The 131,148-nt window shown below is 44.9% G+C and overlaps 1 protein-coding gene and 1 long non-coding RNA gene across 5 annotated transcripts; both read right to left on the bottom strand.

Moving 5' to 3' along the window:
- Positions 1-33,796: 33,796 nt before the first annotated feature.
- Positions 33,797-46,067, bottom strand: LOC148184043 (uncharacterized). The gene is made up of 4 exons (XR_015772929.1): positions 45,909-46,067; positions 44,584-44,706; positions 39,080-39,196; positions 33,797-38,997 (listed from the first exon to the last, which is right to left on the bottom strand). It is a non-coding gene; the product is annotated as an uncharacterized LOC148184043 (long non-coding RNA).
- A 13,007-nt stretch (positions 46,068-59,074) lies between these two features.
- SYT16 (synaptotagmin 16) lies at positions 59,075-121,306 on the bottom strand. 4 transcript variants are annotated; one of them, XM_088057804.1, is made up of 9 exons: positions 121,179-121,306; positions 120,664-120,768; positions 120,413-120,534; positions 108,157-108,302; positions 96,995-97,531; positions 77,557-77,813; positions 73,223-73,666; positions 71,992-72,181; positions 59,075-61,533 (listed from the first exon to the last, which is right to left on the bottom strand). In XM_088057804.1, exons 5-9 carry the CDS (start codon positions 97,458-97,460, stop codon positions 61,220-61,222), a joined length of 1,671 nt encoding a protein of 556 aa, XP_087913930.1. In that variant the 5' UTR covers positions 97,461-97,531; positions 108,157-108,302; positions 120,413-120,534; positions 120,664-120,768; positions 121,179-121,306; the 3' UTR covers positions 59,075-61,219. The 4 variants fall into 4 exon arrangements, with proteins under 4 accessions (XP_087913930.1, XP_087913931.1, XP_087913933.1 ...); XM_088057805.1 differs by having other exon boundaries at positions 120,413-120,537; XM_088057807.1 differs by lacking the exons at positions 108,157-108,302; positions 120,413-120,534; positions 120,664-120,768; positions 121,179-121,306 and adding an exon at positions 94,301-94,426 and having other exon boundaries at positions 96,995-97,090.
- Positions 121,307-131,148: the final 9,842 nt, after the last annotated feature.

The following is a 131,148-nucleotide window of genomic DNA, read 5'->3' on the forward strand; positions in this document are numbered from 1 at the left end:
CTCTCTGAATGTAGAACCTGAAAGCAGAATAGAGATGGAAGCAAGTTTTGATATAGAAGAATAATAGATGTCTAAATTAAGAATTGCTGAGCCAGTCATTACTGGACAACTAAGAAAGCAAAGGTTAAGTCGAGCTGCAAGGAGGTTTTATGGCTAGACCAAAGGATATGTTGACCACAAACAAAAAAAGATGTTTTTACCAAGCAGAAATAGGTCTTAGGAAAAGCAGAAGATACCATAGGCAAACAAACATGCTGATGTAGCAAGTAGAAAAAAGGTCTAAGAATTTTCCACTGCAAAAAAACAGAAAAACAACTTTCAGCTTAAATTGTAACACACTAAATCATGTGGTTGGGTAGTAATGGCCACAATATGGTAATGATAGCAGTTATGATAGGCTATAGGTAATAGTAAATGTATTGTGTATGATGCTGATTGGTTGTTATGTACTAAGATGCTCAGCAAAGAGAAATATATAATGCATTGTACCCAGAACTAAAGGGGTTTCAGGTTTGCCTGTAAGCTGGAGCTGGCAGCTTTAGGCATGGCTCTGTTTCCCAAGACCCATGAATGCTGTAAAATCATCTATACAGCATGATCATATAAACAGCATTTTGAAGAGCTGCCTGATGTCCCACATCACTCCTCTCAGGGTCTTACCCCAAGTGTCCTGCTTTCAGCTGGGATAGAATTCACTTTCTTCCCAGTACCTGGAATTTGGATTTAGCATGGCAATGATGCTGGCAGCACACTGATGTTTTAGTTGTTGTTGAGCAGTGCTTACCCTGAGTTAAGGACTCCTCAGTTTCCCATGGTGTGAGAGAGAGGAGATGCACAGGAAGGCAGGAGGGGACACAGCCAGGACAGCTGACCCAAACTGGCCAGAAGGATATTCCAAGCCACAGAAGGTGATGGCCAGTGTGTAAACTGGGGGAGTTGGCTGGGAGGTGTTGGTTGGTGGGTGGGGACAGACCACCATCAGTCTGTCATCAGTAGGTGGTGAGCAATTGCACTGGGCACCACTTGTCTGTCTTCAGTTTAATTTATTGTCTCTTTTTTCATTACAACTATTATTATTGTTACTATTATTATCATTAGTATTAATATATTTTACTGTGTTTTGATTATTAAACTCTTTCTATCTCAATCCATGAGTTTGGGGTTTTTCCCCAACGATTTCTCCTGATTTTCCTCCCTATCCCAGTAGGGCAGGTGAGCATTTGTGTGGTATTTTGTTAGGGTTTAACCACACCACCTAGTAAAACAAAGGCATTGAGACCTGTCCTGAAAAGTGGCAATGGTTTAGGGGCAGAGAAGCACACTTAACTCTGCTCTCCCAGACTGCCTAATTTTGAAGCCAAGCTTAGTGCAGACCAAGCTGTAAAAGGGATGGCTGAGGGATATATCAATGTTCTTCCAGCCTGCAAGAAAATTACTTTAGAAAATGCTTACCAGCATTCCCTTAAGAGTATCTTATCCATTTGACTTCTGAAAACAAGTCATGTCTCTTTAAACTACTATACTGCAGCCAACAAATAAAAACAACTAATAAGTATCACTACAATAATAGCATTTTGGAGCTTGCATTTGTATCTCTTCTTTCCAGTTACCAAATATACACTCATTTCTAAATATTCAGGAGATAATTTGATGTTTCTGGATATGACACTGTGAACAATATTCTTCTCAAAGTGGTGGGAATACATTATGACTCACACATGACATCTGCCTTAAGCCTAAGGAGCTATTTAAACTGGAGTATTTTATCAGGGGATTATTAATTTTGGAACCTAAATTAACGAACATTAACCTGGGCAAATATCTAGAAAATATTACAAATGAGTGGGAGGGGAGAAAACCTACTTGGTGACTCAGAGCAGAGTTTAAAATATCACTTAAGTGGGTATAATGAGTACAGCAGTAATAATTTGAAAACTTGAGTCAGATTCTGTCTGAGGTAAAATCTATTAAGAGTAACAGCAGTGCCCCCCATCACCACAACAGGCTTTGTGCCAAGACATCACAAGCAAGGAATAAAAACACCTATTTTCCATCAGCCCAAGTTTGTTATCATCTGATTGAGAGATTGTCACATTTTAAGGATACATAAGCACTGAGTTTGAGAGCCAGAGTCCACCAAAATGATTTCTTAACAAATGGGCTGTATTCCATTCCTACTCATACCAAAATAATTCTATCTGGCAGCATGAAGGGACCTAAAAGAGGACCTGGGGTTAAAAATCAAACATGCAGCTTGGCAGGTGCAGATTTCCCACCATATTTAGAGAGTTTATGAAGTACACCATCAGAGGGTGGTTGTGTCTCCCACATATGGGAATGTGCCTAATTATAAATGTTTAACTTTTTCATCTCACATTTGGAATAGGCCACCCAGGGCTCAGAACATGGGCACCACCTGACAAGCTTTTAATGGGAACCCAGCAAGCCCTCAGTTGTTTATAAGCATGACTACTAAACCAAACTTCCCAACTGTATTTCTTGTCCTTTATGAAAAAATAATGAAGTTTTTCTCTGTGAGTATTTATAGTACTTCATGAATTTGGGATGAGTACTAGCAAATAGTTTAACAGCCAGTGAAACAATAGTAAATAAATGCATAAAGACTTGGACTTAAACTTCTGGTGCAATGGTTTCTTGACCCTTGGCTCTAATTAACAAAGGGCAACTCACATGTCAGGACTTGAAATGTGTGGTCTTTTGCAGGACACAATCATTAACTTTTCAGGGGCTAAAAAGAAGCTTCTGTTCAGTGTTTTGCCTGCCATGGAACTCACTGACTTATAAAGCATTAGGAGCTACACTGGTGATCCCATCTGACCCTCTGCTTAATTCATCTGGCACCAGGAGCCCCAAAATTCAGAGGTGGCGGGGAGCACTAGAGTGCTTGGGGTGTGGGGGCCCTAAGGGCACCATCCCCGGGGATTTCAGGTTTGCTCAGCCAAGTGAGACCTGTGGTGATTTAAGCCTGGAAGAGAGAAAACTGCAAGGGGAAGGAAAATTCCTCTTGGATGTACAGAAATTTCAAGTGTCACTGGCATTTTCTGCCACGCAGAGCTGCAGAGAGGGATGAGCACTCACTCTTCTCCAAGCCATGATCTGAATTTCCCCATGGAAGCAGAGTAGCAGCCCTGGAATAAAGAGTGTATGAGGCTGATCTGAACAGCCCCAGTCCAAACCTCCCATCCAGACCTCCACAATAGGAAGAACATCCCTCACAGGACAACTCTGTATAAACACTTTGAGGACTGAACTTCAGAGCTTCAGATGCAGAGTGTTGGACACTGATTTAGACTCCAAAATAGCCCATCTCAGGTAGGAGCAGACACAGGTGGTGCTTGCAGTGCCCTGTCCTCCCAAGTGCCTTCTTTATTGGCACAGAAACAACCACAGCTTATTTGATTATTATAAGCAAGATTTGTTTGCAATATCAGTGGTGATGCCAAGCTTCCACAGAGCCTTGTTTCATTTATGAAAAAATATTGGTTTGATTTTGGTTTATGATTTTTTTTTTCTTTGAATCATATATTTGCAGCATGAGGAACAGAAAAGCTTTCTCAAAGCAGGAAGAGGAGCAGAATTGAAGTGTGAGGCTGTGGAGTAAAGGCAATTTTGATATGATGCTGCTTTGTTGAACATAATTATTTTTTAAGATGATGAGGCCTGAGAAAATATATTTTAAAAAAATAATATCCAAGTACTTTCATGGCAGAAGCAGTAAGTGCACTAAGATAAAACACACACAAAATATCTCCCAGGCATTTGCAAGTTTGTCACAGCCCCAGGGGGGAAATTGTTACTGATCCAATGACCTTCCTCCAAAACCACCCAGAGTAATTTGCAATACGACAGTGTGATAACTAAAACCAAGATGAGGGCAGGACCCTCACAACTACCTGTTATACAAGTCTGGACTCTGGTTTTAAAGTGTCTATGGTGACAGCAAAGACACCTGGCAGAGCTTTTCCTAGCTGAAAAAGGCTGGGTGTTAGTAAAGCTCTAATTCTCCTCTTTGCATAGCCACGGCTGGATGCTTTCACTGATAATTTTCAACCACTCATAAATATTTTATCTGAAAGCTGTACAGCAATCTCTTCTCTAGCATGCAAGCAGGCATTTGACAGCTTGCAAAATAGGAGGTGAGTGTGCAAGGTGGGCTGAGTGCCAAGACTTGCAGAAAGCTGGTGAGAAATGCCTTTTATTACGCTGAAAATCCAAGCAGCCTCAGGAGGAGGCTATGGAAACCCTCTGGCCAGGTAAAGTGCATTTTCACAGCGTACAGATTGAAGAAAACTCTTCCATCTCTACGTTGATGTGAGAAAAATCCATAATTAGCAGGGCCTGGATTTGGGTATCTATCATACAGTTTCAGATCCTGAGAGTTTTGATAGAAAATGCAGGAAAACTTGACACAACGGCTCCAGTTCAGGCTCAAAATACAGTATTAACACACACCCACTTGCTGTGTTGTCTAGTCCTAAATAATTCCTGAAAAATGAGGAGTTTAAGTAATAGGAGAAGTGTGGGGGATTAAAAATGATGGTACTATAGAAAAGCGACTTTTCCCTAAGCACAACCTGCCACCAGTCTGGTACTTCTGCCACAGCCAAGTCCCATTACTTTAAAGGAATAGTCCAGGCAGAACAGGGCAAGCAAAGCCAGGCTAAACAAAGCAAATGGAGCTGGCAGAGCTGCTGACAGAGGCAGGTGAGTCCCAGCACTGTCAGCGCAATGCTGTGCTGCAGTCCTTGCTGCAAGAGCAAGCCAAGCTTGCACTAATTTCCACACGCTCTTTTTCTTCCCTCTCCTCACATGGCATCATTTGTTTAGCAGTGCCCTGTCCAGAAGGAAGGGGAATAAATAAGGTGTCAGCTTTTCCAGACCCCTGTTTGGAGGAAATCTTCATTTCCAAGCTCAGCCAGAGCCCTCCAGCGTGCCCACCTCTCCCCCTTCCCATCTGACCCAGCCTTTGAAAGCAGAGCTGCCTGGCTCCAGCCATTAGGCTGTAAAGAGCCTGTCACTAACACTATAAATATCCATATTCAAACATTACCATTGAGCTCCCAGAGAAGAAACTACCTTGATTGAAGAATGGACTCATTAAGGGAGCGAAGTGACAGCTCTGAGCAGGCTCTGTTTGCAGTTTCTAAATGCATCCGTTCTGATGGGATGTTCCCCACCGGGAGCGAAGAATGTCCTTAATGTCAGATCTGCCTCTGGCTACATCATTAAGCAATAAGACATGACAGGCAGTGCATTTTCAGGGGTTTTTTTGCATACTCAGGTATGCAGTGTCATAATGGTCATAGCAAAGCAATCTTGGCCTCCAAGAGCTGTGCTCACTGCCCTGGTACATATTAAACACAGCTCTCAGCTGTGTATCTTCAATGCAATGATGCCAGGAGCAGAGAGCACCATTTTTTGCATGCCAAACCAATTTTGGGTGCAATTCATTCCAGCTGCCTGAACCCCAAGCAAACAGGCTTTAGATTAAACACACATAAGTCGCTGTTTCTATTAAAAAGGATTTGTGAGCAACCATCATTTTAGAATTGTTAATAACAGGCCAAATCCTGGAGAATTCCCTAAGCAAGTGTGAAAATATTCATAGATGGGTGTAGAAAGCCAGCAGTGATCCCACAGGGCTTTGACACATCACTGAGCACAACTGCAGCAAACCAAGATGTGTATCCCCACGTGTATCCCTCTCTAGGATAAAGCCTGAAAGAGTGGTACCTACATTGGCAGGGACTCTGCATCCTCTACAGCCACCTTGATGCAAGTTTGCCCTCAGTTAACACCATTTCTGTGTGAGAGTGCCACCCATCATCACCAAAGCAAATAAAATGGTTTTAGAGCAGTTCACCTTCTACAGCTGCATGCACAGGGAAAAAAAACTATCATTTTTGTCCATGCAACCCCTACAACCAGGGAATGCCTACATCTGGCACAGCCATGACTGCCAAGGAGAGCAGGACAGATCCTGGGGGACGGATTAAGGGTGGTAAGTCCACCTTTAAAAGAACAGGGTGGTCTTGAACCTCTCAGGTTCCAAATGGTGGTGAGGAAATTAAGGTAGCAGGGTCCACTTATAACTGCTTCCAATGTGTCAGTCCTTTTCCACACATCAGGTCTGGCAGCTCTCCTTGCCTCTGGACTCTGAATTGCTGAACTCTCTACTGACTGCAGTTGCTTGAATGTATTCATAACCTGTTACTTACTCAAATAAAATTTCCAGAGCAGAAATTCTCAAAAAGTCCCTCAAGCCAGACACCTAAAAATGAAGATGTTGAAAAATACCTTCAAGATGCTTTCCAAGCAGCATGTACACTTTCTTTTGGGCTGCTATGACTGCAAAATGCAAGCTACATATTTCATATCTTCAGAAACCCAAAAGCAAGTCTGCTCCACATGCAGTTTGGCTGTGTGATTTATATGCCCTGTGTGAGCAATTTAGGAAAGAAAACTACATGAAAAAAGATAGTCAATGGGAAAATTATTTTTTAGCTCACAAAGGGCCAATCATATGATCAGACACCATATACTGAAAGAGTCAGGTGCTCACAGCTGCTATAATATTCTGACCACAGCAAATGTTCTCATCAAGCAAGCACCCTTACTTCAAACTGTAAGGGCTTAGACCATCCCAGCAAGCTATGAAATATGTAGGGCTTCTCTTACAAGCCTGGGGATTTTTCTAAGTTGCTTAAATGAATGCATGTGGATGGGCTTGGGACTGGCCAGTCCAGCACAACCTGCAATGGGCAGCTTTGAACTCGTTTAATACAGGAAAACACCACCTGAACTATCTGAGGGCTTACTGCTCCATTCCTGAGAGGGGCTTAGCCAGAACATAGAAAGGGTATTTCTCTGCTGGGTCTGAGATTTGTAACCAGAGTGTTTCCTAATAGTAAGAAATCACATAAAGCAAGGAAAGAAAAACAAATATTAGCCTGGGTTTTTTGTTTGGTTTTTTTTGGGGGGGCAGGGTGGGAGAGAGAGAAAAGCTTAAACCACCACCACGTTCTTTCATTGCTCAAACAGGAATCTTCACTCCAATGTTTTAGTCAAGAAGCTCTGTTTCTACCTGGCAGGGACATTTCCATCACCACACAGATGATGAACTCAAATGACACCCCAGGAAGCCTCCTACCTGATCCCTCCTGATATCCCTATTTTTATCCCTGTTTTTATCAATCACCCAGGTTGCTGTGCAAGCTCCCAACCCAATCCCCCACTGTAGTGCAGCCACAGCCTCACATTAAAGCATGAAAATTTAAACTCCTCATGTTCTGCAATATTTACAAATCTATGAGAGTGATGCCAGCAAATGGCAGTTGTCTGGGGCTGAGGGAAACTGCTGAGCTGGGACATTTTCCACCAGCAAATCTGTTCCCATCTTTTATTTACAGGAATTTAAGGGATTTCATTAGTCATAGAACAATTCACATTTCACCACAAGTGAGGCCACACAATTGTACTACACCCAGTAACTCCCCAAATGCCCCCACATTCTTGAAGGAAATGCAGAGGCTGGAACTTTTCAGGCTAAAAGGCCCCAGAGATGAAACCCATCAAGCAGCCCTACTGCAGGGGGTCCCAGCCAGGCTGTGCTACACAAACCTCTCCAAGTGGACAGTGTCCTGCTGTGGAGTCAGGAGCTGCCCAGGAATCTGCTTCTGCACCACCATCCTCTGACAACTCTGACAGTCCCTTCTCTGCTACCTATTTCCTACTGTCATGGGAACCACTTTACTAAATTCATATCTGTCCAACTTTTTCAAGCTTATGCAATATTGGATAATCTTTCAATTCTAAATTGAGGTGGATTTTTTAAAAGCTGTTTAAGTTCTGTGCCACTCAAACCCTTTTTACACATTTGCTGTCATGTTCCTAGAAGCAGAAGGGCCACACTGCAAGAATATTCTGATTTCTTTTATTCACAGGCAGCTTTGTGTTACAGGTTTCTTTGGCAAGAAATACCAGTAATATGCTTCCATCCCTGAAAATGTTCATCTGGTTGGAGGTGTCCCTACTCATTGCAGTGGGGTTGGGCTAAATGAGCTTTAAAAGTCCTTTCAACACAAATGATTTTATCACTTTATGCTGGGACAGTTTCTCTGCCACCAAATGGAAAAGTGATTTCCTTGATAGCCATCACAACCCATGCCACCATCATCCTTTCTGAAAATATGTACCTTTAGGGACCTGGCAATGGAGAGAACCTGATTCATGCCACAGACAAACTACCTTCCTGAAAATGTCTTGCTTGTCTCGATGCCATTGGCTGCCAGATGGGATAATTCTCTTCCTTTGGGAAGAGGATGATGATGATTAAGAGAGCCACAGAAGCAATGAGATAAGTGTGTATGTACCAACAGTTTATGATTTATATAGGATGAGAATCCTCTTGTCTGAGGATCTTCCAAAACATGAAGCTGATAAACAGTCAAAGTTTTCCAATTACAGAAAACAAGAAGACTCATAGCATTTGAAATGGTTTGGTTTGTAGCAAGAACATTTGTAAATATAGACAAGGCAGGCCATGGGAGCTCAGAAACCTCCTTAACTTCAGTTGACTTTAGCATTCTTTGTAGAATTACCAAGGCTGCTCTTCTTCCTCCTTGTCTTCTACATCCTTTGTCTCTTCAGGACTCTTCAGAAACATTTTGAGAGCCCAACACACAGTCTATGCAACACACAGCACTTGATGTGAATCACTTCTTGATTCACCCATAGATGTTACTGGCAAGAAACAAAATATAGCCTCCTTATTAGCATATGAGTTATTCCTGGAAGGCTCAAAGATTTTTCCCATCAAGCTTGGACCCTTTTGGTTTAAAAGTTTTCAGCAATGTTCTTCTGCCAGCTTTTCTCCAGCCCAGTCTTATTAAATGAAACTGCAAATCTACTTTAATTGCTGTTCCTAACCCTCATCTCCTCCTCCTTAAGGGATTTCAGAATAATCATAAATTTGCTTTATTCTTGCTTAAAGCCTTAGAGCTGTTCTCTACCTTAGTGACATCAGGAATTCAAGTAAGCACAGTCAGTCTTCAGGAAACCCTCTGACATGGACACAACTCTCTTGGCTCATGTTGGAAGGTGCACAGAACAGAGCAGGCAGTTTACCTCCACAGAATAGGAATTGCCTTGGAGCACAACCTATGTGTCCTTGGCACCTTGACCTCACCAAACCCTGCCTCAGGGCTTCAACTTCAAAAAATATCACCTCATTTGTCAAGGACATGCCTTGCAAGCCCTGTGGTATGGAGCAGAGCTGGCTGAAACCTTCCTGCCCCCTCAGATAAAGATCAGTCCTGCAACAGGGTGCACACATGCCGTCGTTCTGTTGAGAGTCCCATAACAGAACTTGGAAAACAATTATCATACAAGAGAAAATAGCTGGCTTGCTCTGGGAATATCCTGCAGCTGTGAATACAGCAGCAGCCCTGACAGCCTGGGGAGGTGTTGCCATCACTGCCTATCTCAGTGCTGTGGAAGAGTTCCAGCCAAACACACTCTGGTTGTTGTGCTTGATGTGAGAGGACACCCAAGCAAGCACTCAGCTGCTTGTGACTGGCACTGCCACCACACTGGAGAGGTGTCAGCCTCCAAATTGGATGGAAATTCCAGAAGATGGGACTGTTTTGAGACTTGCAATGTGTCTGGACTGTTCTAGAAAAAAGCCTTCTCCCTTCATTCCTGTGTGTGCTGGTGGACTTCCACATGAAGGTCCGATTCCATCTTTGGATTCCCTGTGTTCAGGAAAATTCAGCTTTTTTCTGCAGCTGGAGCTGGGCTGGAGCTCAGTTGGCTCCAGCCGAACCTGGTTGTCAGAAACCACAAGAAGCAAAGTTCTGGACAGGGCCAGTGTACTTGAAAACACACACACAGAGCCAAATTCTGGCACTCACACGAGTCTGAAATTTAAAAGACTGGCAAACCTGGCCTTGGAAACAATCATGGCTAATTAAAAACAAAGACACACTCCTGAGCCAAGTACTGAGGTGGGGAGACATTTCTGTTGGATGTTTTATCCCTTCCTCCACCCAAAATGACTCTGCATTATTGGTTTAAAAGAAAAAAATATCCCCCATTTTCTCCCAGTTTACCATTAAGTTTTCAATTTGTTTACAAGGCAGCAAGTGAAAGACTCTTTCTACAAGGAGCTAAAATGATTACAGATCAGTGTGAGTTCAAAGGATGTGTCATGGAAATACATTGAGGAGAATTACTATTTCTCATCAGTGGGATAATTGCAGGCAATCCATCTGAAGGTTAGAACACAATATTTGGAAGAAGTTATTGCTTCTACATTTCTTTATAGTCTGACATGAAAGATCTGAAACTTCTTCTGCATGTGACTCAAATATGAATAAAGCTCATAACAAAACATAATAGAGGAAAATGAAAAATTCCTGGCTGATCTAGAGGCATCTGCGCTGTGGTTAAATTACATTTTGATTTTCAGCTCATTTGTTTATGCCTCCAGACAGCTACTGACCGTGTTCTAGAGGATCTTAACTTTGTTGAGGACCCCTCGACTTTGCTGACTTTTAATCGTGCATCAGGGAGACTTAAAATAAATCAGCCATTGCTATTGGCCAGTAATGTAAAAACATGAGAGGAAGATGCAGGCAGTATCTGCAAACTGCTGAGGGTACACACACAGATCTGTATTCCCCATCCATGGTGCAGGTAATTCTTCTGCAAAGTCAAAGCCTGCCCAAGGGTCCCTGGGCTACTTAAACCAGGCTTGCCAGAAGCTCTCACAACTTTTTCTGTGTGGGAGTTCCTGTGGTGGCTGAACCAGCAGAAACATGAGCAGATTGCTGTTTTGCCAGACTCATCACAACAAAGGACCACAAACTGAATTTACCTGGGAAGAAGAGGAAGACAGTGTTTTCTTCTCATCCCAAGAGTTCACCTCTTACAGTTCAGGTCCAAAAGTCCCTCTCTGGAATCCACTAAAAATATTACTGGCACACATCTGATCTTTTCATCCTTTCTAGCTGTGCAAGAGGTCTCTTCATCTTCAGGCCCAGAGTGGTTTCTTTGCTCAGACCTGGTCTCTGAGCACAGATGTCCCCTGGAGTTCAAGGTGTCTAGGAGTCAAAATGCCAGGCCATGGAGAAAGGCCCAAAATAACTCTATTTCACTGTCTGATGTCAAGCTAAAGCCAGGGTGGCAAACAACAGTCAATCACCTCAGAAGTGCTGACCGAGGTTTTGCAGCTCTCAGGAAATGCACGTCCAACACAACTGTGCTGGAAGAGACTTGAGCAATCTGACATCTCCCCCAGCCTCCACTCCTCAGCATTTATTGCTGGTAATTGGTGCAGATTCTTGCCTTCAGCAATTTCTCACCCAAGCAATACAACTGAAGATACTGACTCCCACCGTGCTGGGGGAGCACAGAACAGCCTTGGGCACTAAACGCTTCCCAAGAACATCCCCGAGCAGATGGCATAAATTTAGTGAACTGTGGATGGGAAAGGGAATCCCCAGGAGATGCAGTGACAGCACAGACACTGCAGAGAAGATCTTTTCTTCTGTGTCCTCACAATCCATTTCCATACAGCTCTCAACTTTTCCCCACATAGTGTTTGGGACCTGAGCATCTCTAAGGAATCACACTTGTGTGAGGCAGGGATGAGGAAGAGAGGAATAAACAGCATTTCCTGCTCCTGAAGAGAGATCACTGAGACATCAAAGGCCTCTCTCTACCACATGGGGTGAGAGATGCTGCTTAGTGTCAGCATGTAGGTGCACCAGCAGGATTGTATTAACAGCAGCAGTGAAATGCCCTGACTTCTGCTGCCTCCAGGCCTCAGTTGTTCCCTTGCTTAGCTCCAAGCTCTGCACCAGATACACAGCTGTCTCCTAACTCCTCTGGGCCCTGCACACTAGGCTGCTCCAAGGGCTGAGACACCCCCAGCAATCATCATAAAGTGCCTCTCAAGTACAAGATCACAGAGCAGGATCATAGCCATGGAAGAAAACAACTTTCTGTGCCCAGCTGGACTGTATCAAACAACCTAGCTACATTTAAAAGATGTTTTCTGCCCCTTTTCTGAAAGCCACCTTCTCATACCTCCATGCTCATGTGCACAAAATGCCCCAGGACATGAGACATACCAGTCTCATGCTGGACAGCAGAACTGGGCTGGCTCCAGTGCTCCAAGGTCTGCAGAGCTCTGCCCACCCTGGAGATGTGCACAGCACCAGCACACCTTGGGTTCTCACACAACACACCTGGGCAGGTGTGACAAAGCAGGAGGCAACCCAAGAGAAAACAACACAGCCCTCAGGATTAAGAAGAGCAATCCTTTCTGCTGTTAGAAATGTTCCTGGTTGGGTTACCAGACCATCTTGGTGAGTCATGCCTTTAGGGAGCCTCTTGCCTTAACCAAATGCTCCAGTAACCCCATCCAGAGTGAAACCTGGATAAACGACCACGAGAGTGCTGGCATTAAAAGTGACACACTGAGTCACTCAATTAGCAACCTCTGGGAGGTGTTTGGTAGCCAGAGAAGGGCTGTCCTGTCTCATGAGTGACTCACATGAAAGAGCATCACACAGCAGTGATCAATCACAAAGGTGAATAAGCAGCAGTGGTTTTGTCCAGAGGCTGAGTAAAAAACTCAGCTACACATCAATATGATCCATGGCCCTGCTCCTTTCCACTTAGTTAAATGAGCACTACTGAGTGTGAGCCCATTGTATCACGCAGGGTCTTGTCTAAAGGGTGGAGATCAAAGAGCAGCAGAGGGAGAGGTTTTCACACACTCCTCACAACTTTACTATTGCCAAACCACTGTTGCAACTGTTGTCTGACTCCAGATATGCTTCAGAAGACCACAGGAAAGGAACTGCGCAAATTCTACCTGAACAGAGACTCGGATCTACTGGGAAAACGTAACAAAATACAATTTTAATTCAAGATACCATTTTTACCATATTTTCTGGAAATAAAGTCTGTCCTTTCTCCTACCTCTCTATGTTCAATCCTGTTATAGAATGATAGGACTGTTTGGGTTAGAATGGACATTAAACACCATTTATTTCCAAGCCCCCTGCCATGGGCAAAGTGTCCTTCCACCAGACCAGGTTGCCCAAGCCACATTTAGACAAGGACTTGAACATTTCCATGGATAGGGCATCCACAGATTCTCTGGTCAACCTGTGCCTCACCACCCTCACAGTCAAGAATTTCTACTTAAGATCTCATATAAATCTACCCACCTTCAATTAAAGCCACTAGCCCTTGCCTCTCACCACATGCCTGTGTCAGAAGTCCCTCTCCAGGCTCTCCCCACTGCCTCTTACTATAACTCAAGAGCTGAGCAGCAACAGCAGCTTCAGAACAGCATAAGCAGGGTGAGCAGGGAAAGTAATAGAGTTCCCTCTCTTAACAAGATAAAGCTGTCAAACACCCTCCCACACTGCAGCTCTCTCAGTGGTCCTGAAAGCTGAGGACAGCTGGTGGCTACTTGGCAAGAGCTGGGTTTGCACAACATCAGATAGGAGCTCACCAGGCAGATGGAAAGTTTGTGCTATCAAGGCACCCTCCATAAAATCCTCCTTTTTCTCTCATTATGAGGAGCAGGACGGCTTTAAGAAGCACACAGCCTAATGGAAAGGAGAGGGGTGTCTGGGCAGGTGGGCACTGCCTTCAGCAGATCCTTCTATGGTACCACATGTATTTGGTAACTCCATGCAATGCAGGAAGACAGATATGGACTCAGTGTAATGTCAGATCTCTTTGCTTTCTAGGTAAAGGAAAACTCAGCATTTCATACCACAGGCAATCAAATTCAGGGAAAAAAAAAAAAAAAAAAAAAGAGAGAAGGGGGAAAAAAAAGGGCAGAACCCAGAGCCAAGCTCTTTAGCGCTGAAAGTTTGACTCCACAACCTTAGTACCTTTACTTCCTGTTAAGACATGCAAATACAGATAAAAATACTCCAATGATGCTGATAAAACCTTTACAATGCTGTATCTGGGGTGATCACATTATTCATAGGTTAGAAAGCTTTACATGAATAGTGCAGCTCATTTGGTTGATTTTTTATTCAACTTTTATACAGCGGTAGATAATGGCACAGCATGTCATAAACCCTTTAAAATTCTATTTTAATGTCTTCCCCAAATATTTCTAACTTAGCATTACAACAGTTGCTTTCAACTCTGGAGACAAATTCTTTGGAATGCATGAAGGCAAATGGGCAGAACTCAGAAACAGCCTCAAGATAAACTAAGAAGCAAGAAAAATCCTTTTTCACACTTAAAGATTTTGTATTCACTCAGAATTTCCCAGGATAATGATGTTTTCTCCCCTTCAACAGCACACAAGAGCCAGATCCATCTGCAGAGATGCTATAATCCAAACCAGCTGATGTTGCAGTCTGGTGTTCAGGGGAAGACACCTAGAGGTCTCTTTTCCACTCCCCCATCTTATAAATCCATTGAGATGTGAAGGCACAAGATAAGGGCTTATTAGGCTTTTTTAATCAACACTTGAGGCAAATGAGAGTCTGTAAATCCCTTTGTTTTGTTATTAATGCAGGAGTATTTTCACATCAAGCACTATGTTAAATTGGAATTTAGCCTGAACTCTTCCATTCCACATCAGTGCCTTCAGTCTATTCATTAGACAGGAAAAACCCTAACTACTCACCTTTATCCAGACAAGCTCTGACTTTGAGAGATTTCTGAGCTAACTTTAAAGAGTTGCACAAAAGGCAGATCCAAGGAAGGCTTCCTGTCCATCTCACCAGCAGTGCCCAGAGCTCCAGACAACACCTCACACAAAAATGCAGGCAAAAGGCTGAATTCCAAAAGAGCTGCTATGACCTAGTTTCACATCAACCTTCAAGAGACCCCAATGAGTGCATTATTTCTACATTTTTACTTGTTTCAGAGAAATCCAGCACTTTGTTTCTAACCCCAGCACAGAGGCCAAGGCAGTTTTGGGTTACTACAACATAATCTCCCTATTAAGTGATGGTCTGAGTTCAAAACACATTGGTTTTAGGGCAGTCTTTCCTTTGGCTGAGTGCAGAAGGAATCATGTCTATAATGCTACAAACTCTTCTGGGCCTGTTCTGCTCAAACCCACATTACCCTTGGCCTTTGAATAAATCAAGTTCTCTTCCAACTTTTCTCAGTGTGATGGAATCAAGCCCCAGAGATTTTCATGCCTGAAGACCACTTGTGTTAGACCAGAATCTCCAGAGTCAAAGCATTCAAAATGTGTTTTGTCAGCTCTTCTGCATAGCAAAACACAGCAGCACTTTTCATATTGCAGGATAATAAGGCAGATGAACAACAAGCATATTTAAGCAGATTACCCTCAGATAGGAAGAGTTGATCTGAATTCAGGTTTTATTGGCAAAAGCAACACTGTACAGCTATAAAGCACACTCTTCCAATTCTTTCAACCAGAAACAAGATCATTTGGATCCCTTAGACCATTAGTCCAGGTATCAACAATCCCAAAAGAAGTCAAAGAGAATATAATACTTGTGGAACAGCAGTCAGGCCCATAATGTACCAATTACTCATTCAGCATGAGATGAAAGTATTTGAGTCTTTAATGATTTGGTTATGTTAATTCCACCTTCAAAAGATCCTTAAGTTACAGGGAGGAACACAGGGTACTCACATAATGCTGCAGCTTGAATCTTTTAATCTCTTCCTTAGCACAGACCACATATTTACCAAAACCAGTGGCACATCAAAAAAAAAAAAAAAATAGTTTTGAGAAAAACCTTTCCAGAAAATTTTAGTGACCTTACCATAAATATATATATTTTATAGGAAAAGCTTTGATTAAACAATTTTTTGTTCAACCAGTCCCAAGTATCTCAAATTTATACATCCACTTAAACAACAGTTTTGGTCCTCATATCCTTATATCTCTTGTAATAACCTTTCATAATTGGTTCTCCATTTTTTTTTAAGATTTAAATAGGGAAAATAAGTATCAAAGTCTGAAGACTATTTTGATTTTATTTTTTGCAGTGCTATAGGAGGATGAAGTACAGAGAGGACCATGAGTTTGTGCATCTCCAAAAAACCCCTGCCTGTTTAAAAGCCTCCATTACCTTGGCCACAAACCTTTTGAAGTTTCCACCATATTTTGATTTGTTGCCCATGTTCATTAGTTAGTAGGAGATCCTTGAGTCAGCTGAGAAAGAAAGAGAGAAAATGTGAGTTCCAGCTTTCTGCAAATCTGATTGTTGAACATTTTCAGCCGATTGCATTATCCCCTGGCCTAAGCTGACTAATTGCTTTGGCTCAATTGAACGATAATTGGATTGTTCCCTATAGTTGCGGTTCAATGCCACAGCATTGTGCTGTCAATAATACAGTAAAAGCCTATTAAATCCATGGCCTTGCTGTGGAGAATGGTACCTTTAAAACAGACATTTGCTCCTATTGTGCATATCAATGCTAATTTTCTTCTTACTTAAATCATAGGAAAAGGGCATTAAAAATGCTATGGCAAGCTGCAGCAGGGTGAAAGAACAGAAACTGTGCCTGAGTCCTTCCAGGAAACATTTTAGAAGACCCTTTGCTGAAGTATGAAAAGGTCTCAAAATTCCAAACTTTCATAACTGTGCTTTAGAACCTTTACCTGGAAAACTTGTATTTAAGGAATTGCATCCCAACCTTTTTCCTGTTTCTTGTGACAGCAGTCAAAAATTGAAGGCATGAAGGTCCCCACAGCTTTAACTCCAGCTCTCTCTTTGATGTTTACCAGGAGAACACAGGTTTCCCCGAGTGCAGAATGCAGCACACCCAGAGGTGAACTGTGCTCCAGGTGAATATTGCTACTGGAGACTTTCCCACTGCAAAGGTGGAGAAAATGACATTTTTCACATGACAGATTCCATTGCAGAGCCCAGGTCCTCACCAAGGTGTGGTGAGCAGGAGAGCTCTTATGTGGGTGAGGGCAAAGCAGCCCTTGAGAAGATGAGCTGTTGTTCAAGTTGAGGAGCTTGGGTGGCAATTCACAGCCCAGATTCCACAGAATTCCCAGATTCCACAGGAAACCCACCGTGGCACCCTCCTCCTACAGGCTGCTTCTCCTTATCAAGGAGATAAGGAATCTCAAAACTGGGGCTGAAGCACATGTTCAGCTCACAGAACATGGTCCTGACAAGGCAGCATTGATTCTGGCAAAAAAGGGTTCTCAAATACAGATAATTTGAATCAGGAATTGTTATAGATCTCTGTGAGACAGCAGGCAGCCTGAGACAGCCTTTGTCATAAAGTTTAATATAAGTTCACCTCAAAAAAGCCTCTAATGTATTACAATTTTCAGGAATCATCTCAAGGCAAAACATGCCTGGGTTCATTTCATGGTTGAGAAGTGTTTGCCTCTGCAATAAATGAGAACTTCAAACCCTCCTGCACCACCTGAGATGAAAACTACCTCCCCTCTGAATTTCTCCTGGCTCCTGCTAGCATGCTGCGGCACAACTGTGCTAAAACCTACACCTCTTCCAAGAGCAGCCACTGAAGGTCTCTGAAACCCCTGCATGAGGTGGTTAATTAGATGATTATTCACACACAGAGCTTAATCCCAAGCCCAGGGAGACCTGTGGGAGTTTACTGGCTAACGACCTGCAAGTTGCTACCTAGAGACTCCCCAAAGATTAATTATGTGCCAGATCTGCTCAGATTATGGGCCTGAATTGAAATACACAGTTTGGTACTAAGTTTGCCCAACTCTTTCTGGTTTTCAGTTTAAAACTAAATGTTTGTGCTGAGGGGTTCACATTGGTGCTTCAAGAAGCGCTTCTGGAGAACGTTCAAAGCCCACCAGATTAGTGGCTTCCAAGGATTAAAAAAAAAAAAAAAAATGAAAGAAGAAAATAACTTAAAGATGTTGGCTTGATCTCTGGTGCCAGACCTGGGGGAAAGGAAGGGATTTTTATTTGAAAACCTCAGGCTGCAGGATGTCAGCAAGTAGAAAGGGGGCTAAGAGACACTAACAGCTGTTCTTTCACCTCATCAAGATCCACATTTGTGATTTTTGATATTTCAACTCCTAAAATCCCAAAAGGCCCTGTTCTCAGCTCCCAGGGAAGGTGATACTTTCCCTGCCACTCCCAGTGGACATCACTGTGGGCAGTTCCTGCTGTGGATGGGAGTGATGGACCTCTCAATCAATGACCTGCATCAATATTTTCCTTCTGCCTGCATGGTGTGGCAGGAAAGGAGGTAAAGTTACCTCTGAAGGCCAAGATAACTCACCAGGTTGATGACATCACACAGACATGGAAAGGACACAGAGAGATGGCCTGGAGCAGTAAACCCTCTCTACATGAGTTGTATTCTCATGTATAAACCACTTGAAGAGCTTTCATTCTTAGAATATTTCTGAGGCAGTTTAACTTCCTGACTAGCCTTAATTGGGTAGGTACACCAGGAGCAGGATCAAGGCATTTGTTCATTTGTAACAGAATGGGTTCATGGCCCAGTGGTTTCTGTTTCAGCCTGTGCTTGGCTTCAGTCCACCAGCTGGACCATAAAATACTTGCAGAGGGAGGATCCTGTTTCAGCAATCCCTTAGGCTGGAATTTGTAAGTGAAATTTGCCATAAGAAAGGTAAAAGAGCATCTTTAGGACAGAGCCTGCAACACAGCTGGCATGGAGTGCAGCCTGTGAGGCAGCCCTTCATCCCTTAGGAGTTTGTAGTAAGGAGAAGTCTGGAAAGCCAGAAATAAATGTCAGGGGTTTCCCTAATAATAGGGTTACTCATCAAGACAGCACAAAGGGGCTGAGCTGGCTTCTTCTCCAGGCAGGATAAAAGTCAGAAGGAGGGAGTGAGCACACATAGGTATAAAACTGGGGCTTCACCAAAGCTGCTTTTTCCTGTTTCTGGGGGGACTTGGATTTCATCAGCCTTCCACTTGCACTCTAACCACAGGATCCATGTCTGCAGAGCTCAGGGAGGCAAGGGGAGAGCATCCAGGAGACAGATCTGTCCTTAACCCCAAATAAGTCACTGTGCATCTCTGGTGCAAGGCAGAGGTAAAGGCCTTCCTACAAGACCATGTAGTGAACAGGATTCCTTTTGCTGCGCAAGACTGTCATACTGGGTCTACATCCCCCCACCAGCCCCAGAAAGCACAAGACAAAATTCTGATATTATTAAACAGAAGACGCTAGAGCTGTGCAGTTCACAGCAGATACAGCAGCAAATACAAGGATCTGAGTTTCCTTTGCTCTTCTGCCTGAATTGTCCACAAACCCCTTTGGTAAGAAAGGACTCTTTCCCAGAAATATCCTGCAGCATTATTCACTCAAGTGCTTTACATTTTCCCATTTTTCATCCCCTGTTTTCAGCCATTTTTCAGCCTCTGTTGAGGGCAGGTCACAGGACTGGGCAGAGTGTCCTCACCCAAGAACCAGGCATCCAGCCCTGCACAGGCTTCAAGTCCAGAAATCAGAAACTGAACCAGGGAAAATTGTCTTTCCTAGATTGTCTTTCTGATCATCTTCCCGACATCAAAGCTCACATCTGTCTCGTGAGGTGAAGATGGTTTCTAACTTTAGTTGACCCAAATTACTTCCAGCCTTCCTCTGCAGCACACAGCAACACTGAGTCTTTGTATTGTGCCTTTGATCACTGACCTGGGAAATAAACTGGTCTGGTGTCTCTGCAAAGAAAGCTTTACAGGCAAAGGCGTGGAGGTGAAGCCCATCGTTGAGTCAGCTGTCATTAACAAAATGATTCTGCTTTGGAGAGGCAGCAGGGGGAACCTGAGCACAAAACACAATTTACCTGGAAGGTGTTGAGGTTTTGGCCACTCCTATCATACCTAAGGGCAGTTCCTCGCTTTAGAAAAAAGTGAGAAATAGTAGAAAAATATTAGATATATAAATTAATATTATAGATTAGAAAATATAAATTAATAGAGAAATAGGAAAACCATGCTCTGGTTTTCCACAAGGTGGTCCTGCAGGTAGCAGAGACAAGCTTTCCTGAAATTTTAATTACTAAAATATGATGCAAAGACTTCCTCAGTCCTGGAATAACTTCTAACTTCCTCAGGGATGGGAAGCTGGGACATTATTCCTTTGAATCCTGAAATCTTTCCCATCCCTCCTTGTCACAGTCCCCTCAACAAACACACACACTGTAAATGCTGAACTAACACACAGTTACCTATGAAAAAGATGCTTAGAATTAGAGAATTTATGGCAGGATAGTTATTATTCATATTTTTCTCTCAAATTAATTTCTAGTGTACTTTGCAGTTGTATTCCTGCTGAGCAGGGTGATTGAGGTGTTTGTCCTTCAGTATCAGGATGATTTTTGGTCATCCTCACACTAACAACTCTGCTGACTTAACCACAATAGCAAGAAAGTAGCTGAAATTCTCAGGGATACTTGTGACTTTCACTTCTGTTATTTCAAAGAAAAATTAAACTCAAGCTAAAAAATGCAGCATCTCAGAAAAGGGCAAGGCCATTTTTAAACACCATGGATTAGCAGAACACAGCACAATTCAAGCTTTTGCCTATTCATAGACGTGACCCTTCTAAAAAGTGAGAAAAGGAAGAAGAGAATTTTTTTTTTTGTTTTAAAAGAAGATTTAAACTCTTAAACAGCAGGATAATATGTACCTGCTATTAAGCTCCATCTGGCACTAACCATGCAGTCTAGTGACAAGCCAAGACAACTTTTTTTTTTGGGGGGGGGTAGTGAGGGGCGGGGAGTGGGGGGAAAGACTGAGTTTAGCAAAAGCTGTAAAACAAAAATTTGTTTGAAGTGTTTCTGCACAATTTTTCGTTCATGCACTTGCTATTTTTAAAACTTTTTTAAGATAGGGGGTAAATGTGTTAAAATGGTCACTGTCTGTGTCCAGCACAGAGATAAGAGGCTGTTTATAACTCCAACTGCAGAACTTTGGCTTTTGAGCTCAGCTGGTCACTTCTTACATGGCAGGTCCCCAGTGCTTGCCCAGAAGGCAAAAGTTACAGTCAGAGAAAATAAATAAATCTGACTTCTCTCATGTTCAGCCTTGCTCCAGCTCACCAATATTTCTATATATGGCAGCCCTGGAGCTCTGGTGCACAGACACCACTGAGGAGCACATGATGAGCAGGAAAAGCAGTCCAAAAATGTTAAAGCATTAGGCAAGGAGGAAAACTGGATGGTGTTCCATGAAGATGATGAAAGTAGGTGACATTTCTGCCAAAGAGCACTTGGGTTCTGCAGCTGCTCCCAGAAGTGACACCAAGGACACTGATTCAAACAGAAGCTGCAGGAGGGGCTCTGAAGGAGAGAGACACCCACAAGACAAGTGAAGCAGCATCAGCATTCATCCAACGCTGCCTAGGATGGGGCAAAACTGAAGATGAGGGCGATGTAACACATAGAACCGCTGAATATCGGGGTAGGCACAGCCTTGGTATCCACCAGGGAAAATATTCTGGCCAAAGCACATGATGGAGGAGCTGGCAGAGTGTCAATGTGTTAAATGGCCCAGCACAGAGATAAAAGGCTGACTACAACCCCAACTGCAGAGCTCTAGAGCCCAGAGCCACATTTCAGAGTGTCTGCTGTCCTGCCTAAGTGCTTTTACATCCTGCTGAGATTACCCCTACCTCTGAGCTGGAGTCTCACAAAGACTGACTGAGACCTGTAGAGAGGGGATTATAAAACAAGGTTTTATCATCTCTACTTTCTCTCCCCTTGTGTCTCCCAGAGGAATTACTTAAAGCAGGAGCCCTAAGTCCTGGTCTGGCCATGAAGAATCCATGACTCTCATGGCTTTACAAACTTCCAAGACTCCATTGTGGTCGGTACCATTTTGTCACAGGCTGTAGTGGACCACCAGCCCTCCTGTGGGCTGCACTGCACCTTGTTTGCCATACAAGAGCCCCTGTTCTTTAAGCAGCTCTCTGATTGCCCAGGAATTAGCTAAACCACTGCCTGCCTCCTGTGTGGGCCAGCTGTTCCCACAAAAATAAATTAATCCAGGAGGTTGTGTTGCACCAAAATTCTGAAAGCAATGCATTGTCTGGTCCAGAAATACCTCATTTAACAAATAAATCCTGTGGGAGTTATCAGGGAGCATGGGCAGAGCTACTTCAGACACTGAAACTGAAAAGTTGCAGCTGATGGCTGAAATAAGCGTGTGGGATGTTCAGAAAAGCAGGAGACCAAAGGATGTGGTGACTATGCAGGAACAAGGAATTAGAGCCATAAATCCTCTCGTCACATGCAGCCCTCCCTGACATAAAAATATTACAAAAAATACCCAAAAGTAAGGCCTGTGGGTGGTGAATGCTGTTCTGGGTCTTCACATTTCTGCTGCTCCTCTGCCCTTTTGTTCCTGCTTCCGGGCACAGCAAAAGAAGCGTGGAAACAAATCAAGAATCAATCATACACAGGAGGAGAAGAATCTCAGACAGCAGCTAACAGGAAGCAGAACATATGTTTACTGTCATCCTCCTCCCCACATTTGAAAAGCCACCTCACTTCCAAGGGGGAGAAAAATCCTTTTGCTGAGTCCCTTGGAAGTGAGGAGAGCACCTCATCAGCTGGCTGCTGGCTCAGCTCTCAGCAGTGGCTCATTTTCCTCCCCAGGGCTCTGATGGAGCCTGTGATTAATTCAGCTCTTTACTCGAGTTAAATGCTGTTCCACAGTCATTTTGTGCGAGTCGTTTCTCTTCCGTGGCAGAAAGCATCACATTTTCATGCACGCCTGTGGGCTGTTGTTTCAGATTGATGGCTCGTTGTGCTGTCACTCGCTGAAACATCCCTTGCACAATCCCCATCCTGCCGCTGGGCAGGGATGGCTCAGTCCCTGCTCTACAGCAGGGCCAAGAGCCCATGGGAGGGGTGGGACTGGTCCAGGCTGGTGCAGGGATATGGGACAACACAGCACCCTAAACCCAGACCCCCCAAACCAGAGCACAGCTTGCAAACACAAACCCACCTGCACATCACTACCTGGGGAGGGAGAGCGAGGGAAAGGAGGAATGAAGAGCAGAAATAACAATTTTCACTTCTGACACTCTCATTTAGGCACAGGCTGCCATATAATCTCTTTATTCCACAATCAAACATTATCAACAACCCCTCAATTTACCCCACAGGGGTGACCTCTCCTACCCAAGCGCAGTGTGCACATCCAGGTCATTTGCACAAGCAGCTTACTGGGACACCAGGAGGTTGTTCATCTCTGGAACTGGACTCAACTGGAATTCATTACAGGCTGCAGGACCGGGAGAATTAAAACTGAACCATGCACAGACTTTAAGCAAATGACAAATTGCAGTTCTGGAGCTCCTGGGTATAACACAGCACTAGACACACAAAGCAAGGAGCACTTTTATGTACTTAATTCCTTCACCAAAATGATAATAAACAGACCATGTGTATTTCCACCACTTGATTCTCTGGTTTGTTTCATTTTTTTCCCAAAAGGTTCCCTTGGCCCCAAGATGAAGTTATCTATGGCATTAATTATCCTGGATCTGACAGCAGCACTGAGAAACAGAAGTGTAAAGCCCTAAAGGGCTTCAAAAATAGGCAAATATTAAATCAATTTAAAAAATAATATCAAACTTACTAAGATGAGGGTTACCCTGTTCAGTGTCACACTCCAGCCACCTCAGAGAAGAACTTACTCCCACGAATGGAGACAATCTTTCCGAGGAGCCAACCTTTCCCAAATATAGCTCATCCATGTTTTCTCCTGTCTGCTCCAAAGAGAATGAAAGCTTCAGTTTTTAGATGAGTAGTTTTTACTTCATATTCTGGATGCTGTTGTCTCCTGGACAGTCCCATTTAGCAGCTCCACAGCACCACCACAGTCATTTCTCAGAGCAGAAAGTACAAGGAATATTTGGCATCATCAGGACTACACAAAGTTTCACACCTGGAAATTTATTTCAGCTGGGATATGAGCAACAGGGTCATCAGAGCATCTTTTTGTTGTTGCAGGAAGATTTCGTGGCATTTCTTTTATTACAAGCTCAAACTGAACAGATGTTTAAAAGATTTTTCAGAGAGAGTAAGAATACAGGATTAAAAAAAAAAAAAACAAAAACCTTGAGCTGACAAGTTAATGAGAGTATATGAAACAGAAAGGGAAAGAATATTTAATGAGTTGTTATGGGACATTGAAAAAACATGTTTTGCAAAGCATTCATGGCCACGTGGCAAGCATGACATGTCACAGGGAGCACATTCACTTGTTATGGATGTTGGGCTTCAGCTGCTCACCAGAAGGATGGAAGGTGCTCTCATTACAAGGAACATTGCTGGGAAATGAAAGCCTGCTAATTATTACAACTCACAAAGAAAGACAACTTAAAGTGGTATTTATACATTTATTTCTGAACTATTCACTTTCATCTCGTAATTCCTATTATTTCCATACTATCCAGAAGGAAATCTCTATTTTATTGATTCTTTCAGAGAGAGGAAGCATGCCTGACTTTCTACTAACAAATACACAACCATACACACTTCCTTTCTCCTCAGAAAAGCAGTCACAGTGGCCAGGACCACAGCTCTGCCTTTGGCAACATATTTAGTCTTCATATTTCTGGGATTTGTTATTCAGTCCTTGACCTCTCCTTAATTTGGACTTTGAAAAATAAGTTGGCAGCCACAGATTGTTTGGTGGCTTTTCTCTCCCACACAAGTTTGCAGAGTTTATCCCAGTGGAAGGCAGGGGAGTTACTAGGAAAAAAGGAAAAGGTTTTGCCTGTTATGTTTTTGCTATAGTTATTAAAAATCTTGGAGCTTTATTGTTACTATATTTGATAGAAGATAAACAGGAACATAAACCAGTAACCATCTGGAATGAAAAGAACCCTACTGGTTCTTAGAAAGAACATTACATCCTCCCTTGCATCCTTAGATACTGTCTAGGGCATAACTAGACACACACCACATCTGTGTTGTGTGCCACCATAATTTGTACTGGACAGAGCTTTTTCTGCCCCCCTGTTTCTCCTTCATCCCCAGGAATGAATCAGCCAGCAGCAAACCCATCTGCACAAACTCATCCATGTGACAAGTCATCACTAAAATGGTTTCTGGCCTTCCCCTTGCTCCTGCATTCCCACCTCACATCCCAGACCCCATCCCACCACTTGTGCTGTAAGTCTGCACTGCATCAGTGGAAGTTTGCTTCACAAAAATGACCCAGCATGCCTCAACAGCTCCTTGCAGTAATCTGAGTTTTACACACACCAGGTTTTCCATGCAGGCATGTCCTGGACAGCATTAGTGCAATAAAGGGCATTCCAGGGGGAGCAGAAACAGCTCCTGCAACAGGAATCAGGATGAATTTTAAATATCAGTGTGAAGGCAGATTGTCTCCTCATCAGTCATAGCACTGTAAATATTAATCTAATGTTGATTTAATGGGAATTTCTCCTGGTCTTGATCTGCAGTAGCAGCTCCTAGTATTGACTACAAAAGGACTCAAGAGTTTCTGAAGTTCATATTACAGGGGCAGAGTATGATGTCCCAGGTTTGGGATTTCCTGATTAACACTGATCTGTAACACTTGGGTGGTCCCAGAGAGCTCTGCACTCACTGTGAGGACAAGGATTTTGGGACTTGCATGATCCCCTGAGCTCCAGCACCATCACTACCCTGCAGGTAGGATTACAGACAACAGCTTGAGCAACACTCAAGGGGACAACATCAACTATTTCATCTGCCTCTTTTCTTTCCCACATTGCCCATCCTTTTATATTTTTCCCTTTTTACTTTCAATATGCAGGTGGTTTATTTTTAACACCTTTGTGGCAGAGGGAAAAACAGATCCCTTATCTGTGAAGAATTTCATGTCAGAAATTCTGCTCTAGGAAAACATTGTGTAAGGCAATGAGAAGCTGTTATGAACCCCAGTATTGGACCAATATAACCTCAATATCTGCTGCCCTGTAGCCATCACACTGGCACTTGCAGCAGCCAGGAGCATGAGACTTTCCTGGGTTGAAAGCTGCACTCTCTGTCTCCCTGTCCCCTTCCAGCAGGTGTGTGTCCTTTCACCTCCTCCAGAAAGACCTGGAATTAGTGAGAACAGGAAATATTCTGGGTTTGACAAAAGGATTTACACCCCAAGCCAACAACCTGTCTCCTGGCACTGTAGGGTCATATATCTAGAAACAATTTTGCATTGTGAGGTCCAGACCACTGAAAAAAAACATAAAAAAGGCAAGAATCAAGGAACCAGATTAAAAAAAGACTACACTCTGTACAGGCCAAGAAATCCTTAATGCTTCATGTTATACTTTAGAAAATCACTTTAGCCCAAGACTCACTTAGTGATTACAGCCCCATTTCAGGCCCAGATACCCAAGAGAAGCTCTGATGGAAGGTTTAGAAAAGGCCTTTTAGCCACAGACAGGGAGATCAATCTGTTTAGTCTCAAAAGGGAGAGAGTGGGAGGCAACTTGATTACACTGTCTTCACATGGAGAAGATAACGGGCACTTAAAAAGGATTCTTAATCTAGGAGAGCAGCTTGACAAAATGCTCCTGGCTAGAAGCTGAATCCAGACCAGTCCCAATTAGAAACAGGACACTTAAAGAAAGGAATTAAAAGAAAGAAATAAAAATAAAAAAGTCACCTTTTTAAGTGGTTGTGACCACTGGGACAGTCTACTTGGAAAGGATAGTCTCCAAACCAAGACTGGATACTTCCTGGAAGTTGCCCTTCTATCCACCCCTTAAGGAGCTCAAAAGGAAAAGCCAGCTAGAATTTACCTGCCAGCTCTTTCTGAGCTTATCTAAGCCCCCAAAATAGCTCAATTTAAAAAAAAAATAATATTTGCTAACAATGACAGTGCAGTGCTATTTTTGGGCTTTAGTAGTATTTGTGCCTCTATCAAAGCTGTCCTTGAAATAAAGAGGCCACCCAAAACAGCCAGTCCAGCACCTGTTTCACTGTGTTAATACCTTACCCCAGCTGGTTCTTGCCTGCTGTCATCCCTGTTGGTGTATGTTTGAACTGGAAAAGAAGTTGCCTTTTGAAAAAAAAAAATAAAGTACATTTACAGCCTGCTGCCATTCTGTCCTGCTCCCACCACCCCAAGGCAGGAAGGGCAGAAAGGGGTTAACTAAATGCAGGCACAATGGACAGACCTGTGTTTCACTCCATTTATGCCCATTCATAGAATCATAGGATTACCAAGCTTGGGATAATCCTCTAAGATCAAGATCAAGTCCAACCATCAGCCTAACACTGACATGTTCACCACTAAACCTTGACCCTAAGCACCACATCCACACATTTTTTGAACACTTCCAGGGATGTTGATTCCTTGAAGAGCCCGTTCCAATGCCTGACTACCCTTTCAGTGAAGAAATTCTTCCTAATACCCAGTCTAATTCTACCGTGGAACAACTTTAAGCCATTTCCTTTTGTCCTGTCACTTGTTACCTGGGAGTAGAGGCTGACCCCCACCCTGGCTACAACCTTATTTCAGGGAGTTGTAGACAGTGATGAAGTCTCTTTGCAGCCTCCTTTTCTCTAGGCTGAACACCCCCAGTTCCCTCAGCTGCTCCTGGTGGGATTTGTGCTCCAGACCCTTCCCCATTCCTTTCTTCTGTTCAAAAGTGAGCACTGCTGACATTCCACATGCCAGCACCCAGCATTACTCAGCACAGAGGTGCTGCCACCACTCACAGGTCTTTAAAAGCTCTGTGTGACCCAGAAGGGGTTCAGCAGGAACCAAGAGAGCTGCATGGCTGTTTCTCCCAGCACATTCCTTCTGTATGCTGAAAAGAAAATTATACCGTGGGTTCCCGGAGAAATGAAATGTCTGAGAGAACAACAGAATTATTTCAGCTGTAAGGGAATTTAAAGACCACCTAGTTCCAACCTTCCTGCCATTAACAGGGACACTTTCCACCAGACCAGGCTGCTCAGAGCCCCATCCAGCCTGGCCTGGAACACTCCCAGGGATGGGGAGCCCACAGCTTCTCTGGACAAACTGAGCAGGCAACTGGGCAAACAACTCTGAAAATATGAATGACAGGAGGACACAAGATATCTAATACAACTGCTTCCCTTTCTGTAAGGGTTTTAAAAGGAGCAGTTAGGTGTCTAACCAGTGTCAGATCCCATTAGTGAATCTGAAGCACAATGCTGTTTATTTATCAAAGCTTTTATTTTCAGAGGAGTTAAAAGGGAACTCGGTCATCTGGGAGGGGAGGGAGAGAGACACAGAGCACAAAGAGCTCACATCTAGAAAGGCTTTTTCAAAATCTGAAGTTCCAGGAAAGATTTTTTTAAGAAATCCCCAAAAGCTTTCATTGAAGCAGTTACAGACTTCCATGCCCAGCTCCTCGCAATAATCACAAGCACCAAGGTGTGGAGGGATTTGTGTGCACATGCAACACCTGCAAACAATGCAGGAGGCTTTATCCATGGAGCACTTTCCTGTGGTTCTAACCCTACAGGGTTAAACCATTCCTTGCTTGCTCCTCTGTCTTTTCAGAGGAGAGCACACACCTACATGGGGGGGTGAAAACAACTTTAAATATCACGCCCTAGTCTGGGAAACACAAAGCACACTTTTCCACCCCAGGTAGCTCCTGCTGGCAAACGGGTTTCCTCAGGAGTTTGTAGAGAAGATCCACAGGTTACAGCAGCCACCCCTGGCAAGGAAGGTGGCCCTGCTGTCACTGGGTCCCTGCCCTGGAGCCCCATTCCTCCTCTCGGCTGCAGGGAACTTCTGCAACAGAGCTGCAGCTGCTAAAACAAGCAGGGGATGAAGCTTTTTGTATTCTGAACGATTTGCTGCCCTCTGCAGTCCCAAGCAGAGCTTTATTCAGTCCACGGCAGGAACACTACTGCTTTTTGCTGAATTTCTCCAGCAGCCCTCGGCAGGGAGAGCCCAAGCTGACATGAGACAAATGCGATGGGTCCAGCTGGACAAGAAACAAAGTCACTCTGCCAAGTGTGAGTCTTCACAGGGGCAGTTGTCCCAAAAGTTTTCCATCCCCGAGGAAACACTGCCTGAAAGAAAATCATCAAACTTGACAGGCACCACCCTGCAGTTAAAAAGAGGACAGCAATGGCTTAAGGCAATACCTGTCTTGCTGTTCCTAGTGGCTCTGCTGTGTCTCCAAGCTATAGGAATTCAAAGCTGCAATAGAAATCTGCGAAGTCTGTGTGAAGCTGAAAAAAAAAAAACAACCCTGCAACAGTCTGAGCAGAGAGCCTGGAGAGGCACAACTCCTCAACACACTCTAACACATCTGCAGATAAAACATTCCCCTTGCCAAGCTCCTGCTGCCCAGCTGCACCTTTCAGTCCTGAGAGTTAGCAGGAAAAGCGAGCTCAGCCCATTGCCAGGCTCTGCAGAAAGCTGATCCCAAGGGGAGCGAGAAGGGCTTGGGTTTGGAGGTCAGAGGGGCTGAGCCCCAGAGAACTTCTGTCCAGCTCAGGCACAACACAGAAACAGATGTCTGGGAGTAAATTCAGGAGATCAAGGACCTCTTGATATCTAATGGTGCTAGTATTTAATTTATGAAAGTGGGAAGACAGCTCAAAACAAACTAAAGCTCCTGTTTGCACAGCCCTGCTATCCTGAAAAACAATTTCCACAATCCCTCCCAACCCGCTGCCTTTATTAGAAGTAACCACAAAGATTTCCAACAGGGAAAAAAGACCTTTCACTGCAAACCAATGAAGTTTACAGCCAGATTTTTCCCAAAAGAAAAGAGTTTCTGCTTTTCAGCTTTCCCCAATTTTGCTGGCACAACACATCTCTCAAAGTGGCAGGTGCTCTGGGTTTAGCAGAGCCTAAATAGAGTCTGCAGGTAGATGCAGCCCTCCAGTGGTGAAGAGAAAGACAAGCAGATATGCAAATCTTTTGTGTGTGGATAGAGTTATCATAATGGGCAAAGAATTCTCTCTCTTGGGTGGCCTTTGGGGGTGCCAATGCACGGAAAACTGTAAATCCAGACCCAGCTCCAGCTCAAGACATCACTGCCAATTCACCCTAATTGCAGTCAGTCTCCCATCGCCTTTGCAGTGAAACAGAGCCAATACTGATGGTCAGACAACAGATCTGGGGCACCTTGGTCTTCCAGGGGTCAGAGAAGGTCATCATTCCCTTATTTCTGGGTGTAATTCTCACCTGCACCGTGTAGGGGTTGTTCAGGTGCTTCAAGAAGCGAAGGGGAAGGGAAGCAAGAGCCCAGAACAGACAGCTTCATTCACATCTTTTGGCTCTGGCCACTGCTGTTTCACTTGATGTGAGCCCCTGGGCAGAGCCTGGGTCACACTCCCATCCATCTTCTAACCACCAGAGCAAGAGGGGAATTGTCCCTTGGAAACAAGAGCAGCTCCTTGCATTTTGTCCTCCTCACACCCGACCTCTGAAGAGCTCAGCAAACACCACACACCGTACAGCTTCTTCAGAGAGCAGAGGAGAGAGTTCATACCAAACCAGCAAGATTTGGACACTCTCTGGGGCCAAAAGCTAAGGAAAAACTCAGGATGATGTTGCAAAGAGGTGCAGAGGCAGCCTCATTTGGGGGTGGCCTGTCCATAGGCAGCAGGGTCCTTTGAGCAGCCACCACTGCCCGCACACCTGAGCTCCCTCCGCTGCTCCTGCTTCTCCACACAGCTCCACGACTGCAGCTTCCCTGCAATCCTTCAGTGTAGCAGTGCCATCTTCAGGCACAAAACCAGCCCTGCACAGCTCGGGGAGCAGCGACCTGCCCGGGGAGGAAGGGACAAGGTGTCCCACAGGGCAGGCTCGGTCCCCAGCGTAGCAGCATTTCACTTGCTATTGCCCTGTGCTTTCTGCAGCTTGCCCTCGCTTCCCAGGTGATCCCAGCCTTGAGAACTGCAAATGTAATATCCATGTGGGCTTTTTCAGCCTCATGACAAGTCTCCCTCCCAATATTGATGTTTTTATCCCGGGTGGAACCAGAGCAGACGCCTCTGAGCCAGCCCATAGAGCCCTGGTCATGTGTTCACTCAGACCCATCTCCCAAAACACAAACTACCAGGTAAAATAATCCCAGGAGAAGAGGAACTCCTTGGTAGCAAGTGCAGGACTTTTGGGAATTGAGAACTTCCATCCCAGGTTTTTTGTCCTAATTCAGGTACTCCCAAACCAGCCTCTCCATTCTGCAAAACACCTGTCTGAGCAGCAGCCAGACACAATCTCTGGCTCTCCTCCAGGGCAGACCTGTCTTCACCACAGCTATCTGCACATACACCTGTGCCCCTAAAAGGTACCAAGATACTCACTAGCCTTAGACCAAAATTTTGCAGAAAAATATCTATTTGCACTAATGCTGTAGGCAAGTGACCCATCTCCTTGGGATCATCAGGAACAGCACTCTGATTCTGTCATCAAAAGGTGGGATATCTTTATGGGATACTGCACTCTGCAGCTCGCCATGCAGGACCTGCATTAATACCTGCTAACACAGTGCAGGACCTTATGGCACTGTCACAGCAGGTGCATTCACTGAGTCCCACCCTGCAATTCCATCTACCTACAAAATCCCCATGTTTCCCTGCATAAAACCACCTCGAGATGCCACCCCTGCCTGCACTGGAGAGCTCTGGGAGGGACCCTGTCTGCCTGGGGCATGGTGCATCCAGCCTTTTGGAGTGCTTTCCATCTATGGAATTGATGATCCCAATGGGGACAAGTTAAAAAACTCCTGTTGCTCCCCCCAAAGGGCTGTGGGCTTGTCAGATGCCCAGACTGTGCTGGGCTGCCCTACCCTGGCACTTCCAGCCCAGATTCACGGAGCAGCTGGCACAGAACCCAGGGAACCACGTGATGGGATGGTCTCAGCACACCTGAAACTTCTGCTCAAACAGGGGAGAGCAATTACAACTTCCCCACTATGAACAGGGGATTCTGGCACCTTACAGGGAGAAAGACCTTTTCCTTTCCAGCCATCCTTCCTCTCCCGACAGCAGATGTTACACACAAACCTCCTTGCAGCAAACTGGCATTGATTTCCACTGAGCAGTTTCTGTCATGAGAAAATACTCCCTCAACCAGTAAGAGCTACAATTTGGCACCACTCAGCCCAATTGGGGACAATTTCCCATCAGGGGCATGTCAGCCCGTGGGCAGCGAGGCAGAGCAGAGCTCCCCACTGGACTAGGAGAGCTGGGAGGCTGCAGGGCTCTGCACAGCCCTCTGCAGCCAGGAGCTCAAAGCATCACCTGGCTTGGCCATCAGCGCTGCTTATCTTGGGGCCTGAATTAATTAAGCCCTGAAACGCAGCGAGGGTGGGATGAAATGATGAGTTACAGCTCTCAGCTGGGTTCCAGCTGCTCCATGGATCTGGGCTGGCAGTGCCAGGGTAGGGCAGCCAAGCAGCTACTTCAATTCAAAGTGGTTGTAAAGAGCTAAAAGGAAATACATCTGAGTGCAGAGCAAGCCCACTGTGGTCTGGCCACGGTATTTTCATCGCTTCCTTAAGCAGCAGAGGAATTGGCAGAGAGGACCCCATTTAAGTCTGCAGCTGAATTTGCTGAATTTGTGGCAGGATGATCCACATGACTGAAAAAATCCATAGTGAGCAAGTGTTTGCCTGTGTTGGACAACCCAGTGCCTCTGTTCTGGGCGGTAGGAAAGTTGCTCCAGTGTCTTTTGTTTCCACACTAAGGCAGTTCTCCCCACAACTGGGCCAAGGAAGCCTCAGCATATCTTACCAGCGTGGTGAATCCTCAGAGGTGGCGGCTCCTACCAAGGATCCAGGGGGAATTTGGGGCATTTGAATATATTTTTCTATGGCAGGGCTATGTCACCCCAGACACCTTGGTCATTCACACAAAATGTGGGGGGAAATCACAGGTTAAAATTACAGACATGCAGCAAGCCCATTCCTCTAAGTCATGCACATCCCTAGGTATTGCTTTTTGGTTAAAGAGTGGTTCAGAGACAGGTAGAGGATTGTGTCTGATAAGGAGCACCCCAGGATTTGCATGGTGGCTGTAATCCTGGCAACACCACATTGACATGAGGCATGTAGGGGGCTCAGGATCAGTGGTTTCAGAGTTATCCTCAGGTTGAAACATCCAGCTGTTGTCTCCTGATGCAACACCTTCAGAGGAGGTGGCTGATGTGCTGCTGTGCTTATGGCACCTGCTTGGGAGGTCCAGTCTTTACAAAACTTGGACCTTCAGCCCAGGTGGTACCCAAGTCCTGGCTGGAGATGGGAGCTGAAGCATCTGGCCTTGGAAGGTGTTTCCTTGTGACTGCCTCCTGCCCACAGGGGAAAGCCCATCCTTTTGTAAATATTTCTCCTTTTCAGTATCTCTTAAATAGTGTTTCACTTCAGCTTCTTCAAGAAAAGAATCCTCAAGGAAATTCCTGAGGATAAGGAAGATGGTGATCTTTCCTTCATAATCAGGGTTTTTAGTGAAAAATCACATTTTTCTGAACAGCTCCAAAAGGTAACTATTTTAACTTTGACCCTTTGGCAGTATCTGGAACATGCCCTGTAGAACATCATTAGGAAAATGGTTCCCTGCAGGTTTTAAAATAAAATACATGAACAAGGAAAAGAAGGGTCTTGCAAGTCCATAGGCAAGTTGGGATGCAAACAATGGCATCAGGGCAGGACAAGTGAATGACAGAGGAGTTACCCCAGGTTCATCCTCTGATCCAGGTCCCTCAAACAATCTGTGGTTATAAGTCTTTTAGGGGATTGATGGAGTTAGAAACTTTTCTTTAGAAACATTACATGTTAACTTGTAAACCAAACAAGACACAATCAAAAAGAGTCCATCTGGTTCAATAGAAATAGATCTTTATTAATAACATGCACATCATACGTATATTTAAAATACATATACATTTTTTCTACTATTCACTTTAGAAAACAATTATTTCATAAAAACCTTCAATCAGGTCCCAGGTAATTTTAAACATTAAAAAGCCTTTTTTTGTTTCTTTTTTTTTTGTTACAGAACCAGTAGGTATTATTCCAATTACTTGGTGTATAATCACCATGTATTTAACATAGTGCAGGCTCATGCATTTCAACAGAAATAGGTGTTCCCTTCTCTGCTTTGTCAATCCTGTCGAATACATGATGATATACTTGACACCACCTGCCACAGTTGTTATATACAGCTGTGATTCCCTCCTAGGGGTGTTGTACAGGTGGTGTTTAAAATCTGGAGACAACTTTTTTACAACTTTCTGAGCTCCTGCGAGGGGCTCCTGGTGCTGCAGGTGGCCCAGAGCCCAGCTGTGGCAGAAACCAGAAAAACAGAATTTCATCAACGTCAGAGAGGAAAGCAATCTGAAAAAAAGAAAAGAGGGAATTGGCAAATCCCCCCTGTGTTCATGGCAAACTGAGGTCAGGGCTGGGTTTCCCAAGGTCCTGCCGAGTACCAAATGAGATCTGTAGAGAGCGCACAGAGATGCCAGCGATAGACAGTTTGCGGATTTACAGAACATTTACAAAGGCTGATACGAGGATGGGACTTTAAGGCACAATAGTCCATATACTCAACACATTCATTGGAAAACAGAAGTTCAATTTACAGTGCAATAGAGATGTATTCAAGAGCTGAAGCGGCAGCTCGGTGGTCACCGGTAACGCGGCGATTGAGGGGGCTCTGCCACGGGCGCGGCCCCAGCCCTGCACAAGCTCATGCACATGCTGGGCATCAAGCACACGAGGAGCCCCTTGGGCTTCAGAGACAGGGTCTGTGCCAGGAAACCGGGTGGTAACCCAAGCATTTACAGGATCAGGGCCCTAATGTCACAGAATCATGGAATCATGGAATGGTTTGAGTTGGAAGAGACCTTAAAGACCATCTGGTTCCAACCCTCCTGCCGTGGTGGGGGCACCTTCACTAGAGCAGGTTGCTCAAACTCAGTGTTGGGGTTCTTCACATTGTCCCCATCCACACCCACACTGTGGCCCCCACAAAGCCACCCCTGTACACCCTTCACCGGCGTGTCCAGCCAGAAAAGCAGCACAAAGAAAACTCAACTCATAGAAACACTAATTACAGCCAAGTGTACTGCTATTTCCAGGTGAAAATGAATTGTCCTAAGCCAGTCATTTTCAAAATGATCAGCTCTCCTCACCAAGTCTGTCCTTGTTACCCAGCTCATCTATATTCTCTCTGATGAATATTCTATCTCCAAGGCAACTGAGTCAAAGGGAAGCAAGGACTTTCTTTACATCCAGTGCAAACATAGCCCATATGTAGGAGTTCCTAATGCAGTCATAATAGAACATATATATATATATATATATATATATATATAAATCTATCTCACTGAAAGTTGACCACCTACAGACAGATTCTCACATCAGAAGCCAGAAGAGCTGAACTGTAGCTACAAACCCAAAAAAAGAAAAATCACTGTATGTAGCTGTATTAAAATGCTGGTATCCAGTAACCTGGCAACTAAATGTTAAAATCAATATATCATTCAAAAGGTGTCAAATTAAAGATTTTGGGAGTCACTTGCAATGTTATTGCACATTTCTACTTCTTTGTCACTCCATAAACTATTTTTAAGCACTCAAGTTGAATTTTTCAGACCCACTTTTCAGCAGCACCACTCCCTGGGCAAAGCAGAAGGCAGTAAAAACTGAAGCAGACTTAAAGCATATAGAACAGTGAGCTTTTGATTCAATTCCATAACAAAAATCCAACCATAAAAAAACAAATTTGTTCTCTAGAAAGAAATAATCCATTTTAATGGCTCCAGGAGCAAGTAAAAATTTAAAAAAGAGACAATGTGTTTTGTTCAAGAAAACAGCCCATGAGAAAAACATGAGTAAATTATTGTCCTCTTTCCTAGGTAGCCCAAGGAGTTTTGTGACCTGATGCAGATTTTTGTCTGTTATATCTGTTCAGTTATCACAATGCCTTCACAGAGAAACTTTCAACAGGCAAGAAAGTATCTGCCTCTTTCAGCAGGCAAAGAACCTCTTCAAAGATGAAGCTGACAGGGCCAATATTTTTGTTCAGGTGAGGTTAAAGACTTTGATCCTACTGAGCTTTTTTCATTTCATTGAAATGTCTCTAATTTTAGGTTAAAAGATTTTGTTTATTCAAGCCAGAGCCATGCTGTGAATATAAAAAGTCAGTCATCCGGAGAAAAGAAGCATTTAAGCATTTCCTGTACATGCTAGATCATTATGAAATCAAGTGAAAACAGACATGAAGAGAAAAAAAAAATGCATAAATCAGACCACTTCAGAGTGGAAAATTACATGGTTTGAAGAATTAGAAGACAGGAGCAATTTTCCTTTACCATTCCCACAGCCCTGGGGGGTGCGGGGGCATTCCCAGTGCCGCAGAGGCCAGAGAGCTCCAGAGGGATAATGGAACCTCTCACAACAGCAAATGGGATTCTCTGCCAGCTCTTCCTGGTGCTCCTGGGGCTGTCCCACACACCTGATCAGCAGCCTGGGCTCTCCCAGCCCCCTGCTCAAGTGGCCCCTTTCCACTGGAGATTTCTCAAACCACACTGAAACCATTTCTCAGATCATTCAACTGGATCAGCTGCTTGATTTTGGGCTGCTGCAAGCCCAAGGGCAGCAGGAATGAAACCACACACAGCCAGGAAGCTCTGAGGCTGAACTGCACTGGCTGAGGATTGAAAGACACCCTTTTCTAAGAGATAAGTAAATACAGCTTGTCTCAAAGCAAAACCAGGAACCTGAACATTCATCATGATTAACACCACCTCCCAAGCAGCACTGCCCTGCATTTTCAGCCTTCCCACAGTATCTGAGATGTTTATATTCTCCAGTTTGCAGGTTATCCTTGTTTTGAATTACACTGCTGACATTTTTTTTTAATTAAAAAAAAAAACCAAAAAAAAATCTGGATTTTACTGCTTCAGTCTGTCTCCTAAACCTGTACTGACTTCTAACTACTGACACCAGAGTTAACTTTGTTCTTCACACCTTTTTGCTATTGCCTTTCTGCCTTTTCTCCAGCACTAAGACGTGCCTGGGAGCTGTGACGGTATGTGTGACACACAGGACCAGGATGCTCTGAGCAGGGTGACAGGAGGAATCTGACACAAAAAGCACATTCCTGGCAAGCCACGGTGTTTGTTCACACTACATAATGCTTCAGAAATAGCATCAGCCACATCTGCAAGAGCAAAGCCTTTCAAAATAAATAAAAAAATTAGCTTCTTAGATAGATAGATAGATAGATATATAGAGATCTATATCTGCCTCCAGCTGAGTGTGCGCTATTATTTACTTTGCTTTAAAGCTTTAAAGTGGTGATAGCCAGCGAGGCAAAGCCATTTTCTTCGCTGCAAGCCAACAGACCTGTAGGACTTTGACAGGTTTTGAACCATCTTGTGTATTTGTTCAGCAGTTCTGGGATGCAGGTCCCCCGCGGGGGAGCTGCCAGTGTATCGCTATCGGCTAATTAACGGCTAATTTACAGGCTCGTTAATCACATTCCCCCAGATTATAGTGCAATCTTTGCTTCTGACCCCATTGCTGGAGCATCTTCTTTTCCCTAATGTTACTCTTTGGTATTTTCATGACGTAGCTTTGGCAGCTATGAAACTTTCCACTTGTAGTCATTCCATTTGCTGAACATCCCACGTGCCATAGCTTGTGAAATATATATATTTACATATTTTAAAGTTAATTCCCAGATTGAAATTAGACATTTCACTTAACCTGAAACATTATTACTAATGCTGAGCAGTTTCATCAGGAGAGCCTCTGAGGTCTTACCAGCATCTGTCAGATACATTCATTCTCTATCTATGAGAGTTATCATTGTTTTTCTGCCTTTTATAGTCCACATAAAAAGAAATTGCTGTCTATTCCCTAGCACCAGTGTGAACCTCGGGCCAAACAGCAAATTAGCATGCAAAGAAGTATCAGGGAAACAGCTAGGGAAAGAGGCAAATGAAGTTAAGGGAACACCGATGATGGGCTGAAGAAACAATCTTTCCTGTGAGTCATTCTGGCTTGTATTAAAATAGCAAAGTAGATACCAGCTAAGAGATAATATAAGTAAAAGGTGAATGCAATTATTTTTTAAAAAAACCAACCCACAAAACCTTGCAAATCTCAGTACAGAGTGTCTGTAAGTAGCAAGCGAGTTCAGTCTCTGAAAATCCTAAGCTAAAGACTGATTCCTTTGGCACTGACTCCTTCATGGTCAAAGCAATTCTCAAATAAACTTTCTGTCTATACTTTTACAGCAGATAACTTGTGTTTTACTCCTCACTGTTAGACTACTCCACTGCTTCGGGGGCTCCCCTTGCACCGGGGATGGCGTAATTTAACTGCGAAAGAGATTTGGAGCATCCGTATCTACACACAGGTAACTTTTAAGCGCAGCTTTGTTTCTACAAACCGCCTTGCACGCAGTCTCTGCAGGTTAGGACCTCCGTATTACACCTCTCTGTGTGTACAGCAAGGTGCTCACACCGGGGGTTAACAGCGGGGGCTGCAGAGTATTATCCAAAGCACCTTCCACTCAGCTCCTGGCGCCTCCGCTCCGATCGCAAACACATCTGCAATGAGTGCCTCACCTCAACACCTCAACAAGCAGTTCAAGCATTCAGAAACAAACATCAGTGGGTCTAACAGCTACTTTTAATTCATTTTATAAATAAGCAACTGAGAATTTTGCTCCAGGTGGCTGCCCGTGTAGCCCATCCCGTAAACGGCGTTCTCTGCAGAGTAAGGCACGATGCGATACGAGTGCAGCTCTTCATAATAGAGCGACTGGGAACAGCACTCCTGCACCATAAACTTCAGCCGTTTTCGTGCGTCAGAGTAGGCAGTCCTATAGCACGGAGCCTCCTTAAAGTATTCATAGCTCTCCCTCTCTGTCTCTAGGTGAATCTTCCTCAACAGATTGTTAATTAATACAGACCTACGGAGATAGGCTTCGGGGTCGTCCAGGAAGCGGAGTTTCTGGAGAGATAGTTTTAGGATACAAGTCCGGTCCTCTGGTAGTATCAGGTGCTGGGGAGTAAATGGATGGTTCTTTAGCATCAAGGAATGAAACTAGGGGGAGGGTGGGGTCTGGAGCGAGGGAGATACTCACTTTTGGACAATACTCATGGTAATCTTGATGTAAATGTTCTTCTTCTGCATATTTTCTCTTAAAGTAAGCTACTTTCGACGTCGTTAATGTCTTTGGTAGGCCCCGATCAGATCAGCTCTGCACAAAAGAGGAAAAAGAAAGTCAGCAATGCTTGCTGCCAGGGTGGCTACAACATCACAGCCTGGGGTGTGCAGGGGAAGGAGGGATCCAGGGGGGGAGTGCAGCCAGGACAATGCTCAGCCTGCAGCCCTCAACCCGCTGAGAAAACAGCTGAGGGGTCAGCAAGTGTGAAGCTGTCTCTGAAACAGCCACCCTGAGGCTTGCCGGCACAGCGAGCCCCTCTCCCCTCTCTGGAGTGACCACCACAGCACTGGGCACAGGCAGGGTCTCCTGCTCCTCCAGCTGAGTGGGGTGTCAGGGTGTCAGGGTGTCAGGGTGTCGGGGCCAGCCCCAGCCCCAGAGAACAGGCAGGAGATGCCCTAGATGGGAATGTCCCCGTGCACTGCAGGAGGGACCAGGACAGAGGACCCTGTGCCCTGCTGAGGGCTGTGTCGGCCGAGGATCGGGTTTTGATCTCCACACATCACGCACAGAGCTCCGTGGATTCCCTGGAAAAGCAATGCAGAGGGTATTCACTAGATGGTGGTGTTGTCTCAGAAGAGCAGGAGAGCCCCAGTTCAGTGGGAGGGTGATGGAGTTGGTTTATTCTCCGGGTGGCTTCAGTTTTTCAGGGCACAGAGGATGGAAGCTCAACATTTGGGGTATGAAAACGGATTACTGGGCTTTTGTCCTGTGGCAAGAGCCCAGGGCAGGTCTGTTCCTCCAGTGCTGAGCCCTGCAGAGGACCAGGGCACGCTGAGCACCTGCAGCCAGGCCTGGCTGCCTGCTCTGAGCTTACTCATCTCCCTGGAAAGGTGGCATGGTGCTAATTCAGCATCTTAATGAGGTCCATAATTCCAGTAGCCCTCAGCCTGGTGAGCACTGGGTCCCTGTGAGAGCCAGGACTGGGCTTTGCTTGGCTATTCACCAAAAAACACCAGGAGCCATGTGCATTTCTGGGAATGCATTCTCCTTTTTATAAAAAAATTCTGTTATTTGCTTTTAAATGTACTTTAAAAAAAGCAACAACAAAAAAAATAACCCAAAAGACCCCCCCACTCTTTTATACTGATGTCTAAAGACAATCCAGGGAAAGAAAGTATCCAGAGACACTTCACAGAATAATTCAAAAAATTTCCTGTGGGAAATATTTTCTTCCCCAAATGGAGATTTCCTTATGGGAGCATTTGAAACTTAGATTCTCAGATGAAATTAAGGATTTGGTTCTGGACAGCTTCCCTGACAGAAAAGCCAAAATGTATTGCACAGCCAGAACACAGGTTTCATGTTGCTGGAAGGATCCTTCCATGGGGCACGAGGGACTCTTTGAGTTTTAGCTGCTGGTGTGAGAGATGAGATACCCACACAACCATTCCAGGGACTGACAGCATCCCTTCTTCACTGGCAGGAAGGAGCAATGTGTTCTCCCTTCCTTCCTCTACATCAAAAACCCACAAGAAGGGGCTGAAGAAGAAATCCCTTCAATGAGAGGATTCTTGCCTTTTCTCACTGAATTTCGAGCCTGTGAGGATGGAGGTTTCTCATGAAGGATTCTGCAGATCTGTGCAGAAAACTGACTGGTGGATTAACACCCCATTTGGAGCCAAGACCCCTCAGCCCTGCTCTGAGACCCATCAGGACACAGATTGCACTCCAGAGCAGCATTTCTCCAGGAGAGGGACTATTGCTCTTACAGTGGGACAACACTGCCAAGGTTGTCAAGGACAGCTACAGGGTTCTAGTCTCCCTGGACCTCACACACACTCCCTGGACCATCACCAGAGATGCTCCCAGCATCCACCTCAGCTCGCAAGGGCAAGGGCAGGGCTGTGGTCTTCACCCCACTGGCACTGAGTAGCTGCAAACACAAGTTTAAATTCATATGCCACAACCTTCTCTGCTTGCAGGTTTTATTCCAGTATTTGAGTTACACCTGGGCAGCCTGGATATTTAATTACTCTGCTATCATGTTCTCCTAGGTGGAAACCCCACTGTGCTGTGTTATCTGAGCACAACAACAAATGCATTTATCTCCCAGTGCCATGGGATGGGGGAACATTACAGTTTTCCTCACACTGCTCTGAGGAAGACAAAGGTACAGACAGATGAAGTGGCATTCCCATAGCTGTCAGGGCTGGGAAAGGAGCCAAACCCCGCACACAAGTAGATCCTCTCCCTCAAACCAAACCTCTAAATGCTAAAATATATTCCCTAGTGTTTTTCAGGGAAAAGGCTGGAAGAACAGCCTTATCACTGCCTGTATGCAGTGGAAGCAGGAAATCATCCTGAGTGCAGGGGCAGCACAGACAACCACAGCACACAGAGTATCTCAGCTCAGTTCTGCAGCTCCTCCAGCTCCATGCAAAACTCTCCCTTGCTGCTCCAGGCCACTGGAATTCTGCTGGGTGACTGTGAAACTCAGCATGCCCTGAGCTGGAGACATCAGGGAGCCAGGACAGGGAGGGAGCACTGGCAGCCTGTGGCTGGGAGGGAAGGAGGTTTTGCACATACTGCGGGCTGGGGGATGGCAGGAGCAGACGGAAAAATTGTATTTTGCTGAGGGACACACATGACCATCCTGGCAGTGGGTTCATTGAGCACCCAACTGGCAGCCCCTTTCCAGGGTTATGTTCAGCACTAGCCTGGGACATAGCCTTGGTTGGCTGAATTTAAATTCCTGAAGACCTTACATCAGCTAAAGCGGCAAAGTTGTCACAACACCCTCACCCCAACAACCATAACTTAGTTTAGGAGCAAGGACGGGAAACAATGACCAAGCAAACACCAAGAGCATCTCTAGGCTGTAAGTTTGGCTTGAAATGTGTTCCCAGTTTTAAATGAAAGACTACACTTGAGTAGCAAAGTAAGCCCCAAGCTGCTCAACACCACACCATCTGTCAGCAAATCCCAGCAGCTCCAAATCTGCAGATCTTGGAGCACCCACTCCCCCAGCTCAGCAGCTCCCAAGGGCTGGCTCAGCTCCCCGGGAGGGAAGGGGTGCTGCCTGCACACCTGCAGGGTGAGAAACGGAGCTGAAGGCACACAGGTCCCTGCCCAGGGCTGCTCTAGTGATCAGTGCATCTGCCATCCCACCACCACTCACTTCATCACCATCATCTTTTGTGGCTGCTGCTGGTGCCCACACACCTGTCAGCAGGTTCAGGGGAAGAAGGGTATGAACTGTGACCTGGCACTGTGCCCTCAACACCAGCACCGATGCTAAAGCTCCCGAGGGACCCCTCTACACACAGGAGGCTTGCATGGACCAAGCCTTTCTCTGACATTTACTGGAAGTCAGCGCTCCACGGCTCTGTGCGTGCCTGGGAGCTGCTTGGCTGGGGTTACAGCCATCCAAGGCTGTAGTAATGCCGCAGTGAATCAGACCCTTAGTGTTTTGTTTAAATATAAACATATTGAATCAGTGCTTTTTGTGTAGAAGGCTATTCTCGCGAGCCAAGTGTTTTGACAGCTCCAGCAAGGTGGTATGAGTCACTGCCTCTGCCTCACTCAAGCTCGGAGACAGATACATCTTAATCACATTACGTTTTTTCCAGCACTACACCACAAGTCAAGGCACGGGGCCAAATCTCCCCACGGGGACCAACCAGCACAGCGCTGAGTCCTGAGCCTGAGCTTTGTCCTTCCAGCCGGGATGAGCGCCGGGAAAGCGCGTTCAGCATCCCGGCAGGGCTCAGCCGCAATCCCCGCTGCAATTTGCGGCGGCGGGCGGTGCTGCCGGGGCTCGGCAGCCCCAGGGCGGTGCTGCCCGGCGGTGGCACCGGTGCCTGCTCGGAATGCACAGCACATCGGGGCACGGCGGCTGCAGCTGCCATTAGCGCTAATGGAACTTTGGAATATAAATCCCACGCTCGGCGGGGAGGGAATAGACGCCTCTGTCTCGGGCTCGGAGCTCTCGGACTGAGCCTCGCAAGGGCTTTAATTGTACTTTCAACGGAGCAAAATGTGCCCGCTCCTGTTTATTTCTCCAGGAATAATTATGGTGCTCTGTGGCGTGGTACTTGCAGAGTTATCAGGCATGTTTGGACAGAGGGCTGTCTTATCTAAATTGGATTGGAAATGGATTTATATCACGGCAACTTCCCATTTGAACTGCAAATTGCAGGAAAGTCACTTCACCTGCGCTCCTGCATCGCCCCAGTGACGGCAGCCCCGCTTCGGCATGAATTAATGTCGGGCGATTTCCGCGGGGCTGCAGCCGAGCCGAGACAGGAGCTAAGACAGAGTTTAAGAAATTATTAAAAATCCAGGGGAAAAAAAAAACCACCTGAGCTTGTGCTTTTGCATCTCAGACAACAGAGAGGGATCCGCAAGCCCCGGCTCTGCGCAGCAGCCCCGTCCCAGAACGTGAGCCCTTGGAAGCATCCCCACAGCTGCCTGCTCCTGCACTCCGCTGCCTTTCCTCGGGAGGACAATTCCCCCCTCCCTGCCCGGTGCTGCAGTGAAAGGGCTCGTCCGAGCCGCCAGTGTTTGGTTGTTGATGCAGACATCTGCAGGGGGTGAGCACGGAGCCGAGCCAGCCCCGCCGAGCTGCGCACGGTGACTCAAATGTGCCGCTGCCCTGCAGGGTTCCTATCGCAGCCTAAAGGAGAGGGATCGGTATGCGAGCTACAGCTGCCTGAGCATCTCTTGAGTGCTCAAACACAAAACCTGAGGCTTCTGAGCGCGCAGAAACCGGCCTTTATTATCAGCGGGAGACGTGACTTTGACATGGCAGGACGTATCATCGTGTCCTTGCCGCTGCTGTCAAGCTGCGGAGATCAACTCCCCCGTCTCTAACCTTCAGAACGCTCGCAATTAGGGGGTGCTCAGCTGAAACGTGCCCCTGGTTTCACATGCTCTGCTCCTGCTCTTCTCTCCTAGGGCTACACAGGCAGCTGGTCCCACTGTAGGATTCCCAGCTGATAAGGCAAAGCTACCAGACCACGGGCAGATGAACATGTGGATCGAAAACACATGCCAGGCACAGGATTTCACGCGGCTGCCGATCGATGGCAGCTCTTCCAGCATATCGAGCCTTATCAGCCAGAGCGAGCCCCCTTTCATTGACTCACGGGGAGGTGGGGACCCCCAGCCGCACTCTTGTCTGCTGGCTTTGCACTTTAAAACCGCCTTTTAGTTTGCTGATTGCTCTGCAGATCTCCCTAATTGCAGATTCCCCCTGGGCACACGTGTGTGCAAGGCACAAGCATCTGAATAGCTCTCGTGAGGGCACGAAGGCATGAGGCTTAATGGCTGAGTAACTATTCCAGTCTCCCTCCCTATAGCCCCGCTGCTTTCCTCAATAGAATAAAATTATAATTCCAGGTTCACTCCCTTTCCACGTTAATTCCCGTGAATTCTCTCACTCAGCCCAACCAGCTGAAGTTTGCAAACTTGTTCGTTACCTGAGGATGCGGAGTCAGTCTGCAAAGGGTCTTTCTGGGGTATTCTCAGCAGTTCTGGTAAGATTTCCCCCTCGCACGGGCTCAGCGAGCATTTCTGGCAGCACAGCACTGCTGAACGGTCACCTGCCGTGGTGGATCAAGGAGAAACACACATGGCTCAGGTGGCAAAATCAGGACAAACACGGCAAGCAGCTGGACCACAAGAGGAGAAAGTGCTATTTCAGCATCCCCACAGGGCTTAGTAACAGGGATAAATAAGAGTTCTGATGTTGCACCCAATTCTCTAACTTTGACCTTGCTTCCTGGAGTCCCTTTCACACATCAGCAAAGTAGATAAAACATTAAGAAAAAACGTTTCAGTCTCTCGGTGGTGTAGCTATAATCCGCTCAGAGCAAATGCTGCAAAAATATAGCTTGCTCCTCTAAATATCTGGATGTTTCTGGAGCTGGAACATTAATTCTACCCCAACCACCTCTTAAAATGGCACATTATTTTATCCATTAATTCTTGTCAACCTCAAGAGGAAAGCTAAAGGGCTACTATTAAAACCATGCCATTATTTTAAGTAGCAGCATTAATTTTCTATCATACACACTCACACTGCCTGCAGAGCAGTACAGGTCTGGGGAAAGTCAGATTCCCATTCCTCTTTAACAGGGTGCACATTTCAGAGTTTGCCTGACATACAGTATGTTTTCCAGGCTGATGCCTTGCCTTCTGGGTGAAATCTTTGGCACTTGGCTGTAGTAAGAATATCTCCCACTCTCAGGGGGAAAAACGATCACAGATACATGTGTACACCTAAACTCTGCACTTTTACACGTGTGTGCCAGAGACATTCAGGCTTTTTTTGAGTACATGAACGAAATTAGACATGTCTAAATCCTGCAAGAGAGAAAGGAAAAGAGAGCTTGTATGTGTGTGTACTCATGTCTCGCAGCTATAAGAAAACTATATTTAGACAGTTGTGTCATCCCAGAGGATGACAGCATTAGCAGACGATGGAAAGAGGAGCTATGGTTACTTTTCAGAGTTCAGCTCTGACCGATAAAAGAGGTCTCTGATCGAAATGACCTCTGGTAGAGTCCGGCAGAGCAGCAGCACCTCTGCCCGTGGCACTGCGGGACGCGCGGAGCCTCCCTCTCAGCTCTTCCCTCTGCCACGCTGCAGCAAAGCCACGAGAGCTCCCAAACAAACACAAAACTTCACGCCAACAGCCGCCCGCTAAACCCTTAGGGGAGCAGATCTCACCAGCAAAGCCCCACACCGCCTCTGTGACACGGACAACCCCGCAGCTCGCTGTCCCCGGCTCAGTGGCACTCACCCAGCGAGCCCCGGCTCCAGCGGGAGGGCTGCTCCGTCCTTCCCTCGCTGCTCCTGGACGAGGTGCTGGCGGTGCTGCTGGCGGTGCTGGCGGTGCTGGTGGCGGCGGTGGCAGCTCCTGCGGGTCCCTGCAGCCACTGAGGAGCGCATCACCTCCCGGCCGCAGCCCGCGGAGGTGGGTGCCCAGATGTTCCCCGCGCGGATTGGTCCAGCGGGAGCAGATGTTGCCCGGTTGCTAGGAGCGTTGCTAGGAGCGTTGCTAGGAGACGGTGACGCTCTCTCCATCACTGGCGCGACTCGAGGCCGCGGGGAGGGAGGGAGGGAGGGAGGAGAGGGAGGGAGGAGGAAGAGGGGAGGAGGGAGGAGCAGGTCTCGCCACCGGGATGCTCCGCGCCGGGCTGTGCAGTGCCGGGCTGCGGGGTGAGCCGGAGGATGGAGCAGGTGCCGCGGCTCCGAGCTGGACAGGCGGTGAGGAGCTGCCTGGGGCTCGCGGCAGAGGATGGGGACGTGAAACGCCAGAACCGGGAGGGGCGAGCAGCCCGGGGAGGTGGCGGGCAAGGGGGACAGACCATGAAACCTCCCGTCAGGGCGGGCTGAGGAATGCGCGGAGCGGGCCGGCAGCCGCGGAGGTGCCCAGGGAGCGAGAGCTCTGCTCGCTTCAGGGCAAGACTGGGAGAAACACAACCCAGTGCCCGGGAGGGCTGGAGGGAGAGGAGCCAATTCGGTCCTGCTGGCAGAGTGCCGAGCTCGTCTGCTCTCTCACTGCGTGATGTTCCCCTTCCCTCCTGATTTACAATTCTCCCTTTTCCCTCCATGCTCACCATCAGATTCTGGCCCACTTTTTCCCCTGAGCTTTCAGGATGTCCCACCACAGCGCCCTGGGTCCCACCCTGGCACTTACAGCCATGATCCCATGGCCAGAAATTGGATTACTGTAGGAAAAAAAGCTGTACAGCAAAACAACCCAGACCTCCTCCCAAATAAAAGAGCAGGTCACTGTGGGGTAGTGCTGTCTCAACCAGACAGCAGGATTTCACTCCTGAGCACCCTCCTTAGGGCAATGGGTGGGACACCAGGCTCAGCCTACCCTCACAACCAAGGTCCACCCAGAAAAGCCCAGAAAATGATTAAAAGGAATCAATAAAACATTTATTACCTGTATAATACAGTGTGCTGAAAGAGGGGAAATTCCTTTCCCTGAAAGTCAAACTCTGTGTGTAAATACTGGCAGATAGGAAGAAAAAAAAAAGGATTTTTTTTAAAAAACACACCAGCTATGTGTAGAGAGCTTCCCTGGAAAAAGTGGGTCACTCCCAGAGTGAAAAGGAGTTGCACAAGATGAGTTTTTCTGGACAGCCAGATTGGTGCCAATGGCTGCACTGGAGTTAATGACACAACACTAGCTTAGATCAGCCCCAGCACCAAGCCTGGGCTTTCATCAGGACTTTTCTCCAAGAAGAAACATCTCTAGACCATAAATTTTCCTCTGCAGCTGCCAGCTGTATCCATTTCCTCACAACTACCATGGATGACACTGCTGCTCCTCGCAGATTCACGCTCATGCCACAGCCTCCCTATCCAAGCACTCACTCAGTCCAGCCCACAGAATCTCAGAATGGTTTGGGAAGGGACCCTAAAGATCATCTTGTGCCACCCCCTGCCATGGGCAGGGACACTTCAAAGCCCCATCCAGCCTTACCCTGAGCACTTCCAAAACAACTACTGCCATCTCCCATCCTGCTACTGAAGGTGACTCAAAGGCTCAGACAGTGCCAAAAACAAGGCAAGGTGCAATGGGAACATTTTTATTTTGACAGTATTTGAAGCTCCTGGGCAATTCCCTGTTCTCCTGTGATCTGTAAGATGTGTAATGTATATTCTATCTGGTCATGTCACTGCTGGAAGGACACAGGGAGTTCCCCTCCCTCTGGTTGCTCCATGAAGGTTCTGCAGAAGATTTTGCACCAGGCTTTGTCTTAGACAGTGGGAATGGAGGCACACTGCATTTGGAATTCACCTGGATAAGTATCTCACCCAAATTTTAACAAACTGGGTCTTGGCGAGCCTGAGACTCAGCTAGCACAATGCAGCAGCCTCAGATCAGTTATTCCCTTGACTTGGATCACCTGGCTGACATTTGGCACCCAGTGTACACAAACACGTGCACACATGGCTCCCCTGCTCTTTGCAGCTTGAGGAAAGATCACTCACGGCCAGATATTTACTTCAATTATCTCTGAAGCTCCTCTTCTTTTATTGAGAAGTCAAGTGAAACTCCAACTAATTTCAAATTTGAATTTTCTGGGACAATAGGAAGGCACTGGAACTTAATTGATTTTGATTACCTGCCTTATTATTATGCTGCCAGTAGCAGTAGTTCGGGTTGGTGTAATTTTAAATTTGCTGTGAGATGAATCTGACATTTCTCTACTGCTGAACTGAAGACTTGAGTGATTCTTCAGCTCTTCACAAAGATGTTGTAATTAATTCAGTAATATCATTTCTGTAAGCAGAGATAGAAAAGGAAGACACAGAAGCACCTACTCCATGCCTAAGAGCTGAATGAACGACAGCATCACTCACTCCAATCTTAGTAAAATTTCTTGTATTTTTTTTTTAACATTCAAGACAATTTCTACTGCAAAGACACATCTTCCCCTCTTCTGTCAGCACACAAGCAGGACTTACTAGCAGGCAATAATTTACAGCCAAAAGGCCAGCTGTGTTTCCTCAGCTGGATCCAAGAAGTGTTTCCATCCCCTGATCAGCCCTGAGGAAATCCTTCCACAATCCAAGTGTAGCTGCTTTTCTTTGCCTACTTTCCAAGGGGCAGAGAATGCAGGGAAGCAGATCCCCTGCCAGTGTAAACCAGCTCTGTTCTGCTGCCTCAAAGGGACCTCCATCAGGAAGAAGAGAAGATGCTCCATCTCACCCCATCCCATCTCCTTCCTCCTGCCATGGAAGCATGAGAAATCACCTCCCCTCCTCATCTGGAGAGGAGTTTTCCCCTGTGCCAGGTCAGGAATCACTGCCCAGCTGACTCCCACTGTGTTTTAGTGCAGCAGAAATTAAACTGACCCATGAACTGGGACCAAAGTGTCTATTGACAGGGATATTATTTGAGAAGACTTTAAATGTGTGCTGCACAAGATAAAACCTGGCAGAAAACAGAAGAGCAGCTTTTTTCTTTTGTTTTAGTCCTTCGAAAGCAGGATTGCCTGACATATTCAGTGTTATAACAAATACATGTTTTTAAATGGTTTAGAGTGATTGGAAATATAAAACCCCAGAACATTAGCATTTACTTTAACTGTCTCACAGAATTAGGAAAAAAAAAATCAGTTCCTTCATTTTGAAGCAGTTATGTCTCCTCAAGTCAAGTGTTAAACAAAAATGGATTAAATTAATGTGCCCTTTTGAATTCAAGCACCAAACATTTAAAAGATTTGTGTATAAAGCACCAGCCCTCCCAGGCCACATACACTTACACAGGTGCTGCATTTCTAAACACAGCATGCAGAAGGTATTTTCCAAAGCTAAAATGCACCCAAAATGTTCTGCATTTGTACCTGAGAAGTTTCAGATGTGAGGAGCTGCATCCTGGGCTAGGTTTTATCCTTGTCCTGGCCCACTCAGCTGCCTCCAGCAGATACAGACCCACAAAAGCTTTCCCAGACAATGGCTTGTCACAGCAAATGAAGATGAGTAGCTCCAGTTTCTGGACCCTGTTCGTGCCTCCCAGTGGTTGGCCAGCCTCAGAGGGACCAGATTCCTTGGGAGGCTAATCCTGCCTCCATCTAAAATGCAGACCAGCTCTTTCTCTTTCTGTTCTTGAACACTATTTTCCTCCTCTATCTTCCAATTCATTGTACAATCTATTGTTATTTTAATTTTTTTGATCATTTATTTTACCTTTTTACATTTGAGACAAACTTCTAAAAACCTTCTGAAACAAGCTAGGGAAGAGTTGAAAAAATGAAGTTCTTTTTCTTACGTATCTCTGCTCTTTACCCCCTACACTCTCCCCACATCCCCATCCAAATTCCACCATGTCCCCTTGGACACCCCCAGCTCAACCAGAGGCAGCACATGCTGGAGCTGTCACAATGGACCAGCTCACCGACCCTTGGCCATCAAACCCACTCCTTTCTGCTTCTCTGGAAATGATCCTCTGCCAGCTGACAAAATTTGTAGAAGCATAACTGTCTTTGAGACAGTTACCCTGCTCTCAAATGTGATTGAAATTGGCCAACCTGCTAAAAAGTGATGGTGGTGGAAGAGAGACTGGCGAGGAGACAGATGGCAGACAGCTCAGCTTTAGCCTCCACTGAGCTGATTGAGAAGTGGGAATGCTTTCACCCTCTCGTGAAAAATGATATCACTCTTTCCCTGAAATTCAAAACTTAGTTTCCTGACATTAAAAATGTGACTTTTCCAAGTGGTCAAAATCAGGATGAAGGAAAAAAAAAAAAAAAAGGATGTCTTGACAAAACAGCACTTGGTACTTTGCCAAGGGATGAAGTCATTCTAAAGAATTAAAATGCAGCTGGAGGAAGGACAGGATAATCAGAACGATAAAACATAACACAGCCGGGAGCTCACACGTGCTCGTGCTGAGCAGTGGTGTCCCAGCAGGAGCAGCAAGTGGAGTGCTAAGCCCTTGCATTTGCATGGTGGTGTTGTACACCAAGCTCACAGAAAAACTGAGCTTTTACTACCAAATTTACAGGCAGCCCCATTTAGGCCAGGCTGACCAAGTGCTGGCACCAAGACCCGTGGCCCAGTCGCCCCTCGCTGAGTTCAGTGCCAGCAGCTTCATCGTGGTGTGTGCTGAGCTCACATGGGGCCACAGGCAAGTCTGCCTGCAGGAATGAAACAAACCCCGTGCTGGTCAGCCCTGAACTGGGGATCAGCCTGGGAAAACCCACCTGGGGCTGAGGATACTCCCACAAGGACAGGGTGAGGCTGGAGGAACAGCAAGGCAAGCGTGGTGCTCCCAGAGTGCCCAAGTCCTCCAGAGCCATCACCGGCATCCCTCAGCACTGGGGTTACTGGGGGGAGAAGTTGGTGGGAGAATTGAGGCTGTTGATTGAGCAGGGAGAATTTCAGGTGGTTTTCAGGAAATGCACAGGGTGAAGCAGTGTTAGGATAACCAAGCCAGGAAAACGCTGTCCTGGTACCAACTCAGACCCTGGCAGCGGCACCCACCTGAGCTCCCAAACCCCTGAGGGATGTGTGCCTGGCTCTGCAGATCCCTCTCTGTGCCTGGAGGAGCTGCTGGGAGGCTGCTGCAACCCCGAGCAACCCCCAGCCCACCCTGCAGCCCCTGCCTGGTCACCCACAAACATCAGCCCTTAGCAAAGCAGGTATTTCATCTCCAGTTTACACCAGGAGGGTGAGCTTTTCCAAACTCCCTAGTTTCTCTCTGAGCCTCACAGAATATACCATTTCTCCACTGTCTTTAAGAGGAAGGGCCCTGGGCTGGGTTTTCTGTGTCCTCAGACATGTCTTATATTAACTGCCTTTGCTGAGGTTTCCAAGCACTGAAGCTACCAACTGTTGCCAGAAAAGGAAACTCTATTTCAGGGCTGGTCCTGGAAAGCCAACCCTGTGGGTGCCAGCAGGGCTGCAGAAATCGTGGATTCTCATGTCTCCCTCGAATATGGCACTGCTATTCTGAGAGGAACAAACTAACCCCAGTTCAAAGTCACCAATCTGGGAATTTTTTTAGCTTCTATCATTCTCCATTTTAATGTGGGCAGGTATTACAACTGCAACCTACCAGAAGTAAACCACTCACAAATACGACATGACCAAAGGTAGGTGCAAAGAAAAGTAGCCACCAGATACAGACACACCCTTTGTTGCCACAATTTCACCTCTCCAGCTCATCGTTTGAGCTCTTACCTTTGTCTCCACCAAGTGGCCACCCCAGCTTTGATGGGGGCATCCCTCTGTGCCCCATACCCACGGCCAGGGTGTCAGCAAGGCTGGTATCTCCTCACAGCAGGGACACAGGTGACACTGGCTCTGAGTGCCCTGGTGCAGCTGCCAACACATCTTTGGTGTAGAAATGCTGAGTGCAGGGTGCCACCACAGTGGGGGCTGAGGGGCTTCTTCCCCAACTCCTGCCAGGGCTGGATGAGAGAGCAGGGAAGAGCAGATGTCAAAGGCATAGCCAGCACTTTTCCTTCCCCACAGAGCTGGCTGAATGGCTGTATGCAGAGGGAAGCAGAGACATGATGGTGATGCCTTAGGATTTAGCTTTTATATTTTTCAGATCCTGTCTGCTTTAGTGTATAACTCTAAACTCCACAGCCTGTCTGCTACTGTTGTCCCATTTTACCCACACAAAACAATTCCTCTCTAGGTCTGAAACTCAAGGACACCTTATTGTCTCAGGCACTGAGAGATGCAAACAACAGTGAATTGGTGGGGGGGAAAAACTTGGAGTAAATGACTTCATTACCTGAAATTGTAATTAATGTAATGTAAATGTACTGTAATGTAAATGGACCAAACTTGTAACTGTATGAAAACCCTGTGACTGTCATGTCCATCTTGGGTGTAGCCTCAGGAAAGCTTCTGACTGCCCAAGGTGTACCCAGTGAATGCCTCCAATAAATACCCACTTTCATTCCCTTAATTTTGTCTATCCTCTGTTTCAGGTGGCCACTCCAGGGCATCAGTGGGACATGAGAATCCTTCCAGCCCCCAAAACACCCCAGCCTGCTGCCACAGGGCCCCTGTGTCCATGTGGATGGGCAGGGGCACCAAGAGCAGGGCAGACACTTCCCGTTCCTCCCAGTCCTGCATTATGCACCAGGCACCTGCATCCCTGTTCTGAACAAAACACATTCCCCTCTCCTGGATGCATATTCACTCCATTCTGTGCTATTCACAGCGAGAACAAAAAGGAAGATACGTTGGGTTTGCATGTCTACATGAGCCATCTGCTTCTATTTTATTGATGAAACCTGTAACAGCAGCATTCTCCATGACAAAATAAGACTGTGTCTAAGGTGTGGACAGCTGTGTGTGTGCAGGGGTAGTTTCAGCCCAGAATTCTGCAGAAGCTGGGTTTAATGTTGATTTTTTTTTTTCCAGTCAGATATCATCTAGACATTAGTATTCCTAACACAGCATATAATTAGCAAGAGGCAATATATTGTATGATCATGCACATTAGCACTTAAGTAGAATAAAAAATGTTTCATTGTCAACTACATGAAAAGCTAAGAATAAACCCATAGCAGTTTTCCAGTTAAATATCCAAACATCTTTTCCTTGTATTTTTCATCCTTTATATCACAGTTTTGCACTCCATATATCTCCTTCAATCACATCCCCAGCAAGTGAAACAATGCTCACACCATCCCAGTGGCCTCTCACCAGTCAATATCAACCATTCAGTAACTAGATTCAAGGTACAATTATTCAAGGTACAATTATTCAAGGTACAATTTACAGTGAAAATCTTTGAGCTTTACAAAAGCAAATAGGACATATGAGTTTGTTTCTTATAACCTTCACAGTAGGAAAAGTTCCCCCTTTACAGATTTATTTACCATAGAAATAATTCAACAATAAATGCAAGCTCTGGAAGCCTTGCTTCTGCACCAACTGAAGTTAGGGATGTGGCATTTTTATTAATTTGTCCAAACAATTAATAGATAAATTTTGTGCTTGACCATAGAAGTTGTGGATGTTCATCTCTGGAAGTGTTCAAGGCCAGGTTGGACTGGTCTAGTGGGAGGTTGCACACGGCAGGGGGTTGGGATGGGATAGTCTTTAAGGTCCTTTCCAACCCAAACCATTCTGTGGTTCTGTGATCTCAGGCTGGGAAAGGGGAGCTGAGATCTCCATCGCTCCTGGTGCTCCCTCAGCCACGGGGCGGAATCACTCCGAGCACCAAGCAGCCCTCTGTGCTGAGGGGATGACAGCAGAGAAAGGAGAAATATTAAATATTCTGCCAAGCACCAGGAGGGAGGTGCAGTAGGAGGCTCACAACACTCTCCTGTGGCAGGAGAGATGTCTGCCCACCCACAAAGCTCCTGAGGGGAACAACTCCCACCCACCCCATGGAGCACAAGGAGGAAACAGGACAAGAACACACCTCAGTGTCCAGCTGTGCCTGCAACAGAGAGACAACAAAGCCCTGCCAGAGATGGTATATTGTTCCAATATAGAAAGAAGTCAATACACACTAAAAATAACTTATTACATACCATATATTTAAATCAACAGTCAAATATACATTGAGATGTGCTTCATGCAAATGCCCCGCGGCACTCTGCCATAAAAAACATTTTTATATATACACACACATATAAATGTCACACAGTATTTAAATGCTAAGTCTACCAAATGATTACTTCATTTACTCTTCTTGACAAACAAAACTCTCTGCTGGGAAAAAGTCAATGAAGTTACAGCTGAGAATACAGCCCAGCAAGACACAAACCACAGCAATGCCAGCAGAGGAGTACAGGAGAGATGCGGTACCAGTGAAATTGGAAAAGTTGTGCTTGAGGTGCCACGTAGTGACAAGGGATCAGAGGACAGGTTTTATCCTGAGCACCATGAACATCAAATATTGCTACCAGGCACTGACCTGCCTCGGACCAGATCTCTGTAGATATTAATGAGAGGATGAGCGATGCAGTGCTAGAGACAGCATGAAGGAAAAACACCTGGAAAGTGTTAACAAGACACAACAGGGATGAGGAAAGCTGGCAAAATTATATGATTTTTATCCTAGTTGCTAATGAAGAGAGAAATTTGCAATGTTACCCTAAGAGAAATGAAGGGGAAGGGAAGTATTTGGCAGGATTAAGTGACTTCCCTGGAGGTCACAGCTAATTAATGGTTGTGGGGCTCAGGAAGAATTCTGCTTTTGTGAGAACCCTGAATCCTTGTTCCTCACCTATGGCCAATACCAGCTTTTTGTCTCTTGTTTCTCAGTAATATCAGCCCACACCGGGAATGACACTACAGGGGACAAACATCTCCAGAGTATCTGGTGTCTGCTTGATGTGCCCCACTACAGCCAGAGGAAATACAAAAATGAGGAGCAAACATCCTTAGCTCCTCACACCTGCAGCTGCCAAAGCAGCTGTGATTTCTGTTAAAGAAAAAAAAAGAAAATTAAAAAAAAAAATTTGCTGTCTAATTTCCTTGAGAGATGAGCAAGTAACAGATCTGAGTGGAGTTTCATAGCTCCTGTATGGCTTTTGTATTCCTTCCTCAACTGCTTCCAACCCCAGATGCCTCAAATTCACTGGGGGCAACCCAGTGACCCTACAGCTTTTGGTGTGTGAGACCACAGACTGCCTACCTGCATCACTACCTGCAGCCTTCCTTCTGCTGCATCAGTGATACCTCAGAGGATTCAGGGGTTTATGATCCTGTCATGGGCAATACCCATATCCCATGCAGGTTCCCAAATTAAGACCAAAAAAAAGTCCTATCACGGGAATTTTGTCTTCCTTGTGCAAGAATTTGGTTTTCCCTGCTCTGGGTGTAAAGACCTGTTTAGTGACAGAGTTTTGCTGAGATTGTTCAGCTTTGCAGAGAGATCTCAAAATTCATCCACCCAGGACAAACTCAGGAGCAGAAGAGAGGGAAAAAAACCTCACCTTCAGCCTTCTGTTTTGAGGAAGCAGCACAGGGAGAGCCCAGCCCAGAGCTCTCCTCTTACCCCTTCATTTGTATAGAGAGTTTGTGTGGAGTCGAGAGGGATTGTAATGACAAAAGAAATGAATGGCACCTACCAAGTTTTTTTATTCAGGCTACAATATTGACCTATATCTTCCTTATAAAGGTGAAAAAACATGGATAGCTGTGTGGGTAGAACAGGAGCATCTTCCTGCTGCCAGCTGGCAAACAGCTTGGGGATTACAGCATGAGGATTAATAGCCTTTGTCATTTGTAAGTGCAGATGCTAACCTTATTCATATGACAGACTGATCTTCTTTGGATTCTGTGCCTGTTTGCTGTTCCAGAAAGATGACCTTGGGCTGCTGTGAGAGACAAAATATTTACACATTCATTTCTTAGGGCCCACAGCGTAGGCTGCAGGAAGACACAAGCTCACTCTGCACTGAATAAAAAAGCTGTATGCCTTCAGCAGATCTGGAGCTCGGGAGTCATGCAGAGAAACTGGCTTTCAGCTCAGGCTTGATGCCTCTGCAGCCCGGCTGTGCTGCTTTCTGGAGTAGGGAGTGAGCAAATTCCCAGCTCCACAGCAGGCTGAGCACACCAAGAGCCTTCCCCTCCTGCCTCTCTCCCCCGTCACCACCTTCCCACCACTGCTTGGGGTTTTCATTTCTTGCATGACAGCTTGTTAAATCCTTACCAGATCCCAAATAAACACCCAGACCAGCTCTGTGGAATTATCTTGGATGCTTTTCCAAGCTTTAGGATCTGTCAGCTTCTGGCTGCTTGTATCACAGAAGCAGATGAGCTCAGAGCCAGCACTGCTTCCTGGGATATGAGAATGTATTTGTTGGGGTATCACATGCTGGAGGGAAAAACCTGCCTCATTCAAAGTGTGAGCTCCTCTACAAACCCTGGCTGCTTTGTTTCTTCCCCTCAAACCATAGCTGCAAACATCACACTTAGCACATTTTAAATGGAAAGAGGATGTTCCTGCATACTAATTCCTGCAGGCTCTGCTGTCCTTTTGCAGAACACAATGCCCATGAGAAAAGGAAGACAGCAAATACAGAACAGGTTGTTTCTTCTGCCATTAACTTGGTCCACATTGAGGTGAATGGGTGTCACTACTCTGTAAATATTGAGATGTCACAGCCCAACAAACCAACTTCAAACTCTACAAGTGGACAAGAGAGCAGGGAGGCAAGGACTTGGTCAGGAGCATCACAGCTTTGAGATGACCCCTCTGGGAGGGGATAATATGATGGAGAAGGCCATATTCTCTGCTCAGCCTTTCAGTCAACTTTTCGTGCTGAAGGGCAGAAGGCAGCTGAGAGGCAGAGATGAAGTGCTGTGATCACACAGATTAAAAATGATGATAAATATGGGAGCGGAAAGCAAGCTCTGCAGGCACGCCAGCTCCAAGGTCACTGCCAGCTCCAGCTGAAGGGGAAAATGAACTGCCACCAGAGGAAATGCCTGCTCCTCTGCCAAGCTGCCACCTTCAGCTTTATGCTGGGAAAATGATCAATAGCAGCTGGAAGCCTTTGGATCTGTGCATCCAGGAACTTCTAACGACATCCATGACTGAAGATCAGTGGGCTGTGTAAAGCACCAAATAACTCCTCGGGATCTGCAGCTGCTAAAAATACACCCAAGCATTGTCCATGTACCCCGGGAGCTGCACAACCCACACTGCCCCTGAAGGGAAAGGCAGACAAGGCAGAGCAACAGGAATGGGCAGGCCACAGCAGGGTCCAGCTAATTAAAGACACCGGTAAAAAGGAAACCCAGACAAATCAAAGGAAGCAGAAGATCATCCAGATAAAGCCTTTGCAAATGGGCACATCAGTGAGCAATTGCTGCAGCTCAGTGGGCTAAAGGAGGAACTCATTTCTGTGGGCATCAGTTGAAGATCGCCGTTTATTATGGGGAATATAAACACGGTGAGATCACTCTGTTCTGTTGTCGATAAACATTAAAAAAGAAAAAATAAAATAGCAGCAGAGAGCTTGGCAGGGCAGGGGCATGCTGGCTGAGGAGAACAATGGAAAAACAGACTGCAACCAACTGAATGATGCTGTTCAAGATACAGAGATGTATCTAGGGCACTTGCCCATAATACTCTGGTCCAATGTAGTTAATCCCTTTCCACATTTCCAGGCTTTTTTAAAAAAAATTAAAGAAAATTCAAATAAACTATAAAGGGATTACAAACAGTGGTGTCAAAAGGGAATGAATTACCTTAGAAGACATGAGTGCATTAGGAAACATCCATAATCTAGACCTGCAAGTGCCCAAGCACCCTGGATCCAGGTTATCCATTCCTATCCTGCTCCTTGAAACCCCCATGGCCCTCTCACAGCTCTCTCCCCACCTGGACCCCCACAGAAGCAGAGGCCATCAGCATCCCCATGGAGAAGGCCAGTGGAGCACAAGGTCTACCAGCCCTCTGCAAGTCAGGTGAGGACAGGATTCCCAAGGAATGGAAAACTTCCTGGAAAATCATTCTTGTCAGCCACTTCCAAAGGAAACAAGAGGTTGAAGCAGTGACTAAAAGGGCAGTGGTGTTTACATAAGAAAGACCAGGAGCACAAGCCCAGCCTGTATAAATATTAGCAGTGACTAATTCACTCTGTCAATGGGAAGAGTTAGAGGAGCTTTGGAATATGCCAGAGCTGCTGCAAAGCCTCCATTTCACAGACAGTCAATAACGGAAGGAAAAATAAACCAGAAAAGCAATAAAAATCCCAAAATATACCTAGCAAGCACAAGTACCCCCAGCACCTTGTTCATCCCAAGATTCCTAGATTTCTCCATTGCTTTAGTAGGAACATAAAGAACCCCACAAAAACTCTTCTCAAGGCATGGATGTGCCAAGGGTTTTGGCACAATGGTCCCCCTGCCACAGCCCTTGCTCCCTCCCTCCAAAAATTTCTGATAAAATAAAAGGGTAAAATGTGGCAGCAAGGATGCAGCAACCTGCTTCCCTTGGACAGCAAAGTTTTAACACTTGCTTAGATATTAACTTACTCTAAATAAGCCATTTTCACTTGCTTTTCTCTGACTCCAAAAACTCTACAATGAAATTATATACTAAAATTCAATTCCCTTAATGCCATATCTTCAGAAAAGATCTTAATGTGAAAACAGCATGGAAGTCCAAACACAGTGTACTTCATTGCTTTTTAAAATGAACTTTTTCATTAGGTTCTTTTCTTTTAATCATGCTGTTATGAAACTGGGTTATCTCCAGTTCACTGCTGACATGTATTATGAACTTACACTTTTTCCTTAGCTAATCATGAAGCACAGGCAAGACCTTGCAGGTTCAAGAAGGTTCTGAAGAGAATCTCAGTAAATTTATTACACACACATACATTCCAGGTAATAAAATTAATTATAATTACTTGCATATACATTTTATGCAGTTCAGGACAAAAAAGATGGAGACATTGGAAAACAACTGGAATCAGCAAATGCACCTTTTGAATTGGGCTGTTTCCCCTATTTTTTTTTTTTTATTTTTCCCCAGGAAGAAAGTGTATGATAAATGAAATTCCATTTGGCTGGTTACCACTCAGATGTTCACTTTTTCTTGCATTGCTTTAGCAGTGCAGTCAAGAACATATTTGTTGGATGAGCTGCATTTGGGTTACACCCTTCTTCGTGTTATAAAACCCCAGTAGTGCAAAGCAGACATGCCAGCTTATCTAGACAGTGGAGGAGAACCCTCCTGCATAGGATAACCACCAGTCTCCCTGGAAAAATGATGCTCAGACAGGTGATAAGAAGATACAAGAGCGTGGTCTGCAGAATAACTTGTATCACCTGTTCCAGCAGTGCTTCTCTGTGCAGATTATTCTGTCTGCCTCCTGAGGACAGACAGAGCCTCTGTGTGACACCCAGTGATAACCTGTGAGTGTGACAGCACTGCCCTCAGGGCCTGTCTAGCCTGGATGGGACAAAAACCAGCACCAAGGACCAATTCTGGTCAAACAGCCAGTGCCAAAATTTGCATTAGTTTTATATCCACAGCACCATTGAAGTGAAGGAAGTGGCTGTGGGTGAAGGAGGAGGCAGAATTTGGTGCCAGGTGTCAGTAAATGGCAAAACCAAACCATGAAGGGATTCAGTACAAACAAAGCTCTTCAGCAAAATATTTCCTGTGTCTTGCTGTCATCAGCAGGAATGGAGAAAAGACAGTCCTCTCCTAGAGAGTGTGGAGAATGGGAGATTGGGCAGCTGATAGCATTTGGAGATCTCAGCACCTCACTGCCTGCATTCCACTAAGGATGAACATCCTCCTTTGTGTCACACACAGCACTGCAACAACCACTTAGCCAAGCAGCAGACTGAGACACATCCTCTATCCATCATCTCCATGACTTCAGCTTACAGAGACAGGAAAAAAGATTAAAATGGAAAAGGACAATGTAGTCTGAAAAGTAACCACGTGACAGCATCATCACCTCATCCTGCAAGGCTGCTCCTTGCATTGCTTTCAGCTGGAGGCAGGAAGCACAATTATTTTCTCCACTTCAGCAGAGCCAGCAGCCCCTCTGTATCCCATTCCTGGCCTGCAAGAGAGCTCCTTCCCAAGGTTAGGTGACATGGTCTGGCATCCTCTACTGCTCAGCATGCCAAAACCAGTCCCCCTACACATCCCAAGGAGATATCACAGGATAGCACAGGAGATTTGCAGAAGATCCCACAGAAAACTGAGTAGTGCTTTGCTGAATCACAGAAACACCAGGGATCTGGAGCTCTCTCCTGTAATGCTCACAGAATTGCTTTTCTGAATGAACCTCACTTCTAAAAGTCATATTAACACATGGGCAAAACGATGCAGAAAGGAGTGATTCAGGCACAAAGGTGGCTGTGCAGTTTGTTCTGGTCTTTTTTTGGTATTTGTGATGACAGAAGCCATAACTTCAAGTAAACATCTAAACATGCATTGTATAATGCAATATAAAACTGATGCTTGTTATCTCTTGTGCAAACCTATGTCAATGCAGGCTAACAAGTGCACAGGGTGCCTAATTAAAAATACCAGTAGTATTTAGTCCTTATATCAATTTTTAGTACAGAAGAACAGTAGTAATGTCTAGGCACTTAAAAGTTGACAGAGAATTCAAGAGTGCTTTCTCATGCTGCCTGAAAAATATATCATCCAGTTTACAGTGGTATCAAATGCTCATTTCTAGGACTTAGAAACACAATAATAAAAGGGAGAGGATGTGATCTGCATGCAGGTTAGCTTTTCTGTGAGCTATCTGCGTGGCAAGAATATTTGCAAACTTCATTAATATAAATAAGGGGAGAGAGGGAAGAGAGAGAGTTTACTCCAGAAGAAAACAGCATCACATCAGAATCAGTCTGTGGTGATTAAACCTATGGAAAAATGAGCAAGACAGTGACCAAGGAAAGGATTTTGCAGGTATTCCCACTGCTTCTCACTAGGGTTAATTATCTGCATGTAGAAAATGCAGGGCAAGCCGGAAAGGCAAGAGCTAAACTCTCTTCCCAAGCCTTGATAACCACAGCTGCTGGCACTGAGCGGGCAGGTTAAAGCTGTGTGCCCTGCCAGAGCTGTTTCCTGCTGGCAGACAGCGAGGGGAGCCAGCCCTTTGCCCCAGGCTGCCCTGGTCCCCGCTAGGACTCCAGCAGCGTGTGCCACCTGCAGACCTGTGTCCCCTGCGACTCCCTCATTTCCTGCCAGTGGCTCTGCTCCTCCTCCCCGCTGCTGCTCTGGCCCATGGAGATCCAGCCGATCATCTCCTTGCGCTTCATGCTGCGCCTGTTGTAGATGGAGATCAGCAGGGTGACGTCAGAGAGCTGGAACAGGGCGACCTGGAAGATGAAGGTTTCCTTGTAGACGGGGTTGGGCTGGCCCCGGCGGATGGAGGTCTTGCAGCGGGACATCTCCTGACCCACGGAGTTGCGCAGGCAGAGCTTCCCGTAGGTATCTAAGACCAAAAAAACAGGAGATTACACGTTTGGTGCAGGTGACAGGCTAAATGAAAGGCCCAGACAGTCAAAAAACACCCCCAAAACCATCCAAGTAGAGCAGTTTAGTCTGCAGTGAATAACACGAGGGCTGGATGGCGCTCCTTGGTAAAATCCACGGGATGAGAAGCAGAAGATGAAAGCACCTCTTGGATTTTCTCATATTCAGCTGGGGAGAAAAGAAAACTGACTCATGTTTCAGCCCCACTCTCTTGGAAAGAACAGGATATCAGCTATCCAGTCCTAGCAAACCTGTCTAAGACTAACCAAAACTCCATGAGCATCTCCATGGATTCTCCACTTCAAATGGTGTCTGCACCTTCCCTTCCTCTCCCTTACAATCAAGCCTCATTGGGGCTGTCTTACTCAGGCTTCCCTTGCCCCTCCACCACTCTCTATGATCTATTGTTCAAGATACCAAAAAATTAAGGGTCTTGAAAAGGAGGGGGGAAAAAACCTGCATAAACAGTGAAATTATTTGATCTCCCATGACAGTTTAATATTTTTTCCAAATTCTCATGTTACTTTTTTGGTGGGCTCAAGGTCAATTTTATTTACAATTTAAGGAGTGTGTAATACAAGGGGTAAACAGACTTAGCAAATACAAGGAAGGGATGGTCCAATTTAGTGCTCCTGTAAATCTACTCTTTAAATTCCTGCTGCCTCGTGTATCAATCAGTTCTCCTCTGTTATGTGGTAGCTAATACTGTGGTGTCAGAGCTCCCAGTGCTCCACAGACCCAGCTCAGTGTAACTTTTCACCTTGCTCTGCACATGACAGTGACAGATTGCTTGGGTAGACAAGTCCCCTGCTAACCCCTTCGTAATCTGTGCCCGGGTTCCTGCAAGTGAGTATTATTTCAGAGTGTGCTGAAGATAGGAAATAAATAACAAGCCTCCATCTCTTGTCTGCAGCATTTCTATCCTCTTCTGTTCCCGTTTGATGTGCTATTTTACACTCTTATCTACTGAGCAACACAAGGTGTGAAATTGCACTTCAGGTGTGAAAACACTTCCATGTCTCCAAAGCAGGGCTTCCCGCTCCTCTCAAACTGTTCCACTGAAAAAGCTGTCAGGAGGCTGACAATCAAGGAGCAAATTGTGAGCCTGCACAGCTGTACAGCTATCAAGTTACTGCAGGGAAAGTTCAGCCCAGCCATTAGCTGGGGGTGCCTGCTTGGCTCCCAGCACAACGCTGGGGATGAGGAGGATCTTGCCAGCAAAAACCCACTTGTCACACAGAAAGGCAAAGATTTGATTCAGTTTCCTGATTTCATCTGGGAAGGGAAAAAAAAAAAAACAACACTTTATTGAAAGATGGACTGATCTCCACCTAAATATTCAGTGTTGAGGGACTGAAATCTGTAAGAACTTCAGGCCCATCAGGAACACAAAGCCCAAGAGAGGACCCCGTGTTCCTGCTTGACTCAATGTGAAACCAGACATGACTCCTACAGTATTTGTAGGGATGTCACTGTGCTTGGCACTGACAAACCACAATGTGCACTGAAGCATTCCTCATGTGTAAGTCCTGGCTGCTGGTCTAGACTGCAGGGAACTCCCTGGAAATAGAGGTTTTATGGATTTTCTTAATGGTATTCTTTTTTTTTTTTTTCTTTTGTTTTTTTCTTCTTCTGAGAAAGGGATTTCAAAATATTGGAAGAATTCCACTGGGCTGATTTTTAAATACAAACAAGCAGATAATTAGTACAGTCCTCTGTTTGAACTTCAAAATTTTTCTTTCTTTTCACAACCAACCCAACATTACCTCCCTATGCTATTTCAGGGAAAAGTCCCCCATACATGCCTGCATCTCTTTTTCTAAGAAGACAGAGAAGACTGAGGTCTAGATTTTAGCCTTAGTATACCTTGCTGTCATCCTTCCTTCTGACTTTCACCAGTACTGGCAGCTCAGGTGGGATTCATCACACCTAACTGCAGGCACATTCATCTGAACAGTGCCCAAAGAAGTCAACCAATTCATAATCAAAAAAGCAGATGCCATAACTCAGCAGTGATCAAGCAGACAGTGATACCATTACAGATGATTTAGGTGTTAACACTAAAGCGAGTGCCACAGCTAAAACACCTCACAGGATTCTGTTTCAGCATGTCCCAGTTAATTTTGCAGGCAATGAATGGATGAGTGTCTTACAGTCGTAAACTCTGAGATGTCACATCCCTGACTGAGGCCTCAACTTTTGCAAATGAGGGATAACACACCTGGCTTTGAGGAAAAATGAGCAGCACACCAGCAATGAGTTAAAAGTCAGAAAAGCTGGCCTTTTCTTTAATATATCTCAGATTTTTACATAATTCTGTACCAAGGCCTTGTTTGTTCAATACCAAGGTGGGTGGGGATTCTGTGTGTATCATCTGGATCAGGCTGGAAGGAGACTGTTCTCAAGCCAGAGATAATACCAGGAGCCCTAATCACCCCCGAGAAAACACCAGCACAAAACCAGTGCAAGTGACAACTAAATCGGGCTGCTAATTCTCCTCAAGTTTATTCCACTGGGTGTATTTTACCAGCCAAAAGAATCGAGCTTGCCTGAACAGAAATAAAAGAGTAGGTGTGGATCATATATTTAGCATCCGAAATTTGCTTTGCAGAGATGGTACATACGAGGCTGAGCTGTTATTCTGCCTCACTAACTAAATTTTAAGATTCTCCCTTCCTGCATTGTGCTCTTGGCAGCATTTTTTTAGGTATCTCATCAGAAAACACAGCTTTTCTTGATGGAGAGCTCTCCCCTCCTGATGACTTTGCCAAAGAAAATCCATCCCCAGTTACACAGTGAAATTAGTGGAGCTACAGCAAGGATGAGCCCGAAGATTTACTGAGGAATGTATGTGTAAGAGCATCTATTCATTATGAAGGCAAACATTTTCCATCTAATTACATGCTCAGGTTCAGTAATGGCCTCATTACCGTGGTGTCTCAGCACTCTGTGCTCTTCAGAGTGTTTACTTTTGTGCCATCTCCATCAAGCACAAAAGAAAAAGAGATTAGGGCTGACATTCTTGAAAATGCCTAAGTGCTCACCTTCTGTTTAGGCACCCATCTCACTGACATGAGGAACAGTGAGACCTCTTAATATCTGGGAGTGTCTGAGGCTGCAGCTTGCCCACGGTTACACAAAAGTCTGTGAAGATTCAAGAACAAAGTCTAATTTTGCCAAGACCAATTTTAGCACCGCATCCACCAGGCTCTCCTTTCCATGCAGGTTTTGGAACAGAAGTTCTTGCTGCAGAGCATTTTCACTCTGAACTCATCTTGCCTCTCTGGTACGAGTGGACTCATACCAATGTTCACGTATGCATAAAATATCAACATCTCAGCATTTAATACCAGAGTGAAAAGCACTAAATCAAGGAATGCTGTAAGAAGCCAGACACATTTTGGGCTAGTGCTGCGTCTTCTTACTCCAGAGGGTTGGGCAAACCTCTCCTCATGCACACTGCTCTGTCTCCATCAACCATCAAACACCTCTCCAGAGCTCATCTGCAAAGGCAATCAGTTTTTCCAGGATTCTTCTAATGACCCATTTCTGTCATAATTCTTCTGAGGGAACTAACTGATAATGACAACTCAGGGGAATAATCAGCTGTAATTTATGCACTCCTGTTTTTGGAGCAGGGGCCACAGCCTGCGTTCTGCTTTCACTTGCACTAAGCACCACCATTATTAGTAAAGCTGACCCATGAGCAAGAGCACTGCAAATACAAAAGCCAACCCCCTGCTTGAATTTATATTTAGAAAGGAAGTAAACAACCACAGACTCCTGACCCCTCACGTCTGTGGACTGCAGGGTACCGCACAGCGCCGTGCGGACTTTCCCACCCGCGCTCCAGGCAAGCTAGCTCATTTCCAAAAGCAGGATAACCATGTCAGCATGCTGCAATCCAGACTAATAACAGCCGCAGTAGAAGAAAGCCCTGGGCCTGGAGCTTAATTTCCCCCAGCTGGCAAGCCCACGCTCCCAGCCTACATAATGAACGGCAGCACCGCGTGGCGAAGCGGCCCCAGAGCCCGGCTCTGCGCTGCTCTGTACAGGCAGCTCAACGTGAGGTCTCAGTTTGAGGCCCAGAAGACCATTTGTCCTGGCTTTGCCTCCCCTTTCAACCAGCAGTTGGGCAGAACACTGAACATTCACACTCTGAGCTGGGCTCGCTGCAGCTGCATCAGTAAAATAGCAGGGAGGAGAATGAGACCCAAGCTTTTGATCCCAACCCCACGTCATGGAAGTCTGGATTAAGGCAGTTTATGGCCTAGTGTATAAATCATACAAGAGCTGGGAGCTGCCTACTACACTGCTGAGAAACCAACTTTACTTTCCCTGTTCCACCAAGCCTCTTCTTCTCAGGTTCCCTCTCCCGGGGCTGGCAGCTCTCTCACGAGGGAGATGTTGGGATCTGGCAACCTTCACAACATGTGAGTCATCAGAGAGCAGACCAGCAGCGCCTGTAATTTCAAATGCAGCAGAAAGGAATGCTCCCTGGAAGCACTGCTCAGCCTGAGGGGAGGGAATTGCTGCTTCAGTGACTTGCAAGAGGGGCAGGAGATGAGGGCCCCCTGGAACCAGCTGCACAGGTCTCTCAGGAAGGAAAGTTCCAGAGAACCTTGGAGCTCAGTTCCTCAGTGATCCTCCTCTGCTGCCTCTATGCCCACTCCATTTCATAGCACAGCCTCTCCTGGGACATGTGTCAGGCTGCAGAGCCAGTTCACCACCTGCCTGCACTCCCCAGCCCTGAGGAGGTGCAGCTTCAGCCCAAGCAGGGCACAGACACCTCCCCAGGTGCACACCATGACTGTCCTCTGATAAGGACATTTCTGCTCTTTTCCACATCAGGGCATTGCTGCTGCCTCAGAGAGGGGGCTGGAGCTTTACCAGCAATGCAGAGCCGAGCAGATCAGGCAGCATGGATGGATACACACCTTCCCAGACACCGGAGCAGCAGCATGTGAGGATGCTTAGCCCGGCTCTTGTCACCTCCGGCAGCAGCACCCAGGGGCATGGCTTGATTGCACAGCCTGTGATCAGACCTTCTGCAAACGCTGCTGCTCCACAGCGCCACGGCAGATTCACACTGAGCACTCAGCTCCAGCTGAAATTTGGATTTAGGATTGTTCCATTCTGGTAGACGTGGCTTTTTTCTTCTGCTTGTTTTGGGAGGGGAAGAATTTTGTTGTTCACAGCTATGGGAGTGGGAGAGCATCACCATCCATCCACTTCAAATGCAGTCCTTTGATTCAGAAAGATCTTCATTTCTATACCCAGCAACTGTATCGTGGACTGTGCTTTTCACAGACCCTTTAGAAACCTAAAGCTATTGAAAACATCACTGGATAACCACGCACTATCCCTGGATGTCTGATTATTATGGAATATCCCCCTCAAAAATCTCACAGTCCCTCCTTGAAAGCCCATTTTTCACTTGTTTTGACAGTGACACTCGTTCTCCTAAGCCTGCTCAGTGCCAGGTCCCAGCTGTGGTGGGAAGAGCTGTACCCAGCCAGCCCATCCACCCAAGAGTAGCCAGTAGCACACACAGCAGCGAGTCCATGAGAATACAGCAAATGCTGGTTCTCTCACAAGCACTCTCGAATCTCCAGCGATTCGTGACTCAAGAACATCCTCAGTCAGAGGCTTTGTATTTAACAACCCTCCGTGGAACTTTCTCTGTAGATTTCTCCTGTGCTGCACAGAACTGAAGCAGGCTTCCAGCACCCATGACATTCCGTAATGAGGAATGTGACGGTGTAGGTGAAGATCTGTCTCCTCTTCAGAACCTGCTCCCTCCTCCCTTCCTTTTACCATCCTTTGGTTTTCTATCAGGAGAAGACAAATGACTGTTGTCAAGTCACTTTCTCAATGACACCTAGAGACCTCTGTGAATCCTCCCCCATCTCCCTTTGTTGTAGCATCCTGGGAGGCACAGTCTATTCTGCTACAGCTCACTGGAAACTGTTCCCATTCCCCTGATTGTCTACAACTCTCCTCACCACATCTTTTCAGTTCTGCCACATTCTGTCTGGACAGAGAAAGGCAGAACTGTACACAGTGTTCATTACACCAGTGAATGTGTATTCACAATCAAACACCAATTTTCCATTTTGTCCACCTTAAATTGTTTTTTTTTCCTCTACTATTGGTGACCCTTGAGTTGACATTTTCCTGCAGCTATTTACCATAAGCCTAATATTTCACTCTCAAGTGGCTCTGGGTCCATCAGATCACATTTGAATTCCATCTGTGTCCCCGTGCAATACCTTACACCCATCCACACTTCCTCTTCCACCTCACTGCCCAGCTGCTCATTACTGAGACATCCTCCTGGGGCTCCTTGCATCTGGCCTCATCTTTTCCACTCAGAACAAAGCTTCTTCAGCTCTTCTTGTTATAAGCTTATTCCAGCTATTTTCCTGGATTGGCAACAAGAAGGTGCAGAAGGAGAGGTGGTTTTCCACAATCTTACTGCCACTGACTGGCAAGCACTCAGCAGCAGCAAGAAGCTCCCCAGCACATCTCTGATATCCAATGTCTGGAGGAGTGAATCCATCCCAGCTTGCCCTGGCACAGATCCCTCCTTCCATTACTGATGACATGGGAACATGAATCACAAAGCTTTAGGAGCTCAAGCAAGTTCCCTGTTCAGAGCAAGATATGCAGGTTAAAAGTTAATTTATCTTATTCAGCTTCCCAGCCTGTTTTGAATTAAAGGAATTAACCTGTGCCTTTGTTCTCCAGGAATGTAACAGGGATAATAACTTTTCTTCCCTCAAAAATAAGCAGATAAAATCCACTAATGGCTTTCAAGCACTCTGATCCCAGAACAAATAGGATCCTAATGTAAAGATCCTAATTTTCCTATGGGAGCATTTTCTGTACTTGTTGGTATTGTTACCTGGGGCTCAGGTAGATGTTTGCTTCCAGACAAGTCTTTACTTCAAGAATTTCTCCTGTTCCCCATAGAAATCCTGAGAGTTTGTTCTCTCCCCTCCTGTCTACTCCAGCATCAGTTCTATTGTATTTGTTTAATGGGGTTAATATGCTGCTGGTATAATAATGATCATGCACGGATGCAATTATTATGTGTGATTAATTCTGCAGCTGACGAGAAGCTTGGAGGACTTTTCTTAGGCGAGGGAATAACTTCACAATAGCTCTTCTCACATTGCATTACACACAGACATAAACCCCAAAAGAAATGCAGAAGGGAACAGAAGGAAGGCTGGATTAGAGGAGACAGAGCTGTACCCAGCAGAGCAGCTGATGAAGGTTTAGTATCACGTGGGCAGACACATTTCTGTGCTTTGTGTTTATGCACTGACTAGCTCAAATGATTCCTGGTCCATCACTGTGATCCCAAGGTACTACTTCCATGCACATAGTATGTAACTGGTTATAAATTTTTAATGACATTTCTGCCAGTGGTGTAAGCTTCTCTTGTTACTTTTTCTTTTTTATAATAAACACCCTTTAAACCAACACTGCATTTTGTTCTAAGATACAAGACCACAGGCCAAAATACGAACTCCTACAAAATGCCAGCACAGGTTAATGATTTTTAAAAGAAGCAAGGAGAATGAGGTGCACAGCACACAAGCCATTAGCACTAAAATACCAACAGTGTCCACATCTGACAAAACTGTAAGATGCTTTTCTGCACGAGGCTTTTTGACACACCCAGATAATTTACGGTCCAATGCTGGAGCCAAGCTCTTGAGTGCTCTTAAGTGCTCTGAGTGATAATGGATCTATCTGTGTGATCAGGGAATGTAAGCTTAGGCCTATAGCTCAGCATGTTCCCCAGAACAATACCTGCACACTTATCCTCCACCAAACTATTCTTAAATCCCATATTTGTAACCTGAAAGGAAGACACTGCCTGCATGATTTAAGTCTCTGTAAGCTGCCCAGCTGTTTTCTAATCCATTTATTACCCACATAAACACCCATGACTTTGACATTTACCTGACTCACTTTAAAGGTTTAAGTGAAGGAGAAAATGTGCCCAGGAAACACTGAGACAGGCACCATCTCCCTTTTCTTCTCTAGAAAACCATCTGTCTCAGCCTCTGCAGCCTTTAACACCTAAAATCACCAATGCTCCAGTCCAGTTCCTTCTCCTGCACACACTGAAATCCCTGAGCAAGGATGCCAAGGAGGCAGCACACATCCTGTGGGTGTACAGGTGGCAGAGAAGAGGGTCAAGGTGGGCAAAAAGCACGGCTGGAGACTTTGCTGTTGTGCAAAACTCCTTTGCCATTCCTAAAAGCTGACAGGACCACATATGGGTCCTGTACAGGGTCTGTGTGTGCAGGGCTGGGAATGGAGAGGGATTCTGCCCCTTGGCTTCTCTCAGTCTTACTATAAATGGCTGCCCTGAATAGCAGTTTGGGCTCAGTATTCAGGTGTTCCACAGGGCTATTATATCCAAAATTTCCATGATACTTTAAAGAAATCACTCCCTCTGAGCCTTGAACAATGGAAGCTCAAATAGGACCTATTTAAGAAAACACAAGGGCTCTTTGCTCACCCTCCAAAAAGGGGCTCAGCAGTTTTAGCTTTCACCCTGTGAAGGACTTACTGAGCATCTCATTCAGCCAGCAGCATGTTCCAGACATAACGAGGGCCCTCACAGCCCTGCTCTGCAGGGCCTGAGGGGTTATCAGTGAAATGCTACTCCAGCACCTGGGCAAGGGCTGGTTTCCTTCCTTCCCTTTAATTTCTTTCAGTTTCTGCTTCACTGGGTTTTCTTTTTCTCACCACACTACTGGGGGCTTTGCAGGCACAGAAGAACAATTCAGAAGGCAGAAGCAACAGTGTGACTTGGAAAAAAAGAAGTAGATTTTGATAGGTTCAGAGTTTGCTTATAATAAATTATGAATTTCTATGTTTCACCCAAAAGTTGATCTAGCATTGAGAGACATTGGTCTGTATCATCTGGATACAGAAAGGATGAAATTTCATTTATGTGGAAAAGAAGTGGGCATTACAGATGCCTGAAAATTAATTTGGACCTATATGGGGACTACTTTAATTTCATTTCTGAGAGTAAAACTTTAGGGTGTGTCTGCTCTGCGACATATATAAACAGGAGAGCTCTCTGCTGGGGCAAGGTTGCCTTTGTCTACCTTTGTTTTAAATTACTGAAAAAGTAATCAGTACTTAAAACCCAACTTAAAACCTTTTCTTAAAACATGTACATGCAAACAAGAATGTGGTTTTAAGTAACCCACGTGGAGAATTATGTTGTCACAGCTAATAAAAGACAGTGAGGGCTGCACAGGCTGGGGTCAGGTGTTTTACTGTTGCACAGATTTACCCTTAATTCTCAAGGGACTGACTGATGACACAGATTGTTTCTGTAACCTACTTAAGTACAGTTTAGTGGAAAACCTGACTTTTCGCATCCATGTAATGAAATATCTCATAAATATTTTGCTAGATCTGAACCAAAGAGGAGAGCGTCTTGCAAAAGCAATTTCAGTGTTTTGCAGCTTGAGATACTCTGTCCAATCCAGAGAACACAAGGAACTGCCAAAGGTTTACCAGCTTTGACAAGCAGGCACACATCACAGAAAGCAAACACACCAACACACAGAAAGGTGTTTTCACATTGCCATTAGCTGCTGGTTTCAGACAGGCAGAAGGACAGCAGGAGATGAATGAAGCACTGCTGCCCAACCCCTGAATGAGGCTGAACAAGGTTGAACAGCAGCAGCAGGTGACTGTGGCTGTGACTCCATCCCTGCCATGGACATTACCAGCACCGTCCTTCTCAAGGACTTTCTGCAGCTCAGGCACCAACTGCACCTACTCTGAGGCAATTCCCATTTTTTCCTTTAGGACTGGAACTCAGCTGTTGCAACAACTGTCAAATCTTCCTTCTGCAGAAGATTTCCTTGTGCAGCAGTGGAGAATTCACAGCAGGAGGGTCCCCAAAGGGCCCAGAGCACTGGGTCCCCCAGCACTCAGCAGCACAGCAAGGGGACTAAACCAAGTGTAGCCCTGGGAAACACTTAATGGCACCAGGCAGGGCCTCTGTGGGTCACATAGTGACATTTAAACACTTGGGAAGTGCTTCTCTCACTTTTTTAATGGATCTGCTGAGAATTACTCTGTGCATTGGGTACAACAGCACTTTTGCCATAATCAGATCTTGTAAAGGTATGAGCAATAAAGCAGATATTTGGGTATTACTGTCCCATCAGCTGAGCCTTCATATGATTCCCTCCAATTGCCCTGTAATATTTATCAGCACATGGATCTGAAATAATACTTAATTTTCAATCAGGTACTCTTCAAGGAAGCCCAGCTCAGAAACTCTGCAGTTGAGTTCCTTGAGTAAGAAAATAAAAAAGCAAATTTTGGCTCAATAGTGCTATTTAATAGCAGTGAAAGTACTTACCAGGTGGTCTATTAATTGCAAGGTTTCGGAAATGACTGCCTTTGATCATCTCCACTGACAGTCTCCCTGTAGTGGCATTGTATGACAGTCCCACGAGCAGCTCTGGCACCCCTCCATGTGACAGGGACTGTGTTGAGGAAGCGCTATCACTGTGAGAGATTGCTGACAGACTCAGCTGAGAATCTGCACTCTGCAGGGAAAGAGCACTGAGAGAATCATCAGGACATTCACCACCCCCCTCCTTAATTTATATCTCGTGGCCTTGTTTAGTAAGATGTCTCTGAAGAAATTACAATAACTGAGAATTAATTATGCTGGGGCACCAGAAGAATCAGAGCATCACTTTTACAAAAACACATCTCTGAACTTTCTCTTCAAAGATAAGGAACTCTGAGTGAAGTGTTATCACGAGTGTAAATCAAAGCCTCTGAGATGAGCAAACATCCTACTACACTAATACTCTGTGCATCTCCTTGATAATGGCTTTTGGATGGAATACACTTTTCAGTTTGCCAGTTTCTGGCCTTGTACTGTGAATTTTCTGACTTTCTCTCCTTGCTACCACAACGCTTTCACTATTCTCCAATTCACCTGGAGTAGGAGGTTTTATTCATTTCACGCGCACAGCCTCTCTCTGAGCTTTTTGTAGACAATGAATCACGACAGAGCTCATCTACACAAATTGATTGGCATAGCCAGAGCTGGATACAACTGTGATGTGCATGGAAAATCAAGAAGCAGCACAGCCAGTTCCTCTTCACATGACCCACCTCTCCACTTCCATCTGCCGTGTAGAGGAGCCTTACTAAGCATTCCTGGCAAGATGGAAACTGCACAGTGGAGATCCACGAGCTGGTATCTAGGGCCAAATGAGGTAGCTGCTGCACTGGCAGTACCAGCACAGTGGTGCACAAGGACCTCATGGAAATTAAGACTAATTATGCCTTGGTGCTTCCCAGACCAGCCTACTGTATCTGAACAGCAGAGCATGTGGTGACTCGTGCAGATGTAGTAGATCCACACGGTTTTGTGGAAGCTTGCTAGCTGAGCTGTTAATAAAACACAGCTTTGCACAGGGAAGAAAAGCCCTGTGCTTCCCCTTATTGATAACTTCTGTAGTGACAGCAGGTCAGATCCGCCAGTCACACACACACTGAATGAAAGACTTCAGGAACACCATATTCACCAAAAACCAGTGTTATGGACTCCATCTGTCCTTCATCAAACTTACACTCAGGTTACTCCTTGGCTCCAAGAGCAGCGTCACCTTCACCTCCCCTTCCTGGCTGATGCCGCTCAGGTAGAACAGCTGCTCCCCCATCATCTTCTCCCCAACCACCTTGTGCACGGCGTAGAGGCGGAAGCGAACGGCCTGGCTGCTCAGCTCCTGAGCTTCCAGCTTGCTGAAGGTGATTTTGTCCTGGAAGATGGGGATGGGTCCTCTCTGCACACTTGTCTTACCCCTCTGTCTCTTGCCCGGCATCAGAACCGCGTGCACTTGCCAGGTGTTCACGCCACTGCGGTCCTTGTCTGGGATGTCCCTGGCCTCCAGGACAGTGGCTATGAGCTTTTGGCTTGAGGATTTATAGGTGAAGATGACATCCAGGTCACCACATTTGCAGATGGGCTCATGGGCACCGCGATGGGCTGGCGCGATGCTCGCTTCGTTGTGCTCCTGCAAAGAGAAGGAAGAAGTGAAACCTTCACTGGAGTTCAACTGCTTCTATGATTCCAAATCCATTTAAAAAGAAATTTTTCTCCTCACTTGTGCCTGCAAGCATAGGCAGTTCCTGTGTGATTTATGGATCCCACTATTTCTGGAAAGGCCAATGATTAATTGCCTGATTTTGTGTAATAGTCCCCATAAGCTCTAGTAAGCAACAGCATTTGTTGAAACATTTCCAGCAAAAAGTTTCATCAATATTTAAGTGTTTTGCAGGAGATGGTTAATTTGGCAAACATTCTACATAGAGAAAAACTAAACAAAAGGATTTTTACATTTCATTCAGGTCAATATTGAGGCACCAGCAAAACATTTTGACCTACTTAACCTGTTATTTTGAACATACACTGGAATTGTTTTTCAAGGTGGATTTTTTTTTTTACATTATTAAGATCAAACAATTCAGCCGAATCTGCAAACTTTTTTGATATTTTGTTCTGCTAGAAATTAAAAAAAAAAAACCAACAAAAAACTGTGTTCAATTTGAAGAGGAAATCACCATGTCAGAATTTCTTGTGGAATGGAAATTCCATTTCTAGATGCTATCCCGTAATTCAATAGTTTTTCTATTGCAAAAGCAATGATAATGGAGAAAAGCAGTCTGATTAAATACATATTGATTCTTTATACCCTTCTAAAATCTCCCAAGAGAGGCATCTGTTCCTTCTGTTCAGTTTGGGTACTAATACATTCAGAATAAAAAATTCAAAATAAACAATCACAACATGTGCAGACCAATTCACACACAATCTTTTACCTACTTTTAAAACAAAAACCATCTTGATAAAACAAGATAAAACCATGGATGCTCACCTTACCTTTTGCTGAGTGGGTGTGTGGGTTTCTGTTCAACAGTGCTTTTTTATCTTAGAGCTAGAATGTGCTTCATATGATAAAGGGGTTGCTATAGTGATCAATGATTTGTATTTAAACATGAGTATACACTGTACTAGGGAAAGATTTTCAGTTAATAGCCAGAAGGTGAATTAAGGCCTGTCACCACCATCTGAGTCACCCTCCTCCTCAAACATTTATCTTCTTTTCACATTTCAAGTAACACTTCTTTCCAACACAGGAATCTTTTTGTTCAGAGAACAGATGATGGGCCATGGGACGTCTGGTGTTAAGTCCCTTCTGAAGTGTCTGGGGTGGTGTGTCTCAAACAGGGCCTCGGATAAACATCTAAATTTTTGTTTACTTCCTGTCAATCTACTTTTGAAGTGCTCAGATTCATCTGCCATGACATGCAAAGCTCCAGATTTTCACATTTTTCAGAGGTGTTTAAGACTTGTGCGCATGAACACAAAAGTCCAAGCGTGCAGATTAGAGACCAGCTGTTGTATGTCTTGCAGAAGTAATGTCAAAGGGAGAACAACACACCAAATTACTTGCTTGGCTACAGAAACACCTCTCTGTATGAACAGCAGGCTGCTAAAAACAAAAATACAAGGCAGGCCAGGTTGCCTGGAGAGAGCGTGGAGTTACAATAATGTGAAGTGTTCCTGTGTAGCAGTCAAGTTATTTCTGTCTGTCTGATAAAATAATATTCAATATGGGATGGGATTGTGCTTGACTCGTATTTCCCTCCACATTTTCATCTCTCCACACTTTTATCTGTGAGTTTGAGTTTGAATCAAGGCACGTTTAAGGACTGCTGCTAAAGTGTGGAGACAACCGTGCTTGAGGCATAGCTTTGCTTTCATGTCTGAGCCGGAAAATGTGAACTCCAGTGCATCAGCACAAACCCACAGGAATGAAAATCCTAGAGTCACTTTCCTGCCTGAGCATATCACTTTCTGCAGTGTGTAAGGCAGACTGAAGGTCAGATGTCTGCATTTTGACCTAACAGGCAGAAAATATTTGGATTTCAGGAAATCTCAAATTGTGCTACTAGAGCTGTGGCCAGATCCACTGCAGAGAAAACTGCATGAACTGGAGGCGAAGAGGGAAAGAGAAATGTCAAACTCCTTGGCAGTAAGATTTCCATGGGAAACCAAGCTTTGGAGACCTCATGGCCTGGCCCTTCCTGAGAGCACTGTGCTATCCAGAACTCACCCCCATGCAGGTTTGCTACACATCACAAAGAGAGGGCAGATCCTCCGTCTGTGGAAGTCATTGACAGAATTCCCCTCTGCCTTTGGAGCCCAGCTGGGCTGTGAGTGATTTGTGAATGTGCTGGTTATGTAGACACTTGAATTGGAATCCAAGGAAAGATTTGGGTTTAGATGCTCTATCTGAGTTTTTTTCTTTCCCTCTTCCCACCACAGTTATTGAGAGGCCAAGCCAAGTATCCTCATTGATACTGTACATTTAACCCTGTCATTCAGGACAGCCAACATCCACTTCACTAAGTAAAATAAGTCCATTTCTGCCAGAGAAACCTGAAAGAGCAGCTAATTATGGACAAGGCTTGAAATGGTACTTGTGGTTCCACTGCAGGAGCATAAAATTACCATTTCTGTCTCTAAAGAGAGGTCCTTTGAGTGGAGCATAATAACACTTGGACATTTCTGGCATGTCAGAACATTTAGTTCCTGCAATAAAAAGTCTTTCATCAATCCACACAATACCTTTGAATGAGAAGCTGCTTGTAAGAGATAAACTGTGTCTTGGGCATTTCTGCTCCAGTATGCTGGAACCCTTCTTTGCATTTTTAAAATGTAGACACCAGGAGCAAAATGAGCCATGCATTCCAAAGAAATACAAGAGGACACCGGAGACACTGCAGCACACGTGAACCATGGCAAAGCACATCAAACGTGGAAAAGAAGAAATGAGCCTCAGATGGGGCTCAGAGGGCAGACAGAGTGTGTCAGAAACACAGCAAAGAGAGGGCAGGGCTGCAGGCACACACAGCTGCCACGTGGTGAATGGTGTTTTGTGGGATTGGGTTGTGCAGAAAACCAAAATGCTGCTCCAAACCCCCCTCAGGGCTGGAGCATCTGCACCAAGAACTGCCTTCCAGCTCTGAACTGGCTGCAGGCAGCCTGCTCCAAGGATAGGGAACTTCCCTCAAAGCCTTGTTGCTCAGAGTCTGATGGAGGTATGGATTTCCACAGCTCTCTTTTAACTCAGGGAGAAGATATGACCTTTGTGCTGTTCTTTTAATATGTCTGATGCAGGCTGATATTTTCCCAGAAATTTAATCCTGTGGTAAGATAACGAAAATCAACTTATCATGCAGAGAGATTAGAAGAGAAAAGGGGGATGCAAAGTCATAAGGTGTTTATAATGCCTTAAAATCTGAAATGTTTCCTTGAGGATTCAAAATAAAATAAAGCTGAGGGAAAGCAGACTCGGGTTCTCTCCTTCCCTAAAAGTTTGCATGGTATCACTGGGGACAAGATTATGGTCACTTGGCCAGGTCACAGGCCAGCCCCCACCATTTGCCTCAAGCTTTTCAGATTATTCCCATTGTCTGAGTCATAGAAATTACCTGGAAAAAGAGGCAGATCTGACCCAGTGACCACACACCGTGTCCTGGGACACACCCTGCACCTGCAGCCAGTAACCAAGCCCTGGGCCACCACAGAGAGCTCTTTGCTAAATGGCAGCAAATGCTGCTGGGTAGCTAAAGTTCCAATTTCAGTTCAGAGACTGCAGTCAGAAATCAAGCAATGGAAGCGTTTCTGTGATTCAGTGTTAGTAGCAAGAGGTAAAATACCAGGAAAAAGGGGAAACACAAAGGAAGAGGTGTATGCTCATGCACACAAGCACACAGAAGCACCATCATCTTGTGCTGCGCTGATCAATTTTTCACTTCATTTCTCCTCTAACCTTTTTTGGCCCCCAATATCCTTCAAAAGCTTTCACCATGTGTAATAAATGACAATCCACTGTACCTCAGGGCTCCAAGCCGATGAGCTGTCAGTAGCATCATTTACTTCCAATCCCTGGCTGGCAAATGCTGTCTCCATTTCCAGACGTCCTTCCCTGTGTGACTGGCTGACACCATCCCCAGTTCTGGGCTCCATCCTGGGCCCTTTGTGCTGCCCAGTGCCCTTACTCCTGGTTGTTGTTCTTGAATCAACAGATACGTGGTCATCTTCACGACAGGAAAGGTTGTCTTGGTAACTCAGTTGGCTTAGTCCATCCAGATCTAACAATTTTCAGCAAGAAAACAATTTCAGAAGGATTAGAACAAATTCCTCCCCCTTCCAAAACGTGCCTGTCTTTCCTTTCTTTTATTTTTTTTCTAACTTACCCCTAATCTCCAGTGCTTACAATAGACAGTTTCTGTTTCTTGCAGCACTGAACCTATAAAAGAGCCAATCCTGTTTAAATCAGCATTTTATAGAGGGGACATGGCTATTTCTCACCCCATCGTGAACTGAGAAACCCATCGCCTTTACTTGAACAAGTTATCCACAAAATGGAAGTGTCAGTGGAGTGTCTGGGATATTCAAGTGCAGACCCAAAGCAATCTCTTCTATGAAAACACAAATCAAACTACAGAAAAGCACAGCAGAGGCCTGATGAACAGGTATCACCATTTCCTCCTGGTCAGGAGGAGGAGATGACAAGGTTTAGCATTGTCCTCAAGAGCATGGTGCTGGTGAGGAAAGCAGCTTCACAGACATAACAGAGGGCCAGCATTACCCTCTCACCCATCCCTGAGAGCTTAGGTGAGCATGGCCAGCTCCAAAAACCAACTAGGAATCTCTAAAATCTGTGCTTGGGCTGAATTGTCCTCCCAAGGACGACTGAGGGGAGATGTGTTACCTAATTTCCTAACTGCTTTTATTAGTTTCAATTAATCTTGTCCTACACACACGTACTCCATGGGCTGGAGTAAGCTTCATTAATGAGAATAAAATAATCCTCTCTGCTTCACACCACAGGTTCCTTTTCTACACCACTGAAATCTCTACTATGAACACAGGGCGCTTTTTTCTACTTGAAAGCACCAGTGAGAGCTCTCTGGGTGGAGCAGCACAGATAACTACATGTCCAGGGACGTGTAATTAATGATGAAAAAACACCATGATTTGGCCTTGGATGTGTTCTGCAAGCACTTTCAGAAGAAAACCAGGGACATTCCTCCTCCTAATGCATCTCATGATGAGCCTTGCTTCAGGAACATGGAAAGACAGATTCTGCCTTCATCTCTTTCAAATAAGCAAAAAGCAGTCACAGTGAAGGAATGAGCTGTACTTCCAGACAGCTGATGACAGCAATGAAAACATAACAATCTCCTTTGCAAACAGAGCTATTTGGGGTTTAAAGGTTTCACAGAGGAAGGTGAGGTTGGAAGGAGCCTCTGGAAGTCATCTTGTCCCCTCCCCTGCTCAAGAAGGGCTTGCTTTGTTCCTGTGAAGGTCACTACTAAAGAACAGTAATTTTTTTTTTCAAATTTTGTCTCAAATTCAAATCTTAAAAAATAGTATTAATTACTGTGTTTAATAGAAAACTATTAGTTTGCTTTTGCTAAATGAATCTATGTTTTTATTCCCTGTCTGATAAATGAGATCAAGAATCTGGTGGCAATTGACATGGAGAAGGCTGAAGTGCCCAAGAACTTTTTGTGTCTCAGTTTTCACTGTCAGCTGCTTGTCCCACATCTCTCGAGTCTGTGAATCTCCAGGCAGGGACTGGAGGAATGAAGTCCCACCCATCTTAGGAGAAAATCAGGTCTGAGAGCCTTGAACATCCACAGATCCATGGCACCTGATGAGATGCATTCCAGGATCTTGAGGGAACTGACTCATGCAGGACAGACGTGGACTTGCTAGAGCAGGTCCAAAGCAGGGCCATGAAAATTGTCTGAGGGCTGAAACACCTTTTGCATGAGGACAGGCTGAGAGACTTGGGGTTGCTCCTCCTGGAGAGCAGAAGGGGTCAGGAAGACCTTATTGCTGCTTTTCAGCACTTGAAGGGGGATTACAAGAAGGAAGGAGAGACACTTTGTGCCAAGGCCTGTAGTGACAGGGCAAGGGTAATATTTTAAACTGAAACAGGTGAATTTAGGTTGGATACAGGGAGGAAATTCTTTCCTGTGAGGTGGTGAGACCACTGGCACTGGCTGATCAGAGAAGCTGTGGGTACCCAGCTTTGGATGTGTTCAAGGCCAGGCTGGATGTGACTCTGAATAACTTGATCAAGGCAGGGGGATCGAACTAGATAAATTTCAAAAGTCCTTTCCAACCTGAGCCATTCTATGATCCTCTACACATCTCTCTGTCTTAGAACAAAAAGCCCAAATATTTATGAGTAGAAGAAATTCTATGTTTGGCATTATCAGCAAATATACTGTTTCTGATGCTTATCTGCTCCACACACACACGCAGAATTCCAACAAGAGGAGTGGGGATTATACTCAGGAACATTTCCTGCAGGTGAACAGAAGTCCTTATTCCTGTCCTTGGCTGCTTTTTCCATTTAAGAACTCAGAAATTAGGAGAATAACTTTATCCCCTTTCTTCAACTATGAACAATCTCCACTCTCCCTCCCAGTAAAATGCTTCAAGCACAGGCACTTCAACCAAGAAGTCTGAGAGCATCTCACAGCTTTGTAATTATGATCCTCTTCCTCAGGGGAGATGGTCCTTCAGGAGCAAAGAGGGATCCAAATTCATATCTCTCAAATTCCAGGTGAATGCTCTTCTCACTCCCTTCTGAAATGTAAAACCCATCTCTTCTCCTCCTGTTCATCCTCCCATCTGGCAGACCCAGTTCTGAACTGAGAGCCCTCATTGTCTCACCTCTGCCCTGAGCTGAAAGTCTTCAGTGTGGGTAGAAAGTATTTTTTTTTTTGCCATAACTCCCCTTCTTCTCTACAGTCAGAAAACAGAAAGAACTCAACAAAAGAGCATAAGCAAGAAATAAAATAACAGAAATTCCACGCTTTTACTGAGACTGAATGGATACAGGCACTCCTTAAGGCATTTAATTAGCAAGCCAATGTCTAATACACTTTTAAACAGTGGGTCATCCATCAAAGCACACACCACACAGCAGGCTTTCAGAATAAAATGCTTCTGTAGTAAGAAATTATCCTCACACAATTGTCTTGTGGGTTTGACTCCTGCTGGGATAATATCTAGATCAATAATAGAGGAATTTTCAAAAACTACATTAAAGCCATAAAAGTCTACCCGTAACAGGAGAACTCCAGAAATATATTAATAGAGCAAGCCATCTCCCTGAGACTCAGGCACAAAATGAATGTGTTAGGAAAGCAAATGTAGTATTCAGGGGAAGTAAAGAAAAAAGGTGATTCACCCAAACCAATCAGAGAAACAGTCTGGCTTTTTCTTTAAATTTAGAGCAGTTTGGTAAGAGATAATCACGTATAAATACCAGTATTAGACGATCATTACAGGTAATAGACCGACCACACAGACTAGAACAACTACACCTCTCCAATTACATCCGTTCCAACATTATATTCACAAAATAAATGTTGAAAACAAAAGTTCCTCCCGTAAAGGAAAAGGTCAGAGCAGTAAAATGCCTGTAATTTACCTGAGAGATCTTTAAGGAAGAAAATGTCAACCGTCTTATGAATACCTGACGTGCATAAACAGCACAGCATCAGGGACAGAGGTTGAGACAGCATTATCTGAACTTTAATTAGCCAAGATTCCCTGCAGAGCAATAGCAGACAATTCAATGATTAAGGGCAGATAGTAGTGTACAACGAAAAATGTGATTTTCCTTAAGAATTCTGTCTCCCAAACTTTCCCTTTCAGGTCATATGTTCACAATCCAGGAAGGAGGCAGGGGGGGATACTGGGTAGCAGAAATCATCAATAAATCAGAAAAGCCTGTGTTCAGGGTTGGAGAACTGTGAAAAAACTGTCGGATGAAAGCATGAGCATGACCTCCTAAAAGAACCCTAACAGGAACTGGGATATAGAAGCATGTCTCCAAAGATACAAGGAATGCTTGGCACATCCAACACTGAAAACCAGGCTGGAAAATGTTGTACAGTCCCTCCTCACATTGGCAGGCAAATGTTCTGGCTAATTTACAGTACCTTTCTTTTTTTTTTTTTCAATGACACACAATCTCTCAGTTCTATGAATCTTTATATTGTGCCAAAGAAACGTCCTGAGAGGTCTCATCACTACCTAAAACCCAACTGCCAGAGTTAAAAGATGGGGACAGGTAGATCTTGCTAAATTAGCACCACACAGCTCATTAACCAGCAAGAAACATAGATGAAGAATTTATATGTGCCTGTTACCTATGCTGACCAAGGCTATGTTTGCTATGTGAACTCCGAGGAATCATTCTGCTTCTGTGCAAAAAGAAAAATTAAAATTTAAAAAAAAATTAAGAAGCATGTATTTGCTTTGAAAGAAAGAAATTAGATCCCTTCTTTAACCTGTATATAAACTCATGATGAAAGTTAAGAACCTGTTTAAATATAGTCCAGAGGAAGAAAGGATTTCAGGATGGACCTAGGTACCTCTGGACCTGAAATCCTCCTAGCTACAAGCAGTGATTTTCCAAACCCCTTTTCCTATAAGACAGCAGAGCTATGGCTTAGTGGACCTGAGGCACATTTGCTCTCACACAGCAGCAATTCTTTTGCCTGGCCCCCGCTACAGCCCCAGTTCCAAACCACTCTGCAGTACCCCTGAACCCCTTGCACTGAGACAAACCCACAGGGACACCAAGCAGTGCTCCTGCCCCTGCTTATTTTGAGATTAGCCACCAAAAGAGCACTAAAAAACTTCACAGAAGAGCCTCAAAGGAGCAGAATCATTATCTAATTACAATAAATCTAAACAAAAATGGCTTGTAAATTTTAGGGGTTAAAGAGAAAAAGGATCTTCCATTTCAAGTGACATTATGCAATCAGGCCAAGATTGTTTAATTTACCACATGCTGGGTAATAGTCTGAGAAGGCTCCATGTTTCCAGAACTAAAATGGGCTCTTTATTAACAGGGTGATTTGCAGAGAGGCTGTGGGCAGAGCTGGCATTCGAGCCTGTTCAACTCCCCAGAGCATCCTCCAAACACTTCCTTCACACTGTGTGCACTCCAGGATCTATTCAGCTTAATACAGAGACTTTTTAACAGGTGAAAAGTTAAAGCTAAATGAGTCCAAAGTGCAGACTCTCATGACAGTGAAAACAGAAGCCGAGGGTCAAGGAAACTCTCCTGTAAGAACACGATGTGAGAAGACTCTGCTGTATGCCAAGTCTGAGTGGGAGAGAAGTTATTCAGGGCTCTCCAAGATGCTCAGCTCCGCTCTGTGCCTGACTTTGCTATAGATTTTGGATTATGTAACAAATGAAAACTACCAGCAATATGTGTAAAAGGTCTGTTGGGAGTACACAAGGAGAAGAGAAGTCTCAGGCAAAGTCTGAACATGCCATGACCCCAGTCTGGACTCAGCACTTCCAAAACATCTTTCATCCTTCCCACTCAGAGGATCTGCTCAGTGTGTGATACACCCTTGGGACACAGTGATGGCTTTACATCCACAAATCTTTATGTTTTGTGATTGTGGCACCAGTTAGGTACCTCTGAAAATAAAAGTAGGATCAGTTCTGCACTGTGTTGTACCAGAAGAGCTAGATGGAGAGACATACCTTCAAATATTCTAATTGGAGGGTGAATTAAATTCAAGCAATTATATTTCAAAATTAAAACATTCTATTGAACTAAAAACAAAGGGCACTTTTATGGCTCTTCCCTCTGATGAACTTCTCCAGATTCTCGAACGTTTTCAGGTCAATTTTCTAAATAGCTGTGTTTTTAAATGTATTTCATCTCTGTTTGTACAAAAGAGTCATTACATTAGTCCATGGAAGATCATAAAATTCTTCCCTTCTGTGCCATAAATTTTTAGTTTCTGACATTGCCTGACATTTGGCGTATGCACTGGCAAATGATACAGCATAATTCATTCAATGTTCACCTTGTGTTTGTGAAGATGTTACAAAAGGAGACATTCAGCTTCTGCTAAAAGGCTTGCTAAAGAGATAACTTAATGTGGCACAGATAAAACATAATTGCAACCAAGTCCTTTTGCAGCTGCAGTCTTTACTCTGGAAAAATTTCCAATAAAAATCCATGAGAATCCATGTGGGTTAAGGAAACAGAATGCAATAGCAATATGCAATTAATGGAAAGATCTTAATGGTCTTCAACAAAGTCGTGGACCTGGACACTCCCCTCTAAGTATTTTAGCTGCAGGTAAAATCAGGAAATCAAATTTAGGAAGAGAGGATGGAAGAACTAGGACTTGTTCTCCACAGCAAAAAAAACATCTCTGTGTTGAGGCTACAGATCTCAAGACTCCAGCTTCTTCAACCTTTCCCCATGCAAGCAGCAGCTCTGCATCCAGACACCTCTGTCCCATGCTCCTTGTGGCTGGAGGGCAAGTGGCTGAATTTGGGTCTACACATCTGCTTTTTATTCAGATGCTTCTGATCAAAAACTATGTGACACAGAGGTCTCAAACTGCTTAATCACATCATGCTCATTGCCTGAAGATGCTGCCTGTTCATCCTCCTCCCTGTTATCTCTTCACCAGGAGAGAAACACAACTTGGGCTTTAGACAGTCTGCTGCTCCTGGCCAAGGAGCCAGGACACAGCACACTTCTGACTCTCAGGTGCACCCTCTGGGGAGGGAACATGACCAAGGATTTAGGGAGGGCTGGGACATGAACTTGAGGATCACCTGCTTCTTCAAACCTCTGGAAGGCTTGGTGATGTCATATTGTGTCAGCATCATTTACACATTATTAACCCTGCTCAGCTCTGCATGTTAACCTACTTTTTCTTTTTTTTAATGAAGATACTTAACAGAGCAAAACACAAAGTCACAGCACACAGAAAAACCACTTGTAAAATCATTTGCATGTGCAAAAACGAAGTAGTAAATAAAGGACTTGAAAACTTTTTCACGCTTCTGTTCCCCTGCAGCCCCTGCTAAGGTGGAGGGAAGAACTTCTCTTGTGCAAAAGCAGCAGCTCAGGTGTGACCTGCTCAGGGCAGAGCCACAAACACATAAATATGGCACGTGGCTATCAGGCACTGCTGGCTCCATCTGCCAGCAGCAGATGAGCTCTGGGGACCAATGTAAATGATAACCTTTAAAAGTGAAGATAAGGCATTTGAGCACGTCCCGGTGCTGCCCCTGCCCTCCTGCTGTCACCACGTGTGGTGCATGGGGATGGCTGTACCCTCACCAGCGCTGAGCACCCTCCAGATGGGGGAAGGAGGGCTCAGGACATGCTGTATATTCTTGTCCTGGCTCGGTCAGGATGGAAACACGGTGACATTTTGCTGATGTCCCTGGCAGCAGCAGCAGGGGAGCACAGCAGCAGGATGCTGGAGCGCTGCGGTGGCAGCAGTCGCTGTGCACATTCGGGTTTGGGTGTGAACAGCCCAGCTGTCGAGGGTGGTCAGGCCACTGCTCACTCTGCAGCACGAAGGGCATGGTTTGGTTGCCAAGACTCTCTTTGATAATCTCCATGGCAAACCCCAGCAGCTGAGCAAACAGGTGGAGAGGGAGGCTCTCCCGTTTTGGGAGGGAAAGCACCTTCCTCCACCTCAGACCTAACATCAGCCTCAGGTGAGGGAACTGGGACCTGCTTTTACAGACTCTGCTAGGTCTATTAAAAATCTGCAGTATAAACTTAATGGCAAGTGCTGTCACAGCTCCATAAATCTGCTGCACTCCTCCCCCAGGACAAAGCACCAAGTCCAGCTGATCCCAGCAGAAGACAACTCCTTTCATGCCACCACACTGGTAGGTTTGACCCTCTTGTCTGGTGTGCCACAGTCTGACAACAAGCCTGCTCTTCGTGCTGGAAAACTGCTCTGAGTCGTAGGAAAAAAGCTGTGTTCCTTCTCTGATAAAAGTGAAAATTTTTTAAACATTAGTTTGCAAATGGTTGGTGACCAGCTGCTGTAAAATTTGATTACTTTTACTTAAGCTATTAAAAATAACCTTCTTTGAAATTTTCTTAGATAAAAATTATTTCAGGCTGTAATAACCCCATGGCCTAAATGTGATCTACTCAAATAATCAAAATACATAAAAATAAACATTCATTTTCAGCCTAATACCTTCATTTCTACTTGCAGTTCATGTAAGGTCTACAAAATTTATCTGATTGCTCAACAAATGCTATAAAGTTCTGTTAATATGTGTATATTTTTTGGGTGATAAAGATAAAAATAAAAAATGACCTCAGTTTATCAAAAGTCCACGTTACACTCAAACAACTTTCTATAAATCTTGTGTAAAATAACATCTTTAGTGATTAAACCACACCTTTCACCATTTTCTCAACTGTAACATTAAAATCCTGGGTCCATGGGTGTGAGGCTGTAAACTTAGATAAGTGGGCTTTAACAGAATGTGAAATTCTGATTACCACAAGAAATTTTGCAAAGGCCACTTGGATGCAGGACTCCTGGACAGCTCCTGTCAGGACACTGACCCACCTGCAACCCCCTAGAAATCACAGCAGAGCCCTTTGCTAAGAGAGGAGGAGAAGGCTGTGGGGATGGAGGGGAGAAGCTCGGCATGGTGTGATATATTATTGGCTGCTTGACTTTGATTTCAGCTTCCCCAATCCCCAAGGCACAACTGCATCGCTTGTTATGACAGTGGCTGCTATTCCTCACAAACATTTGGAAGCACACAGGCTAATTAAACGGTGGCACTGGGGAATCTGCAGCAAAAGCCTGATGTGCCTGCTGCTGAATCGCTGCCTGAGCAGCGACAGCTCCCTGTCAACTTAATATCTCTGTATTAATAACAGTAACTTAACCCAGGGGAGAGGAAAACGATCACCATTCAAACACACAAGTGGCCTGATTAGCAAAGGACAAGGGGGAAGCATTTTCTACATCACCATGGAAACTTAAATAAAGGGCCCGTAATTACAATCTAAATTCTGGAAAGATAATGAATACATCTTGAGATCTGCAGATGTTGTGTAGCACATACATATTTCTAGCAACTTCAACTCAATTACTTCTATGCAGCATCTGTTTTACAAATCAACTTCCCACTGCTCATAACGAGGCATGTGGGATTTTTAATTTATTTTTTTCCTCAAAGGAGACAGTGGGGGAAGAGGAAGGGTGACCCCTTTTTTCTGGAAAGGTATTTCAAACTACCACTATTTATTTAGAAATTTCAAACACCCAATCAGTTACAAAGTTAGCTTACAGGCATCCAAATACACCAAGCTAAAATGCATGAAATAAATAATTCAAGAATTCTCTGTGGTGTTACCAAGTAGAAAGAATAACTCATCATTTGCTCTAAGCTTACCCAAGGAAAAAAAAATACTGAATAAAATACATCATGTAGGTATGAAATACAGAGGTACCGAATACATCTTGTCTGCCTGCATGTTAAAAGAACAACAACAAACAACAGTCATTTTGTCAGAACAATGGAACCTTTCCAAATGCCAAATTTCTGGTCTTCCTACACATTTAATGCTGCCTTTCTGCATCCACTTTTGTCTTAGAGATTTTGGTTCTGCTCTATGGAAGTCAGCGAGAGTTTCAATGGGAACATCACCAAGCCCTGAAGGAAGCAAGAGTTGTACACAAAAAAAAAATCATTTGATCACATAACCAAGACAATATCAGTACATCCATGCATAATGCATAGACTCAGAGCATCCCAGGAGCACCCACTGCCATGTTCCTTGCTTTTGCAGAAGCAGCCACACAGGCCTGGCCTTAAAATTTTCATGATCAGGATGACAGAGAGGAGCAGTGATCTGCAGCAGCTCCCACCTCAGCAAAACCCAGAACTGCACACAGAAGGAAAAGCTTTTCTTTGAAAAACTGGAAAGGTCTGTGGCAAACGAGGGACTTGTTAAAGCATCCCAGGAAAAGGAGGAACATTTTGTACAGGGAACACGCAGCAACACACACGGAGCTGCAATTCCTGGGTGGCTGCAGCTCTGTGGCAGTTCTCAGTCTGGAGCCTTCTTCTTCCTGCTCATGCTCTCAGCCCCTTGAGCTGGGAATTCAAACTGGAGCACAAAGAGCAGGACCTGCCTGAATTAGGCTTGACTAAGGAAGAGGGCACCCAATCCAAGCCATTCCCTTAGATCCCAAATGTGTTAAAAAATGCTGGAGTAAACCCACGCTTCTACACACTGACAGGACACCCCTGACTAACACACACTGGTCATTTACTGCTGAGGGGGATTTCTCCTTACACCATCCCTCTGTGTTTTCACTCCTTCCTGCCAGGTCTAACAACCAGGGAATATTTGGTGTCCAGTGCTAAAGGTGAGGTTTGCCCCACTCTGCTGAGTGCCAACATCCAGTGCCCTGCTTTTGCTTCTCCCTCTGTCCTCACTCCATGACCAAATCAATTAGGGAGCTCCCCGAGGTGAGTTTGTGTGTTTGCACATGATACAGGTGGAGAGAATCACAACTTGGAAACCTTTGTACCAGGGGATATTTACAACAAAAATCATTTTTAAGAAAAGAGAACAAAACAGCAAGAAAGAGAGTAATCAGAAAAAAAAGGACATTTTTTGGCTCTAACCACCTCTACAGTGGAACAATGCAGCAGTCAGAGCAATACACACCAATTCTGCACACAGCTGTGCAAAGAAATAGAGGACTGCCCACAGAAAACAGCATGAAAACCAGCATATTTTCCTGTTGTTTCTTTCCTACTCACAAAATTGCATTTTAAAAATAGGAACATGGGATTCCACATCAAACTGGCTCTCACTGTGATGCCTAAGGATCTTCCATAGCTGTAGGAAATGGCAGCCAAGAGACTGAACCACAATCATCCCCAATTTTCCCAATCACCTACTTTACATCTTACACGTGGAGCAAATATGAGTCAGGCTCCATTTGTTCTACTGGGTTCTATTAACACAGGCCCAGGATTTGTGCAGAAGTGGAAGAAAAAAGGAGATTACACACTGTAGGAGACACTGGGAAGCCAGGAAAACCCCTGGTGTGGATGCACTTACACCCATGAGTCAGCCTGCACCTCCCTGACAGCTCAGGTTGGGCTGTGTGCAGGAAACATGCAGCTGCAGAGGCAGAAAAGCACCTTCTGTCAGCAAATGTCACCTTACACTGGGGACACTGCAGGGCACAGGTGGAGCTGAGTGTGCTCTGGGGTGTGGGCCTGGAGATGCTCATGGGCTCAGAAACTAAACAAACTGCTGGATGCCAGTGGCTGGTGAAGTAGAAAACTCCTTTCCTTCCAACAGAAAAAGGACTTTCACCTCACCAGTGTTACTTTTAAGACAGTTTTCATACCACAATGGGTTGAATTCCTGCAGGTTACCCATCCATCATCTCTTCTATTTGTTCGTTTGGCTTGGATATGAACTTCTGCTGATGCAAGGGAGTCAGTTCCTAAACTTCCTCCATTATGTTTAAGGAAGTTTCTCTGGATTGGCACTCTTTGTTTTTAGCTATCAGAACTCAAACTGGCCAAGGAAACATCCAGAAAATTCGGGTCACTGACTTTGCTCCTCTTTAAAGCGGTTTCACCGCTCCACAGGAGACCCAGCGTATGCACATACCATTCACAGCACCCAGCCATCAGCTTCACACCCACAAGCCTTTGTTTGCTGATTAACAGTGTGGAAATGGACTCCCTCAAAAAGATATTTGTTTGGATCTGATACAGAAAACAACTGCACTGCAACGAGGCAGATATTTATTTTCCCACTGATTTTTCTAATTGAAACTTTGTTTGCTGCCAGAGGGTTGATTCACCACAGTCCCCCTTTACTGTAACACCACAGCACTCCTGGGAAAACCACCAGCTTTGGGAGCAGCAGTGGGTGGGGATGTGGTGCAGCAAGGCTCATGTGCCAAAGCTGTCACCCAAAAGGGACAGCCCTGAACTCCTGCCCTTCCCCTCTTCCCTTTGTTTTGGTTTCATCAATCCCATGGCCAACTCACCTGGTCCAGAGGTAACAAGGAAGGGGCTGCTGGCCCCAGTTTGAGGCGAGAGGCTGGGCTCAGTCACCACGGTGGTGAGGCCAGGCATGGGAAGCAGCTCAGCTGTGTGACAGGGGAAGGATGTTCTACCCCAGCTGCAGTTTTACATCAATAAACGGCGATCGCAAAACTCAGGCCCAAGGGTTTTGTAGCTGCATTATTTATGGCAAAAAGTCTAACCCCCAAACTGACCTTGAGACACAGAACTCCAGCAAACCACAGGGCTCTCATTAATCCAAATTCAGGGCTTTCTCTCCAGCACCACCTGTCTCATTATTTGCTACAAAATACTCCCACAACAATTATGCTGTGTAGATCGAGCAGGTTTGAATCCCTCTCAGCCTGAGGAGCTAAATTCCTCCCCACACCCAGCTTGTGGGGACAAGTCCTCATGAGTCCCTCCAGGGATGCTTCATCTCACAGGGGTACTGAGTTCTTGAGTCAGAGAAGTACCTGCCTGGACAAGAGGGAACTTTTAGGTGGTGCAATGATGCCATGAGAGCATCAGTTATTTTCATGGTCACGGGAAGGGAGTTTCTACAGATTTTGCTAAGGACTGATTTAAGATTCAACCCAAGTCATTTGTGCTGGTCTACAAACAGGTACTGATCAAGTGTCCCTAATTCCATTTGTGGAAACTGCACAAGAATCCCACAAACAGCATCTGTGGAGGTACAGCCCAACCACACCCTCCTCATTTCCTTCAAGATCTCCAAAGCCCAGCAGTGACATTCCCTGTCTTTGAAACTACACAGTTTTACCTTTACATGTCTGTAATCTCCCTATTTGCTTTCATTGCAGAAATTAATTTTCCCCTTGGTTACTGAAACTACTTGAGGAGCCTTTGAGGCTCGTCCAAATGATGGCTGCTGCCACCAGGTCATTACAACAGCCAAAAATTACCTGGGCACAAGGAAGTCATATCCACACCCCTGTCTGGCAAAGGGTGAAGATCAACAGCAGCTCACTTTTTGGCAGAGTGATCCCATCTGATATAAGCTTACATTAGTGGGTTTTGTGCTGTTAAGCATTGCAAAGAGGCCAGGAGGGAACAGGGATGGATTATCTGTGCTTCCACCAAGCCCCTGGAGGCCAAGATAGCAACAACTGCAACAGAAAACACACACACACACACAAATTAAAATTAAAAAAAAAGAGACAAACAGTACTACTGTTTGTGTCAGCACCCAGAAATACTATGTCCCAGCTCTGCACAGAGTGCTGCTAGTATTGCCTGCACGTAACCTCCACCACAACACAATGAGATCATTCACACCTGCCTCGCCTGTAGTAGGAGAGGGAAGGTGAGGAGGCAGGGTTTCTAGGAGAGAGGCAGCATTTCCCAGATGCTGCCAAGATGCTGTTTATTGGTAAATGAAGTCTCTTGAGTCCTAAACAACCTTCCCAGAGGAAGACAGAGTCGCAACTGCCATATGGAGAGTGGGAAGAGGATGTCACTTAGCAAAAGTGGATCAGAAAATACATGCACAAACACACACACTCACACACAATTTGTTCTGTAACGGCACTGAACGGCAAAATCCATTTCAACCTCTCAAATAAATCCTTCTCTATAGAGCTTATGCAACCTTCTAGATGACAAGAGCAGATGACAAGTACTCCTGAGCAGAGCATCCTTCCCCGTGCCCCCGGGGAGATGGGCACGAGGAAGCTCTGCCCACCAGACAAGGAACTTGGTGAAAACCCAAACCCCTGGTCTACTGTGGGCTGACAAAGACTCTGTGTCTAAAACCACTGTCTGAGGATGAACAGCAATGCTGACAGGCCCAAGACAGAGCTGGCAATGGCACCACCTTTGAGAAACTGTGGCTTGAACCTCTGTTTGGCTTCACTTTCCCAGCTGTAAAGATGATGTGCCACAATCCCCCCTCCTTTTGGGGCTGTTGTGTTCTCTCATCGCCACTCATGTGTGACATCCTGCATGGAGATCCCTTAAAAATTGAAAATTTAAAGAGACTGAACTGCAAAGGAGTACTTTAAATACAGGTAGGAACATTGTACCATCTTCTCAAGGACAAAAATCTGTGCACAAACACTTTGAGTGGTTGTGAATTTCCCATAGAGGAAGAATTCAATGCAAACTCACATCTGCACTTCAGAATGCCACGGGCTTGTATCACATTCTTCAGAGACCAGATGTATGTCCCCAGTCACATTTGTGCTTTGTCCCACTCAAGCTTCCAGGAGTGTTTTCTCTGAAGTGTTTTTGTCCACTGTCTGCCTCTGCTTTCATTCCCTTAGTCCTCATGGTGGTATTGAGTCAGTGTAGCCTCTTTAAATGTGCTTCTTGGAGTACAGGCACTGATTTTTATGGGGTTATATTCTGGCTGGAGCACTGGCTGGCTCCATACCCAGACAGGTGATAAAATTCATAAACACTTCACTTCTCAATAAGGAGACTGGCCATCTATCTATTTTAGTCTCAAGTTCAAGCAGAAATGTAATTTATCCATAATCAACATCTTTTTCTTACAAGTATATTTTGCTATATGTGTTTATAGGACCTAATGAAAGCCTCACTTCTTGCCCAGGATTTCCTGCCCATATGAAGGGTCATTTACTGAGGTCAGGAGTGTTCATATAGAGCAGAAAGAATAATTTCCTTTACTACAGCAATTACTGGCAAAAATCAATGACCCCTGTTAAGCTGGAGGCCAAGGCAAGTAAATACAACAGTGCTTTCTAGATTTTAGAATTCCCAGAGCCTCAGAGGTGTGCTTCCCCTCACACACGTGCTGAGGGAAACTAGCCAGCCTTCTAGGCAGGGGTGTCACACTTCCTGGCATTCCAAGGTTACAAAAATTATTTTAGTGCAATAGAAATGCAACCTTTAGCTGGCACTGAGGTTGTCCAGTTGATGGGGGAGAAAAAAAATCTCTGAGGGCTTCTTGCAGTGGAAGTGCCACGCTCACCTGTCCATACACCAGTGCTGTGAGCAGCGTCAGACAGCCTGGGAGACTTCCAGCACAGCCCTCACCATGCAGAAATAGTTCAGCTCTCACTCAGAAGGCTCAGCTCTGCCTCTGTGTCTGTCCCCGTGCCTTTCTAGGGCAGTGTCTGGTGAGACTGACAATTTAATGGTCACTTTGGCTTTTTATTTGCAAAGGACAACAGCCCTGAGGGAGAAGTGGGCTAAAGCCCATTTGCTTTCGCTGCACAGTCATTGCTGTTCTTCACTTTTTTCATTATTGCTGGTTTTTTTTCCCCTTTAGATTCATGCTGGGAAGCAGAACTGGCCACCTCTACCCTTCTACTTGCAGTGCACTCCTTTCAGATGTGGTTTCTTGCTCCACTGTTTGTTGGTTGGGATTTTTTTTTCAGTTCTTAAGCCAAATGTGCAGTGATGGATCTGGCAGCCACGCTCTTGCCAGCCACCCCCAGTCAGCTGAGCAGCAGTGGGGGGATGCAAAGGCTGCTCTCTCCCTGCTCTGCACTGTGAGACAGTTTCTCTGTCACAAACACTGAGGTTAAACAGTGGACAAGGGTCTGAGACAGCAGGTTCATCTGTTCCTGCAGAATTCACACGATTTGCCGCTGGTGGCAGCAATCTGCATTCAGGGAAGACTCTGCCTTGCCATCATTAACTTCTTAAACACCTGGCACTGCAACATGCCCTGCTGAGCTACCTTCTCAGTATTAAACCCTGGATCAAAAGCACCCAAATAAATAAAAAAAAAAAAAAGAACAAAAAAACCCCCAAAACTTTTCCTTGCATTTGTTTGAAAACTTGTTACAACTTTACTACCATCATTTAATTACAGACCAGCAGTGGGCAGCAGCCAAACCTGCACCCTTTAATTGATTAACCCTGCAGGTTAATCTGCCTGATTAACCTGCCTCATGGTGTCTGATGGACATTTGACTTAAAAACCCAAGAATTTCATTGCTCAAACAATTTATTAGATCCCTAAGCCTAAAATAGGTTTTCAGTAATGTGTGCTGCTTCAGAGCCTTAGAAAATCTACTCTGGGAGCCAAGAAACATTTCCTAAAAGGCAAAAATGGGATCAAAAACATATTTGATAAAAAGGAGAAGGAGTAATGATGGTTTTTAACCACAGTGTTATTTTATTTCATCTCAGAAGCATGCTGTCAGTTTAAGAGAAGGGAACATCTATTGGATTTTATTTTGCATCTCTTTTAAAACAAAATTATCCTCACCTAGGGCTGCAGGGATTTTTCCCCCTAAACCAAATAAACTATATATTGGAATGACCTTGTAACAGGTTTTTGTGGCTCTTTAATCACTGGTGGCTGCTAAATGAAGCATATCTATTTTCTCTTTTACATTACTATTGGCAACCAGGTCTTCACTTAGTGCCCAGAAATATTTCCATGGCAACAAAAAGCATTCAGCATTGCTACTGTTTTGTGCCAATTTAACTTTAAAATATTCTATTGTGGAGAGAAATATGGTACATTACGTGAAATAAAGTCAAGATGCAATGTTCTGAAAAGAATACAAGGATAAACAGGAAACATGTATTTTGCAGGAATGGGGGGGGGAACTGCCAAATGGAAGGAAAAATGTTCAAAGCTCATTTTGATGCTACTGAACAGCTTTGCTGAATGTCAGCAAGTCCATGTGTCACTTACATTGTCACTTAGGGTTAGGTAAAAAGCTAACAGAAATAAGGATACCTCGAACATCTTCTCTTGATCATTTTAATCCATGACTGAAATTTTAAGTTGCCAGGGTATTACAGTCTCTCTGCATGTCTAGGTTACCATCAGAGCAGTTCACACTCTTGATGTTAGAGAATGAATCTAAAGGAAAAAGAGGAAATAAACAGTTGAAAAATAAAATACAAAGAACACATGTGTTTTGGAAGTGGAAGTTCACTTAGAAGAGTGAAACGAGTTCTTCCACATCAAAGGGTCTGTGGAAGACATTTTCAAATCACAGTTCAGGACTTTCTCTCCTATTATACAACTTAGTTCTGAGAGAAAAGGGTATCAGTTCCCAGCCCTCTAGCCCTCAAACAGCCAACTTTTGTGACTGTGAAGTCTTGAGACCATTGGATGGCCCTTGTACAGTGAATTGCAGAGGTAAAAAGATTAAAGTCTATCTGAGACGATTTGGAATGACATTCCCCAAGTGCAAAAAGCTGTGCAATGCTCCCTGAAGTGCTTGGTGAGGAAGCAGAGAGCTCTAGGACGCAGCACTGTAGGTGCTGGGAGCTCTATGGGACCAGCCTTTTAGTCCAGAATGGCTCCAGGATGGCTGGGGAGCAGGAAAACCAAAATAGATGGAGAGAGCCAAACAGCAACTTGGTCAGTACCTGCTCTCACCTGGACAGATGAGCAGAGGGATGAGCTCATCCCTTGAGCTGCAGGGATGGGTCACTCTGGCATCTGTCTGTCACTAAGTCTCTCTCCCCAGGAAGCTCCATCTGGTCCATCACCCACTCCTAAGAACCCTCTTTCTCAGGTGTCCCTGCAGGTGACAAACAGCTCTGACAGGGACAGCAGCTCACTCCTGGCCCCCATTTCCCTGAGAGCTCACCACCTTCCCTCCCACCCACTGAGCAGGGCCCAGGGGCAGGAGCTGCCCCAGGAATGATGCATTTGGCAGCTGGTTGACCCCAGGAATTGCTGTGAATTGCTCCAACATGTTGCCCCTCCTGAGGCACAGGGGCGCAGGCTCTGCAGGAGACAAGGCTGTGCCCTAGCACTTGTCCAAGAGGATCCCAGCACTCCCTGGATGGACAGCTGCTGCCCTGCTCCACGACCTCTGTGCACACACTGCTGACACAGTCCAAGCACACACAGCAAACCCAGCAGCGCTGGCTCGGTGCCCCAGACAAACCCTGGGGCAGGATATTGCACAGGCAATGTATGGGGGCACCAGAAGGTAGGGCTTGGGCTCCCAGAGATACAACTCTGAGACCTTTAATCTGAGAGCTGGCAATCTTTCATTTGGAATTCAAAACAAGCAGTCCCAGTTTGGGAGGCAGAACAGCTAGACCAAAAGCGCTTTTTAATTATTTACTCCCTGGCCATAACAGAGTGAGAAACAGCAATAAAGAAAACAGCTAATTTTATAGTCATTAAAGAGCACTGTCAAGGTTTATACCCTCTCAGTCTGATATTCCTGTTAAATATGAAAACAAACAGGCTGATCTTCCACAGTCTGCAAAGAAAAGGCTAAATATGTAATCCTCCCTAGAAGCCAAGAGTGAAGAAAAGCTCCTGGTCATAATAAAACACACATTTTCAAGAGCATCTACCACCTGCTTAAAAAGAAAAAAAAAAAATCAGATATTTGAAGCCAAATTCTGTAGATCCTCAGTGAGTCTCAAGTTCTTCACCAGCTCCATATTGTAGAGCCCAGTTCCCCCATCCTCTTTCCACCCTTATCCCCATTCCTAGGATGTTTGTAAAGAGCAGCTTTATGCCAGCAAGACCCAAGGATGGTGTCAGCAGGCCTGCAGCTTTCCTGGGTGCATTCAGGGCCTACATCAGAGCTCTGTGACCCAGGAAAGCTCCAGCCACACTTGTGGTGGCATGGAGTGAGCACAAGTCATGTGGCTGAAACTCAGTTCTGGGCCTCAAAACACTCCTGCTGTCATTTAAAGATCAGAAGTCATAGTTAGGCCTATTTAAAACTGCAAATATCAAACTCAGTTCTCCTTCCCATAATCTCCTGCCTGCTGTCTCTTCAGTCTTGTTTGAAAAGCCTATGGGGGTGGTGGGAGGGAAGGAAAGCGATTTGGGAGCCTTTCATCCATAAAATCATGAGATACGGCTGGCTTTTTAGTACAGCATTTCACAGCACATGGCACAGTAACATCTTGAGATTCCTGGCACAAAGAAACAAGGTTTGAGATTACTTATATATATATATATATGTGTGTGTGTGTGTATATATATCTTTAATAGCAATGACGCAAAGGCAGATGGTTCTCAAAGCAAAGGTTTAAGGCTAAACATCCCTTTGAAGGGCCCTGCTACCAGAAACTAAACAGGGGGGAAGCCAAACACTCCTTGCTAGAGCAACGGGGCCTGATTACCTTCTGATACACAGCATTTCACCCTGGAGATCTCCAATTCTTTCCATGAGATTAGTCTCACAAACGAGGGAAGAATTGGAAAGGTCAGATTTTAATTTGGGATTTGGGGAGTTTTATTTTAGCTGTGGGAAACAGAGACAATACAGAACATAACGAGCAGATTAGCAACTAAATCAAATCAACAGCAGAAAAGAAGGGCCTGGATAAATCAGTCAGGGTGCCAGCTGCTTACCTGCACAGTGTGCAGTGCCATCAGCACTGTTTAAGGAGCCACCCAAGCTGAGGCTGTGCTCAAGACCTCCCATCCTCAAAGAGGGCTCACCTTCTTCCTCAGCGATGGGAGGAAGCCGATCAAGGGGCTGGAGGTCTTCACTTGTCCAGTAGGATCCATTGGTTGCCAAGGTCCTGCTGCTTTCAACGCACTGCTCTGGCAAGGTGCTGGTATTTTTAACTCTTTTTTGCCTCTGTGGACCCGTGTCAGAGCCGTGAGGGAGGTTTTGTGAAGCAAGATCAGGGCCTCCAATGCAACTGTCTTCTCTAGGATAGAAATAGTCCTCATCCCAAAGGTCCAGGTCTTGTTCCTCATCTGATTCCTCAGAATAATCCTCATAAACACCTCCATTATTCTCCAAGTCCTGGGTCCTCTCTTCTTCTGGCTTACGACCCACTCCACTCAAATTCAGCAGCGAGGCAGATATGGAGTCTCCTGCTTGTTGGATCGCTTCGTATATTTGAGACATCCAAGAAGAGAGTGGCTGGAGGAAATTCTGAGCAGCCTCAGAAGCCATGTTTTACACTATGCCAGTGCCTGGTGATCAGTTGTTCAGCTTTGCCAGCGTGTCACTTATAATTCAGGGAGCTACAGAATAAGCACCATAAGAAATTACTGTAAATTGCTTGTCCATCAACACCTGTCGGCACACTATCTATGATAGAACTCTATCTACGTCTAGAACTGAGAGAGGGAAATGGAAAAAGAACTACTCATTGGGAATACCACAAGAAATCCAGAAATGATGGACAAATTGCACATATTCCTGCAGAGATCTGGAAAGCTTTTATTCAATTGCTAAACCTTAGATAAAAATAAGAGCACAGAACCTTGGAACACACAAGTAACTTTTTGAAGTGCACACACTCTGGTTACAGCTGTCAACAGACCTGGGGAAAAAGGGTATAAAACAACCTGCAATCAAAAATCTCAGATAACCTCCTGGCCCCAATTTCCTTAGCATTAGCATGACCAGATGAGAAAACTGAAGGGAGGAGAATTTGGGGAGAATTATGTTTTGAAAGATGAAGATGGCAGGCCTAAAGCTTGCAGTAGCAGCCCATGGCAGACAAGCATCTCAAATGTTTTGCTCCAGAAAAGTTATGTAGAAACTCCCTCTGCCCATAGCCCAGAGCTGTTTTGCCATTCACAGAAATGAGGGGGGAAAAAGAAAAAAAAAAGCCCAACAGAGGAGGTGTAACATTATAGGTACAAAATTACTGGGAACAGAAGAAAGTTAAGAAAAACACTGGTGTCATCTTGATATGATACTTTTTCAAAATTCATCTAAACTCTAAATAAAAACATAACTTGCAGAAAGTTAGCATGCCTTTTTGCCTGATATACATCTTCCCACGTTATCACAAGACAGATATTCTTTTAGGAACTCTGAGAAGGAGAAACCTACAAGTGGGATATGGGTTTAGGAAGAAAGAATTAAATAGGTGCAGATTTTAGACTAAATGATAACTAAAATGAAGCTTCAAAGTTAATATAAATGTCTTGCTGGGTTGAGAGGTCTAAAATCAATCAAAGTATGAAAGGGTAAATACAGTGTAGCAGCAAGAAAATAAGCTCAGCAGCAACGTGTATTACCTTGTGAAATGGTCTCCAGAGAAATGTAGTGGGAATCTCAGTGTTGTGGATCTTTGAATGGAGCACAGACTAAGGAGACCCCACTTTGCTTGGTGAGCAGCTCTTCTAGACATGAGATCAGTGACTTAAGAGGACTTTAACTTTTAAAACACATGTGCCAAATAATTTTGTTCACTTTTGTTGATTTATGCTGCAGACACTTCCAACAGGTTTATTGTCAGCTTCAGCATGTGCTAAGAACTGCAGCCCTAACAAGGGCAGTAAATGAATGTGGGTTACTAAAGGCATTTTTAAAGCTATGGCTGTCACAAACCCCCTGGGCTCAGGGCACACACTGTTCCAGCATCCATCTGGCAGGCTCCAGCTCTCAGCTCAGCCCCTGGGACCCAGGGAAAGCTCCCTGCCATGCAGTAAATCTTTGGCAAGGAACAGACAGTGCCATAGCCTCGCCTCCCAGGTGAGCTGTTCCCTTCACTGACTCTCTTCTTTCCAACCCTGCCTTTGGCAAAGCCTCTCTGCTTTGTGCAACAGATTTTCTCATAGACCAAGAAGAAATTACAGGCTCCAAACAACCCATTTGCAGCATAATGTGGTAAATCTACTGGTAAATCACAGCACCAGAGAAGTCACCGGGAGGAGATGGTACTTTTAACAATGAGATTCTCCCAGGCATGGAAGGACATAAACTCTGGTGGGTAAGTGCCAGATACTGGAGACATTTTTAACCTGGTGTTTATTTACAGGCAAGAACAAAAGAATCCCTGGTTTCTGATGAAAGGAGAACTTCACAGTGCTCTCCCTCTGTTTCAGCAGCAAGATCCATGGCAGCAGTAGCCCTCAGAGGGATGCAGGTATCCAGAAGTGATGGCTAACCAATGGAGATAAAACATATGCGTGCTGAAATGAAGTGCTGGTCTGTTCTAAAAATCAACAGAACATAGCCTTGTGATATTTGCATGGGGAATAATTAGCTCCTCTTGTTATTAGATTTTGAAGCTAACACCTGACAGATCCAACAGAGCTATCCCACTTCTGGATACACCAAACTCAGGCAAACATCACAGACTCTGACTGTGACCAGGGTATCTGGTACCACAAGCATAAAGATGGAGAGAGTTCTCAAGGGCAGATTTTGCTTCAGTAAGGGAAGTAAAGCAGTGATCTGCAGCCACCTGGGAGAGATGAGCTTGGATGTGGTCACTCGATCATCTGGAGCAGCAGACAAAACTTGAACGTGAACTTTGATATACCAAGAAGTTTCCTGTAGGCTGGGGGAGAACATGACACACACACATATACACACATGCACAGCTCTGCCCAAGACTGGCACATTGGTCTGGATCCAATCCTAGGAACCCCAACAAGTGGTTTGAATTCAGTTTAGTGACAATAGAAAGACAATGATGTGTATTTCACCAAAAATTCTAAACCCCTTTGCAGTTACACCTGCAACTCACACATGAAACATGCAGCCCAATGCCTACATAATCTCTAGAGGCAAAAGCAATGTCTTTTCCAGGGTGCCTGACTCTATTTCACCTTTGCTTTGCTTTTCCCACCATCTTCTTACTAAAGACTCCACAGTCAGTGATATGCTAAACAACTGGAGTTCAGCTGAATTATAAATGGTTTATTTTTGTTCTTGCAGCAGATGGATAAAATGTGTAACAAGCTGCAGACAAGTTTAGGCGGGCAACGATTTTACAAACTCACCAGAGGATCAAAGGGGGGCTGAGCTGTGTTACAGGCTTGCTGTTTCCCAGGAGCTCTCTCCATTAATTAGGAGACACTGCTCTAACAGCGTGTTTATGATATATTTCACAACACCGCCTTTTCAACATAACGGATTTTTACTTTTGATTTCTCTAACAGTTTTGACTTGCATTAGAAGAGGGAAAAAAAAAAAAAAAACAACTAAAAGAGCTGAGAAAAGTTTAAAATGTGTGGGAAATAAAAAAAAAATCCATTTCTTTTTAAAAGTATTCATCAAACAAGAGAGAGGAAAAAAGCAGTTTAGCAAATTTACTTCAAGTTCCATCTTCTAAAACCACCCATAAGAATTTTCACACCAAATCACATGCTAAACTCAAAGTGGTTAGGGCTTTTTTTTTCCCCTCTCATGGAAAATCAGATAGCTAAAAGGATCAATGTTGAGCCTCTCACAGAAACCATCATAACCTTTACTACAATCCATATTCTCTTGTCTTGATAGGATCATTATTCCTGAGTAGCATTCCCATTGAGAGGTGCAATTACTGTATTGCTAAAAAAGTAGACTATTACCAGAATTTCAAATACAACCACAATGCAGAGGTTTGTAACATTACAATTCAATCTTTTTGATAGGTAGGTTCCTAAAAAAAGTGCCATCAGTTGTGCATTCCTTAATGTTTCCCTTATTCAAGCTGTTGCTGAGTGTAGGCACAAACTTCCTTTTCTTCAGTCACTTTTTGTGTGGCTCTTGGAAAAGTCTTCTACCAAACCCCTCCCTCAGAGGCAGAACACAGGCTGGAAATGGATCATATCCATGGGCAAGAACTTTATTTGTGTGGATGTCAAAGAAGAAGAGTGTGACTTACCCAGCATGAAGTTCTGCTCCAAGTTTAGGGGGAAAACCTAAAACAAGGCGTGAATCTAAGCTGATGCCCAGAACATCAAGGATCTGTGCAAAAGGTAAGGTTTTTGCTGTTCACAGAAGGGGGAAATAAGGAAGGCTTGGAGAGGCAAGATTTTTTGAGCTACTGAAAACTGTAATGAGTCTGATCCTCCTTTCAGGGTAGAAGCCAATTAAAATACACATTTAAAACAGCAGAGGGTAGATTAGAAATGTACTCAGATGAAGGCAGGCAGCAGCAGCACAGGGCCAAGAAATCCTCTATCCTGGTTCTGGGAACAATCTGGATTCTTTGCTCCTCTTGCAGTTGCCAGAATTGTATCTAACAAGATGCTTGCAAAGCCCTTGCGCTCTCACCAAACTTTACTATGATGAAAATGCATTTCCAGCTGAAATTGTCACAGTGCCAAGCCCAGCCTGTGCACTTGAAACTGTTCAGAGGGTTGGAGCCTCTTGCAGAAGTGTTATGAGGGAAGTTCACAGACAGTGCCCAAGGTTCACATCAGCTGTGAGCATCACTACTGACCAAACTTCCCTAAGGTAAAGACAAAACAGAAATACAGAACATCTGGTACCTTTTTGGCCTATTTTGTGCTGTAAAAATGCTATTTATGTGGTTGAATTTAACACACAGAAAAAAAGAGAAGACAGAGGCACTTTCCAAGTGATTATGTGCTCTGTGATAATAGTTTTCAGCTGGTGAATCAGAAACTCCGGGGCACTGAAGGAAAATCTAATGGTTTATGCCAATAAATTAGACACATCTCATTGGAAACATTCATGGGTTACAAATCAACACAGCAATAAACCCACTGCTGCAGAGCATTGGCCCTGCAAGCCCCAGAATGGTGAGGAGAAAACAAAGATGAGCTCAGGCAGACAGCAATGTACCCGGCTGCACGGGGCTCAGCCCACGCACAGGAAGCCTGCAGACTTATTTCTCACTCCCAAATCATCTCATGTCTTTGCAGGCAGCTCGCTAGTGATGCTGTGCCAAATTAGTTGTAAAAATTGATACCCAAATGACAAAAAGTGGTTTTGATCTGGATATTTAGCCCCATGTTGTCTCCTACATTCTTTTCATTCCTTTGTTCATGCTCTCCTTTTGTCAATAACAATGGCAAAAATTACTGATCTTCACTGCTTCAGTGGGATGGGGAGAAGAGGAAAGCGGTAGAAGAAAAAGAGGAATTATGCAAATATGACATTTATCGTTCCAAATTGTGGAGCTTTTTTTCAAAAAACCCAGGTCTCTCTATCATACAGAGTATGCGATGACAAATTCAGGCAAAAAAAAACCAAAAAAAGAGTTCCTGGAAGACCAGGATCCAAATATTTTGCTCAGAAACTCCAACAGCAATGAGGCTGAGGAGCTGAAGGTGATTTCCTATGCTGACCTCTCCATAACTCTGTTTTCACCTAGACTGTAACAACTACTGAAATCAGAGGTGTGTTCATCTCATGTAAGTCCAGGGCACCCAGAAAGGAGAGGATCTGTGAATGCACAAATAAATATTATTGCCACCAAAATGTTGATACAAAACCTGGGGGAATTTTCAGGAGAGAGAAAATGGCTACACCTCCCTGGCCATAATATTTGGTTTGGATATTAGGCAAGCCAGATCCTGACTTGGCACTGGTGTTAAATCCAGAGTCACTCCACTGAAGGCAGTCACATCCTTCAAATCAAAATAAAGCCCTTTGCATTTAAAGAGCTACTTGTCACCAGAGGCACAAAAAAAACCTTGTTCCATGCCAAATGGTTGTACAAAAAGCAGCAATGAATAACTTCATTTATTCTCCAGCCGAGGGTTACATAAAGGGCATAAAGAAATTCACAAATCATTGGAGTATTAGAAAAGTGGTGTTGGTAGTGGCAACTGTGCTCTTTCAGGCTGAAAGAGTGAGAAACATCTGTAATTACTGGATTAGGGGAATGAAAGAAGAAACCTGCAGTCAGAAATTACAGCAAGTTCTCTAATTGAGCTGCTGCCATTCACTGGCTTGCATGAAGACAGAATAGCCAAAAGGAAATCACAAATTCAAAAGGCTGGAGAAACACCGATTTACACCACCACTCCAACCCACCCACCTGGGCTGTCAAGCTGTTCCCTAGAGCAGATCCCATAGACTCCACCCCGCCTGTAATTGTGCTACCCAGTCTGCAGCAAGTGAACAAACCGGGGTCAATCAGAGCAATTACTTGCATGGAAATTAGCAGTGGGAGAGGATGTCTAGCTGCTTAACAAAATGAAGTTATTTTAGAAACATTTAGAGGAGCCACCCAGTTCCTGTTACTCCTTCCCCCACGCACACACTCCATCCTTACAGAGCCTGTGGGAATTGCTCTGTGTGGACCACCAAGAGCAAGCAGTGCAGACAGTGCTTTTTGGGAGACAAAACCACAGTGGATGATTCCTGGTGATCCATCTTTGTGTGCACACATGGCTGAGTCGGTAGCTCGCATCTCCTCTCACTTCTAAGTCAACCACCAGCCAGAGCTGCCGGGAGGCTGAGGGGTCACTGGGAAAAACAGACCCAGACTCAAAGGTTTTAAAGGAATTTGGAGCCACAGAGCTGAGCAGGCATTGTCCCTACTGACCTAGGGACTGCTCCCTCAGCTGCTCTAATCCTTCATTTAATTCAGCTTGTTGCAAACCAGGCTCTCCAACATCTAGGGCAGGCATCAGTAGCAGCAGCCACACTGTCCCGTGGCCAGCCACTCTTCCTAATGTGCCTCTATTGAAGCAGTTGAGAGAAAAAGCAATTTAGAAGAGCAGCTTCATTTGGGCACTGAGAAACATCACAAGCTTCTCTCCTTCCTGACTCTGGGAGGCCAAGGAATGTCAACTACATACCTCAGCTGGGTGATAGAAACAACCTCAGGCTCGCTCTCAATCTGCCCTTGCCGAGGACAGTGGAGCTACTGCGTACTCAGCATCAGAGTTAAAAGGACCAACCACAACTGTATTTCTTTGGAGAAGTACACCCCTGGGTTTTCCACAACTTTGGAGGAAGCCAGACTGGTGCTGTCACACTCACCCACATTTCTTACTTCTAAACATGAATTCTGCATGTGACAGTCCCACTCACGGCATGTGACGGGTCCCCAGGGTCTGCCTGGGCCCCGGGCAGCGTTGACAGTGGAAGGCAGCACTGCAAACATTCCAGCCCTGGGTGAGGGTTATAGGTGTTGATGCTTTCCTTAAAGCCTCGGCTATGAGAGATGAGTGGTTTATATAAGAACTGCATCTCCATTTGTTTATTTCAAGTGTGCAAGCTAGCCCCAGAGGCTGGAACAGTGGCTGTGCAGAACAGCTTGAGAACATGAACTGAAAGGGCTCTTGAGGCTGACAAAACAGAAGGAAAAATGGGAAAAAAAAATCTTCCTTTAAACCTCATCATATTTATGCTGTTTTCACACACCAAGAGTACATCTTTAACAAGTGTTCAAGGCAAGGCACAACTGGAATATTTTCATATAAAGCACAGTGTACTAAGCTACAGTTTCTTTCCCAGTCTCAGGTCACATCATTATGAAAAGATTACGGTGTAGAAAAAAGAAGACCCTTCACACTCTCGAGGCACAGCACTGAAGCATACAGCTGGTTACAGCTCTTTACACAAAGGTTTGTCCTGCATTGTACCTGTGTAACTCACTTCACGCCTGAACTTTTGAAGTAAAGTGCTCCCCAACATTGTAAACACCATGGGTAGGAACGTCACCACCTCCCCTTGGTCCCAAAATTCACACTACAGTCAGGGACACCAAACCATCACAGCATCAACAGGTCTCACATGACACCTCGCTGACTTCTCTCAAGCCTCTGCTCAAGGGAAGGTCCTCCTTCCTCGTGTGGAGAGATGATTCAAGGGGCAATTTCCCATAGGCACTCTCCCAGTGCCTGAAAGACCACCAATGCTGTGAAGAACATTCCAGCTGACTCTAAAGGTATGGCAGCTAATCTTTCCCTCACTAAGGAGCTCTGCATATGACCTGTATCAAGGCTCTACATCACTCTAGAAAGACCAGGACTGCTTCAAGCCACCACCTCTTCCTTCTGCACGTGCTTGGGCATGGCCAAGTAAACCTGATATGCTCTGTGCTCCCTTCCTACCAGGTATGTGGTTACCAGCTTCTTTACCTTTGCAGTTTTCTCTGAGCTCTCCCCTGCAGCGCCAAGTGCACCCTAAATACAGGCTGGCTGTGTCCAGATGAGCTCCAGCCCTCCCAGTGAAGGGACTCCTGCAGCTGAGTGAGAAGAAACCAGGGCAGCACGTCCCTGCTCAAGAGATGGACTCATCATTAAGATCAACGAACCAGTCAAGAACAGGATTCATAGAGGTCTAAAGTACCAAAAATCTGCCATCCATTTTGTCCCAGTAATTAAGAGCCTCTGTCCTGAATTCTCCTAAAAGGTTTTCAATGAAATCTTCATTTTCACAATGATTTTTTCCTTATCTTTGCCCCTCCATAGAGACACAAACTGTGTAATTAAAATTAAATCAGGAGCAAACCAGCCAGATGTATCCTAGAGCCATGTTGATGGGAACACCTATTTCATTCTGTCACTTGCCTTGTTCTGAGGTCAGGCTTTGTACAGGAAAGCAAAAACAACAACAAAAAAGAGGCTCTGACATTTTACAGTACATTTTCTAAATGTCACCCTGCATACCTGCAAAGTAGACAGATTTGCTCATGTTTCTCTACCAACTCTCTTCTTTATTGGTAGATAATTCAAAACTCACCTGGATCCAAGGACAAGAGGAGCAGCTCATGCACTGAACCCATACATCCCTTCCCAGGCCACAGCCTTCATTCACCTGTGCTACTGCATGTGGGGGTTCATCCTATAGCAGATGTCACAGCCATGCAAAATGCCTTTTCTCCTAATTAGATTGATATGTTCTAAGCACTCTTAATTCCAGATGTGGAGAATCGAAAATCCTTCCCCAGTTTGAGAGCTTAGATCTGGGAAGAGCAACCATTAGTGGGCTGCATGTTAAGGAACACCGGAGTCCTTGGAATCAGGATTTCCTTGCAACATACATAACTCAGAAGAAGAAGAAAGTTGAAAAGAGGAAAAGTGAATGCTGACTAACAAACTGCATGTTGCAAATGCTCCCCATCCTGCTCCTTCCTACCCAGCAAAGCCAGATTCCAAATTTGAAGCAAACTCTTGCTTGTCAACACTCCTCTTGGGAGAGCTCCCTTACATGCTGGAAACAGCCTTCCCTGGCTTCCCTGCCCAAGCTCAGCCTCCAGGTTTCTACATTCGCCATATGACACACTGAGGTAGCCCAGGGTTTAATATATTCCCTCATGCTGCTGTCCTTTAAAAGCATTGGCATTTCCTACACACAGATCCCATATTGACTTTACAAGTACCAAGACACCACGGTGAAATTTAAACTAAATATAGAGGTGATATTTTTAAATAACTCTCAGCTCCAACTCTCCAAGCCGATTTTATTTGAACGGAAAAAGCAGACTCCAGCTTTAAGCTTCCATTGTAATTAATGATTACAACACATTCCTCTGCCGTATCAGATTTAGCACCTCATTAATGTATGTGGTATTTTTCTTGCGTGGCACAGCTGTAGTTAAAGTTGACTTAGTGTTTCCATTATAAGCCCATGTTTTCAAAGGTTTATCACTCAGACACATGAGATTTAGTCTGAAACGAAAATTGCCATGGAGAGTGTCAGCTGGGAAGCAATTTCTTGTCCTTCAAAATCTGGAAGCACCAAAGACCAAAAAAAAAAAAAAAAAAAAGCAAGCCACTCTGTTTATTAATAATTCACATTTTAAAAAGCATTGCAAATACATGTTTACATGATAGCCTGTGACAGCTCCATAGAATGTCAACACCCACACGCTCCTGGGAGATGTGTCATCTTAAAAACTGAAATAAAAGCCATATTTTTACACCACTTGATGGGAGGCAAAGAGAAGGGGAAGAAGACTTTAAAAAAATATCGATGGAGGAAACTTATTAAAAAACCCCCATAGTCTTTGTTTAGAAACACTGAAGTTGGGACTCTCAGTCGAGAGGGGCATGAGTGGGAATCATTTCTAGTACCATTTGTACTTGCACCTTTTTGGTGCCTGTCTCTGGCTCACTAATGAATTTAGCAAGAATTAGTCCCACTGAATTCCTGCCACAGATGGCATCCAAACCTTCAGCTGGCCATGAATCCTGGAGTCTCAAAGCACGACCAGATCATGTCCTTTGCAACAGCCACACTGAAGCACAAGGCAAAATGAACAAAACAACCTTGTATGAGCTCTGTGTTTTGGGAGTGTGCTCTTCTGCCATTGGATTTAAGACTGAATCATTGAGAAGCAGACCTTTCAATTGGGAGGCTTCTGATGCCTCCTCTTGGCTGACTAGCTCAGTGATGACACACTTATGACATGCAAATTTACAAACAAATTAAGGAAGAAATTACCAAATTCACAGTCACCAACATTACCAGAACGGATGCATTTTTGATGGCTGAGAAAAATTAAAATGTTATTTTTCTAACACAGTAAAATTTCCAGTTCTTTTGACTCCAGGGCTTATGGGTTTACCCAAGACATAACATTTCCAGAGCACACAAAGGAGTGTGTAATAGCTACTACAAGGAAACCCAGACAGGCATATCCTTCATGAGCAGAAAGGCACAGTTGTTTCTCAGAAACACTCCCATTTTGCTCCTCACTGGATATGCAAAACACTCCCACAACAGACAGAGCAGGGAGTGTGCTTCTTTCCCCAGTGTTGACTTTCATTTTTCAAGACATTACTCCAGACAACAATGATAATGGGAACACCGTAGCAATTGCATATCCTTATGATCTCCTTATATCACATTTGGGAGGTTATTACCCAAAACCCTACTGTTTTCCTCACAAACAACTTGAGAAACAGCAAGTGAGCCTGTGTCTGACTTTCCAGCAATCAAAGCCTCCAGAAGACTCTGCACATCAAGGGCAGTGTAATATTGTGACACTCACCAAGGCTTTCACGGGATCTGGACTTTTCTTTGCAGTGTTTTCTTCACCTTTGTTGTTCCAGGCATGGAGCCCACCTCTCTCTTCACAGCAGAGCTTCTTGTTGATAAAGTGAAAGAGGACTGCAGGGAGGATAATGAAGGCTCCAACTGCAGACAAAAAAAAATCCAGATGCATCAGGAGTAACTAAGAACAGAAAGTCAAAAAAGGACTCATCAGCACAACCAGGAGAAACTGCCTACGGAAAGATGTGGCTCTGCTTCCCCATCCTCTCCTCAGATGAAATAGAACTGAAATCCAGCAGAATTTGGGATTGGATACAACATCCATTTAATACATTAATCTGGTCTATTAAGGATGTACACCACACAGACTTGGTTACAATTAAAGTCTTCATTTCTGTCACAGGATGAATTCCAACGCAGGAAAGACAGCAACAGATTTTAATAAACTTTTGTAGGAATGCAGAATTACACCAGCTCCAAGAGAGACACTCTCCATCTGTGCCACAACAAGTCAAGAAAAAGCAATTGGTCATTAAGGCCCCAACACTCTCTTTGCAATTTATGCATTTTCTTTAAAAAAATCAGATTACACATAATGGTACTCACCAACTTCATTTCATTTACTAAGAACCAGGTTAATGTATAGCCTATGATCCTCATTCAACTGCTACTTTACCCTTAAGTAAGAAGTATATTACCGAACTACACAATTACCATTATTTTCTGGGGTGAAAAAAAATCAGCCTCCAGCTCAGGTAATTCAGTTTAGCTCCTCGAGTGTCAGATTTGGCCACAGGTAATGAGCACATTGGTTTGGCACTAGCTGATGTCCCAGCCCTGTACATCAACATCCTTATGTCAAACTGTAAAGAAACAGTCTGATTTCAATTGATCATGTTCTGCCTGTACCACGGGTCTGCAACAAACCACAGGCGCCAGCAAAAAGCTTTTAAAGCCATTTCACCTCTCTCACACTTATCAAAATGCCAAAACAAGGGACAAACACTACATACATCACTTGAGGTGGGTGGCAAGGGCACATGTGTCAAAAACCTTCAGTGTCATCCACAAAAAAAATTGGCTTGCTATTCTGGTAATTACTTCACCAGGGAGGGGTGAAGTTCAGCTGCTCAATTCAAGTCAGACCCCATAAAAATGAAACATCAGCAGCATCACTGGCACACCAGGGGTGCCTGTGATTACAAAGCTGCAGCTCACAGATGAGATGAGCAGGATGAAAAGATGTAAACAGAGCCAGCCCTGCCTGTGGAACATCCAACAGGGAATTTATAAGACTTGACTCAGCAAAAGACTTGGGCTAGAAGAGCTACACTGTGCCCAGTTACAGCCTTGACAGAGCACCATATGACTGCTACCAAGGGGATTTAGAAACTTAAATTAACACAAGCCAGCATGTCTCAGCTGGAAACAAAAATCACCAATGCAAAGGAGCAGCCCACATGCAAAACAAACGAGTGGTTGGGGCTGAACCCAGAGGAACATGTGCTACACAAACTCTGGAGGTGGCTCTGACCTTCCTCATCCCAGCCTGAGGAAGGAACAGAAATATGCACTGAATCACAGAAGCTTAAATAACAAGGTGAAGTCTACACTTTCATTGCTCTATTCTACATGGGCACAGACAATTCCCAGAGTCACAGAATGGTTTGGGATGGAAGGCACTTTAAAGATGATCTAGTTCCAATCCTTCTGATATGGACAGGGACACAGTCCCCTAGGATGCTCAGAGCCCCATCCAACCTGTCCTTGAGCCTGCCAGCACTGCAATAAGGTGCCATAACTTCCTGAGATAATTTGGCCAGCACATCTCAGACCCATTTTCCCCTCACACCTCAACCCAGGGAGCAGGGCTGGGGATGTGAGAGTGGCTGAGTGAGACATCGACTCTGGCTATTTTCAGCTGCTGAAGTCATTAAATGGCTGCTAGAGCCAAGGATAAATCAAAGGGGATGAGTATAAATCAAAGTAGCCATAACCCCAGAATATACATGAAAGCCTGGCTGCATCCCATCATGGACTTGCCCTGTTCTTGAGCACAGAATAAGCAGGAAAAAGGATAATGCTCTACCTTATATATAAAATACACAGGATCACCACATCTTGGCATACAAGAGGATGGGTGCAGCAAGGACACCACTTGTTACCTTTTATTTTATTTCATAAAAATCTCAGTGAGCCCAAGGAGACACCAGGGTTTCACCTTCTCAGACAGGGCACGAGCAAGCCACTAGTATTTTTACATATAAATTATTCAACACATGCTCTGAAATGCTACACAACCCCCAGCTAGAGAAGTTCTCCTTTTGCTCAACAGACCTTCAAATACCTTGCAAAATCCCAGAAGAAAAAGCAGATCTTTGACTAGACTGGCACCCTGAAGGAAAGCTTGGAGACAAATGATCACCTGCTATGTATTTTCTCTAAAGTAACTCAGACTGGCAGAACAGTGTTATTGCCCACCTAGCTCTTGTTTCCTGGTCAGATACAGAAGAACAAGAAAGCAGTAGCTCAGTGACATAAGGCTTGGGACAACTCTTCCAGCTTCCTCTACTCCTTGGGGCAAAAATATAAAAGGCACCATCTATCAGAGCTCACCAAAGGTCCAGCATCAACTTCCAGGAGAAGTTTTCAAAGCCAAGTACTAAAAGCTGTCCACACAGAGGCAGAGTTTTTGGGAGCACAGGCGAGAAGGGACGGCACAGACCCTTCCTGCATGGAAAAGACCATCAGCCAGCTGCCACCAAGGCCTCAGATCCCTCACCTCCCCTCACTGTGGGCACCGAGCCACTCTCCTATGTCTCCTAAAGACAGTCTGCCCAAATGCAGGGAGGTGACTGGGACTTCTGCAGCACAAGGTAACACAACCCATGCATCCTGTCCCGTGGCTTTACACACAAGTTTCCTCTTTTCTCAACCACAATATTTGTGCCAGACACCAGAAGTTTGTGCCACAATGTCTCTGAGGGAGGGCTGAGTTTTCACCTGAGCACTGCCTCACACGCTGCACCCAGCTCCAGCTGGAAGCTCAAAATCCTCTGGAGGGGGCCTGCTGGCAATTTCCTTCTCCATCATCGAGAGGAAAGCATGCTGCACCTGCATGCAGTCCTGCTCACACCTTCCAGCTCTCCTCCCAGCCCCAAGCTGAAGGGCTTTCTCTGCAGATTTGAAACTCCAAACTAAGGCTGTGCCTGGGAAATGGCAGTAAAACTGATTTGGAGCAGAGCTCTGTTCTGGCTCGTGGTGGCTTTCTGGGCCTGAGAGGTGCTGAGGAGGAAAAGTAGCAGAAACACACACTTATCCCTTGTGCTGCAGCATTGCTGGAATGTGTCAGCTTTCACACAGATGAAATGTCCATCCTCACACCAATGGGTGACAGACTGTGCCTGGAGTGAGAAAATGCAGCACAGTAAGGCATTCAACTCTTGGTCCAAACCCTGGGAGGTGCTGACCACCACATGCTTTGGGACATAACCATTCAGCCAGGATCCTCCCCTATCTACCCAGTTTTAAGCCAAGAAATGAATAAAGAAATAAAGCCATAGACACCTTTGTGCAGTCTGCTGCTCTGGTTGGGAGCACAAGGCAAAAAATGGTGTTTGTGCTCCTGGCAGGCTGAGGCCACACAGCTGCTCACACTCCTTGCCCACCACCCAAGAACAAACCAGAGGTGCAGTGTGAAGGGCCCCGAGGTGGAAAAGAGATCAGAAATGGAACTGAGGTCAACAGAAGAAATCTGAGAGAGTACATAGGGAGCACAAGGCATTATAATGCTATTCCTGCTCCAGCCTCTCCTCAAAGCCACATTCACTCTACGAGATGACTTCAGGGAAGAGTCTGTCCAGAAGAACAAGAGAGAAGTGTTGGCCACAGTGTTACATGCATTGGATCCAGCTGGGTTTTGGGTTTGTAGCTGGTTTCACAGCAATGCTGCTGCCAGACCTGGCCTCCCCTGATGCACCAGGGCCAAGGGATGAACAAATGAAGCTCCATAGTGGATTCAGTTGGAGAGTCTGCAGCTAGCAAGATCTTAATCCATTCTGCTGTGCAAGGGTTAAATTCTGCATAAAATACAATTCCAGACAATAGTTCCTTAATTTCATTTGATACCAAACTTCCTGAAAAAGGAATGTTTACTGGTGCTTTTTAATTATGAAAAAAAAAAAAAAAAGAAACCATAAATTGTCTGTTTTGCTGTCTGTGCTAATTACATTTCATTATATATTTGGAGTAAGCTATGATTTTCCTGCTGGTTCCCATGACATTTTTCATTATCAGCCACTAATTGTCTAGCATGCACACTGCATTGTGAACCAAGTAGGCTGGTGTGTGGGCAGAAGTTCCAGCAAAAGCTGCAAGGCAGTACAAGTGTACATTATTATTATTACTATTATGATGTATTAGAGAGTTTCCACCTACTTGCATATCTACATATCCTCATCCCTATCAGCAGTGTCACAGCTCAGCAAAGCCCAGGAGCCCATCCCAGTGCTTGGCAAGGCCCAGCAGACAGGGAAGGGAAGTGATGTGGGATGGAATGATGGCAGCAGCCCCACTGCAAGGACAAGTTCCCTGCTGGGTGCAATGGAAACACCAAGCAGCTTTCTCAGTCACCTCCTCTACTCTGTGCCCAAAGCACGTGGGTATCAGAATCTTGTCACTTTGCCCACTCACAAGCTGAGGCCAAGGTTATCAAGGAAAGCAGTGCCATATGTGGATTCCCAAAGGAATAGGATAGCTAATTGGATCTTTCTGAGACAGCAGGACAGAAGAAAAAGGTAAAGGGTTTTCAGAAGCCATGGCTAACACTGTATCCATTATAGAAAAATCTCCAACAAATCCTCATCTGTGCAAACTCAGAAAGTGCCACAAATGGTGAAGCAACTCCTTGCATGCAGCATTTAATAAACTCAGACTGAGGAAAGCTGTAGGTGCCAATTCTTCACACAGCAAACTGCAAGAATATGACCACTGCTCGTCCTTATCAGCCTTGGACAGGTGGCAATTCTATTCATGTGCACCACACACACAATACACAAACACTTCAGAAATAAATGTGTGTTTTCACAGGATTGCAGCTCTCTCCTGATATCTGTTTCAAAGGAGACAAAGCCCGACCCTTTCCAACAGCACTGTGAGGGAACAGTTGTATAACTCCCCCTCTTCTCCTCAAGGTGATCCACAAATACATTATCAGAAACGCAATCAGACCACATTTGGTGCTGTAGCAGGAGTGAAATTCCCATCCAAGGCAGGAGGACTTGCCCTGCATAGAGGCTGGGCTTCTCATACTTTATTTTTATGTGCTGATTTACAGATAGCAAAAATGAGGAGGTTCTCCAGTCCTTTTATATAAGGAATATAAAAAAAACTGAAAGGCACTTATGGCCTGACTATACCTCTATTTATTCTGACTGCCAATTTTGTCTGATCAAAGGGTGGAGGAATGTTCCCGCTTGTAGCTCCTACTGATGTATTTGCAGGTCATCTTCAAAGATAAAGCTGCCCTTATGGCCTCTGGCATAGGTATGCAATTTCAGAGGTCTCAAAGACAGTAAATCAACTTCATTTCCCTCTCTTCTGCCACCCACAGAGCCACCCAAACACCTTGCAGGCTTCAATGCATTTATCCCCCCAGCAGGTCTCTGAAGCAGGAAAACACTAGCACAACTGCCCCACAGAACAGGAGCCATGGCACAGGCACAACCCCAAAAGGTGGAAGAGGGACCCAAAAGAACAATCTAGAAAAGTTACATCCACCTACATAGGCATTTCAGTGCTTAGAATTAACTCACAATTCAGCCCAAAGCTGAGGCTTCATCTACAGATGGCATCATAGTGACAGTCACAGGACTTCAGGCATCTCTCCTCAGTCACACTGGGTCACACAAAAGCCACAGAATTGGCCTTTTTTCCCCAAAACTGGGGAACTGCATCCTCTGATTCTCTAAAGGATGCAATCCAGTAGAGGTGCTCAAAACCCTCAGGCCACACTGAACTGAAGGCACAACAGGAGACACAGAGGCAGTGGTATTTAACAAGTGCTCTCCCACTAGAAATGGGAGGACTGAGATAAATTCTCCCTTAAACCCAGGTTTTCCTTTTCCCAGTACCATGTCTAAGGTGCAGGACTAGAGGAGGGCAGCCTCTACCCTTCGGGCTCAGCTTGGCTCACCATGCAGCCTGTATTGGGGCCAGAAGTAGTAGCAGATTTGATTTTTCTCAGCCTGATCATAAAACTGAGAACACAGGGCTCTGTGAAATATTCTGCCTTCAACAAAAGGCACTTTTCAACTAGAAAATATGAAGTATTAGTTTTGCTGGATGTGCTTCAAACAAGTGTGAAGAGCTAGTTTTAAGTCCACAGCCTCTGCAAACAATGACACCTGAAGTTCTGCACCCAGAAGAGTCCTGGCTCTCTCCTCACTCCTCCATCTGTAAACAAACACACCACAAACACAGATGGAAGCAGAAATGGGAACAGAAATGTGTCCTGATGGACAGGGAGAATTCACAGTGTCTGGTGGAGGCCACTCACAAGGGTGATCCAGAGGTTCATCATCAGTTTTAGTAACAACCACAAAAATGGCTCCAGTTCAGCACAGTATTCAAAATTCTTTGGAGTTAACAGGGCCAGGGAGATGGAGAGTTTGAGCAGCACAGAACTTGAATTGTCATTCATGAGCTGAAAGCTGGTCCCCTCCATGTCAGGGCTGGACAGATTTGATGGGGACAGCACGAGGAACCTCACACTCATCCAGGCCTTGGTCCTCCTGGCCCAGGGTCCCTGCCAAGATTGTTCCCAGGGCTTGGCACACAGCTGAGGTAACCAAAGTGAAGCCTGCAGCCTCCCAACTGTTCATCTCAGTTCTTCTCCAACCAGTGAAGAAAAATTAGAACCAGGTAGAAAATTACTTTCCTAGCCCACAGTCTACCCTCACACTCAAGAGTTTGCTCTGCCTTGTCTTTTCCATCTTGATATTCACTCTAACCTCTGAGCAATGCCAAAATTCTCAGTTTTGCACTCTGGAACTATTTTCCATTGTAAAACCAGCTATTACACAAAGCAGTGAGCTACCTTGGAGGTTGAAGCTTTCACCTAAGATGTAGCAAACTAGAAGATGGCTGTAGTGATAATGATAAATATAACTTGAATTAGAACAAATGAAAGAATCTACTCCCTAAAAGCCAATCTCCTGTTGCTTAGGGCTCTCATGATAGAGATGAGAGCTGTACTCAAATGCAGATCAATCAAACAGCACAGAGATCTCAACTTGCCCCTTCCAGATATCCTTTGACTTTCCAGCCTCTGGAAAAACTAACACAGTAGCAAGGGACATCTGTTTTTTCTCACAGACTGCTCAGAGGAGGATTCCATCCTGAAAGAGGCCACAACTTGGGTCTAGGAAAGTTTTTTAAAGACGGTGCACTTTGCAGAAAATTTTACAATTTAAACACAATTTAATTGTCCAACAAGAGCATCTTTTCCCAGAAGGTTCTCAGCGTGCTCTCCCCGTAGTAGATGTGTCTTTGATTGTGTCCCAGGTTTGTTTCCAGTCATGGTACAACACAGAGATCATAATGTGATACCTTTTGTTATAGCTGACACCAACACTGCCTTTCTGGTAGAAAGGGAAGACTAGGGCTGTCAGTCTGCCACCTTTCCTGAACACTGAAGTCACGCTTTTTTTTTTTTCCTTTTCTTAAAGACAACTTCTTTGTTGCCATGGCATCACTAATGCAGTATTTTGAGACAAGGAAAGAAGATAACTGTGCAGCATCACAGTGACACATCTATCAGCTGCCATCCTCTCAAAAATGATAAATAAATAAGGATGCCAATGCAGACTTTTAAAGGTTCCTCCACCCTTTCAATTTTTTCCCTCTCACATACAAGTCACTGTCTATAAAGTTCATGCCTTGGTTTTATTATAGAGAAGGTCAGAATTTCTCGCACAGCAAGCAGTGTCTAGAGTTATTTTTCAATTCCTTCTCTTCTCCCTACGCTACATGACACCAGCTGAGATCCACACTCAAAGAGAACAGCACCTGCATGTTTAGAAAATGCCAGCCTGGCTCCCCATGTTAAACCATGCAGTGACTCTTTGCAAGTCTTGCTTGTACAGTGATTTCTCCCTGAACTAACAGGGTATCCACTGCTGAGAACAACTCACATTCATCTCAACAGTGAGAGAAACAAAAAGGGGCACTCTGATGGTGTCTCCTTAATAACCACCTTCAGCTCCCTGTGACCATGTTATCCTTGCAGCCTTGGAGTCTTTCCTATCACTACCAGGTAGGCAGTGATAAAACAGAAACCTTTTCTAACTTAGTAAATTAAGGCCTGACACTCAGCACAATGGCATTCCCCTCTTTGGCTTGTTAGGACATTGAATCAGGTCCCTTCCAAAATTTCAGAGATGGCTGTGTCCACCACTGGCACAATTCTGCTGTGTCAGTAAATCCAGGGAGCAGTGACAGTGAGAGATGCTCCTGTCCCCATGCACTCCCTGATTTGGGATCCAACGAGAGATGCAGTGACTCTCTGCACGTGCCACAGCCACAGCAGTGACATGATGAGATTTTCACCTCCTGGGTGATACAAAAGGAGAAATAATGGAATGGAAACTTTTATAAGCTGAATTTACCAGGGCTTCTGTAACAGAGAAAGAAGCAGAGAGCAACAAGCAAAGCAGTGACAAAAGGTCAAACTGGAAGGACCTGTTATGAGTCAAGAATTAAACAGTGAGCACAGAGTCCTCTAGAGAATAAAAACAAGTATTTTACATTTGGGAGAGAGAGGAAATGGGAGGAGAGAGGGCAGAAAGGAGGATCTCAGTTGCTGTTTCACTTATTTGGGGGGATAAAAAAGAATAAGCTGTCTCCACTCACAACTGAAGTGCTCTCACCTCTTCGAAGAGGAATCTAATTAGGACCTTTATGCTCTCTTGTACTTATTTTTCTCATCCACAAAACCTTGCTCTTAGTTTCACCAATTTGACCCAAGGCACAATGACTCATCACAGCAAAAGGCTGGACAGCAGCTTTGGGGTTTTTTTCAAAGACCTAAATAAACCCTACTCCATCAATTGACCAAGGACGACGCCACAGTAAACCTCTCACTGAAGGCTGTGCGTTGCCTTGGCAACCTGTCTGATCTCCATTGCTCCAGGGACTGGAAATGTGCTGCCAACAGGAGATTTTAGCTAATCAAACCAAATCTCTTAATATTTAGACGATTTCCCATCTGTGGAGAGCGGGCCACGTGCCAGTGAAAGCAGGGCACCCTCTGAACACAGCGCTGGCTCCTCCCTGACCTGTTATTTGTTGGATCCTTGTAGGCCACAGACGTCTCCTGGCAGCTATCAAAGGAGAAGAAGGGTGGCAAGGGACCACAACCTCACAGCTGCACTCAGCACATCCTGGCAGGATGCAGGGCCCTCACAATATCCATGCCTTAACTTCTGACCTTTGGAATTAAAATAAAGTTTCCAATATTGGCATCGCACACCCCTTGGGTGCTACTTGCTTTGAGCCTTCTGAAGCTGCTCTGTCCCTTTTTCAGCTCCCATCAAATACATCCAGGCACCAGCAGTGGCAAACTGCTGACCAAATTGAAAAAGTGAGACAAGCATGTGCCTCTTGACCTTCCTTGATCAGGGACTGCCATCAAACTGCAGCACAGAACACCTACTTTTTTTCTAAAACTTCTAATTGGCAGTGATAAAGGGGCAGCTTTGGTGGATAATTTTGTCTTGAAGGCATGACCAGCCATTGATTTTTATTTTTTTTTTAAAGGAGCAGCCAGACCAACCTTTATATAGTTCCACTAAAGGTTCCTGGCCCTTGCATTTAAGCCCAGACACAAATCCAGACAATCAGTCTGACATTTAGCAAACCAAGGGGACACGAAAAGAGTCATGAGCAGCAGTGGGGGAGGGAGGAGTGTTCTACAGTCCTGCTGCTGAGACAAGAAATTCTGTGTGCTGGTGATGAGATCCACATCCATGAACAACCACCAGTTTCCATCTAACAACCACCAGAGCTACATCACCAAAGACAGCCCTGACTGTGACCTTTCCATGCAATTGCCAAAAGAAATCAGGGTGTTTGAGAGCAGACTTAGCTCTGGCATTCAGGTTCTCCTCTCCTTCCTGGATCATTCTTTACAGCATCTCAGAGGACACTAATCCACAGCTCTCCGAACCCAAGAGGCACAGATCCTGCATGGAGTTTCATTCCACACAGGTTATTTGCTGCCAGGTTAACTTCTGGTATTGCTACAGCTGGCATGAGGGATCCTCAGATGGTTTTTGACCTGGTACAGAGGATGTCTGCACTGGAGAAGCTGCTCCACCACAGCTTCCTGGCACCTGAGCTAGAACCAGCCTCAGGCTCCTGCTCTTGATCAACAGGATGGAGGAATTGTTGGCATTTAACAGGGAGGCCTGAAGCAGAAGGCTGCTGCTCATAAAGCAGGGTGGGATTTCAAAGAGAAAGAGTATTGTGGAAGACTTCTAGGCCTCTGGTATCAACCAAGTGACCTGACACCCTGAGAAAATATGTTCTACCAATAACAAAAGCCATTAAAACAAATGCTTGTGAGGGGAAAAAAATAGTCACCAGTTTCTAGAGTCATATATTTAATTGAGTGAAGAGTTGAGCAATTACTGCCACCTTCTACCATGGTCCTGGGAATATTTCTCTCTCCACATAGGTATAAACCTATTAACCAGTTTCTAGGGCTGCATGGAGAAAGGAAGGAACTGAAGTCATTGCTCAGCTAACCCAGGGTTCTGTGACAAAAGAGAGGCAATGAAATGCTGCAGGCATAAGAAAGAGGGAAGCAGAGCTAATTTTAAATGGCCAGGAGAAGCAGCTCATTCCCTATGAGTGCCTTCCCAGTTTATTCTTTCCTACATCACACCTTCTTCTGGTCCAGGCACTCCTCAGTTTTACTGAACCTGAGTTCAGCCTAAGACTGAAAAGCTCAGCCAAACTGAATGAAAGATAAACCCTGACACTTATGCCTGAAGTATCTGTCTCTACAGGCCATGGAAAACCAGAAGAGTGGTCACTGACTTAATGGGGAGCAGGAATAATCTCAGAGAAAACAGCTGTTGCAAGTCACTCTCCATAATTCCCTTGTAAAAACAACATGCAGGGCAGGAGCCCAGCACTTCAAAACCTGGGAGAAGGGTCTTCTCCAGATGGAATGGTCTTCTCCAGATGCAGCAGCCACAAAGTTGTTTCAGAGGATTCACTGTCATTAAGAGGTTCCAAAGCATCTACCCAGAGTTTCTTTCAAGCAAAAGCTGTGATGTCCAGCTGTTCTCAGAGACAAATGGAGAGCTGTGCCACTTCAGAGCCAGGAGGAGGGAAGGGGGGAGGCAGACAGAGGCAACTGTTAGCCAGGACAGATGCAGTGGAGATGGACTAAAATAGATTCTGTTCACTTCAAGGGCTTCTGCAGCACCAATGTTCCTGCCCAGCCCACGTGGTCAAACATCCACACACACACTCTGCAGAACACTTGACATAAAGGTGCACAAGAACAAAGTGCAGCCTGTTCCTGGGATATTTTCAGATGCACTGAGCCAAGCTATGGACTCTATTTACTATTTTATTGGGATCCCTTCAGCTGTTTTCTTCCACAGCCATCATGCTACATTAAGTTCCTGTTTTTCTTTGAACCTGTCTCAGTCACAAACACCTGCAAGCAGCCATGGCTTCCCTTGCACAGCAATCATACGTGCCCTCTGCTTAACAGGAATGCAAATACTTTGCACTTTTGTTACTCATTATGGATCTAGAATTACAGTCTACTACTGCCTTAAAATAAAATCTGGAATGACAGCAGGAAACAGAACAATGTCAAAGCAGAAAACAGAAGAAAAGGCTTACTCCTATTTAATTCCTTGCAATTTCCAAGATCTTTGTATTTCAAGAAAACCAAAGCAGCATGGAAATCCAAAGTTAGAAGTGAGGGTAACATAGGATTTTCTTTTCAAATTGTAATTGTCTCCAAAGTAACAAACTAGGAAAGCAATCTTCTCAGCAAGAAATAGCCCCAAAGCATTCCAAACACGAGACTTACCTAATCACACTTACATAAAGCAGCAAGATGAGTCAAACCAGAAATGGAATTTCCCAAGAAAGCTTTGAAATGTGTTGTTTATGAGAAAAGTGTTCTTCCTGGGACAGTCTGCTAAATCTTTAGAATCTGTAGTACTCACATGAGCTGGGCAAAGCAGAAGAGAATCACAGTCCTGAGTTTGAGAAACGGGAGTGGTGCTGGTGTTCTTGCCCTTTTCTCTGCATGTGCTTGTTGATTTAACACCCCAAGGAAGAAGGGAGGCTGCTGGTTGGTAAACATGTGACAGCCACCGAAGGAATGTGAACCAGGGGAAAGGAGATAAAGCAGGCTATGCCACTTCCTAAAGGGGTTATTTAAATACTACTGCCCCACCTTTCCCACTGCTCTCACCTTATGAGCGCTAGGTCTTTATGCATACAATTATCTTGCTGACAAATTTGCCCAGTAAAAAAAATTGTCATTCATGTATCAGGAAATTGGAAGTGATTTTCTCTCCTGTACAGAGATATCATTCATTACTTGGCTTAAATTCACAGCCTGGTAATAAGTATTTTGGATCCACTTTGGAAATGTACCTTTCCCATCCTGGATTCCCAGAGATTTGCAGTAAAAGGGTAAAGTAAGGATCATTCAGTCTAAAACAGAAGGAGCAGCCTGCCTGCCCCTTGCACTTGCCATGCCCAGCCAGTCATTACTTCCCTGAACTCTGCTCACCCTGGGGCCAGACCCTGCTCCATCTCTGGGGGATCCCAGGCTGGAAGGGCAAAGCTGGGCCAGCAGCTCTGTGCTTCCCAGTGGGTTTTTACACACAAGTAAAATCTGGTTTTAGAGCAAAAGGTGTAAGCACAGCACTGATCCCAGTGCAACCTTAATTTTAAGGAAGGCTCTGTGTAAGCCTCGCATACCATGGGGGCACAATCTCTCTTCACTCTCCACACAGCTGCTACTTTGAATGTGTATTTTGGATGTAGTTTTGAATCCCTGTATGAGAAGGGTCATTCCCCCAACATTCAGGGCAAATCTTTCCTCAGTCCCTGTCTGTAGTGAAACTGAAGCTCTTCCCAACAATTCATTTATTCGTGTAAAAATTTTTTTTCCAGCTTCTAGAATACCTGATGTTCCTCAAGAAAGAGCATAGAAAAGCTATAAAATAAAACAAAGCCACACATCTGAATTAATCTCCTCACAATGCTCAAAACATGAGAAAGGGTAGGAAAAGTGGAGAGAAATTGGGGGGAAGGAAGGGAGTACACTGATGTGGCTGCTCACAACCCAAAGGCCTTCTGGCCCCGAAGCCTGCAGCAATTTGTAAGCTGGCTCTAATCTGCTCTCAGCAGTATCTTGCCTTTCTAAGGCAAGCTGCTCCCTGAGGCAATTTTCTGCAGGTGTTCCTAATGCAACTCTTTGTTCACCCCCCCAGAAAAAACAGAAAAGAAAAGGTGTTCTGATGATCTTGTTCCTAAAAGCTGCTGCCTGGCAGATCCCCCAAGAGCAGTCCAGACTGGCATCTTCAAAATAAAAGCTACTTAGGAAGAGCTCAAGAGGAGCAAGAAAAGTCCTTACAGGCCAGACCTCAATCCCCTGTACTGCAGGAGTCTGGCCATGGCAGAATCCCAATGGATCCCAGCTAGAGAGGGTGTTGGGCTCCCTGGGCAGAGCCCTAGTGAAGTCCCTGCTGGGGATATGTGCCTTCCAGCAGGGCTGTTCACAGCCTGTCCCCGTGGTGCCCACATCAGGCATGGCTGAGTGGCCGCGCTGAGTTGTGGAGCTGCGGCTAAAAATACGCGAGAGCGCAGCAGAGCCCGAGGGAAGCACCACATCTGCGTATGTCAGACTCGTCACTGGAGCCAGCTGAGTGAGCCACTTCCATCCATCCATCACCCAGGAGGTTGTCTCCTCTGCTAAGCCAAGGGGAAATTTCCCTGCTAATTTAGAATGAAGATTTCAGAGCCAGGCTGCCTGCGCAGTTGGGCACACCGGTCTGTGGGTGCCTCATTCCCTGTGCATTCCCTGTGCTTCCAATGCTGCGTGATTGACTGAAAATAAATGTCCAAGTAGCAATGCCAGAAGGGAGGCTGTGAAATGACTGGCCAAAGAGAAAACAAGGTCTCAGGTTCAATAAGGTTTACCCAGCTTTACTGCACCAGAGAAGTTGCTTACTCCAAACTTCTTCCCAATGATTGCTCTGCTTTCCCTTACTTTTGAACTCTTCCTTTTGCAACTTTCTCTGTTGCCCCAAACATGTTTTCTGTGGAAACAGAATGCTTATCCACTTCCATTCAAACTTCCCCAGAATTCATCAGGACTATCACATTTATGGAGGGAAATGAGAGACCATACAATGTGTCTCCCACTCTGATTCCCATGCACTCAGCCGCCTTTCTTCATCTCCCACATGAAGTTCTTACTCTACTTTATTCTTGAAACCTTCCTTTACGAAGTTGCAATGGGGAAAAATAAGTAATCCAGAAATAACAGCACAATGATGTCAAGAGAATAAACTCTCATCCTCATCAACTCAACACTGCCCTTTCTGTGGTTGTTTTTTCCAGAACTGTTGTGCTAAAAGAGCTAGAGCACAATTGGCAGGAATTCAAATACATTTTCAGATGTAGTCAGTTTTTATTATTCTTTGTCAACCACCAGCTAAACTGTAGATATATTCCCTTTATGTCCCACTAAATGTCAAGCTGGTATTTTTAAAACCCAGACAATGTATTTCACATAAACCTTTACACCATTATTCCAAAGATCAAGCATCCTTTCACCTGGGAGCCACTGGAAGGGTTGTTCCCCCAGCTACAGGATGTGCCTCCGGCTTGGCCAAGCTGTGAGATCCCTTTCAGGCATCTCCTGCCCTGGGGCTGGATGAGAGATCAGCCCAGCTATACCAAGAAAAAGACTTTATGCCAGTGTGGCTGATTTAATTCCCTCACAGAGCAGCTGCCATGGGATACCTGCCACCTACCTGATATTTAGCAGGCACCAGTCTCATTGCAGTTCTTTGCAAAACAATTATTGCTGCAGCGTTTGCCGGAGGTAAACTTGGCTGAACAAAACATGAATGTGCAGGGAAGGCAGGATGGCAATAAAGCTGCACACAAGCAGCAACATCTCACACTTCCACTTTCTTCAGTACCTTAAGCCTTCCTCAACATTCTCTAGACTTGCAAAAAAAAAATACATCTCCCAGTGCTTGAACTTAAAGTCCCGTTATTCCCTCTTCTTGGCTGAAGTCTTAATCAAAAGAAACGTAAGACTAAAGAGCAAACTGCATGCAACAGAGTGGGGTCTCTGAGGCAGGAGCCCCAAAACTAGAAAAGCTTATGAAACAGAGCTCAGGGCAGTGCACTCCCCTTGCCAAGGCATGAATATCTGAGTGACACCTCTCTGGCACGTCTTGCTGAGGTCAGACAGTGTCTCCCAGTACTCCACTCCTCTGGGGCAGCTGGAAGGAATGTGTCTGTGCTGGATAGGTGTGAAGGCAGAAATATTTGTACAACACATTTCTGCCCAAGTCATATTCACCTGCTGTCTGCTGACAGGTACAGATGACAAGGTCCTGAACTCCAGAGGAGGAGGAAGCTGTCTTAGCAGAAGCAGGGTTTCAATTAAACACATCTATGGACAACACAGCATTTCCTCACTAAAATTTCCATGAAGCAGCACAGACCAAGTGCCTGAGACCACACCAGAAAACCATCTGAAATGAGTCTGTGAACCATTAGCCACAAACAAGTGGGTTAGCTTCACCTGGAGTCCAAAATATCAACAAAATCCATGTGGCCACTAAGCCTGTAGTAGAGAAATCTGACCTGGCTTGCTGAAGTATGCAAATAAAGAAATTGTAGCTTATCAAGCAGTAATTTGATCAAATGATTTCCCTGTGGCCATTCCAGTAGGTGCTGCCTGATGGCCAAGCAGCCACAGTCCTGTGCTCTTGTACATATCACAAATGGGTTTTTGGATCAAATTCTGGCTTTCACCCCAGGCTTGGACCTCATGGCTCACTTATTCCAGTCAAAGGGTTTCCCACTAATTTAACAGCCTCTGAAGTGGATCTGAGAGGTCCAGGCCACAGGAATTTGCAGCATTTTCAGGAGAACCCCAGGGTCTCTCTTGCAACCTATGTTTATTATGCTGGTGGGAAGAAGGAAAGCCTGGAGCAGCACTCAGTTTAGTGGGATGCCCAGGAATTACAAGTGAGCAGGCAAATCTACCCCTAAAAAAAAGCAGGCAGACAGGCCAATTCAAGCTCCACGTGAGGTGGATTTTCAATAAAAGTATCTATGTACACAAGGGTGGTTCAAGTCTACTTAGAGACTTGAAAATCAGTGGCAAAAATTCTGACTTTCTAATTAAAGCTGGATGAATATTTTTTATATATATAAAAGAAAAATCAAGCACTGAAAGAGATTGTTTTCAGAAATGCAACCAAAACCATTACAGTTGCAATGGAGATGAAGGAAGGCTGGAACTCCCCAAGAAAATGGTGGGTTTTGATCAGAAATCAAGAAAGAAATGATCAGTGTTCTTCACCTTGCAACTGAGTCCACAAACTCCTTTGTCAGCATCAAGGTAAACAGAAACATTTTGGGTTACACAAGACCAGCTTGCAAGCAAGAGTATGGACAAGAGCAGATTAAATCTCAAAAAATGCAAGCAAAGTCACAGGCAATGGTTGTATTTAGAGAAGGAACCCAACAGGAACACAAATGCTGAATCAGCACTTGGGTTAAAGCAAAGTAGCTTGACAGATGTGACAGACAGACCTGGAACACGGGCAAAAGACACCCCTCCACCATGGAAAGTGGTATGAGAGGCAGAGAGGGCAATACCCACTTAACAGCCCTCTTGGCAGAGATGAGGGAGACTGAACCAAATACACCAGGAATAGGAAAAAAATAAAAATAAAAAAAGAGAGGAAGCAGCAAACAGCAACATGTGCACCAATTGGGAACATGACCAAGAGAAAAATGCCTCCAGAGTGACTTTAGCTAATGAGAACCCCTGCCATGTACAAACACTACAGCCTGATCCCAGCCACACTGATAAGCAGCAGTATCAGGCTGGAGGAAAAGGAGCAGCTGCTCCCTATACACAGTGAAACCATTTGGAGATGCGTGAGCAAGCGCAGGCGGCCAAGAAGGAGCTCAAAGTACCAGGTCTGTTACAGCAAAACCTTGAGATGGCACAAGCACTGTCGTCTGTCCCTGCCCAGCACTGGTGAAAGGCAGCCAGGGATCTGCCTGCAGCACAGCCTGGGGTGCTGGGAAAAGGAGGATGCCAACCCAGCCCAGCTCCAGCCTGCTCTGAAACAGGACAGGAGGAGGGAAGGGTAATAAATACCTTAACTATGGATTTTAAATGAATGATCCTCGAAATCTTTCAGGAATGCTGAAGAGAAGCTCAGACACTTTGGGGAATGCTCATGCCCCAGAAAACACAGGGAGTCCTTACTTTAAAGAGACCAGCCATGCTTCCAGAGCTGGTGCAATATAATTATCTAACAGCATTGAAAAGAAATTAAAACAGTGAAAAGACAGCCACAAGACTAACAGTGCAGAAAAATGTACAGGGGGGATTCAGTTAAAAATGTACAGGGGATACAACTTGCATGGTTAATTCAGTTCAGGATTTGACTGGAGGGCAAAAAAAAGGTTGTGTTTTCAGTGTTAGCAACATGCTTTAGGTCATTGAAGTGACAAAGAGGACACAAAAGTCTTTAAGAGAAAGCCAAGCAAAGCAGGCAGCTTCAACAATTCAAGCAGCAAGGATCATGAACAACAAACACAGCAGAAGTTAATGTGTCTGAGTTTCATATACCAAACAATATGGAAGCAATGGGAAAAAAAATCAGAAGATGATATCCAGGGTGGTGAGAAAAAGAACTAAAAGAAAGTTGGGTATGTTAAGAGACAGCCAACATTGCCCACAGCAATTTAGTTTATTTAATTGTGTTAACACTGGTAAATAAGAGATTTGAACATTTGTTACAAGAAAGGGAACAGATGTGGTTTTCTGGAGCATCAGAAAATCTCAGCATCAACCAAACAAGAAAAGTGCAGTTTGCTTACCCCCTTCCTGCAGAAAAAAGAAGTCAGAATGGGGCTCAGAGGACCAGCAGGGAGCTCATAAATAGGCCTGTCTGGAGAAAGAGAAAAAAAAAAAATCACCCCCCATGTCATTCTTGATGAGGATCTCAGCAGTGGCTTTGTTGCTCTTGGACAGTTCCACAGCCTCCAACAGCATCCCTGCACTGCCCTTTGCTTCGAAACACCCAGCACAAAACACACTCAAATGAGTTTGGCTATGCAGGAGGAGTAAGTTTATTCTGCTTTAATTTTACCTTATTTCACAGTGCATCTTCAATTTAAAGCTCTTAATAGATGTCAGTCAACATCACTGAATGGATGTTAGCTGCCGCAGCTTGGCAAATGAGAACCTCAACTCGAAAATCAGGTTCTGCCTTTCAGCAGCATCAAACTTCAGAAGTTATCTAGATCAAAATTAAGGGCTTTGAAAAGAAAATACTTTTAAACACTGAAAAATAAATTTAAACACTATTGCTTAGCCAATCAGTTTTTAAGGTATTTAAATCCAAGGAAACTACAGATTTCAGCTAAATTTCAATACTATGGTCAAACTCCCCAGTGTAATTAGTTAAAGCAACTACAAAACTTAGTTTTTAAATCACCACTTAAGGCAGCTAAGTGAAGGAATTTTTATTATGTTTCAGAGATTATAATAATTGAAGTTTACAGTAAATCCACAGAGTTCAATAGAATTAACTGGCTGTAAATCTCAGAGCATAAAACTGGTTTGCAGGGTAGCATGCAAGTGATTCCCAGACCCTCTGCAAGGTGCCAGCCACGGAGAGAGCTGATTAGTCAGCCTTTGATTAATTGCCTGTTACATTAGAGCCAGGGTCAATCTACTCAATTAGGTGAATGTCTGGTGGAGATCAGAGATGTAAATCAAAACCTGCAGCAAAGGCTTCAGTGCAAGAGGAGAATGTTCCAGCAGCTTTTTTTCCCTGCAAGGACCTGTGTCCCCCAGGCATCTGGCTCTCCAACCACAGCTGTGGATCATGGAATCCCAGACTGGTTTGGGTTTGAAGGGACATTAAAGGTCATCCCATTCCAGCCCTTTCCATGGGCAGGGACACCTTCCACTAGACCAGGCTGCTCAAAGACCCATCCAGCCTTTCACACTGCCAGGGATGGGGCATCCACATCTTCTCTGGGAAACCTGTGCCAGGGCCTCAAAGTCAAGAATTTCTTCCTGACCTCTAATCTAAGCCTGCTTTCTCTCAGTTTGAAGCCATCCCCTCCTTGTCCTGTTACTACATCCAAGGCTGTGGTGCCCCCTCCAAACAGGTGAGGCTGGAGCTGCTGTGGGATGGGAGAGACCAAGGGGGGACACAGCAAGAAGAGGCTCAGTGGAAGACAAAACCCAGTGGGAAGCTGTAAATCCCTGAATATGAGAAGCAGGAGAATGTCAGGGGAAATGGTGCAATGTGTTAAAAAAAACCACAGATTAAGGTTAGCTTAAAACCTACCAGATTGTGACACTGTCCACAGGGTGATTTGGTATGGAGACAGAAATGAGGAATGATTTGAAACTACAGTTATACCACAGAGACTGGGAAAATGTCTTGACAGGGTGCTGAAAACACTGTATTTTTAGACATTATAAATAACTAGTTAAAAACCTGTAATAGAAGAGCAACTCGTCCCCAGCAACACATGAGAGTGGCTATTCTTCAACACCCTATGGAAGAAAAAAGAAGCCCACAGAAATCTAAGTAATAAACCTGGATTTGAAAAAGGAGAACTACATAAAAATAAGTGTAGCATTACAAGGAAATAGGTAGAAAGGCAGAAATACTTCAGGAGACCATGTACAGGTACTACAGGAAAGCATCAAGACACTTATTAATTCAAAATATTTTAAAAGGACCAAAAAAATCAATTTTTTGATTTGGATTGAATGGTAACTTAAGGCAATTACTGGTAGTAAAGCCAAAAAAAAAAAAAAAACTATCCTTCAGAATGTGAACATCATGTTCAGAGGAAGAAAAGAAAAACAGATGGAGAATTTCTGTCAAGTTCAATGTGGAATCATAGGAGGGCAGACCAAAAAACAACTGTAGTCAGCAACTTTCTAATGGCATAAAAATTTAATTACCATTCCTTTTCAAGTGTTGCAGAAGCAGGACTCCTTTCTGAAAGCTGGTGGGGTCACCAGTGATGGTGTACAAGGAACACTCATGATGATAGGCCTCAAGCACAAATTTTGCACCAGTGTTACCTGCAGAGAAGCTGAAGGATGTAATTCAGGACTATTTTCACCCAGAACAGGGATCTTGGTGACTGCCCAAGTCAGTCACCAAGTTTTAGTTCCTTCAAAATAGCTCAGTGCTCAGGAACAAGGAAATAAAGAAACATTATGAAAACTAGTGAGACTACAAAAAACATTGCCATTAAAAACTCACACTGCTCCCCTTTCTTCACTAGAGTGTAGAAGTCTTAAAGGACTCCTTAAAAGACTTAATAGACACACCACATAATAGCACCATGCTGATACAGGCAACTTGGGTAATGAGGGGTCTGCAAGAGCTTCTGCTCAAGGAAAAAACTCAATTTTGTCAAATAAAGAGGTAATTATGGGATCAGAGCAGATGGAGGGGTAATAAAACGGGGGTAATAAGTGTTATGGAGGTGGCAAATAAGGAATGAATTGTAAATACACCTTTCTAGAAAACAACTAGGGGGCACACAACGGAATGAACAGGTATTAGGTACAAATCACAGTGCACAGAAATAATGTTTCATGCAACACAAGACTATGGAACTTCCTGCTGCAGGTGTTGCAGGGCCTGGAAGCATAAATATTTCAAAAACCAAACAGGTAAATGGGTTCAGCACAGGCCATCAAACATAACCCTTTCTGGGTTAGAAAGCCCCAAGATGCTGATTGGCAGAAACTGGGAACACCAAGCCAGACTCTGCTCTTAAATATTCTCCCCAGGTAGTTGCTACCAAGCCAGCATCAGGGAGCTTTGCTTTGACACAGCACAGGCACTCTTCAATCTGCACCAGATCGCTTTCTTGTTTAACTTTTAAAATTATTTTTAAATTAAAAATAATCTGAACCCACAGGATTGCAAGCTATTAACAAACTGTAAAAAAAGAACTGCTTGGTCTGCAGCTTTCACTCAGTAAATCAAAGAAAATAACTTACTTCAGTAGCTTTACCTGTCCAATAAACCTTTTTGATCATTTGCTTTAGGTTCAGGGGCAGCAGTCCCAGCAGGAATGGTATCTGAAAGCTAATTTCCACTGCTAATCACCCAGCAATTAACAGAGGACCATGCCACCCAGCTGGTGTGCTGTGTACACAGCAGTCAGTACCAGTCCCCCGGTCCTGCATCTCACCTTTCCAAGATTATCACAGATATTCCATAATGCCAGATCACCCCTAAACCAGGGTGAGGCATTGATCTGGAAGGTTATCTTTATTCATGCTGGTTTTCCTGAGGTGCTCTCAGTTTATTCCAGGCAGCACAGGACAGGTCACCACTCTGGATCCTCTGCCAGGAGGGTAGAGCCAGTTCTGGCTCCTCAGTACAGGAGACAAGCAGTTCCTGGGGTGGTTCAAGCAGAGGCTACAAGGATGATTAAGAGACTGGAGCTTCTCTCTTATGAGGAAAGGTTGAGGGATTTGGGCCTGTTCAGCCTCAAGAAGAGATGACTGAGAGGAGAGGTCATCATTGTATTCAAATATCTTTAGGGTGGGTGTCAAGAGCATGGGCCAGGCTCTTCTCGGTGCCAAGCAACAGGACAGAGGCAACAGGCAGATACTGATGCACTGGAATTCCACCTCAGCACGAGGAGAGACTTCTTTCCTGTGCAATGACTGAGCACTGGAACAGGTTGCCCAGAGAAGGTGTGGAGTTATCCTTCACTGGAGATATTCCAGAGCCATCTGGATACAATCCCGTGCTGTGTGCTCTGGGATGGCCCTGCTGGAGCAGGAAGGTGGGACAAGGTGATCAGATCCCTTCCACCCTGACCCACACCAGGACACCAGAAGCCTCTCCTGCAGCCTGGAGTCTCCTCCCTCCAAGGATAAACATTCAAAGTGGTTGTTCTCCTGGCCAGGTAACGTCGCTCCAGCACTGGCAGAACATCTTCTTTCTTTCAGCCCCCACCACGTGTGTGTAAGCAGTGGGACACTCAGGAGACATGGAGAGCTTCATGGATGGGCTTTGCTGCCTGATGGAGACATCTGGGAAACAGTGCATGGAGCACCAGCCCAGCCCTGCCCCACTGGCTCTTACTTGCCCTGATGGGCATGGAAACCACAGAAACCTTAGTCTATCTTCCATGACCCTTGTGGGTCTCTCCCATCTCGTGTCATTTTATGATTCTATCTGAGGCAGAAACCAGCCCAAGAATAGGAACAAGGGAAGTTGGAAAACATCTGATTACTTTTTGAATTAAAAACATTGAGCTTGGAGAGAAAGTCTTCATGTTAGCCTAGATTCCCTTGACCTTTCTGGCACAAGTAGGGAAACACAGCCAAGTAGGGAAAAAAAAGAGATGGGGAGGGGGAATGAGGATGGAAGGGTGAGAAGGTAAACTAGAAAAGGAAAAAGTAATTGGCAATGTATTCCCCCTCAACTGGGTGACAACAGTTCAGCTTCCAGCTTTTAAATGAGAATTTCTCCCAGAAAAATGACAGTATTTTTTATTTATCTTTTTCTTTGATGCTGCCAAGCTTGGCTGCCAGCAAAATAAGTTTTGAATAAAAATGTTTTGACCAGCTTTGCCTGAAACACTCAATTAGTGGTGAAGGGCATAGCAGGAA

This window comes from Pseudopodoces humilis, chromosome 7 (assembly GCF_049639895.1).
Source record: "Pseudopodoces humilis isolate 2021_Gansu_Grassland_sample_001 chromosome 7, ASM4963989v1, whole genome shotgun sequence".
NCBI classification, from domain to species: Eukaryota; Metazoa; Chordata; class Aves; order Passeriformes; family Paridae; genus Pseudopodoces; species Pseudopodoces humilis.

What these genes read in the sequence shown, in the direction of transcription:
- SYT16 (XM_088057804.1), bottom strand. Translation starts at nt 97,460, where the DNA reads ATGGCTTCTGAGGCTGCTCAGAATTTCCTCCAGCCACTCTCTTCTTGG. An exon ending in AGCCAAGGAGTAACCTGAGT is followed by an intron (nt 72,182 to 73,222) that starts GTAAGTTTGATG and finishes CTTTCCCTGCAG; the next exon opens with AGTGCAGATTCTCAGCTGAG. An exon ending in TGCAATTAATAGACCACCTG is followed by an intron (nt 61,534 to 71,991) that starts GTAAGTACTTTC and finishes TTTTGGTCTTAG; the next exon opens with ATACCTACGGGAAGCTCTGC.